Source organism: Oncorhynchus nerka, linkage group LG1 (assembly GCF_034236695.1).
Source record: "Oncorhynchus nerka isolate Pitt River linkage group LG1, Oner_Uvic_2.0, whole genome shotgun sequence".
Lineage (NCBI taxonomy): Eukaryota > Metazoa > Chordata > Actinopteri > Salmoniformes > Salmonidae > Oncorhynchus > Oncorhynchus nerka.
In genome coordinates, this window is record NC_088396.1 from 7,997,038 (window position 1) to 8,141,216 (window position 144,179).

A 144,179-nucleotide genomic window follows, 5' to 3' on the forward strand; every position below is an offset into this window, starting at 1 on the left:
ATGACTTCCTATTTCACTCATCAGCATAGCTGGTATTTGATGGTAGTGTCTATAATGTTTGCTCGTCAGCTTAGAATCATGTCTCTCTTCCTTCTTTCCTATTAGCAAGCGTGTGGAATGTCATTCACATAATAAACTGCAGCCTATGAGAATGGCACACTAATGGAATTCTACCATGGTTGCTGATTAACCAATTGGCTCACTCGTGCAATAATCACTATCCTTTCTTTCAACCAATGGGCATGAATCAGCAACAGTCTTCCAATGACCTTCCACTTCCTCACTACCACCAGCATAATAACCTTAAGGCCTGACATTGGAACACCTTTCCCCCAGCGAGGGGGTTTCGATTCCAGCTGCCCAGCATAGGGCAACCTGTCATCAGCATCTGACTCTGAGGAGCATTCCTCAGAGACGAGGCCTACCTCAAACTATTCAATAAAATTCCTTATTATATACTGTCTCTTGTCATTCTCTTGTCATTCAGTTAAGCCTGTACTCGATTGAACTGTGGGACTAACTACCTCGACTAACCGGTACCGGTACCCCTTATATATATTCTCATTATTGTTATTTTATTGTGTTACTTTTTATTTTTTACTTTAGTTTATTTTGTAAATATTATCTTAACTCTATTTCTTGAATTGCATTGTTGGTTAAGGGCTTGTAAGTAAGCATTTCACGGTATTCGGCGCATTCTGCATTTGATACATTGGCGTCAACATGGGCTAGCATCCCTCTGGAAAGCTTTCGACCCTTTGTAGTCCATACTCCGGCTGTTCTGAGGGCAAAAGGGACACCATACAGCTTATGTAGATGGGTCTACTATAAAACTCACACCATATCATACACATCATAGATTTCTTCAGCTGGATAAAAGTCTGTTTTTGATAGTTGAAGTTATTGTGCAGATAAATTAATATAGTTTAATAAAGGAAATCTGAGGAAAAATCTACCGAAGTTCTATCAACCCATCTCATGTTCTACTGACGCATCGAGCACTCTTGACCATTGCTACTCGCCCTTCCGGGATGGCTACAAGGACCTTCCCCGCCCTCATCAGATCACACCTCCATTTCTCTACTCCCCTCCTACAGCCAGAACCTTAAACAGGAAGTACCCGTGGTAAGGACTGTTCAACGTTGGTCTGACCAATCGAAATGTTCTGGTTTGTCTCTGAAAAGAGTATAGACGTATATACTGACTCTGTCACTGAGTTCATCAGGAAGTGAGTAGAGGATGTTGTTCTCACTGTGACGATTAGAACTTATCCAAACCAAAAACCGTGGATAGATGGCAGCATTCGCACAAAAGTGAAAGTCTGAACCAACGTATTTAAACACGATAAGTTGACTGGGAACATGGACATATACAAACAGAAACAATGGTGGACATCTTGAAGCCAAAACAACAGAACGCGGACAAAGTGGAGTTGCAATTCAACATCTCAGACATAAGATGTATGTGGCAGGGACTCCAGAGCCGTGTCCGCATAGCATGTGCCGACAAGCTGGCGGAGTGTTTACGGATATATTCACTCTCCCTATCCCAGTCTGTTGTCCCCACTGGCTTCAAGATGTCCACCATTGTTCCTGTACCCAAGAAAGCAAAGGTAGCTGAACTAAATGACTATTGCTGGAAAAAAGACTATCTCGAGGCCATCAGATTGTTAAATTTATTTTTTCTTTATTTAAATAGGCAAGTCAGTTAATAACAAATTCTAATTTTCAATGATGGCCTAGGAACAGTGGGTTAACTGCCTTGTTCAGGGCCAGAACAACAGACTTTTACCTTGTCAGCTCAGGGATTCGATCTTGCAACCTTTCAGTTACTAGTCCAATGCTGTAACCACTAGGCTACTTGCCACCCTAAATAGTCAACATTAGCCTAGTGTACCCTGCCCTGAACCTTAATCACTGATACTAGCCAACAGAGACTGCTGTCCTATGTATGTAGTCATTCAACACTGGTCAATTTTTACATACTGTTTTACCCACGTATATACTGTTTTCTAGTCAGTGTTCATCTTATATTAACTACTGCTGTACACACCTTTTCTATTCATATACTGTCTATTTCACACCATTATATATATACAGAGCATTCAGAAAGTATTCAGACCCATTGACTTTTTCCACATTTTGTTACATTACAGCCTTATTCTAAAATCGATGAAATACTAATACATTCTCATTAATCTACGCACAATACCCCATATTAACAAATTGAAAACAGTCCACTTGTGGTAAATTCAATTGATTGGACATGATTTGGACAGGCACACACTTGTCTATTTAAGGTCCTACAGTTGACAGTGCACGTCAGAGCAAAAACCAAGCCATGATGCCGAAGGAATTGTCCATAGAGCTCCGAGACAGGATTGTGTCGAGGCACAGATCTGGGGGAAAGAATTTCTGTAGCATTGAAGGTCCCCTTGAACACAGTGGCCTCCATCATTCTTAAATGGAAGAAGTTTGGAACCACCAAGACTCTTCCTAGAGCTGGCCGCCTGGCCAAATTGAGCAATCGGGGGAGAACGCGATGGTCACTCTGACAGAGTTCCAGAGTTTCAAGATTCCCTGGTCTGATGCAAACAAGATTGAACTCTTCGAATGCCAAGCGCCATGTCTGGTGGAAACCTGGCACCATCCCTATGTTGAAGCATGGTGGTGACAGCATCATGCAGTGGGGATGTTTTTCAACGGCAGGGACTGGGAGAATAGTCACGATTGAGGGAAATATGAACGGAGCAAAGTTCAGAGAGATCCTGGATGAAAACCTGCTCCGGAGCGCTCAGGACCTCAGACTGGGCAAAGGTTCAACTTCCAACAGGACAACGACCCTAAGCACACAACCAAGACAACACAGGATTGGCTTCGGGACAAGTCTCTGAATTTCCTTGAGTGGCCCATCCAGAGCCCAGACTTGAACCCGATTGAACAGGTTCAGGTCTCTGGAGAGAACTGAAAATAGATGTGCTGTGATGTTCCCCATACAACCTGATAGAGCTTGAGAGGATCTTCAGAGAAGAATGGGAGAAACAGACCAAATACAGTTGTGCCAAGCTTGGAGCGTCATACCCAAGAAGACTCGAGACTGTATTCACTGCCAAAGGTCCTTCAACAAGGTACTGAGTACTTATGTAAATTAGATTTCATTTTTGTAATTTTTATAAACTTTTTTTGCTTTGTCATTATGGGGTATTGTGTGTAGATTGACGAGGGGGAAAAATTATTTAATCAATTTTAGAATAAGGCTGTAATGTATCAAAATTTTGAAAAAGTCAAGGGGTCTGAATACTTTCCGAATGCACTGTATTTCACCAGTATTACAGTGCCTTCAGAAAGTATTCATACCCATTGACTAATTCCACATTTCGCTGTGTTACAGACTGAATTCCTTCTGTTTTAGGTTATCCTGCTGAAAGGTAAATTCATCTCCCTGTGTCTGGTGAAAGGCAGACTAAACCAGTTTTTACTCTGTTTATTCAGGACATAAAGTGAATTTCTTTGGCACATTTTTGGAAGTTTTACTTTAGTGCCTTATTGCAAACAGGATGCATGTTTCCAAACATGTTTTATTCTGTATAGGCTTCTTTTCACTCTGTCATTTAGGTTATTATTGTGGAGTAACTACACTTTTGTTGATCCATCCTCAGTTTTCTCCTAACACAGCCATTAAACTCTAACTGTTTTAAAACCACCATTGGCCTGGTGAAAATCCCTGAGCGGTTTCCTTCCTCTCTGGCAACTGAGTTAGGAAGGACATCTGTATCTTTGTAGTGACTGGGTGTATTGATACACCATCCAAAGTGTAATTAATAACTTCACCATGCTGAAAGGGATATTCAATGGCTGCTTTTTTATTTTTACTCATCTACCAATTGGCGCCCTTCTTTGCGAGGAATTGGAAAACCTCCATGGTCTTTGTGGTTGAATCTGTTTAAAATTCGCTGCTCAACTGAGGGATCTTACAGATTTTATGTGGGGTACAGGAGGTAGTCATTAAAAACGCATGTTAAACACTATTATTGCCCACAGAGTGAGTCTATGCAACTTATTATGTAACTTGTTAAGGAAATTCTTACTCCTACATTTACTTAAGCTTGCCATAACAAATGGACTAAATACTTATTGGCTCAAGATATTTCAGCTTTTGATTTTTTATTAATTTGTAGAACTTTCGAAAACCATAATTCCATTTTGACATTATGGGGTATTGTGTGTAGGCCACAAAATCTAAATGTAATCCGTTTTAAATTCAGGCTGTAACACAAAATGTGGAAAAAGACAAGGGGTTTGAATACTTTCTGAAGGCACTGTAAATACTGTTAATCCCAGTTGTTTGGTTACATAAATTGGTTACATAAATTTCTGTTAATGCATGTATTACTTAGTCATTTACCGTTCTCATTCTTGGAATGGAAACATTGGTTTCAGAGTTCACAACAAAACAAGTCTTGGTTTATTTCATAACCATCATTTACTAGATTTGTAAATGCTTTCATTGTCTTTTGTTTTGAGTGCATGTGAGCAATGAGCATATGTCTTGTTTCTCTGTCCTGATAATGTTGAGGGACTGCGTCCCTAGTAAGCTATTTGAAACATCTTTCCAACAATCTCCCCTTCGACAATCAACCATCCTCGGTGTGAAAGAGCAATGGCCGGCAATTTATCACGTTGTATCAATGTGTCAATATGGCTGAGGTTGATGATCTAGCAAAAGTGTACAGGTGGTTAAATTGTTGGGCCAATAACCAAACGGTTGCTAGATCAAATCCCTGAGCTGACATCTGTCGTTCTGCCCCTGAACAAGGCAGTTAACCCACTGTTCCTAGGCTGTCATTGTAAATAAGAATTTGTTGTTAACTGACTTGCCTAGTTGAAAAAAATCCAATTTTTTTGATTAAACACATGACAATGATTAACATTACGACCACAAGATGTCACAAATGTATTTTCCCAACACTTTCCCTGGCTGCCACTGTTCTTGCTCAACAAAAAGGTCCTCTGTGTCATCACAGTTTGTGGACAAAAATATAGTATTTACACTGAAATGTTAAACATGCTAATTGCTAACCCGTTAGCTAACATTTTAACGGACCAATAATCACAAAACATTGATGGCTTGATTACAACATAACACTGATGAAGGTAATGTATTTTTTAAACGCTGTTGAATAGGCCGATAATACGGGATGCTACGCTAGATTGCTAGCTACGTTTTGAAGAGAGAACGTTCAATTGGTATCGCTCCCCCTGTTTTCATTCACAGGTGGGGACTGGATTAGGTGTGAGTTGGGATGAAAATTTACTGGGGATAGCTTTATTTGTAACCTATGTACAAATTAGCATCGTACAATAGCAGAGCATAAGAGAGTTGCCACATCAATATTACACTGAGTTAATTAGTTAAGTTATTGTTATTAAATGGTATTCCAATGTAATTTAATGCTATTAGTTATATTCTATTCTAATATTTTATTCCAATTAATATTGTTTTTATGAATTAAAAACAACTATTGGAAACATTTTGTTCCTGAACGTCATATTAAAGACGGCTGGATATAAACATTTTTGTCACGCCCTGATCTGTTTCACCTGTCCTTGTGCTTGTCTTCACCCCCGTCCAGGTGTCACCCATCTTCCCCATTATCCCCTGGGTACATACACCCGTGTTCTCTGTTTGTCTGTTGCCAGTTCGTCTTGTTTGTCAAGTCAACCAGCGTTTTGTCTCAGGTCATGCTTTTCCACAGTCTCTCTTTTTCTTGCCCTCCTGGTTTTCACCCTTGCCTGTCCTGACTCTGAGCCCGCCTGCCTGACCTCTCTCGTGGGAGGCCTTTGCAGAGCAAAAGGAACAACTACTTCAAGGTCTCAGAGCGAGTGACGTCACCGATTGAACCGCTATTAGCGCGCACCCCGCTAACTCGCTAGCCATTTCACATCGGTTACATGTGCATAGCCACCACGGGTAATAAGGATGCTGAGGGTGCTGCAGCACCCCCTGAAAATATGAATCAGAAAAAATGTATATACTGTATATTAGAAAAAATCTATTTTCACAAATTTTCACTGGGCCTGTATTAGCATAACGACGTAGCCATCTGTAGTGTGGGCAAATGTGTTTTTTTTGGGGTGCCCATTGTCGTGCCATTCATCTGCCGCCATCACCTCATGTTTCAGCATGATAATCCACGGCTCCATTTCGCAGGGATCTGTATACTCACCAGACATGTCACCCATTGAGCATGTTTAGGATGCTCTGGACTACATGTATGACAGCGTGTTTCAGTTCCCGCCAATATCCAGCAACTTTGCACTGCCATGGTAGAGGAGTGGGACAACATTCCTACGGCCACAATCAACAGCCAGATCAACTCTATGCAAAGGAGATGTGTTGCACTGCATGAGGGTCACACCAGATACTGACTGATTTTCTGATCCACGCCCTTACCTTTTTTAAAGGTATATGTGACCAAGAGATGCATATCTGTATACCCAGTCATGTGAAATCCATATAGATTAGGGCCTAATTTCTTTCTTTCATTGAATTGATTTCCTTATATAAACTGTAACTCAGTAAAATCTTTGAAATTGTTTCATGTAGCGTTTATTTTTGTTCAGTATATTACTGCATGTTGACTAACCAATTACAGTAAAATTAGATTAAATATAGTCATGATCAGTTTCATGTATTTCATTCGGGTAAATTTAGTAGATTGCCTTGATAGCAGCATTGACGTTGTTGGTTGGCTCGCATGCAAAACTTCGTTCACTTTTGGGAAAACGGGTCCAGCCACTTGGTAGCTATCGTTAGTTCAAATAAAGCTGAATTGTGTACAAATATTAAAAGTGCAACAGTAAACTATAAAGCATGAACCCACCATAATGATGTCGGTGAAGAAGTTAGGAATGACCGCACAGTCAGAGGGTTCTCGGTTGAACGTGGACGCGCATCGGACAGTCCTTGCACTTTGAAACCCACGCCCATCGTGACGTGGGGCACCGCATGAAATGGAGTGAAAAGAGTGTGTTCCCTTAAAATCTGAGGTTTCCAGCGCTGGACGTGTATAGGAGGCTACGGTGGACGTTCGTCGGATCCATGTATGAACTCTAACTCTGAGCTCCTCGCAACTTTGCCATGTCTAATGTTTCCTGACCAAGTGACACCAGCGAGAGAATGCGGCTGCTTACTTACGCAAGTTTGTTCTGGTTTATGCTCAAGTCAGGTATGTTACCCCCGGGATGTGTTAATTGCAATGACAAGCGCAATAGCTAGCCTACCTAAATTATTTGTAATAACATCAATGTACTAATTGTTTGTTTAACGATCTAACAATATTTGGAGAGGAAGAGAAGCTCAGGGTGGGTTATTGATGGCCATTAGGCTACCATGCAGGGCAGGCAATGCTACTTGGTTATTTGTTTAGATAAAACAACATTTTGGGGGTCATCCGTTGAAACCATTATAATAGCAAACGTTCGGGAATATTTTGTGACATTATCCTACTGCGTCTTTACGCACGGTTTGGAACGGTTGGTGTGTGAACGCAAAATAATGTTTTTCACACCAGCTTGTGGATGTGAAGAGAACCATGCGGGCTTGATTTCATATGGAAACATTGTTCGAAAATGTTTCACAAATAAGGGTAAGCTACCCGTAGATTGAACCTGGTGTGCATTGATATGTACATTATGGTATATCTGTTTTTTGTTTTGTTTGAGAATATATTATGGGTAGTTCAACATATGAATGTATTTTGTTCACAAATACAGAAGGAGTTTAATGCTAATAGCACTGCGCTACATATGAAATAGTTCTGTCTGCCTGGCAATAATGTTTGATTTATCCCTGGAAGCTGGTTTGACTGATTTAGTGGAGGAATCCCCATGTACAGTGACATTTTGCCTACTGTCTGTCATTTACTAACAGTTTTTAAGATGTATGTTTACCCAAGAATATGTGTGACATTTGGATTGGGTTTTGGCTACTTTTGCACACTGGAAGATGGAAAGGAGGATACCTAGGCAGTTGTACAACTGAATACATTCAACTGAAATGTGTCTTGCGCATTTAACCCAACTCCTCTTAGTCAGAGAGTTGCGGGGGGCTGCCATAATCGACATCCCATGTCTTCGGCACCCAGGGAACAGAGCAGTACTGATTGTGCAGTCATTATTTTTCTTTGAGTCACTACTCAACTGTTGATGGATTTAGTTGCTTGCTGTGTCGTAGTTGGTAGGAAGTGAATAGTCTGCATTTAGATTTTATTCAGGTCCATTTTCATGTTGAATAAGTTCTGACAGGGCTTTCTTTCTCTCGTGAAGAAAATGGTATTTGCATCTACCATGTTGTAATATCTGATGATCTGTCAGGGGAGCACATTCTTCAACATGCACAGTGCATCAGGTAAATGTTTCTTTCCATGTCTGTCAGTGTCAAGGTATATGGTTTTGGTGAATTACAACAGATACTTTATGATTATGACTTAACCACAGTAATTGCAGCCACAGTTAAGTAATTCAGGAATATTGTCAACTCTAATAAGCCACTTGCACATTGTCACCATTATCTATTCATCAACAGTGGTGTAAAGTACTTAAGTACTACATAAGTTGTTTTTGGGGTATCTGTACTTTAGTATTTATATTTTTGACTACTTTTACTTTACTACATTACTTAAGAAAATATTGTACTTTTTACATGACACCCAAAAGTACTTGTTACATTTTGAATGCTTGGCTGGACAGGAAAATATTTCAATTCACGCACTTATCAACCGAACATCCCTGGTCATACGTATTGCCTAAACACATGCTTCGTTTGTAAATTATGTCTAAATGTTAGTGTGCCTGTTGCTTTCCATAAATAAATAAAAATGGTGCCATCTGAAATGATTCATACTTATACTTCTGTATCAAAAGTACATTTTAAACCAAATACTTTTAGACTTTTACTCAAGTAGAATTTTACTGGGTGACTTTTTTACTTGAGTAATTTTCTATTAAGGTATCTTTACTTTTACTCAAGTATGACAGTTGGGTACTTTTTCCACCACTGTTCATCAATAAGATTGTCCCTTAATTTCTTCATCAGCTATGAATCATATTATGAAAAGGTATGCCTACATGCATTCACCTAAAAGGGTTCTTCTGCTGTCCCCATAGGAGAATTGTTTGAAGAACCCTTTTTGGTTCCAATTAGAACCCTTTTTGGTTCCAATTTAGAACCCTGTTTAATGGGTTCTGGTATTTAATGGCGCCGAAGGAGATGGCCGCCACTTTACAATCCCGTAACCTATTGTGTATGTTTATTTTGAACATAATGTTTCTGCCACCATGTCTTATGACCAAAAAGAGCTTCTTGATATCAGGGCAGCGATTACTCACCATGTACTGGAGGAATTCTTCTTCAACGAGTCGGACAGGAAGGATTTACACCAGACACCCAAAAAGGCCCTCATCCCCGTCATTTGCAGGAGGAAAATATGAAGATATCGTGGACGACGGTCCGGGTGCCTTGTAAGGATCTATCACAGAGAGGATAATCTACCTTTACCATTGGTCTTATTAGCCAATGTACAATCAATCAATAATAAAATAGACGAACTACGAGCACGTATATCCTACCAACGGGACATTAAAAACTGTAATATCTTATGTTTCACTGAGTCGTGGCTGAACGAAGACATGATTAACATACAGATGGCAGGTTTTAAGCTTTTCCGTCAGGATAGAACAGCGGCTGGTAAGACAAGGGGTGGGGGTCTGTTTATTTGTTTGCTGTTGCATGAAATCTAAGGAAGTCTCGACTGTTTGTTCGCCTGAGGTAGAGTATCTCATGATAAGCTGTAGACCACACTATTTACCAAGAGTTTGCATCTGTAGTTTTCGTAGCGGTCTATATTACCACCGCAGACCAATGCTGGCACTAAGACTGCACTCAATGAGCTGTATACGGCCATAAGCAAACAGGAAAACGCTCATCCATAAGTGGCACTCCTAGTGGTTGGGGACTTTAACGCAGGGAAACAAATCAGTTTTACATCATTTCTATCAGTCTGTTAAATGTGCAACTAGGGAAAAAACGAGAGAAAAAAACTCTAGACCAGCTTTACTCCACACAGAAATGTGTACAGAGCTCTCCCTCGGCCCTCCATTGGGCAAATCTGACCACAATTCTATCTTCCTGATTCCTGCTTTAAAGCAAAAACTAAAGCAGGATGCACCAGTGAGTCGGTCAATAGATACTAGCACAGACTGGTTTTGCTAGCACAGACTGGAATATGTTCCGGGACTCTTCCGATGGCATTGAGGAGTACACCACATCTGTCACTGGCTTCATCAATAAGTGCATCCATGGTGACTGTACGTACATACCCCAACCAGAAGCCATGGATTACAGGCAACATCCGCACTGAGTTAAAGGGTAGAGCTGCCGCTTTCAAGGAGTGGGACTCAAACCCAGAAGCCTATAAGAAATCCCGCTATGCCCTCCGACGAACCACCAAACAGGCATACAGGACAAAGATTGAATCGTACTACACCGACTCTGATGCTCATTGGATGTGGCAGGGCAAACAATTACAGACTACAAAGGGAAGCACAGTCACAAGCTGCCCAGTGACACGAACCTGCCAGACAAGCTAAATTACTTCTATGCTCGCTTTGAGGTAAGTAGCACTGAAACATGTATGACAGCACCAGCTGTTCCAGATGACTGTCGGATCATGCTCTCCGTAGCCGATGTGAGTAAGATGTTTAAACCGGTCAACATTCACAAGGCTACAGGGCCAGACGGATTACCAGGACGTGTACTCAACACCATAGTGCCCTCAAAGCTCATCACTAAGCTAAGGACCCTGGGTCTAAACACCTCGCTCTGAAACGGGATCCTGCACTTCCTGACGGGCCGCCCCCAGGTGGTAAGGGTAGGGGACAACACATCCGCAATGCTGATCCATAACACAAGGGCCCCTCAGGGGTGAGTGCTCAGTCTCCTCCTGTACTCCCTGTTCACTCATGACTGCATGGCCAGGCACGACTCCAATACCATTGTCAAGTTTTTCCCGATGACACAACAGTTGTAGGCCTGATCACCGAGAATTATGAGACCGCCTATAGGGAGGAGGTCTGAGACCTGGGTGTGTGGTGCCAGGACAACAACCTCTCCCTCAACGTGATCCAGACAAAGGAGATGATTTGTGGATTACAGGAAAAAGAGGACCGAGCATGCCTCCATTCTCATCGACGGGCTGTAGTGGATCAGGTTGAGAGCTTCAAGTTCCTTGGTGTCCACATCACCAGCAAACTATCATCGTCCAAACACACTAAGACAGTCGAGAAGAGATGGCAAGACAAAGCCTATTCCCTCTCAGGAGACTGAAGGGATTTGGCATGGGTCCTCAGATCTTCAAAGGTTCTACAGCTGCACCATCGAGAGCATCACTGCCTGGTATGGCAACTGCTCGGCCTCCGACCGCAAGGCACTACAGAGGGTAGTTTGAATGGCCCAGTACCTCACTGGGGCCAAGCTTCCTGCCATCCAGGACCTCTATCAGGCAGTGTCAGAGGATGGCCCTAAAAATGGTCCCTAGTCATAGACTGTTCTCTCTACTACCGCACGGCAAGCGGTACCGGAGCGCCAAGTCTATGTCCAAAATTGCTTCTTAATAGCTTCTACCCCCCCCCCCCCCCCCCCCAAAGCCGTAAGACTCCTAAACCACTGATCAAAGTGCTTCCCAGAGTCTATGTCCAAAATTAGCTTCTTAATAGCTTCTCAACTAACTGGTGCCCCCCACATTGACCTGTAAGACTCCTAAACCACTGATCAAAGTGCTTCCCAGACCCCTCTTTTACGCTGCTGCTTCTCTCTGTTTATAATCTATGTATAGTCACTTGATCTCTACCTACATATACATATTACCTCAACTAACTGGTGCCCCCACACATTGACTCTGTACCGGTACACCCTGTATATAGCCTCCATATTGACTCTGTACCGGTACACCCTGTATATAGCCTCCATATTGACTCTGTACCGGTACCTCCTGTATAAAGCCTTGCTTGTTATTTTACTGCTGCTGTTTAATTATTTGTTACTTTTTTTTAAAACTTTTTTTTTTTTAACTTCTCTATTTTTTACTTAGCACTTAAAAAATGTTTCTTAACTTAAAGCATAGTTGGTTAAGGGCTTGTAAGTAAGCATTTCACTGTAATGTTGTATTCAGAGCATGTGACAAATACATTTTGATTTGATGTAGAAACCTTTCCCCAGAGGGTTCTACATGGAACCCAAAATAGTTCTACCTGGAACCAAAAAGAGTTATCTTATGGGTACAGCCTTGGAACCCTTTTTTCTAAGAGTGTAGTAGAGTTTGGACATATCAACACATTTGTGAACTGTTTGATAGTATTACCATGCCATATGTCCTCTGTACAGTATATTTCATTGTCCATGGTGTAACAGGCTTTGGTTTTTCCAATTATGTTTTGAGGTTGGACTTTAGCACGTACTGCACACCGATTAGTCACACCGATTAGTCAGTATGTGTTACACCGGTGCTGGCTTGTCCATCTCGTTAGTATGAAGGTGTTTCACCTGTGCTGGCCCAGGTGCTTTTTAAAGAGTGGCTGGCCCAGTACTCCAGGTATCTTGATAGATTCTTTGGGTTAACACCTTTTAGTTGGTGCTCCCTATTTAGATTCCTAGACAAACAATCTGTTATCTGATTTCTCTGACTTAGTTTTGCTCTACCTTTTTGGTTTGCTCCCTGTCTTTAAGTTTGGCCTGTGCTTTTCTTTTGTTTACCTCATCTTGGGCAAATTTAGTGGGTGCTCATGGTGGGTCTCTTTTTTAAATGTTATTTAATTTTTTTAGGGTCCAGTTGTTGTTGCTAGTCAACTTTCAGTGGATACCCCATGAGTGTCTTTCAGATCCCCTTCTAAACCCCCATGTCACGTCCTGACCTTAGTTGCTTTTGTATGTTTCTATTTTAGGTTGGTCAGGGCGTGAGTTGGGGTGGGCATTCTATGTGTTTGGCCTGGTATGGTTCCCAATCAGAGGCAGCTGTCAATCGCTGTCCCTGATTGAGAACCATACTTAGGTAGCCTGTTTTCCCACTCTTGTTTGTGGGTGGTTATTTTACGTTTCAGTGTTTTTCACCATTCGGGACTGTTAAGGTTTTTATTTGTTTGTTTGTTTCCTGTGTTCAGTGTAATAAATATGACGAACACTTACCATGCTGTACCTTGGGCCTCTCCTTCTTCCACCTACGAGAATCGTTACACCCCATCTGTTTCGTTTTGGTTGTTGGTCCACTGACCTTTAGATCATTCATCTGTTTGAGTGACAGTTTTTGCTTTTCTTGCTGAAGAATGTAACAATAGGTATACCAGTGTCTCACTTTATACTTTTGTATTGTACTTTGCAATTCATGCCGGTAAGTCAATTAAGAACAGATTCGGAATGACAACCTGTGTTACTCCTGTATGTTGTAGGGCTGGCTCTGCAGATCCAGTGTTATCACTGTGAAGAGGTCACTCAAAATGACTGCTCCACACCTGAGTTCATTGTCAACTGCACTGTCAACGTTCAGGACATGTGCCAGAAGGAGGTATTAGTGACAGAAGACGGTAAGCCAAATGTGATATGAATTTACTTGACTTAAACCCTTCTACTCTGTGAGGAACGAATGTGTTGATCTTTCCGCAAGGTGCCTTCTATCTGTAACCTGTACAAAAATTATACATAAATAGGTGGATATATGCTCTGTCTTGAATAAGAAATGAATGCATCCAAATGCAAGAACATGAAGGATGGTCCGGCCTCAACCTATCCACCTACTTCTATTGTCTACTGGGTTCACAGACCCAGGATCAGCAGAGTTTGAATTAGCCGACGGTAGTCAATGGTTTTGATGAAAGGCAAAATGATTGCAGTGCAGCATTAAATCAGTATTCAAAATCATAGTCAGTTAACCATAATGACTGTGATGAATGTGTGAATTAAAAAATTCATCAGAGCCATTATGGCCAAGTCAGAGTTGTAATCTCAACTAATACACATTACCCTTTCTATTCTTTAATTTGTGTTTTTATAGCTTTGAACAAAAACATTCACAAAAACTAAGTAGTGAGTAGAAGGTAAATCATGTTTAACCTTTACACGTGTAAGTTCCAAATTACTCTAACGGTCACCCCAGCGCTAGTTTTTTTAAAATATATATATATGTGTGTGTGTGTGTGATGTCAATGCACTCAATGTTCCAAAATGTGTTTGTTATACAATAGGAGAGTTAACCCTTACTGCTCTCAAACCAAGGTACGCTGCCTGCTAATTATCTATGTTTCAACTTGTCAATTTCAAATAATTTTCTAGCCGTTTGAATTGAGGTGTGTTCCGCCTCATTAATTCACATAACAAGTATTCCATTCCACTGTTGTGGACCATTTTATTTGATGCTTTACTGAGCCGGACAAACTTCTCTCTTCAACGATAGCCCAAGCACTTCCCCAGTGTTTCCAAAGATCAAATATGAAGACAATGCGCATCTCCAGTCAAAACAGGCCTTGCACATTTTCTGGATGGCGCCCACATTGCTTTCGTTGTTTTCCTTACAACCTGGACTTTGGCCGTGTGGTTCTATCAAAGTAAGAGGCTTATTTTCTGTATATCGTGTTGTCGTTTCTACACTATCATACCAAATGTATGTATGGATCATAATGTATTTGCTGTTTAATGCATGTGTTTTCAAGTACTGGTGACAAAGCATGCATTCCAATTCTTGCATAGATTGTAATGGACACGTGTGTGTGTGTGTGTGTGTGTGTGAGTGATACTTTTTTGAAAGTTGTACTGATTATGATGAGCTAAGCTTTTTGCCAGCTATGTGCGGCGCCATGTTTGTTGACATTATACAATGCATTCTGGTTGTCACGCAAGCATCGGTCAGACCAAAGATGTTATAACAAGGGCTAGTTCACTCGACTGATATGGTGCTTTCAAGACAACTGGGAACTCAGAAAAATACTAGGTCAAATCATGACGTCCGTGATCGTCAGAGCTCTAGATAGTGGCCCGAGTTGGATGACTGTTCAATACAACCTTTCCCAGTCGGAGCTAGTTTTCAGATTTCCCAGTTGTCTTGAACCCACTGAAGTCAGATTTCCAAGTTCCCAGTTCTGAACGTGCCATCAATCTAACTTTGGCACCTCAGAGTTACCAGCTTAGACCCTCCTTTATTTGATTTAGCATACACATTTGTGTTTGCCCCCCATTTATTGATAGAGGATTTATGATCGTAATATTTCCTGCATCATATCCCTCCACAATACCTTCCCCAATGGACTTGAACAACCCCCACATATGAAATAAATCCCCCCTAAAATGGTTTCATCCCTGTTTTTAGCTTTTGCGCTATGGTTAGGCAGTAGGCTTGTATTTGGTCTGATGTTCCGAGGTAAGGTTTTATTTGCTTTGTGATTTGTCAATGTTAAATGACTTGTCAAGTCATGTGCTCTGGTTCTTGAAAACACTGTAACAAGTGCATTGAAGATTTGTATTATGCTGAAAAGTGTCTAAACTAAGTTTACATTGTTCAGGCAATGGGCACAGCCATCTTTTGACTTTTTATTTGCGTCTTAAAGTGAATTCTGGGATTAGCGAGTTTTCGCCAACATAAAAAAATGTGGCTGCCATCAAAGAATGTATGTCCTGTTAGCTTAGCTGACGCATCTCTTTTCTAAACAATAAAATATTTTCTCCTTGTGCTCACCAGAGATGTGGTACATTGTAAACAAGTCTAGGTCGCAAAATTTTTTACAAACTTTTTTTGGTTTTTTTTGTCAGCACAACCTGTTATTTCGACTGGTTTATGGAATTAATTTAGCTGTGGATGTGTGATGTTTGGATTATGAAGTTCGCATTTTTCTTATACAATAAAAGGTGAACTTGAGGACAAAGTTGTGAAGACTTTTTATTTCCCATCAGTTTTCGATGCTTTTCAGAAAACAATGTTGTTTTGACGTGTTTGTTGCATCGTACGTTCTGTTGCTACTGTTCCAATTGCATAATTGTGATCGTACGCTACAGGGACCACTCAACAGTGATCACAAATATGTGATCGTATGCGTCAAAGGGCCAGTCCCAACAATGCAGAGGGAAATAAAATAGAGCAATAAGTATTAACCCTTTCTAAAACAAGTAGTAATACACAATAACTAACTCTGCTATATACACGGGATACCAGTACCGAGTCGCATAACCAAATATCTATACAGACAAACTATTTAGCAGCAGTCTTATGGCTTGTGGGTAGAAGCTGTTCAGGGTCCTGTTGGTTCCAGACTTGGTGCATCGGTACCGATTGCCGTGCGTAGCATGGAGACACATTTGTGGCTGGAGTCTTTGGCAATTTCTAGGGCCTTCCTCTGAAACTGTTACGTCATTATCTCTGGTATAGAGGTCCAGGACGGCAGGGAGCTCGGCCCCAGTAATTTTTTAAAAATGTTACCTTTATTTTACTAGGCAAGTCAGTTAAGAACAAATTCTTATTTTCAATGACTGCCTAGGGACAGTGGGTTAACTGCCTGTTCAGGGGCAGAACGACAGATTTGTACCTTGTCAGCTCGGGTATTCGAACTTGCAACCTTTCGGTTACTAGTCCAACGCTCTAACCACTAGGCTACCCTGCCGCCCATGCGCTCTATCCTCTGTAGCGCTTGAAATGGGTTCACCTAGGGGTCAGGATAGGGGCTGTACCAAATGTTTGATGTATTATAATAATTTGATTATGCTTATGTTGTATTCATAGAAGGGGAGGGGTTATACGAGATATATATATATTTATATATATTATGAGGTTTAATATTGTTCCACAGTACTATTCTACTCTCTGACTATGATGAAACGTGACTGTGAAGACAACTCTGCAGAGATTATTAGTCAGACATTCCACTATAAATCAACTTGGACACTTACTGCTAACCTTTTTAGATAGCTATATAAACAAGTGTTTTAGTGTTGAGTAGGCATGGTTTTGGTCTCACAAGTAGAAGATAATGACGTAAGCAGTGACATCACTAGGGCTGGACTTCAGGTATAATAAAATAACTTGACATTTCTTTGATGCAGAACTTACTCGAAAACATGCGCTATGTTCCTGTTGTCAACTTCTGTCTGCAATTCCATTAATGAAGGTTTTTGAATGATTTAATTAAAGATATTGTCATAATGCGAATTTCACCAATGAGCCAATGATTGACAACGAACAAGGAAACGAACCCCAACATGCTTTGTGGTCAGATGCCAAGCAGTTGACATACTGGCTGTTGATGCAGCCTGTCAAGATGCTCTCAATGGTGCAGGTGTTTAACTTTTTGAGGATCTGCGGGCCCATGCCAGATCTTTTAAGCCTCCTGAGGGGGAAGAGGTGTGGTCGTGCCCTCTTCAAGACTGTGTTTGTGTGTGTGTGTGTGTGTGGACCATGAGAGAGTGATGTGATGTGGACACAGAGGAACTTGAAGCTTCCGCTCCATTACAGCCCCGTCAATGGGAATGGGGGCGTGCTTGGCCCTCAGTTTCCGTTTTTTGCGTAGCTGTTGCAACTAGAACATCTCATTTGTGCATCAGGTGGTTCCAATGCTTTGACTGAGTATAATAAACCCTGGCAAATGTTTTAAAAAATATATATATGTAGTATAAAAATATTTGTTGAAGTTAAAACGGAACCGTGTTACAGTATTCAAAATTTAAACCACAAAGACCAAAGAACTGGTTACAGGGCACCCAACGTGTTAAGAAAACATTATCTTCATGCAATGCAAACCAAATGGTATTTTTATTCAAGGACTTCCAATGTTTTATTGCTTTGTTGTTTGCCCCCTTGAACTAATTTTGCCACCATCTTTCTGTGTACAAAGTCATTTACTGTATAGCATAAGTCTTCTACTTTGTAGAATAATAGTGAAGATTTCAAAACTATGAAATAACACACATGGAATCATGTAGTAACCAAAAAAGTGTTGGGCTGTTTCTCTTTGCTTATTTGAGCTGTTCTTGGCATAATATGGACTTGGTCTTTTACCAAATAGGACTATCTTCTGTATACCACCCCTACCTTGTCACAACACAACTGATTAGCTCAAAGGCATTAAGAATGAAAGAAATTCCACAAATTAACATTTAACAAGGCACACCTGTTTAATTGAAATTCATTCCAGGTGACTACCTCAAGAAGCTGGTTGAGAGAATGCCAAGAGTGTGCAAAGCTGTCAAGGCGAAGAGTGGCTACGTTTTGAAGAATCTCAAATAAAAAATATTTTGAAATAAACAAATAAACACTTTTTGGTTACTACATGATTCCATACAGAATGTTATTTCATCATTTTGATGTCTTCTACAATGTACAAATAAACAAAACAAAACAAAACAAAACTTGGGTAGGTGTCAACTTTTGACTGTGTGCTTTTTAAAATGTTCATATTTATTTAAGTCCGTTAAACAAATTCTTATTTACAATGATAGCCTACCAAAAGGCCTCCTGTGGGGACAGGGGCTGAGCAATTCCTTTTTTGACAAAACCCACCACGACAAGAGACACCACAACACTACATAGAGACTTAAGACGACAATAACACAGCATGTTAGCAACACATCACATCAATATGGTAGCAACACAACATGCCAGCAGCACAACATGGTAGCAGCACAAAACATGGTACAAACATTATTGGGCACAGACCACAGCACAAAGGGTAAGAAGGTAGAGACAACAATACATCACTTGAAGCAGCCGCAACTGTCAGTAAGTGTCCATGATTGAGTCTTTGAATGAAGAGATTGAGATAGAACTGTCCAGTTTGAGTGTTTGCAGCTCGTTTCAGTCGCTAGCTTGAGCGAACTGAAAAGATTAGTGGCCCAGGAATGTGTCTGCTTTGGGGACCTTTAACATAATGTTACTGGCAGAACGGGTGTTGTATGTGGAGGATGAGGGCTGCAGTAGATATCTCAAATATGGGGGAGCATCAACCAGTGGGTCTTGCGATGGGTATACAGAGATGACCAGTTTACAGAGGAGTATAGAGTGCAGTGATGTGTCCTATAAGGGGCATTGGTGGACAATCTGATGGCCGAATAGTAAAGAACATCTAGCCGTTCGAGAGCACCCTTACCTACCAATCTATAAATTACGTCTCCGTAATCTAGCATGGGTAGAATGGACATCTGAATCTGGGTTAGTTTGACAGCTGGTGTGAAAGAGGAGCGATTTATGATAGATCTAGACTTGGTTTCCTCTAAATTTATCCTGTAGCTTTGATATGTGCTGAGAGCAGGATAGTGTACCATCTAGCCATACTCCCAAGTACTTGTATCAGGTGATTACCTCAAGCTCTAAACCCTCAGAGGTAGTAATCACACCTGTGGGTAGAGGGGCCTTATTCTTACCAAACCACATGACTTTTGTTTTGGAGGTTTTCAGAACAAGGTTAAGGGCAGAGAAAGCTTGTTGGACACGAAGAAAGCTTTTTGTAGAGCATTTAACACAAAATTCAGGGAGGGGCCAGCTGAGTATAAGACCCTATCATCTGCATATAAATGGGTGAGAGCTTCCTACTGCCTGAACTATGTTGTTGATAGTGACAGGCAGTGGTGACAGGCAGTGGCTGAGACAGCAGATGTTCTGACTTTATACACTGCACTCTTTGAGAGAGCTAGTTAGCAAACCAGGCCAAAGACACCAATACTCCTCAGCCGGCCAACAAGAATGGAATGGTCTACCATATCAAAAGCTTTGGCCAAGTCAATAAAAATAGCAGGGCAACATTGCTTAGAATCAAGAGCAATGGTGACATCATTGAGGAACTGAGGACCCCGGTTGGAGACTATGTCCATGGATCTGGAAGATGTGCACCATGAGCTGGGCCATCCCTTTGGCAGAGGGTAGCTTGGAGAGAGGAATGAAGTGGACGGCTTTGGAAAACAGGTCCACTACTGTCAGGATGGGGATGTTGCCATCAGACGGGGGAATACTCGTGACAAAGTCCATGGATATGTGATACCAGGGACTGTGAGGAACAGGGGGAGGTTGAAGGAGATTAGCGTCATGGTGAAATCCCTGAGCGGTTTCCTTCCTCTTCAGCCACGTAACAAAATAAAGGAAAAGGGGGGATGAAGAAGTAAGAACCTATTAATTAGAGAAAAATAAATTAAATAGTACTGAGGACAATAAAGACCTAAACCAGATTCCAAGATGACTCCAACACCATTTTGTTTGCTGTTATCTTTCCTATGGGTATGTTGTTCTTTTGGGTTGTTTGTTTCTCCCTGGTGTTTGGTTTATCATCTGTTTCTTAGCCCTGGGTCTGCTTTGTTATCACACTCCTTGAAATTGGGTAATTTTGTTAGGGGGCATTTTCCCCTCCAGATGAACAAAAGCAATAAGCGCCTGTCTTTGAATGTACAGATGTAGGATCTTAATTTGATCACTCTTTTTGGTGCTGAAAATGTCAGACTTGATTTGCCCTAATGAAAAATGTGTCAACCCCTACTGAAAATGTCCATTAATTATAATCTACATACTAATTCACATTTGCTGTTGCTGCAGGATTATTTTCCTGCTGTAGCAAACTGGCTCAAATTAAGATCCTACATCTATATGACGTGATTCCAGATCCAAAGGACATGAACATTGTACTGAGGAGTTGACAGCTCTTTTAATAAGAAAATGTCCACATGAATGCTCATGTATATTTACGCTTTTATCATTATCGGCTCTGCTGTGCCACAAGGTTTGGGAATTCCTCTGACCAGCTTAAGCCTTATCACTATTTGAAATGTAACACATACATTTCCAATTTTGTAGGACTCTCTGGGGCAACATTAATTAAAAAACACAATCAGTCTGTTTGAGTTAGGTAAGTTAACTTAGCTCCAGCATTTCATTGGCTTCCTAGAAAGAGCTTCATAGAAAGATGGAAGTGTCTGAAGTGTGTGTTCTAGTACCTGGCTTGGGATCTAGTCCTTAATCTGTCTACTTCCATGAACAATCCCAATTCTTCTCAGCCAAGTGGCTTATGGTAGAATATTGGACATCGCCCAAAAGAGCCATCTATGAAGAAAATCCATCTGAGGAAAAAAATCAACACTTCATATTCAAAGGATGGTCATATTCAGCCATGCTCCCTCCTTGCCCACCTCTGATTATAGGTCTTGAGAAATTACAGGGTGTGCGACTGCTTCACTTGGCCTGGAGTGCTTTCTCAACTCTCCTGGCTGGGATGATGATTGCTTGTCTCTGCTTGGTAGCAGTTAATTTCAATGGCTGCTTGTTCTTTTGTGGAGCGCGTCAAACAAGCATGGACTACTTGAGGACTCCAGTGGCTGAGAAATTGTCTCTCCCCTGCGTAGATGGTTTGTCATTAAGAATGTATGATATGGCCACCAGGGTTGATTCCATTAATTACATTCCCGCTCCATTTAATTCAATTCAATTTCCAGGTCAGTCTCAGTAATTAAATTCCATTGTTAGGTAAATTCCAAGAATTCCCAATTCAATATTTTCCCCAACAATTTCACAAATTCAAATAAAATTCCCTCAGGCTTTCAGGCTGATCATGTCACTAAGACAGCCTAGCTATACAGGAAATATAGAAGTTTAAATTATTTAAAGTGACTCTTGCAGTCAATTTTTTGATACCAAGTGCATTCATTCCATTAAAGCTGCAATATGTAACTTTTTGTGCGACTCGACCAAATTAACATAGAAATGTGATTTATAGTTCTGTCATTCTCATTGAAATGTCAGTCTTAGAAGATGTTCTATGTGCTCTATTTCTAAGTTTCCTGTGTTTAAGTTTTGTTTTTGCGTCTTTTGGTTTTGTAACCCAGCTTCAAATGGCTAAAAATACAATATTTTGGGAAATGCACTCTGAAATGTGCAAAAATTCAATTCCAAAAATACAGATTTGTTTGAATATTAAAAAATATAACTTAAATTCCATAACTTGATTATTATTGAAATTTTCATTGAATTCAACATTTCCCCTTCTTGGGTTAATTTAATTGGAATTTCTATTTAGGAGAAATGGCCACCCATCATACAGTATGTTGGCAGCCATCTTTACAATAGCTTGTAAATAATTCAGTATAATCATACAAACAGGATGGGAAATCAAGGCATAAATGTAAAATTGATGGATGCTGCCTGCCTCTCTCTGAGTGGGCATATTGTTAATAGTGGTTCAACGCAGAATGCTCATGTCTTGTTTAATTAAGTGCTGCTTGTCATCTAGTAGGCTTTGATAAAATTCAATTCCCCTACCCATGTGGTTATTTCTGTGGGACATGTATGTATTATTTTTGGACAGTATACGACATTACTGAAAGATAATTTGATTGCCTTACTACAAGGTAAACATTCCTGACAACCATTCGGAGCTGTAGGCTACAGGTTTACTGATGTGGTCCATTAATGACTTTTATATGGTAGATCTTGCTATGTATGTACTCCACATGCAGTAAAGGTAGCATAACATATGAACATTAATGTGTCAACTCCTTAATTCATACAATGTGATTTAATGTACATGGTAAGCAGCAGTAACATCAATTACGACTGTTTCATATACATGTTTTATGACATACAGACCAGTGATATGCTTACAATTAGTCTGCCTTATTTGCTGTGTATACAGTATGTCACTTGTTCAGCTTGTCTATTCTAAGGGATCTGTTCATTCTATTGTCACTTGTGAATATTAACTGGGAGAGGCGGTGTGCTAAGCGCGGCTTTGATGACAAGACAAATAAGTGTAATGATTCCATTTCGATTTGGCTGAAGGACAATCTGAATACCAAGCAATAGCAGTGAATCACTTGTGCTTTGAGGCTTTCCAGGTGGTACCGGTATCCATAGAGAAGTACCGTCCCACCAGCCGAGCAGAAAAAAAACATGTAACGGGGGTGCTTATAAAGATTTGCTCCATTCAATACGTTTTCAATGAAAATGATAGCTATTATGACATAGATTGTTCTGTCAATAATCAGCTATAGGCTTACCTAAAAGGAGGCATTTTGGTTCAAAATACCATATGATGTGATAAAAGCTTCTGTATATTTTGTGTTGGTCCTGTAATCCGATCCAAGTAAAGAATAATGCACAGAAGCGAAGGTCACCTTGTTGATAGTTATGTATTTGGGGAAGCATACATCCTCTTTGTGTTAATACAATTTACTATGCACTCAGAAAATGTTGTAGTTTGTGCCATTGTGAAATCGTAGACTCCTGGACAGAGCACGGACTAGCTTCTCAGCAGAAATACCCCACCTTATTTTGCAGTTTATCTAAATTAGGAATTACTATTCATAAGGATTCATTTACCGTATAAGTCAAATTAGAATGCAGTTAGTCACAAGGTGTCAAGTCCACTGTTTACTTAGGTTGTAAAGACCTGAAATTATTATTGAAGTTCACCCTGTGGTAATGTGAGCACAGTACTTTGTAATTTAGTCTGGTTGAGATTCAGAATCCTATGTCCTTGTGAAGGTTGTTGATACGTTGTTTTGGTATATTTGATTATTCAACTAATTCGCTGGGGTACTTTGTTTGAATAGAGTCATAGATAATACAAATACCTTTTTAAAGGGCGACTTTACTTCCTGATTTGGCCTTCTTTTTCATCAATGCTCACTAAGAAATGCTAGCAGCCAGACTGACTACAAACCAGAGTTGTCTTGAATGTGTTTTGATGTGGGTTTTTCTAGGGTGTAACTTTGTCATTCAATCTCAACAAAAGTAGTAAGTACAGCTCGCTAAGATATCTTTGCTATGGAGAGAATTCAGTTTTGAAGTTGAGGACTTTCTCCTCCTGACTCGCCACCTCAAGATGGTCAGCTAATTCAATTCTATGAAGGCTAAAAGCACGATCTTGTTTCGCCAAGTTGACTTCAGCTAGCTAGCATAGCTTGGTGATAGCTGCATCTAGCTATCCTAACTAGCTGATATCTGTCAAACCGTTATAATATTCATAAGACACTTGTTCTACAACACCTTGCTACAAAAGTAATTTGCAACTTAGTTTCAATGTTTCATCACGTCATGTAAATACATGTTACTGTGGAAACGGTATAAACTGCAAATTGAATGCCCGCCCTTACCGAAAAAAAACATGCTTCTGGCAAACAGTTGTGGCAAACCTATGGCCAATTTGCGGCAAGCTCATATTTTCGCATGCAAATTAGTTTTGTGGCAAACTGTTGCGGCAACTTGTGAACTTTTGGCAAACAATTCTGGGAAATTTTGTGGCGAACATTCTGTTTGCTGCAAACGCAGTATGAATTTGCCAACAAAATCAGGTTTTTGTTTACTGCGTGTTAAAACAACATTGAAATGTTGTATCTACATAAACCAAATTGCATAACTTTAAATGAATTTACACTACATGACCAAAAGTATGTGGATACATTCTCGGCGAACATCTCATTCCAAAATCATGGGAATTAATACGGAGTTGCTGTAGTGTTAAGTTTAATTTCACTGGAACTAAGGGGCCTAGCCCGAACCATGAAAACCAGCCCCAGACCATTATTCCTCCTCCACCAAACTTTACAGTTGGCACTATGTGTCACTGGTGTGGAAAGGAGAAGGCAAAAGGCAGTCAAATGTTTAGAACTACTGAATTTATTTAAGCACCATAGATCAAGGCGGGACGAAACCCAAACTCTGTTGTGCTCAAAATATATCTTCATAAACAAAAAGGCACAGGGCGAATGCAAAGTGCATATTATAAAATATTCAGGACATAGTAGGAGAGATTCCTCTCAGGAAAACAAGTAACATTTACAAAGACAAATGGCAGAGGGAGTACATATACAGTTATAGAGTGGGGATTGGAACCAGGTGTTTGTAATATGACGATCCAGGATGTCCCGCTCGGGAACTCCGCACCACTCTTCGGGACCGTACCCCTCCCAGTCCACCAGGTACTGGCGAAGCTCCGACAGGCTGCGTACGTCATGGGGTCCAACACTAGCCAAGGGACCAGCTGCTACCGGCCTGAGAGATGCATGAAATGAGGGTGAGATACGGTAATTGACAGGGAGCTGTAATCTGTACGTCACTTCATTGGCTTTCCTCATGACTTTGAACGGCCCCATAAGCTCAGTTTCCGGCAGGGCAGGCGGAGGAGCATGTCCTTCATAGAAAGCCAGACTCTGTCACCGAGGTGAAAGACCTGGGCCGCTGGAGACGGGTGTCCGCGGTGCCAGGGCCGGCTGATAGCCTAGAACATACTGAAAGGGTGTGAGTTTAGTGGAGGAGTGACAGAGGGAGTTTTGTGCGTATTCTGCCCAAGGTAGAAATGCAGCCCACTCCCTCAGCCAGTCCTGACAGTGACTACGAAGGTACCTACCCAGTTCTTGATGTACCCTTTCCACCTGCCCATTTGATTGGGGACGGTACCTAGAGGTGAGGCTGACCGTGATCCCCAGTCGTTCCATGAAGTGAACTGAGGACCACGGTCAGACGCGATGTCCTCCGGGATCCAATAGTGCCGGAAGACGTGAGAGAAGAGAGCCTCTGCGATCTGCAGGGGGCATAAGGAGACCGGGCAGAGGAATCAAACGACAGGCTTTGGAAAAACCGATCCACAGCGGCATTGCGGTGTGCCCCTCCAAGGGGGGAAGGTCTGTGACAAACCCGGATATCCCGGGCCAAGGTGGAGAGACCGTCGATAGCATGGGCTATACCTGGGTGCCCCGACACAGGTGCTGTGTGTGCCCAGGCGAGGAGACGCACATCAGAGGGCATGTAGATACGCCCCTTGGGACAGTAGTCAGGTGAGGGCTCCTGTCGCAGGGCTCGACGGATGTCCACGTCCACATTCCACACAATAGGAGCCACAATGCGGGACAGGGGAATAATGGGTATGACTTTCTCCCTCCGATCCTCTGTGTCATGCACCCGGGACAATGCATCGTCCTTAACATTCTTTGATCCCCGGCCGGTAGGAGAGGGTACAGTAAAATTTGAATAGGGCCCACCTGGCCTGACACGGGTTCAGCCTCTTCGCTGCTCAAATGTACTCCAAGTTTCTGTGGTCCGTCCAGACAATGTATGGGTGTTTAGCACCCTCCAGCCAGTGCCACCATGCATCCTACGCCTTCTTGACGGCCAACAACTCACGATCCACCATGTCGTAATTCCGCTCCGCAGGAGACAGCTTCCTTGAGTAGAAGGAGCGTGGATGGGGTTTAGGCGGTGATCCAGTGCATTGGGAGAGAACAGCCCCTACTCCAACCTCGGAGGCGTCCACCTCCACGATGAAGGGCAGAGACGGTTCAGGGTGAGCCAGAACAGGTGCGCTAGTAAAACGTTCCTTGAGCACACGGAAGGTTTCATTGGCCTCCCTAGTCCAGCCCAGCTGTCGAAGACCTCCCTTCGGGAGGGAGGTGAGAGGGGTTCACCACTGTGCTGAAACCCCTAATGAAATGCCTGAAATATTTTGCAAAACCAAGGAAGCGCTGCACCGCCTTGATGTTGGATGGAACAGGCCAAGACCGTACTGCACTGACCCTCTGCTCTTCCATCTCCACTCCCGCAGTGGATATCCGATATACCAGGAAGGAGACTGCCTGCTGAAAGAAAAGGCACTTTTCCACCTTGCCGTACAGGTGATGCCTTTATCAGCCTCTCCAAAATGGACCTGGCATGAGACATGTTGCTCGCATTTAGTGAAGTACACCAAGATGTTGTATATGTACACCACTACACAGCTACCCAACATGTCTCTAAACACCTCGTTAATTAATGATTGAAACACAGAGGGTGTACTTGTCAGGCCGTAGGGCATTACTCTGTATTCGTAGTGCCCGGTGCTGGTGCTGAAGGCGGTCTTCCATTCATCCCCCTCTCTGATGCGCTTCCAGGTTGTAGGCACTGCGTAAGTCCATTTCAAAAAAGTACTTACCCACTGTGATCGAATAGATGCACAATGCTATGAAAAGCAGGGGATAACTGAATTTAGCAGTAGCCTTATTCAGTGTCCGGTAATCGATACAGGGCGGAGACCTCCCTCCTTCATGACAAAAAAGCTGGAGGCGGTAGGAGAGTTGGACAGACGGATGAATCCTTGGGCCTGCGCCTCCTGGACGTAGGCATTCTGGCTTTGGTCTCTGCATGTGAGAGACGCCTGAGCTGGCCGGCGGGTGGGTGCCAAAGCGAAGGCTGGTGTGAAACTATGCATTGGGTCAGGTAGCGTTCTCCTGGCATCCGCCAATCCCAGATTTGTCCATCAGACTGCCAGATGTGAAGCGCGATTCATCACTGCAGAGAACGCGTTTCCACTGCTCTAGAGTTCAATGGCAGCGAGCTTTACACCACTCCAGCAAAGACTTGGCATTGCGAATTGAAACAGCCATGGAAACCCATTGCATGAAGCTCCCCATGAACAGTTATTGTCCTGACGTTGCTTCCAGATGCAGTTTGGAACTCGGTAGTGAGTGTTGCAATCGAAGACAGACTATTTTTACTCAAAATGCGCTTCAGCACTTGGCGGTCCTGTTCTGTTAGCGTGTGTGACCGACAGTTGAAGTCGGAAGTTTACATAGAGTTAGGTTGGAGTCTTTAAAACTTGTTTTTCAACCACAAATGTCAACCACTCCACATAGTCAGTTAATAGAACTACCCATCCTGGATCCGGGAGAATTGTCATCAACTACACTAATTAGAATAGCGCAATAGTCAAAAAATATTACTAGAAAATATTCATATTCATGAAATCACAGGTGAAATATAATGAAACACAGCTTAGCCTTTTGTTAATCACCCTGTCATCTCAGATTTGGAAATTATGCTTTACAGCCAAAGCAAGACAAGCGTTTGTGTAAGTTTATCATTAGCCCAGCATAGCATTATGTCCAGCTAGCAGCAGGAAGCTTGGTCACAAAAATCAGAAAAGCAATCAAATTAAATCGTTTACCTTTGATGAGCTTCGGATGTTTTCACTCAAGAGACTCCCAGTTAGACAGCAAATGTTCCTTTTGTTCCATAAAGATTATTTTTATAGCCGAAATACCTGTTTCTTGTCCACGTTTTTTTGAGAAATCCACCGGAAATTGCGGTCACGACAACGCCGAAAAAACCCTCCAAATTAGATCCATAATATCGACAGAAACATGGCAAACGTTTTTTATAATCAATCCTCAAGGTGTTTTTCAAATATCTATTCAATAATACAGTGGGGCAAAAAAGTATTTAGTCAGCCACCAATTGTGCAAGTTCTCCCACTTAAAAAGATGAGAGAGGCCTGTAATTTTCATCATAGGTACACTTAAACTATGACAGACAAAATGAGAAAGAAAATCCAGAAAATCACATTGTAGGATTTTTAATGAATTTATTTGGAAATTATGGTGGAAAATAATTGAGGCTCATTACCATAACGCAACGTTTCCTATTCATGAAAATCGCAAATGAAATGAAATAAATATATTGAAACACAAGCCTAGCCTTTTGTTAACAACACTGTCATCTCAGATTTTCTAAATATGCTTTAACCAAAGCTACACAAGCATTTGTGTAAGAGTATTGATAGCCTAGCATAGCATTAAGCCTAGCATTCAGCAGGCAACATTTTCACAAAAACAAGAAAAGCATTCAAATAAAATCATTTACCTTTGAAGAACTTTGGACGTTTTCAATGACGAGACTCTCAGATAGCAAATGTTCATGTTTTCCAAAAATATTATTTGTGTAAGAGAAATATCTCCGTTTTGTTCATCACGTTTGGCTAAGAAAAAAAAACGAAAATGCAGTCACTTACAACGCCAAACTTTTTTCCAAATTAGCTCCATAATATCGACAGAAACATGGCAAACGTTGTTTAGAATCAATCCTCAAGGTGTTTTTCACATATCTATTCGATAATCTATCAGTGGTGGCAGCTGGCTTCTCATCAGAAGAACGTCACAATGCTGCAGACACCTTGGGGAAAACGTGAAAAAGGTAAGCTGCCATATAAGGAGTCATTGGCATGAGGCGGTTTCAAACAATACGGCACTTCCTGATTGGATTTTTATCTGGGTTTTTCTGTAACATCAGTTCTGTGGCACTCACAGACAATATCTTTGCAGTTTTGAAAACGTCAGAGTGTTGTCTTTCCAAAGCTGTCAATTATATGCATAGTCGAGCATCTTTTCGTGACAAAATATCTTGTTTAAAACGGGAACGTTTTTCATCCAAAAATTAAAATAGCGCCCCCTATATCCAAGAAGTTAAGGAGAAGTCTATATTTAATTATGTGAATAACACTTGTATCTTTTATCAATGTTTATTATGAGTATTTTTGCAAAATCACCGTATGTTTTGGAATCAAAACATTACTGCACGTAAGCTGCCAATGTAAACTGAGATTTTTGGATATAAATATGAACATTATCGAAAACAAACATACATATATTGTGTAATATGATGTCCTATGAGTGTCATCTGATGAAGATCATCAAAGGTTAGTGATTCATTTATCCATATTTCTGCTTTTTGTGACTCCATCTTTGGCTGGAATAATGGCAGTTTTTTTGACTTGGCTATGACCCTATGTTGTGCTTTCGCTGTAAAGCCTTTTTGAAATTGGACACGATGGGTAGATTAACAAGATGTTTATCTTTCATTTGCTGTATTGGACATGTTAATGTGTGAAAGTTACATATTTCAAAAAAATATTTTTAAATGCGCACTGCCTTTTCAGCGGAATGTTGTCGAGGGGTTCCGCTAGCGGGACGCCTGCCCTAGACACTGTTTTCCATGCTTGTTCAATGAACCATAAACAATTAATGAACATGCACCTGTGGAACGGTTGTTAAGACACTAACAGCTTACAGACGGTAGGCAATTAAGGTGACAGTTATGAAAACTTAGGACACTAAGAGGCCTTTGTACTGACTCTGGAAAAATATAAAAAGAAAGATGCCCAGGGTCCCTGCTCATCTGTGTGTACCTGCCTTAGGCATGCTGCAAGGAGGCATGAGGACTGCAGATGTGGCCAGGGCAATAAATTGCAATGTCCGTACTGTGAGACGCTTAAGACAGCGCTACAGGAAGACAGGACGGACAGCTGATCGTCCTCGCAGTGGCAGACCATGTGTAACAACACCTGCACAGGATCGGTACATCCGAACATCACACCTGCGGGACAGGTACAGGATGGCAACAACAACTGCCCCAGTTACACCAGGAACGCACAATCCCTCTGTCAGTGCTCAGACTGTCCGTAATCAGCTGAGAGGGCTTGTAGGCCTGTTGTAAGGCAGGTCCTCACCAGACCTAACGGCAACAACGTTGCCTATGGGCACAAACCTACCGTCGCTGGACTGGCAAAAAGTGCTCTTCACTGACGAGTCGCGGTTTTGTCTCACCAGGGGGGATGGTTGTATTTGCGTTTATTGTCGAAATAATGAGCGTTACACAGAGGCCCCCTTTGTTCAGGCACACATTATTCAATTTCTGTTCGTCACATGTCTGTGGAACTTGTTCAGTTTATGTCGTAGTTGTTGAATCTTATGTTCATACAAATATTTACAAATGTTAATTTAGCTAAAAAAAAGAGCAGTTGACAGTGAGAGGACGTTTTATTATTTTTGCTGAATTTGTTTTTACACAGTGAGTCCTTCAAGGATGTCTCAGCCAGCTCAGAGATGACATTTACTATAACTATTGAATATTGATTGTTTGTGCTGAAATACATTGCAGTGCCTTTATTAAACCACAGTAGATGTTCTAGCCACATGCTTTTGGGGGGGGGGGCTAGTTTGGCCATTGAGTAGGAGTGTCTGCTTCTCTGCTTTAATGAAACAGCAGAACTCTCTAAAAGTTCAATCTACCGATCTACACAAGGGTTGAGATGTATTGTTGTTTGCTGCTGTTCGCGCAGCCAACCATAGCATTTCTCATTAGTGTTAGGGGGCACTTGGTTCATTTTTTTACTCTTTGCCCACAACACCTCAACATTATATTTTACACTGGGTAGTGCTACAGACACTTTGGAGTTCCACTCTAAAATTGGAAAGAAATCCCTCTAGCAGAAAAATGGTCTAAAAATCTTTATGGTCGTTCATGCAATATGAATTGAGTGTTTCACCGTTGCCTTGTGTTGTGAGATTTATTGTAATGATATTGACCAAACATACCCGGCTCATCAAACACACACTTTTTGAGTTACAACTGCATTACTGGTGGTATGGAATACAATCATAATGCATAATACATAAAGGTGTAGTGACTTTAAAGCGTGTTAACCCTCGCAAGGCTGCCAGCCCAGATGGCATCTCTAGTCGCGTCATCAGAGAATGCGCAGACCAGCTGGCTGGAGTGTTTACGGATATATTCAATGTCCCCACATATTTCAAGATGTCCTCCATTATTTCTGTACCCAAGAAAGCAAGGGTAACTGAACTAAATGACTATCGTCCCATAGCACTCACCACTGTCATCATGAAGTGCTTTGAGAGACGAGTCAGGATCATATCACCTCTACCTTACCTCACACCCTAGAATCACTTAAATTAGCTTGCCGCCCCAATAGATCCACAGACCATGCAATCGCCATCTCACTGCCCTATCCCATCTGGACAAGGGGAATACCTACGTAAGAATGCTGTTCATTGACTATACATGTAGCTTAGCATTCAAAACTATAGTACTCATCATTAAGCTTGGGGCCCTGGGTATGATCCCCGCCATCTGCAACTGGGTCCTGGACGTTCTGACGAGCCGCCGCCAAGTGGTGAAGGTAGAAAACTAAAACCAAATCCTCAACACAGGGGCACCACAAAGGTGTGTGCTCAGCCCCTTCCTGTACTCCTTGTTCACCCATGACTGCGTGACCACGCACGCCTCCAACTCATGAAGTTTACAGACGACACAAAAGTAGTATGCCTGATTACCAACAATGATGAAACAGCCTACAAGGAGGAGGTGCCAGGAAATTAACGTCTCATTCAATGTCAACAAAACAAAGGAGCTGATCATGGACTTCAGGAAACAGCAGAGGTTGCACTCCCCTATCCACATCGACAGGACTGCAGTGCAGAAGGTGGAAAGCTTCAAGTTCCTTGGCGTGCACATCACTAACAAACTGAAATGGTCCACCCACACAGACAGTGTGGTGAAGAAGGCAGCAGAACTCTCATGTAAAAGTTCAACCCTACCGATCTACACAAGAGGCTGAATAAATTTGGCTTGGCACCTAAAACCCTCACAAACTTCTACAGATGCACAATTGAGAGCATCCTGTTGGGCTGTATCACCGCCAGGTACGGCAACTGCACCACCCGCAACCATAGGGCTCTCCAGAGGGTGGTGCGGTCTGCCCAACACATAACCAGGGGCAAACTACCTTCCCTCCAGGACACCAACAGCACCGGATGTCACAGAAAGGCCAAAAAGACCAAGGACAACAACCACCTGAGCCACTGCCTGTTCACCCTGCTATCATCCAGAAGGCGAGGTCAGTACAAGTGCATTAAAGTTGGGGCCGGGAGACAGAATCTGTTTTTCAATCTCAAGGTCATCAGACTGTTAAATAGCCATCACTAGCACCTTAGAAGCTGCTGCCCTATTTACTTAGACTTAAAATTCCTGGACACTTTAATAATGGAACACTAGTCACTTTAACTTGTTGAGTGTAGGAGGCAGAATTAGCGAGAAAGATAACAATGCCTCAGTGGATAGCTAGGTGTTCGCATGAGTTTTGCTTGCGCAACAGAGTGGGGCAGCCATTGTCTCTCCCTCTCCTATTGAAAAAGCGATTGTCCCGGTAGATATATTACCCATTTATATATTTTAAAAACAACCTGAGGTTTGATTATAAAAAACGTTTGACATGTTTCTGTGGACATTACGGATACTATTTGGAATCTTCGTCTGCGATGTCGTGACCGCTCGAGCCTGTGGATTTCTGAACATAATACGCCAAACAAATGGAGGTATTTTGGATATAAAAATAAACTTTATGGAACAAAAGGAACATTTATTGTGTAACTGGGAGTCTCGCGAGTGAAAACATCTGAAGATCATCAAAGGTAAGCGATTCATTTTATTGCTTTTCTGATTTTCGTGACCAAACTACTTTGATGCTAGGTGTTCATAATGTTTTGTCTAGTGATCGATAAACTCACACAAAAGCTTGGATTGCTTTTGCTGTAAAGCATATTTTCAAAATCTGACACGACAGGTGGATTAACAACAAGCTAAGCTGTGTTTTGCTATATTGCACTTGTGATTTCATGAAAATTAAATATGTTTAGTAATTTTATTTGAATATGGTGCACTGCAATTCAGCGGGATTACTCATGTTTATATTTTATTCTATTTTACTGCATTTTAGTCTATGCCGCACCGACATTACTCGTCCAAATATTTATATATTCTTAATTCCATTCCTTTACTTTAGATATGTGTGCATTGTTGTGAAATTGTTAGATATTACTGCATGTGTTGGCCTAGAAACACAACCATTTCTCTACACCCGCAATAACATCTGCTGAAAATGTGATTTTATTTTATTTGACTTCTTATCTAAATGATGGCAAACAGTGCCTCAGTAATCGTATACAAAGTTCAGGATAATACATGCAGTCATCCATATTATTGAAATAATAGCTTAAAAATATGTTATGCATATTTCTATGATCTCACGAGGTACCAATTATTGGACATATGTACATCAGACACAAACACAAGGTGACAGTTTGAATAGTTCTTGAATTTTGTTTATTTAATGTTGCACTGTTGTAGCCTGACAATAGAAAACAAACTATTGCATACTTCTCTGGATGCTATGCTGCCATGGACTACTCATCGAAGATCTTCTTCTTTTTTTCCAGAACTTTTCAAAAACTGTCATGTTTACCTGCTTAGGATGACACTGCGATGACAAATATGTGGACAAAGACCTTTAATTGTAATTATGTCACAGCCTCAGTTTCCACTTTTATGATGGAAAGGCACCGTGTAAACTCTATGGTTGAAATGGCACACTAATAGGAGTGCTAGATGGGCTTTCTGAGACAAGGTGTCAGCTGAGCACTTTTTCGGCACCAATATTTGTTTTGACACAATGTTCAAAGATTTGCAACCCCCTTTATACTTTGACATTCAGGCATGTACAGTGGGGCAAAAAAGTATTTAGTCAGCCACCAATTGTGCATGTTCTCCCACTTAAAAAGATGAGAGAGGCCTGTAATTTTCATCATAGGTACACTTCAACTATGACAGACAAAATGAGAAAAAAATCCAGAAAATCACATTGTAGGATTTTTAATTTATTTATTTGCAAATTATGGTGGAAAATAAGTATTTGGTCACCTACAAACAAGCAAGATTTCTGGCTCTCACAGACCTGTAACTTCTTCTTTAAGAGGCTCCTCTGTCCTCCACTCGTTACCTGTATTAATGGCAACTGTTTGAACTTGTTAAATGACAGTGAAATAATACAAATATACAGAATAAATGCAAAGTCTTATGTTTGGGGCAAATCCAACACATCACTGAGTAACTGCCGCCTTATTTTCAAGCATGATGGTGGCTGGTGGTGGCTGCATCATGTTATGGGTATGCTTTTCCAGGTAAAAAGAAACAGGATGGCGCTAAGCACAGGCAAAATCCTACAACAGGACACCTACAGCACCCGATGTCACAGGAAGACCAAAAAGATCATCAAGGACAACAACCACAGTAGCCACTGCCTGTTCACCTGCTATCATCCAGAAGGCGCGGTCAGTACAGGTGCATCCTAGCTGGGACCGAGAGACTGAAAAACAGCTTCTATCCCAAGGCCATCAGACTGTTAAATAGCCATCACTAGCACAGCGGGGCTGCTGCCTATATACACAGACTTGAAATCATAGGCCACTTTAATAAATGGAACACTAGTCACTTTGATGTCACTTTAATAATGTTTGCATATCTTGCATTACTCATCTAATATGTATATACAGTATTCTATACTATTGTACTGTAGCTTAGTCTATGACGCTCTGACATTGCTAGTCCATATATTTATTTATTCTTAATTCCATTCCTTTACTTAGATTTGTGTGTTGGGTATATGTTGTGAAATACTTAGATATTACTTGTTAGAAGCACAAGCATTTCGCTACATCCGTAATAACCTCTGATAAACATGTGTATGTGACCAATAAAGTTTGATATGATTTGAATTCACCTTTCAGCAGGACAGTAACCTACAACACAAAGTCAAATCTACACTGGAGTTGCTTATCAATAAGACAGTGGAGGTTCCTGAATGGTTACAGTTGTGACAAAAATCTGCTTGCTTTAAAATTGCTGTGTCGGCATGGGCACCAACATCTTGACAGAGCTTGAAGCATCTCAAACCATTTTTTGGGAGATTACCCCACGAAGATGTACATGCTAAAATCGCCACTTTCTAAAAGGAGAACGCTATTGTCTTGCATTTAAGCACAGCGTTCCACCACCTGACAGCTCTGCATGTAACCTTACACTGATGTGTTCGTCCTGTTAAGATGTGAGTCAGGTTTGATGACTCAGTGTCTTTGTGGTGTCGTTGGATCCCCTTGTTTTTAGCCCACAAAGCCATAATGTTGTAGGCTATACTTCATCTGTTCAGAATTGAATGTTTGATACCAGTTGGGGAGAGAAGTGGATTTACAATAGTATCTTTAAATATAGCTGCCGACTGTGAACCATTTCTTTATGACATTGTTTTGCGTTTTAGCAGTGGCGATTTTAGCATGTAAATCTTCGTGGGGCAATCAAAAAAAAATGGTTTTAGATGCATGCCAGCAAAGCCACAACACAACACTAAACAATATATTAATTGCACTATAACGGTGGCAAGCGGCAGTCCAAACGGAAGTCCCAACACCTTACCACTGTTACACCTGGCTATCAGCGGAGCTTTGTCTAGCAGTGAAATAGTAAAAAAAAATAGCTGTACATTTTTTATTTAACCTTTATTTAACCAGGTAAGCTAGTTCTCATTTACAACTGCGACCTGGCCAAGATAAAGCAAAGCAGTGCGACAGAAACAACAACACAGGAACATGGAATAAACAAGCGTACAGTCAATAACACAATAGAAAAAAAAGAAAGTCTATATACAGTAGGTGCAAATGGCATGAGGTGGTATGGCAACAAATAGGCCACAGTAGCAAAGTAATTACAATTTAGCAAATATTTTCTTTTTTTGCTGAGTTTATTCCAAATCAGTCAATGTTGAATTTGCGATTTCCAACTTGTTGTGTAATGTTTATGTCCAATGGCCGATGAGCACCGATACATTTTATATATAATGTATCTTGATAATTTGTCTTCATATGATGAGGATTGAAAAGGATTTGCCAGTAGATTGTCGACTTGATTCATGATGATGCTTGCTAGCTAAGATTTTGGAAGTATAATGTTGTCCAATCAAAGCTACTGTAGATATAACGTGATTTGAACACTGAGCTAATCACGGTGCAATTAGAGAACATTACTAACCCCTATGCTCCGTATTTTCTGCTGGCTGCCCCACCACTACAGAAAGCACGGCCTTATTCAAGAAAGCAAATAAGCATGTTTGTATGTGGGTTTTTTAACAAAAATGTTTTTCTTCATTGCTTGCAAACTGATATGTGACACATATTAATGCCAAAATAACATGCAAAAAATGTAAAATATGTATTTATTTTTAGCTAAACAGGTGGGGCTCAAAACAGTGGCGACCCTGAACTACGGGTTGCCCCTGCGTATTAGGCATCTCACGATTACTGCATTTCATGCTTTGCATGTACTGTTAACACTGGTTATTCCCCCATAAGTATCAGTCTGATATGGCAAATTGTCTTTCCTACATTGTATGCCACAGGCCTACATGTACATTGAGGTCTAAAAGATAAGCATTGTCCTCTCACAAAATGATTATACTACAACTGACAACTGTAGCAAATTAATCCTGACAAAATGTTTTACTAAATCATTCTCGAGAGCCCAATATCATGAACATTGCAACATCATTCTTGATAGCCGCAAGCCACTGGCAGCATCGGGGTAAATCTCTGGAATGTAGAATGCTGAAACATAAGTCATATTGCGCTTGTTTGTAATTAGCATAGCCAGACAGAGAACATAACATGGGCATGTGACAAAATTAGAGAAAAAATTTCCCCAAAAATTGCCTAGAGAAGTAATGAGATTATTGTGTTGTAAAAGTAAACAATGCCATCATCCAAGTTTGTGGGCACGTCCCATCTAGGAGTGGTATCTGCATTCGTTACAAATGCCGGACTTTGTGGTTCACTATGAGCAGCCAAATACCCAGGAAGTCGAAACGTCTTGAATCTTGCAATGAAATGATAATGTGTTCATTCTAGGTTGTGGTTACGATCATTTTTATGTTTATGATAACGTAATAATGTTAATATAGTAATGACTATATGCCGTGGCTGAGCCAGAGTGAAGTTTCCCTTTAAATAGTATTTATTAGTTTTACTAGCTCTGTGTATCCTCAAATTTAAAAAAGTGAGGGAGTGACACTCCCCCGCGCTCTGCGCAAACAGCATCTAATGGCTACGTTTCTGTTCTTGTTCCAGGGAAGCACTACCGCAAGTCCTGCGCATCGTCTGGGGCCTGCCTCATCGCCTCCTCTGGCTACCAGCAGTTCTGCACAGGGAAGCTCTACTCAGTGTGCATCAGCTGCTGCAACACTCCCCTCTGTAATGGACCCCGTCAGAAGAAACAGAGTTCCAGAAACAGAGTTCCCTCTGCCGCCTCGTCCCTAAGCCCACTACACAGCCTCTCCATCCTTTTTCTTCCCTTCCTCCTGCGCCCACCCTCCATATTCAGCTGAGAGCCTATGATTGGCTGGTTTGGTCTCATCAAGACTGTGGTTAAAATTTTAGGCTTGATACGGTGTCCATACCGTCAATGGATGTATGACGCTGTCCTAACATAGACACAGTATTTAGATGATGTCTTAATAAGGACAGCAACTAAAGGTCGAAGGGCATTGATTGAAGAAAGGTTCTGAAGGAACCTCCCAAATATGTTTATAGTGTCAGTCATATGCACCACAGGAAAGGACTTTGGCGAGTGGAAGTGAGGTGGCCATGGAGCAATATCACTTCTAATGGGTCACATTTTACCCCCTTTTTCCTCCTAACATAACAATGGTCATTATGGCCAAACTATTTTTGTTTGATCAGACCAGAGGACATTTCTCCAAAAAGTACAATCTTTGTCCCCATGTGCAGTTGCAAACTGTAGTCTGGCTTTTTTATGGCAGTTTTGAAGCAGTGGCTTCTTCCTTGCTGTCCGGCCTTTCAGGTTATATCAATACAGGACTCGTTTTACTGTGGATATAGATACTTTTGTACCTGTTTCCTCCAGCATCTTCACAAGGTCTTTTGCTGTTGTTCTGGGATTGATTTTCACTTTTCGCACCAAAGTACGTTCATCTCTAGGAGACAGAACACGTCTCCTTCCTGAGAGGCATGACGGCTGCATGGACCCATGGTGTTTATACTTGCGTACTATTGTTTGTACAGATTAACGTGGTACCTTCAGGCATTTGGAAATTGCTCCCAAGGATGAACCAGACTTGTGGAGGTCTACAAACAAAATTCTGAGGTGTTGGCTGATTTCTTTTGATTTTCCCATGATGTCAAGCAAAGAGGCACTGAGTTTGAAGGTAGGCCTTGAAATACATCCACAGGTACACCTCCTATTGACTCAAATGGTGTCAATTAGCTTCAAATGGTGTCAGAAGCTTCTAAAGCCATGACATCATTTTCTGGAATGTTCCAAGCTGTTTAAAGGCACAGTCAACTTACTGTATGTAAACTTCTGACCCACTGGAATTTTGATTAAGTGAAATAATCTGTTTAAAAAATTGTTGGAAAAATGACTTGTGTCATGCAGAAAGTAGATGTCCTAACCGACTTGCCAAAACTATAGTTTGTTAACAAGAAATTTGAGGAGTGGTTGAAAAACTAGTTTTAATGACTCCAAGCTAAGTGTATGTAAACTTCCGACTTCAACTGTATATTTGTAGATGAGCTGGAAGAGGGCCCTATTCAATCGGTATCGCTGAAAGCGCTAAATTTTGCGTGCTACTGTACACATGTTCATTTCTGATTGAGTCTCTGCGACAGCGGGAACGTTGTCTCTAATTGTGAATCATGCTTTAAAGCTGAACTGGACGACAGACACAAAATGAACAAAAACACAAATAAACCAACAAAGAGTAACTGACCATTTTTTGTATTACGACATCCATTTTAGGAAGTCGTCAACTCTGTCAGTGGTCAGTTATGGATGCCATGCAAATCAATGGAAAATAATACTTTGGACACAATGTACAATGCAGTCACCAGGTCATGATGAACAGTGTTGAGAACATTTTGTGAATGTGATAATATGAGTTACAGTATGGAGAAGTGTTTATCTCTTGTCAAGGAAACACATCACTGTAATCAACACTTCCAATACGAACCTTTTCCAATGCTCCAACTTTTAAAATGTACAGTATGAGATGAAATTGGTAAAAATGATCCTGACTGTGCTTTGACTGCATGTAATATGTTAGACTCCTCACGTCTTTAGTCTGTAGAGGCACCACACTTATCAGCTTGTGACAGATTGGTGCAGTCTTTGTTGGAGGATATGCTGTATTCCTCTCTGATTGATTGATTGAATACTGTAATAGAGAAGACAGCTTAGTGGTTCTCCTTGGGTTCAATTTTCATGGTCACCTAGAAGTCATTCTTGACTGTGTTTGACTCACCCGATCAATTGTACTTCATAACCGAAGCCAAGAAGCATATTTTGTCACGTTTATCAAATCAAATTGTATTTGTCAGATGAGCCAAATACAACATGAAATGCTTACTTACAAGCCCTTAACCAATAATGCAATTTTTTAGAAAATAAAAGTTAAGAAAATATTTACTGAATAAACTAAAGTTTAAAAAAGTTACAATAAAAGAACAATAACGAGGCTATGTACAGGGGGTACCGGTACTGAGTCAATGTGCGGGGGGGTACAGGTTAGTTGAGGTAATATGGGGGGGATCAATGCAAATTGTCCGTGTAGCCTTTTGATTAATTGTTCAGCAGTCTTATGGCTTGGGGGTATTTTGCAGCGATCAATAAAGTGCAGAAATTGTCCAAACTAATGTGTAAAAGCAAATAGCTTTTTGTGAGCATGAGTGCGGCCACTGTCTAATATACACTAATGTAGGCTTCAATATAAAGGAAACTTTAGATGACTTTTAGATTTACACTTTATTCCTTTTATAAATCCATTTGCAATGCATGCCTGCTCCTTTGCACTTTTTATCGATTTGACGCTACTTTCCATGCATTTTCATAATGTGACCACATGCCGACAGTAGGTTATCATATTAAGGTTCCGACCACGTCGTTCTCCCAACATGTCACTTTTTTTTTCTTGTTGGTACTCTTTAGGTACAGTATATACTAAAGTTTATTCTCAAAACAAGATTACAATAATATAAAGACAACGTACACTACTGTTCAAAAGTTTGGGGTCACTTAGAAATGTCCTTGTTTTTGAAAGAAAAGCAATTTTGTTTTGTCCATTACATTGTTAATGTTGTAAATGACTATTGTAGCTGGAAACGGCAGATTTTTTTAAAGGGGCCCATTATCAGCAACCGGTGAAGAGGCGACTCCGAGTTCCTCTGTCCAGCATTCTTTTGTCAATAATATATTACTGACATTCTTTTGTCAGTAATATTTTATTTTTATTGGCCAGTCTGAGCTATGGCTTTTTCTCTGCAACTCTGCCTAGAAGGCCAGCATCGCAGAGTTGCCTCTTCACTGTTGACGTTGAGACTGGTGTTTTGCTGGTACTATTTAATGAAGCTGCCAGTTGAGGACTTGTTAGTTTCTTAAACTAGACACTCTAATGTACTTGTCCTCTTGCTCAGTTGTGCACCTGAGGCCTCCCACTCCTCTTTCTATTCTGCTTAGAGCCAGTTTGCGCTGTTCTATGAAGGGAGTAGTACACAGCGCTATACGAGATGTTCAGTTTCTTGGCAATTTCTCGCATGGAATAGCCTTCATTTCTCAGAACAAGAATAGACTGAGTTTCAGAAGAAAGTTCTTTGTTTCTGGCATTTTGAGCCTGTAATCGAACTCAAAAATGCTAATGCTCCAGATAATCAACTAGTCTAAAGAAGGCCAGTTTTATTGCTTCTTTAATAAGCACAGCAGTTTTCAGCTGTGCTAACATAATTGCAAAATGGTTTTCTAATAATCAATTAGACTTTTAGAATGATAAACTTGGATTAGCTAACACAACGTGCCACAGGAGTGATGGTTGCTGATAATGTAGATATTCCATTAAAAATCTGCCGTTTCCAGCTTACAATGGTAATTTACAACATTAACCATGTTTACACTGTATTTCTGATCAATTTGATGTTATTTTAATGGACAAAACATGTACTTTTCCTTCAAAAACAAGGACATTTCTAAGTGACCCCAAACTTTTGAACAGTAGTGTATGTAAACATACATGCGTAAAGAACAAACCTGTCCAGACCTGTTTGGATAATGCATTGCGTCATTTGGAGATACACTTTGTAGCCTATTCTACTCTGTGCATTAGGTCCTAAGTGTCATTTTTATTTCTCCTGTGCAGTAATTGTACTTTGTACACACACAAGATACTCAGCTCATCTGTGTGGTGAATTTTTTTATGGATGGGAGAGATACTCTCAATATTTATCACTGCAACCAAATATCAACAGTTAAAGAATAGCACTAAATCAAATCAACCTTTTATTTAAATTGCATTTCAAGTTTGACTTGACTTAGTCCTATTCTTTAACTTAGATTTTTGGTTGAGATGGAGACATGAATTCAATATATCAATTATACATTTGTGGACAAACTGGAATTAAAGCCAGACTATGTCGGTGGCACAGATGGTACTATCCAAGCAGAAGATGCAGCTCCTTCAAATTTTGATATTTGGTTAAATTGACATCAAAACACAATTCAATATAACTTATGAAATTCAATAAATAGCCTACTAACTTGTTAACCAATTATTTGTTGGATTAACGTCTCCAATTTAGCCAAAACCAAAGGTTAAAGAATGGGATTAAGCCAGTGGCTCAGATGGTACCATCTAAGCAGTAGATACATCTTCTTTAAATGTTGGTTGTGTTAACCAAACGCAATTCAATATTACTTTTGTAATACAGAATATAGTCTCAAGTTAAGACTAATGTAACATTCAACCTTAAAATGAGTAACACATCCATGGACACATTTTGAGGTCACTCAAACTATTAATTTCTTCATAAAGCGTGCATGTTCACGATAGCATGCATAGGTCATCGCAGGTCTGTGGAGATCTTCACAATTGCTGTAATAATCTGTAGAGAATCTCAAAGGACAATGATCACTTGTACTATGTAATTTTAATTTAATCTCAACTGCAATCATGGTTCTGCTATTTGATGACCGCTTTGTTGAATACTCATTTCTGATTGGCTAGAAGGGCAATCTAGAATGTACATTAAAGCAAGATAACAGGACAGTTCGAAGAGATTTTGGGACATATTGGGACACCTTGCAATCATGACGCAATAAGCGCCTACACGCAGACCGTACTTGCTACAAAATTACAGAAAGCTAAACCAACAATCACACAAACTGAAATTGGAGACATTATAAACGCAGGTCCAACAACTAAAAAATGTAGCTAGCTAACATAGATTTTGTTTTTGCAGAGACATTGTATCCATATATTTAGAACAAACGACTGGGTCACGTCTCAAGCAACCAAAAGATGAAAATATCTACGGAATGTTTTTATTTGTGTTGGTAAATGTATGCTTATAATATTGTTTTCTTTGGCAACTGTGTTATAAGCAGGATAAAAGCTTAAACAAACGCAACAGAATAAAATATACTGCTATTCTGGCTGAAGAAGTTGTGTAGCTGTAGCTAGCTAGCAGCAAGCAAGGGATATGAACATTGCCACTGAGCATGGCAATGAAACATAAAGATCGAATGACTGGGTCGCATCTCTAGCAACCAAAGGTATGAATTTGCTTATATAAATAAATAAAAAGTATTTCTACCAGTAAATGTGTGCTTTCATATTGTTTTATTTGGCAACTGTGGTACAAGCGTGATAAATGTCACCGTTCTGTACATTACTTTAGAAAAATGAACTCCGCAAAGGGACGAGGCGGTCATCATCCATTATTTCCAAGGTAATGTAGGCATTTATCCCATAAATAAACAAAACATCTGACATTGTATTCCCATTTGAACTTTGATGTGCTTTTAAATGGTTGAAAGCACAAAAAATAAATATGAATTTGGCTGTGAACACTGCATACCATGTCACATATGTGCACCACGTCATTGCTCTCTCTCTCTCTCTCTCTGTTGTGTCCACTGAGCTGTTGGGCCCACCCTGCAACCTCATTGGATAATGCAGGGCAGGCCAACTTGTCACTCAAAATCGAGGTGCTGAAGCCCATTAGCTAGAACTGGAATTGCTAGGGGCTGGCCCACGTATGGGGAAATGTAGGGAGAATGGCGTGGCACAGCTTCAAGAAAGCATACTCTTTCAAACTAGGATTTTTGTGGCTAATTGAGATAAAACACTAATTCTGCTCATGGATTAGGCATGCATGTATGAACTACACATTGACACATCTAGCACAACGCAGGAGGTTTAAAAAAAAAAAATCTTAGACGCCGAAGTACCGGAGCAAGATTTTAGATCGGTATTTGGTATTTATTAGGATCCCCATTAGCCGCTGCAAAAACAGCAGCTACTCTTCCTGGTGTCCACATGAAACATGACATAGTACAGAATATTATTAGTCAAGGACTGAAATACATAAATTTAAAACATTTCACACAGCCTACATATTAATACATAATACAGTTCAAATTACAGTACAATATATATAAAATGGTTGAGTCTCTTCACAGTCCCCTTTTTGTGCAGTAAGGTTATTTTATCTGTTTTTTTAATCTGGTTTTATTGCTAGTTTGAGTTACCTATTACATATAGTCATGTCTGTATTTAATACTGTGCGTTTCCCAGCCTCTGTTCTGGACCTGGGGACTGTGAAGAGACCTCTGATTGTATGTCATGTGTTGTACCAATGAGTGTCCAAACTGTGTGCTAACTGCTTGAACAGAAAATGTGGTACCTTCAACACATCAAAACCTTGCACAGAGACCAATAGTGATGCAGTCAATCGCTTCACAACTTTGAGCAAGTAGAGACGGACATTTTCCCTTCGTGTACATCTAAGTGCGATATGTGCTGCTTTGATCTGAACCAACTGCAATTTACCTATGTTCCTTTTTGCTGCACAGTTGGGCAGTAGTCAAAACTATGGTCTGTAGGACCTGTCTGGTCGACTGAGATGTCAATAAGGCATCTACGCCCTAGGGTATCATGGACCAACCTCTTCCCATTTGAGCAACAATTGAGTCTATATGTTTTGACCATGATTGCTTGCTATCTAGGGTTACACCCAGCAGTTTAGTCTCCTCAACTTGCTCAATCGCCACATTATGCAATAACAGATCTAAATTAAGTGATTTATCCCCCAAAAATATGCTTCTAGTTTTGTAGATATTTAACACCAGCCGATTGTTAGTTACCCATTCTAAAACTGACTAAAGCTCTATTAAGTTATTTTTACTTTTGCAGCCGACGTGTATACTGTTGAGTCGTCAGCATACATAGACACACAGGCTTTATTCAAGGTCAGTAGAAGGTCATTACTAAAAACAGACAACAATAATGGCCCTAGCTGGCTGCCCTACGGTACACCACACTTAACTGAATTTACATGAGAGAGGCTTCCATAACGAAAAGCCTCTGTGTTCTATTAGATCGGTAACTCTCAATCCATAAGAAGGCAGAGAAGGCAAAGTGTGCTCTGGGTGTTCGTAAACTCAGAGTGTTTCGCTCTTGGAGTGTTCAGAGCACGCACTGGATGCTCTGGCCGAGGAGTAGGGTTGATCTGAGCGTTCTGACCAAACAGCAGTCAAGCACCCAAGCTAACTGGCTAACGTTGGCTAGCTTGATAGCTATTTCCAGACACAAATGAAAGAACAGCACAAGCTGACCATTTTACTCTCCCTAGCAGAGCTGGTTGGGCAGTTTATATGTTATCCAGAGCATTGGTGACTGTAACTGTGCTGCTGGCAACAATTTAATTACACTTTTTTTTACAACATTTTACAACATACTGACCACGGCCATATTCAACAGGTGTTGAGCGTTCATAAATTTGTCAGTTATTCTGTGCTCTGGCACACTCAGACGAGACTGCTCTTAGACTAGATAGCCAGAGTGAATTTACCAGCTACGTCTATCGACAGTTGTCGCAGTGACATCATGAACATTCTATTGAAATAGTTACTGTCATAGTGGAGTCTGTAAAAAAAATGCTAGCTAGCTAAACAATGAACCATAATCCCAGCATGAATCTGCAGGTAACTAACCAACCAGGTTAAATGATAGCTAGCTATCTAACATTAGGCTATAACTAGCAATGCAAATGGCTCTGAGATAAGAATAATATTACTACACAGATCATACGCGTAACGTTAGCTAGCGAGCCAGTCAGCTAACGTTAGCTAGCTAGTTAACAGTACGCTTTAACTTAAAATGAAACAACTTTCTGAAAAAAAATTGAAATATGTAATATCTGAAAATGTTTGCTAGCTAGACTATCTTACCCATTTACATGTGTGGACGCTTCTCCCCATCTGTCTCCGATGCCATGGTTGCCCTTAGTTTGAAGATGTAATCCGGAAACAGGTGTTTTATACAACAGGCTTCTATGTGTTCTATTTTCGACTCCCTCTGCATATTTGCAATCAAACGCCAAAATTTTCTCCATCTCCTTAGCTATCATACTCCAATTCCACTGATTTCAAAACTCATGGCTAGCGGGAAGGTTCTTGACTTTTTCTGAAACTTGTAATTTAACAATTGTATTCGTATTTACAGATGGCATAAAAGTTTGTTATTAAGGCACACAGAAGTTCACATGTTCCAGAAGGCATTTCTGCCCAAAAACGCATTTTGATAAAAAATAAATAAAAATGGTTTTACATTCAAATGGCTCTACTGTGAAGTAATGACATATGCCTAGTTTCCTGAAATGAATCACAATTTGAATTCAGCGAATCATCAGTCATTTGTGTCAGTTTGTTTGCACTTGTAAATTGGTCAGCTGTTTGAACCATTGAAGGGTGTTCTGCTCTTCTTGAGTAGATGAGTGACCTTTTCCTCCCTCCATGTCTGAGTCTTCTTGGCTTAAATTGAAGATGTGGCAAACAGGAGTCACAATTTATTTTGCTACCAACCTCAGCAATTTTACCATCCAGGTTGTCGATACCAGGTGGTTTGTCCTTATTTATAGATAGGAAGAAAAAAAATCCCCCTCTTCCACACCCAAATTGTGGAACTCAAAACTACAGTTTTCATCTTTCATTATTTGGTCCATTATGCATGAATATGAAGGCTCAGCATTTGTTGTTTGCATGTCATGCCTATGTTTCCAAATCTTTTTTTTTTAAAGTTCTAACTGGTAGGTTTTATACTCAAGCTACCTCAATGAAGTATGGAGCCGAGTTTGCTATTTTGCCTAGAATTTCATTTTAAGTTCTCCAGAGCTTTTTACTATCATTCTTTACATCATTTATCTTTGTTCCATAGTATAGTTTATTCGTCTTTCGGTTTAGTTATGTGATTTCTCAATTTATTGTATGTTTGCCAGTCTGCTGTGTTGTCAGACTTATTTGCTATTCCCTTTGCCTCATCCCCCTCAGACATACAGTTTTTCATTGAATCATCTAGCCATGGGGATTTATCAGTTCTAACAGTGTTTCTTGATGGGCGCCTATCATTAACTGGAAGACGTAGTTTCATAAATGCTTCAAGTGCAAATTCAGGATGTTCCTCATTACACTCATCAGACGAACAAATATTTTTCACATCTTCGATGTCATTGCAAAATGATAATTTATACACAATTTTAGGCCCAGGCTTTGGAACTCTGGTTGGTTGATTGATAACATGAACCCGATTGCAGATGGTTGAAAGCATAGTGATAACACACTGGAAATTCAACTAACTTTTGACTGTCTTTGGAGTGGATGAATAAAGGTTGCAATCTCATTGATCAACGTCTCAACCAAATATTACCCAATTATCCACGTTGAAATGACGTGGTTTGCCCTCTGTCTTGAACTGTGGATAACAAAATTAGGCTGTAATGATGAGAGTATAAAACTATTGACTGTAAAAATGCGCTGTTTTGTCGATTTGTACAGTTTGTGTCATATTGGCAGGTTGGATTAATTTGCATACAGGGAGGGAACCAGGGAATCTGGTCACAATACGGACTAAATGTTATTACCATGTGTCGAAGCAACACATCTCAATCAGATAGTGATCGGATCATCTCGTTCGGATTTGAATCATCTTCAAAGCACCGAATGCGTCCCCTTATATTTCAGTCTCATCAGGCTCATTTCCCTTTCGCACCGAAATCGAGAGTGATTCATCGGTTGTGGGAAGGGCCTCCTCAGGGCTGGGAGCTGGAGTGTCCTTAGGAATATGTAAGGTAGTGAACGTAGGCATCTTGAACTCCATGCTCTGAGTCTGAGTAGACCTGCCGCCATGACCACAACGCAGCGACTTTAGCAGGGGCCGCAACGAGCGGGTCGAGTTTTCCTCTGAGCTCCTCAGAGTCCGTTTGTTGACATGCTCAATGGTGAGGTGGCAGCGCAGCACCTGGACAAAGACCTGTTGGAATTGGCTGGAGGAGAGGTTGTACAGGAAGGGGTTGAGCACGGAGCTGAGGTAAAAGAAGGTGTCGGCCACAGGGTGCAGCGCCACATAGCTGCGGAAGTAGGGCATGGTCCAGCTGGACTTGGGCACGGCGGCGGTCATCAGGCGACGCACCTGGTTGGGAAGCCAGCAGACGGCGAGGGAGCCCACTATTAAACCTGAGAAAAGAGGGATGGAGACAGGGAGTGAGAGAGGGGGAAGAAGAGAGAGGGAGAGTAAAGTAATTAAGAATAGGGAAGTAGACTAATGAATAATGCTAATAAATGTCAGTGCATGGAGGTCTGTGCTGGTGTACAAAAAACAGACAGTTAGTTCTAAGGGGATTGCGTTGATTTCAAATTACATTTCAATAATTTAGTTGTATTTATATTCATATTGGCATACTACTAAATGGTCCACTGATTATGAATTGAGGGCTTGAAATGCTGTGAAACCCGAAAATAAATGATGAGCTACATAAATATTTTATTCAGCCCTGTGTCACAGTGAAGTGGAGTTGAGAGAAGAAGAGGTGCATTATAAGTCGACAGTGAGTAGTCCATTAGAGAGGGTAATTACACATTCTTACTGACTCCTTGATTGTTTTAGTGAATCTCAAGACTACAACAGTACCCATTCTAATGGTAAAAATTATACAACATATAAAGAAAAAACATCAACGGGGAAATGTCTTTTTATCCAATTTATGTTTTCATTCATGGGGGTGTTATTTGATGTGTAACAATTATTTTAAAAGAAAACCTCAGAATAAAGGCAACTGCTGAAAAACATTGTTTGAACATTATCCTTGCCAAAATAAATAAAATGGGGTTTTAATAAGAATGAAAAAAAAAAAAACATTAATTGAGTGTATAAGTTCTCTGTGATGATGAGGTTCAGGTTCTAGAAACATTCCTCCCTGGCTAATGTTGCATGTACTCTTTGGGGAAAACACTGATGAATAGGTTATGCTCTGCATGAAAAAGTGATAGAATAACTCCCGCACACACAGTTACCTATCTTCGTAATTGATTTTTTTAGTGTTTAAATTAAATAAGTATTAAACATACTGTAGTCTAACTATTTTTAGGTGTTACAATACATGTTTAACACTGTTTAATTAACTAACACTTTTTAAGTGTTGAAATAATTTAAACTGTTTAGTTTGCTTACCAACATGTACATGAAGTTGTTGATTCTAGACATACATATCTGCACTGTTCTTATTTCCAGTACATACTATGCTGCTTATCTAAAAATTCACATGCAAATTGGCTTATACATCTTTTTTTTTGTGCAGACTTGAATGCAGGTTGATCTTGCAGAATTCTTCCGAAGTGTGAATGCACCATGAGGCAAAGTCATACAGTAGCAAGTGTCAGGAATGGGTCTCAGAAAACACAAGACAGAGAAACTTTAAATGTGAAATGTACAGTATGCTATGTATGACTGGAAAGTAGGCTTAGATTATATGTCATGTGTATGCTATAGCAGGTGCATAAACCATGAAGCATGATCTCAGCACATATTTATCATATGCTTTAAGCCTCATGCTAAAGTAGACTAAGCTGACAGTAAAGTATGTGGAGATTTAAACTCCACCCCTTGGTGGTAGTGAGATTGGACTCTTATAGCTAAGCTATTCTATCTAGAATGTTTTGGTAAAGATGAAATGTGAAGTTAGTTGTCTAAAATTGGATTTGAGTCAAATCTAGACCTTGCCTCTTAACTTGGTACGCCCAGAGAATTGCCCTAAAGGCGGTTACGCCCACTTCTGACCCGAGGGTATAAGACTGCAGCCGAGGTCTAAAAACTCAACGAACCCAAAACTCAACCCAAGATTGAAGACAAAGAAATATTTTTCTACCCATGCTACTGATGAGTAGCTGTGTCTAAGCGAGTGAATTCAAGCCAGACCACCTAACCTCCACTATTCATCGAATCGTGGTATCTACACTGTTTCATTCCTATGCTGTGAGCCCTGAGCTACAGAGCTGTCTGTCTTCAGAAGAGCCTTCCCGGAGCAAGGGTGAGGAATCAGACCAAAAGGACACTGACATTGTGAGGACGACCAGAGAGTTGCGCCGGAGAAGTGCGTCATTGAGAAGCCTAAACGGCCCACGCGGAGCTTCCCATCTAAGACCTCCCACACGTAATTGCATCATTATATTCTGACCCATAAGAGCGGCAGTTTGGGGCAAGGCTAGGGTTAAAATAAGCGTAGCTGACAAATGCACCCAAATGTATATTTCTCTCGTGTACTTTCTCTTTTTCTCTCTCTTTTAAATCCCCATTTTGGGTAACACGCGCCATAGTGTGTCGGCCCGTTATACTAAGTTCTAATCAATAGCCTAGAATGTGTTTTGTGTATATGTATCTTTATATTAGCTTTCTAGTAAATAAATACTCAACTAAGATTGGTGTGGTACGAACTCATTGGTGAGACCCGGGTCCGTGCAGATTCTCGGATTATGCGACGTTCAGAATGAGACTGTAGAGGAAACTGATTAATTAGCGACTGTTGTAAAATCGATATTCTGATATTCTTTTAGTTAATTTGGGAAATAGAAACTCAATAAAACTAATTTTCCCATGGTGCCCCAGGTTAATAATTGCTTGATTCAGTTAATCACGCAATTAGAAACCTTTAATGAGCAACAGTCGTCACATTAGCTAATACAACGCCACGACAGCGGGAACATACGAATATCAAAACTTTCAAAGCAGGATTTGCTTATTTCATCAAAAAGACTCCAATGGTGTTAGAAACTTTCTTACATTTTGAATATACACATTATTAATGAATGGATATGAATGCTGTTATGAGTCCTAATGTAAGACAGTTTTGTCAAAATGTGTCAAGTTTTTCAGTGTGTACGGCTGTGCATTAATATTTAAGAGATATCTCGACATTATTATAACAAACATTATGTTACATTATATCCAAGGGTTTTGTGGTAATTTGACGATCAATAATAGATCTGGCTATTTGTTTTCCGCAGACCAAGTTGTTCTTGTGGAAGTTGGCCTTTACTTCATAATTTAAAATTAGCTTTATAATCCTGAGAAGTGTTTTTTCATTCCTCTCATTCAACTGTCATGTGGTTTGAGCCATATAATTTTTACAGACAACTAATGAAATTAGAGAACAATGCCTGAACTGGAACGAGTCTAATCTGCTCATAAAAGCCACTACTTGATTTATACTTTCCCTCCTAGTCAACACACAACATGCAGACAGCTACCAAATGCCATTAGTGGCCACCCTTCCAACAATGCAGCAAAAGGACAAATGGGGCTGGAATTAAAACACTGTATACACTGCTCCTGTGCTTTATTCCTACACATACACACATTACTCATCATACATATGGGACTGGAGCTTGGCATAAGACCCAGTGAAACTGCTGGAGGTGGGTTTTGGGACATGGAAATGCACCACTCTGTGGTGCATGTTTGATGGAACATAATTATTCATTTATTTGATTGTGGCGACATCTATGAAGTCTGAAAATGACTTAACCCCCTTTGTGTGGAATATTTGTTTTTGTTAGTTCTGCACAGGCTATGAAATACCAAGGCCACCTATTCAGAACAACATGGCTCTGCCAGTGCCTAGTCCAGGTGTTGGCACACTATTGTCAAACAGAGCCCCTTGGATGTCAACACTGGTTCTCCCTGACAGGTTTACCATTCTTGTAGAATCGATTAAGTCTATCCTTAACTAATACCATGTCCAAATGTTGAGCAGAGAACCATGAAGACAATTCCCGACAGCTATCTGCTCCAAATTCCCGGGGAGGAGATCGATTCGAGTTTGGTTCTTCCTATCCCAAGGCTTCCTCATTCTAGTGGCCAGTCACCTGGAAAATTGGCATTGGGCCAGCATGGATTGGTGCAGTAAAACCATAATAGAATTAAACTGTAAAACATTAAAATGTTATAGCTTCCGTAATGGTAGTTGTCAATGACTGTTGATTGATGTTTTATTTTTATGTATTTTTGTGTTGTGGGTCTTTGGTTGAATACAGTGTCTAGTATCTGTCTTATGCCATAACAATATAACACATAATGCCAAAAACACACACACATACACCTCAAAACATTTGTAGTAAGATTTGGTTGTCAAGGCACACAAAAGGTACACACATGGTGCACATCTACACACACATGCACACGCAGGAACACACACACACACACACACACACACACACACACACACACACACACACACACACACACACACACACACACACACACACACACACACACACACACACACACACACACACACATCCTCCCCCCACACACTGTACACCACCACCATTCACCATTATCATCCTTTAAAAGCGAGTACTTGGCGAAACACACACTCATATTCTGGCTCAGGGTCTGTTTTTTCTTCGGCTATCCTGCTGGGCACTCCTGCTGCCTCACACTGCATATGAAAGAACAGTCTAGACAGCCTGGTCCCCTGACACACACACAGGCATGCACAGGGTTGGGGAGAAACGGATTACATGTAAGTAACTGATTTGCTAAAATATTGTAATCCAATTACAGACACTTTTTAAAAACTAAATGATTACTTCTAGGATTACTTTTAAATTCAGATTTTTTTTCTTCTCTCTCAATGACATTTAAATCAGCATAAAAAAGGTGCAAGTTTAAGTTTGTTCAACCAGTGTGTTTTATATATACACTAGATGACTGATAGGGAGGTGCTGTGTTGAAGCCACAATGCCTCCATCTTAGCAAACCCCCATCAGTGTAAAAAATATTTTGGAAGCTATAGAAATGCATTTATTGATGTCTACATTTGTTTTAGCCAAGCGCAACATTCAGCGTGTAACTTAGCTAGAAAGTTGTGTTAGCATCGAGTAATTGTTCTGGCCCCCTCCCAGTAAGAGGGAGTGGTGAGCTCTACAGCAGCTCAATCGCTGATTGAAAACTGTTTTTCTGTCCCTCCCAAAAGAGAGAATTTGTAGATAACTGGCCTGCTGAGGAGTGACAGACTCCATCGAAGCTGGAGGGGTGTTCTCATCTTATCTATCAACATATATATGGGTCTAACTCCTATATGGGTCTAGCTCAACAATAATATAGGGTGCAGGCCAGGCAGCAGGCAGTTAGCCAGTCTGCCAGCTTAGTGGAGCCTGCCACTAGCACAGTCAATGTAGTCAGCTCAGCTTTCCCCATTGAGACCGTGTCTAAGCCTCGATCTAGGTCGGCAAAACTAAACATGGCGGTGTTCGACCTTAACAATCACACTGGAATAAAGACCTCCTCCTTTCCTGTCATTATTGAAAGAGATTGTGACAATATATCACGTCTCAAAATAGGACTACTGAATGTTAGATCCCTCACTTCCAAGGCAGTGAGTCAAATCAAATCAAATCAAATCAAATTTTATTTGTCACATACACATGGTTAGCAGATGTTAATGCGAGTGTAGCGAAATGCTTCTAGTTCCGACAATGCAGTGATAACCAACAAGTAATCTAACTAACAATTCTAAAACTACTGTCTTATACACAGTGTAAGGGGATAAAGAATATGTACATAAGGATATATGAATGAGTGATGGTACAGAGCAGCATACAGTAGATGGTATCGAGTACAGTATATACATATGAGATGAGTATGTAGACAAAGTAAACAAAGTGGCATAGTTAAAGTGGCTAGTGATACATGTATTACATAAGGATGCAGTCGATGATGTAGAGTACAGTATATACGTATGCATATGAGATGAATAATGTAGGGTAAGTAACATTATATAAGGTAGCATTGTTTAAAGTGGCTAGTGATATATTTACATCATTTCCCATCAATTCCCATTATTAAAGTGGCTGGAGTTGGGTCAGTGTCAATGACAGTGTGTTGGCAGCAGCCACTCAATGTTAGTGGTGGCTGTTTAACAGTCTGATGGCCTTGAGATAGAAGCTGTTTTTCAGTCTCTCGGTCCCAGCTTTGATGCACCTGTACTGACCTCGCCTTCTGGATGATAGCAGGGTGAACAGGCAGTGGTTCGGGTGGTTGATGTCCTTGATGATCTTTATGGCCTTCCTGTAACATCGGGTGGTGTAGGTGTCCTGGAGGGCAGGTAGTTTGCCCCGGTGATGCGTTGTGCAGACCTCACTACCCTCTGGAGAGCCTTACGGTTGAGGGCGGAGCAGTTGCCGTACCAGGCGGTGATACAGCCCGCCAGGATGCTCTCGATTGTGCATCTGTAGAAGTTTGTGAGTGCTTTTGGTGACAAGCCGAATTTCTTCAGCCTCCTGAGGTTGAAGAGGCGCTGCTGCGCCTTCTTCACAACGCTGTCAGTGTGAGTGGACCAATTCAGTTTGTCTGTGATGTGTATGCCGAGTCAATGAATTAATCACTGATCATAACCTGATGAGATTGGCCTGTCTTGGTTCAAGCCTGATTTATTTACTGTGTTAATTGAGGCCTCCCCTCCTGGTTACACTAGTGACCATATCCCACAAAGGCGGAAGTATAACATTTACGACAGTAATTTTTTTATGGACAGTTTTCGTCTTTTGAGCTTCTAGTCATAAAATCTATGCAGCCTACTCAATTACTTTTTATATCTACTGTTCAGAGGCCTCCTGGGCCCTATACAGCATTCCTCCCTTCTTCATAGACCTTGTAGTCATTTTGGTGACTTCAATATTCACATGGATAGTCCACAGACCAACTCCAAAAGTTTTGGAACCATCATCAATTCAGTGGGTTTTGTCCAACATCTACTGTAGTTTTGTCCTGTGGAATAAATATTGTGTATTTCAACGTTTTTCTCATAATCCTGGACTGTCGGATCACAAATAACAAATAATCCAACCAAGAATTATCAAAAGCTGGGACAACCCAATTCTTGACAACCTAAAGATTCCAAGATGCCCTCTTAGACTCCCTCCACCTACCCAAGGACGTCCACGTACAAAAATCAGTTAACCACCTAACCAAGGATCCAAATGAAACCTTGCGTAATACCCTAGATGCAGTCACACCTCTAAAAACAAAAACATATGTCACAAGAGATTAGCTCCCTGGTATATAGAAAATAACCGAGCGCTGAGGCATGCTTCCAGAAAATACAAAAAAATATTGAAAAATTACCTGTAGCCAGCTAAAAAATAGAAAAAATAGATGTAATGTCTGCTTCCAACTCACACTCTCAAACACGTAGATCCCCTGAACGCAGCTCACTTTCCAACCCACTTTCCAACTCACACTCATACACACTCATACATAGATCTCCTGAATGCAGCTCACTCTCCAGATCCCAATCAACTGAATTCTGATCACCTGTTCACACACCTGTATGTCATTATCACACACTATTTAGTTCAGTTCTTTGCACCCCATCATTGTGAGTTATTGTTTGTTTTGTGACACACTTCTATTTAAGAGCGCTGGTTTCCCCATAATATAATCTTCCCTGTGTATGATAGTTTTTGCCTATTCCCTGCCTGTACCTTAGCCTATCAGATTTCCTGTTATCAACCTATTGCCTAATCTCCCGGATGACGTTACTAGCCTTTCCCTGCCTGTACTGTGGCTTTGTTCTGTATGACCTTCTGCCTGCCCCTGGACCCAGCTACCTGCCCCCTGTGGTCCTTTACAATATACACCTGCTGCGCCCTGCGCTTGAAACCAGCTCTCGGTCTCCCATCGTGTTCATTACACTAGCTTGATAAGACAGTAAGACAGTACCGTGCAATATCAACTGCTACTCGATCAGTCTACTTATTCAACTTAATAAAACTTAATAAAATCAATAAAACATTTATTTTTGATACTGTCGCAAAGCTAACTAAAAAGCTGCATCCCCCAAGATAGGATGGCCTTCACTTCAGCAGTGATGAATTCATTAATTTCTTTGACGAAAAGTTCATGATTATTAGAAAGTTATGGACTCCTCTTTGAATCTGCATATGAATCCAAAACTGAGTTTTGTCCTGAGTCTGCACAGAACTGCCAGGATCTAGAATCAATGGAGACACTCAAGTTTTTAAATCCTGTATCTCTCGACACATTCATGAAAATAGTCATGGCCTCTAAACCTTCCAGCTGCCTACAGCGTGATTGACCCTATTCCAACTAAGCTACTGAAAGAGCTACTTCCTGTACCCTCCTATGTTGACGATAATAAACGGCTCCCCATCCTCCATATGTGTACTAAATTTGGCAGTAATAAAGCCTCTACTGAAAAAGCCAAACATTGTCCCGGAATGTATTAAAAAACCCTAGCGCAGCAACTCACTGCCTTCCTGAAGACAAATCATGTATATGAAATGCTCCAGTCTGGTTTTAGACCCCATCATAATACTGAAACTGCTCTCACGAAGGTGATAAATTACCTTTTAATGGCTTCAGACCAAGGCTCTGCACCTGTGCTCGTAATCCTAGACCTTAGTGCCGCTATTGACACCATTGATCACTTTATTCTTTTGGAGAGATTGAGAACCCTAATTGGTCTACGAGGACAAGTTCTTGCCTGGTTTTGATCTTATCTGTCAGAAAGATATCAGTTTGTCTCTGTGGATGGTTTGTCCTCTGACAAATCAATTGTAAGTTTTGTTGTTCCTCAAGATTCCGTTTTAATTAACACCACTATTGTTTTCTCTATATATTATGCCTCTTGGTGATGTCATTCGGAAACACAAGGTCAATTTCCACTGCTATGCGGACAACACACAGCTGTATATTTTGATGAGATATGGTGAAGCCCCAAAATTGCCTGCCCTGGAAGCCTGTGTTCAAACATAAGGAAGTGGATGGCGACAAATGTTTTGCTTGCAAACTCGGACAAAACAGATATGCTAGAACTGTTCCTACTGGGTGGCTTCTTCTAAAGTGTCTTAAAGGGAGAGTAATCTAAAAGTAAAGTAATCAGATTACGTTACTGAGTTTGGATAATCCAAAAATTATGTTACTGATTACAATGTTGGACAAGTAACTAGTAACTGTGAGGGATTACATTTAGAAAGTAACCTGCCCAACCCTGCACACCAGAGGAGGGTGGTGGGAGGAGCTATAGGAGGACAGGCTCATTGTAATGATTGGAATGGAATAAATGGAATGGAGTCAAACGTGGTTTCATGCCATTCCAGGCATTACAATGAGTCCATCCTCCTACAGCTCCTCCCAACAGCCCCCTCTGCTGCACACACAGGCACACACACACACGACACCACAGAGCCCCGTAAATATGGACAATATGCCAAGCTACTAATTAGAAAGCAATTAAAGCTGATTATTCAACCAATTCATTCCATGTCTCTTCTGTAATTGGAATCTCTGATTGAGCCTTTTGTTTCTATTGTGTGGCCAGACATCGCTCTGTGGTTGTTACGTACCGCAAACAAGTTATAAAACCTGTAAGCAAATGTGAGGTGTAGAGATGCATGCAAATAACGGTTTGTGTTTAGGCCCTAAAGTTTGTAAGTGCTTGAGTATCACAGTGTAATAAAAAGCATAATATGATCTAAAACAGCAAACTCACTGTGTGTGTGTGTGTGTGTGTGTGTGTGTGTGTGTGTGTGTGTGTGTGTGTGTGTGTGTGTGTGTGTGTGTGTGTGTGTGTGTGTGTGTGTGTGTGTGTGTGTGTGTGTGTGTGTGTGTGTGTGTGTGTGTGTGTGTGAGTGTGTATGTGTGCGAGTGTGTATGTGCGTGCGTGCGTGTGTGTGTGAGTGTGTATGTGTGCATGCCTGCCTGTGTGGGGAAGATAATATGTCTTCATTATATCTAAGTCCATGGATCCAGTAGGGACACTTATAAGCCTGGGAAAATCTCCAGTCTTTTTCAAATCTGTCAGTCACAAATATACTGGCTGCCCTAGCTACCGAGTGTGAGCAAATTAATTTGCTAGCTAGTAGAATATCCTCTGTCGTTAAACCACTCGAGCAACTTCATTCATTCCGAAGAGGATATTAGTGATATTGCGCTGATCTTTGAAGAGATTTTCTCACACAACTGTTTGTTTTGATTGACCATCACTTTTTGTTCTCTCTATGTTGCATCTTTTCTCCAGATTTACTCAAGCAATGATACTGGACTGCAACGCCCAGAGGCAAACAGAGTTTCTACATTTGCTTTGGCCATGTCCAAAATCTGTCTTGCCTACTACTTACTAAAACGGCATACTGTGCTGTGTAGTAATCGTGATACATATTTTTTAGAATGTAATGCTTAGCAGAAAAACGAATACAGCTAGCAACAAATATCAACATGCTACGGTCATCCATACTGATCATTTGTATCTAGTGTGCGATTGAATTGATTCCCGCCATTCGTTTGTTTTGAGAACCCTTCCCCCTCTCTGATTATCAGCTGTTTTCAAACATATGTGGGTCTGGAAAGATGATTCTCTTATTTTATAGTGTGCAGCGAATTTTACTTGATGAATAGCCGAAATGAGTATGACATCCTGGCATTTAAAGCATACTACATTTTTCAAATTTCACGCTACAAAACGTTCTATATTTTTGCATACCCAAAATGCCTACTATTCAGAACGAAAGTACTGGTATTTGGACACGGCCTGTGTGATTTCTTCGGAAGAATCACTAGGCATTGGAACATTTCAGAATCGGATCTGAAAAGACTGGTAGTGTCATGTCATAAAAGGTGTCATACCACATTAAAGTGTTTTTGATTCAGTTTACAACTGGCATAGTAGGCAGGATGTGATTACATAAAAGGTATAATGACAATACTGTCTCATTACAATGCCACAAAGCTGTTTTGTCAAGTTGCCTCAAGTGGTGCAGCTATATAAAGAAGGGGTACCGGTAAGTATCTGTGTCATAGGACCACCAATCACGGCTACTGGCACTGGCACTGACACCTAACTACCTCACACCTCCAAATGAACAGAGAGGAGTAATGGCTCTGTATTAATCATGCTAATGCTGTAGAGGGAACCTGGGCCCTGGCTTCCATTGGTTTTACCCTGATTAAAACAGGAGGCCCATAACAATGCTTTATGGAAAACAATGACTGCGGGTTGCTGCAGTCCAGAGCAAAAAGAAGAATGCCTCCCTTGCTCCATCCATTCATCTCTCAATATGACTCATGCTGGTCCTCAAGGCATTTTACAGCTGAGTGGCAATAAGGAACAGATTCTTATTTCCAGGTCATTTCACAGTCACAGCCTGAAGGAGAATGGGATGTCAGGAGCGAGAGAAGGAAAGAAATAAAGAGTGGATAAAAGTTGTTTGTAAGTTTACGGACATCTTGCTAGACGCTTCTGATATGCCAACTGGGAAGCTAAAGGCATACAACACACCTTTTGTCTGTTTAAAGCTTTGACTTCCAGAAGTGCTCTGGTAGGTATGATAAATCTCAACTATAAAGCTTTAGGACTAATTGAACATGCCAACAGAAAAATGAGCAAACACTGCTCAATGCTAAAAGCTACTAACACCATGATGCAGAAAATGCAGACTATGTTACCTGTTGCCTGGAGCTGTGGCCATCTGCCTCTCTTGACCATATTGATGTGTTTAGTCTCTAGTATTTACTCCTTCATATCTGACTAGACGAGATTGATATTCTCAAAGATCTACCCACAAAGGAAAAGACTTGAATCATCTCTAGGAAAAACACAGCAGGTATACAGGACCCTCCGTTAAAAGAGAATATTAACATATAAGTGTATGTGTCGCCTTTAATAACAAGTAATACTTTTTTTTCTCAAAAAGGTCGGGGTCAAGATTATTGACACCCCATATGTCAATACTTTTCGATTCCTTACAATGGCCCTGATAACGGCCCTGAGCGTTTTTCTCAAATGAGTTGGAGAACACATTGGGAGGGATTTTAGACCATTCCTCCATACAGAATCCTTCCAGATCCGTGATATCCTTTGTCTGCGCTTATGGACTGCCCTCTTCAATTCAAACCACAGGTTTTGAGTGGGTTTCAAGTCCGGATACTGAGAGGGCCAATTATCAACTTCTTTGTGAATTTTGATTTGTGCTTGGAGTTATTGTTTTGCTGGAATAACCAGTTATTCTGCAACCAAGTTTCAGCTTCCTGGCAGAGGTAGGGTTGCAAAGGAAGGTTACAGTATATTACTGGAAATTGTATACATTTATAAGTAAACTACGAGAATGTTGGTAACTTTCAAGGAATATATGGAATTTTATTAGAGGATATCTAGTGACCTTTTTAGGTACTTCAGAATTTCACTGGTGTCTGTAATTATCTCTGGCCCTCTGTGTGACCTTATCACACGTACAATATATATAGTACCAGTCAAAAGTTTGGACACACCTACTCATTCAAGGGTTTTTCTTTATTTTTTACTATTTTCTACATTGTAGAATAATAGTGAAGACATCAAAAGTATCAAATAACACATATGGAATCATGTAGTAACCCAAAAATGGTTAAACAAATGTTATATTTGAGATTCTTCAAAGTAGCCACCCTTTTCCTTGACAGTCCATCATTACTCCATCAACGACAGTCCATCATTACTCCATCAACGACAGTCCATCATTACTCCATCAACGACAGTCCATCATTACTCCATCAACGACAGTCCATCATTACTCCATCAACGACAGTCCATCATTACTCCATCAACGACAGTCCATCATTACTCCATCAACGACAGTCCATCATTACTTTAAGAAATGAAGGTCAGTCAATCCGGATGAATTTTTTAAATTAATTTATTTAGCCTTTATTTAACCAGGAAGGGCTCATTGAGATTTTAAATATATTTTTCAAGAGTTTCCTGGCCAAGATAGGCAGCACCAAGTCATTACACAATTACAATTATTCTTATTTATCTTCTCGCTCTTTTGCACCCCAGTATCTCTACTTGCACATCATCATCTGCACATCTATCACTCCAGTGTTAATGCTAAATCGTAATTATTTTGCCTCTATGGCCTATTTATTGCTTTTACCTCCCTACTCTCCTACATTTGCACACACTGTACATAGATTTGTTCTATTGTGTTATTGACTGTACGTTTGTTTATGTGCAACTTTGTGTTGTTGTTTTTGTCGCACTGCTTTGCTTTATCTTGGCCAGGTCGCAGTTGTAAATGAGAACTTATTCTCAACTGGCCTACCTGGTTAAATAAAGTTTAAATAAAATAAATAAAAATAAACAGACAGACAACGTGAAAAACTACAAGTAATCTAGTAAAAACCATAGAAATCACAGGGAGCATAACGAAATACAACAAATTAAAAACATTGTCCGGTCAAGGAATCAGCCTCAAAATCCTTCATCAATGATTTTAAAACATCAATCGGGACAAGTTCATCCAGTTTAAAACTATTTTGTAAGGCTTCCAAGCTGATGGCACAGAGTACATAAAAGCCCTTTTACCAAATTCAGTTTGGACATTTGAAACAGTTAGCAGGATAAAGTCCTGCGAACAAAGACAATACCCATCACATTTGTGAAGAATAAAAATGCCCAAATAAAATGGTAATAAACCAAATATGGCTTTGTAAATTAAATTATATCAGTGACAGCCTACGAGTGAGCCAACCCTGGTATATAAAGTGCAGTGGTGCGTAAGGGTTTTGCAGTTTAAAATAAATCTCAATGATCCATGGTAAAAGGTGTCAATTGATCTCAAACACTGAGCGGAAACGTTCATATATAAAATATCACAATAGTCTACAATAGGTATAAATGTACCTAATTCTAGCCTCATTTTGGCTTCAAAAGAAAAACAGGCCTTATTTTTCAAAAACAGACCTCAAGTGCAGTTGCAAGAACCATTAAGTTCAATGATGAAACTAGCTCTCATGAGGACCACCACAGGAAAGGAAGACCCAGAGTTACTTCTGCTGCAGAGGATAAGTTCATTAGAGTCACCAGCTTCAGAAATCGCTGCCCAAATAAATGCTTCACAGAGTTCAGGTAACAGACACATCTCAACATCAACTGTTCAGAGGAGACGGCGTGAATCAGGCCTTCATGGTCAAATTGCTGCAAAGAAACCACTACTAAAGGGTGTGCAAAGCTGTCATCAAGGCAAAGGGTGCTTTAGAGATTCTCAAATATGAAATAAGTTTTGATTTGTTTAACACTTTTTTTGTGTTATTTCATAGTTTTGATGTCTTCTCTATTATTCTACAATGTAGAAAATAGTAAAAAATAAAGAAAATCCCTTGAATGAGTAGATGTCCAAACTTTTTACTGGTACCGTAAATCGAAACACAATAATGTTGTAGTAAAGACCCCTGCAAACTAATATCTACACATTTAGTTTTGGGAAAATGATTTGCCTAAGAAACGTTGCCATGATATTCCGTTACCAAAAACCCACATATCTTTAAAAATATCTGAAAGTGACTAGGCAACAAGATAGATAATACTTGTACTGTACTGTACATATCTACTTCCCTGTACTATACTCTACTCTAAGATTTGGTCTTGTGGTCTTGTTTGGGGGCTGAACTCATTCAAATAATTGCCAATGTGTTGAACAATACTCAAATATGCCAAAGAAGGATATTGCATATTTCTACCTTAGTGTACCTATTCAGGATACATCACCATGAAGAGAATGACATTCATATGCATAATTATGCATTTCTGTATAATACAGATCAGGGACCCATGATGCTATTCCATTATCTTAATTCTGTTAGCGGATGTTAATCCACTTTGCCTACTGTAGTTCAATAACCAAAATAAATGTTTTCTAACTTAAGGTGTCATGTCATCGCTGACACCTCATTCTTTTTATCGTAATTCTGTTACCAAATTTGCATCTGCACAGTTCTTCCAGTACATGTGTTTTTGTGACATTTTCTGTGTAAATTGTTCAAGGTAGACCTTGTACATAGTTGGTATGGTTTGTTAAACTTTGAAATCATTGGGTTGTTGTTTAGCATACATTTAAATGGAAAAATCTGAGTCAACGTGTAATTTTGTTACTATAAAAAGAATAATATTGAAGCCACCAACTGAGATAAAGGAATCAAACCAACCACTCTGTATGCCTATGCCTCAAAGCACTTACAGCTTTCACCACTCCACATCTCTATTCGACCAGTGTGAGATAATACACAGAAAGAGAATGTTCACATCAGGGCAAGTCTAAAGGCGGCAAAACAAAATGTATATTCGTTTCAGATAAGCAAGCTGCCTGTGACTGACAAAAAATATCTAAAGCAATTAACCTTGTGTCCTAGCTGTGATTTGTGGGCAACTTAACAAGGTGGCACACTGCTTTTAATTACTCTCCAAAGTCACAGTCGGCTCGAGATTAAAAGTTATTTTGGAGGTAAAGTGGCACAGTGACAGGGGCGTGACTCGCCCTTTCAGAGATAATTGACAACGGTAATCACCACAGCCGGGGTTTTTTCAGTGAGCTCGTCGAATAACCACTTACAGATACATTTTGACTACTCTCACCATCTGAGCTCTTATATAGGCCTTGCCTATACAGTACACTGAGTGTACAAAACATTAAGAACAGCTGCTCTTTCAATGACATAGACTGACCAGGTGAAAGCTATGATCCCTTATTGATGTCACTTGTTAAATCCACTTCAATCAGTGTAGATTAAGGGAAGGCAAGACAAAATATTTCAGCAACTCAATATTAGGAAGGTGTTCTTAAAGTTTTGTACACTCAGTGTATACTGTAGGTTCACTACTATCATCCCAAAGGCATTTAACCATATTGGACCAGTAGTAAGCAAGTTTGCCTACGAGATGGGAGAACTGCATTCGAAACCTGCATGCACTTTTACCATTCACTACAATATTGTCATGTCAGCTTGATTAACTTTAGTTTAAATCCTAGCAGAGAAATATACTATGATACACAATGCTAAAACATATTTAAATGTGTAAGTCTCCTGTAGAAGGACGTCGCTTTGAGTTATATAAAAAAAAATCTACGCAAGCACAAAGTTGGCCCTAAACTCAATAACACTCGATAACACGGAGGAAAATGGTGCAATGCATCTCTGAATATATTGCTGCTGAACTTCCTGTCTCTCAATATTAAGCAGTTATGAATTTTATAGTAGCTGAGAGTGATATGATAATTATATGATGCTGAGGTGAGCGAGGAAAAGCCAGGTGAAGTAGATTGATTAAAATAAGCCGGAGGCAATTGGCACCCATTTTTTTTTTTACCCATGGCCATCATTTGCACTGAGGGTCTGTGTAGTGGCTCTTGTAATATTCCAATTGCTTAATATTGCTTAGTTGCACTTAAGCTTAAATCCAATTGAATTTCAGCAAAACTTGTTGGATTCATTATCTTTCTAATTAGCTATGCATCATTTGATTGTTTTGTGCTTTGATTCATGGGGAAGAAAGGTACAGATTAAGGCTATTGTAGGCCTATGTGCCACCCATTTAAAGTTAAACAAATGACTATATACTGTTATCAACTAATATACAGTACATAGGGCTGTATATATGCCTACATCTTAGTGAAGTGGGCCTAGGAAAAGGCACCAATAAAGACCTACTGATAACATTCACACAAATACATAAGCCTACACATGCATAGACAATTTATATTTTTTCAATTGAAGTTTATTATAGGGAGTTTATTATATCTATTATATCTTCTGGTTAAATGCAGTCGAGATTGACTAATGTACTATGTTAGTTTATAGGAGCAGAGTAAAGCAAGTCCCTCAACCGCTCAACACAAAACACAGTGATACAGCACAAAAACAGCATTCTGAATGATTGATCAGTTTACAACGTAAGAGACAAGGATCAACATCTTTGCACAAGGCAAATTTACACGCAAAAAAAGTTCAACAAATTCTAGTAAAGAATACAAACTTGGAAGATTTTTTTTCCCATGCATGAGCTTGACAGAGTATATACAGTAAATAATTTAGCGTATCAGTGGAGAATACTAATGGAGAACTGTTTTGCTCCGGTGCTGTAAATCAAATATACTGAAAACACAACACACTCTAGGGGGAATACATGGTCATGACTTTGCAAATATGGCCTATGACTTTGTGTGTGTGTGTGTGTGTGTGTGTGTGTGTGTGTGTGTGTGTGTGTGTGTGTGTGTGTGTGTGTGTGTGTGTGTGTGTGTGTGTGTGTGTGTGTGTGTGTGTGTGTGTGTGTGTGTGTGTGTGTGTGTGTGTGTGTGTGTGTGTGTGTGTGTGTGCGTGTGTGTGTGTGTATTTTTACAGTTTTCTTGCTATTTAAGAGTTAGGCAAACATTAACTCCATTAACCATTTACAACATATAGCCAGGTAAAGAAACAATGGGACAGAAACAGTGATCTTCCATGCATTAATTTCAAGATATGGAACTATATGACTGAACTACAGTATCACTGTAAAAACTTGCTGAAAAGTGGCATAAAATCCTTTTCTAATTTGGCTAAGTGGGGTTTTGCATATTCTCAAACAAACGTCACACATAGCTGTGATTTGCCTGCTGTTCTCTCTCAAGTGGGGGACATTAGTCTGATTGAGTATCTGTTGTAATCTGAATGAGAACAACTGTTCATCTCTGATCTCCACTTGAAAGAATAGTTGTGCTTTTCGAACAATCTCAGAATTCATCAGCCCTAACAAACACTAAGGTTTTGTTCAAAGATTAGATTTCCTGTGAAGTTGATCAGACAGCAATTAATGCAACATACTATTAGGCAACAATAATATTGTATACTACTGTAATTTAATTTATACTCATAAAATACCATTCTCTTAAAAGTGAAGCAGTACAATTAGACCTGCTAGATTAATCCAAAGTAAACATGTCCAATCTAAGACGACTCCAAAAAACATATTTTACCAGGACTACACCGAACTCATTGACAAAGTTAGTTGTGTCAAAAAAGCATGACGAATGTACAGATCATCACTTAAAATAGGTTCCAGGTCATTTCTCCCCCCATGTCCATCCAACATACTCGTCAGGAGTATGAGTCCAAGAATTTGCCAGAGAGTCAGAGGGGCGATTTGCTTAAGGGACAAGGCTGGGGGCAAAGGCAGTGACCCACGGTAAGAGAGGAAGAAGACAAAGGGGCATCATAAAACTGAGGTACCATGCAGGGGAATTCACTGGCCTCCTCATCACAGCTACAGTATCTGTGGACTGGCCTCCGGTCTGGTGAGAGAGCTCTTCAACGTCAACACCCTGATGAACTGCACAGCTAGTCATAAATTCTACAGCGAGAGCACTGCACTGGCTTCCATCGAAGATGTAGCAGGTTTGGATGGATATTTGGATTTGTAATTCATAGTTAGCTGCTATGACTTTTAAGGCAATAGCAGATTGCGAGAATATTCTTACTCATCCTTTTCATTATTTGCTAATTATATATTAAAATGTATAACAATCAGTTTGACTGTAAAAACAAGAAATGTATCATTATGTAAATACATTTGTATGAAATAGTTGATAGATATAGTTTAGTATAAATAATGCTTTCAGGGATATCATTATTAATACCTAGGGATGCAAAAGGGATGACAAGTTTGGTAAGAAAAAAGCCTAAATAATGAAAACAATGTCTTAATTCTTTCTGCCACCAGTTCGGCCCCAAAACATTTACAACAAAGATTATATTGACATAGTAAAATAAAGTTGTGGAAAGTTGATGAGTTATATTTAGGATCATGTTTTACAGCCTTGTGATTATTATTTATTATTACTAATAATATATTATTTTATATATTTGACATCTTATGGAAACTTCATGTAGTGCATCCAAATTCCGATATATTTGCCTATTAACTTATGATTGGTTTATTATACTTAGAATAAATTAAAGCTGGTGTCAATTTTATATTGTCACCCTTGTCTGTGTAGTAACTTACTGATAAGCAATATTATCTCTACTAACACCGATAATATACTGAAGAAAAATATAAACACAACATGTAAAGTGTTGGTCCCATTTTTTCAAGAGCTGAAATAAAAGATCCCAGAAATTACCCATATGCAAAAAAAAGCTTATTTCTCTCAAATGTTGTGCATACATCTATCCACCTGACAGGTGTGGCATATAAAGAAGCTGATTAAACAGCATGATCATTACAGAGGTGCACCTTTTGCTGGGGACAGTAAAAAGCCACTCTAAAATGTGCAGTTTTGTCCCACAACACATTGCCACAGATGTCTCAAGTTTTGAGGGAGCATGCAATTGGCATGCTGACTGCAGGAATGTCCACCAAAGCTGTTGCCAGAGAATTTAATGGTAATTTCTTTACCATAAGATGCATCCAACGTTGTTTTATAGAATTTGGCAGTACGTCCAACTGGCCTCAAAACCGCAGACCATCAATGCCCAGGATCTCCTGCGGGATCATCTGAGACCAGCCATCCGGACAGCTGATGAAACTGGGTTTGCACAATCAAAGAATTTCTTCACAAACTGTCAGAAACTGTCTCATGGAAGCCCATCTGGGTGCTCGTAGTCCTCACCAGGGTCTGCAGTTCGGCGTTGTAACCGACTTCAGTGAGCAAATGCTCACCTTCGATGGCCACTGGCATACTGGAGATGTGTGCTCTTCACGAATGAATCCCGGTTTCAACTATACTGGGCAGATGGCAGACAGCGTGTATGGTGTTGTGTGGGCGAGCGGTTTGCTGATGTCAAAGTTGTGAACAGAGTGCCCTATGGTGGTGGTGGGGGGGTTATGGTAAGGGCAGGCATAAGCAATGGACAACGAACACAATTACATTTTATTGATGGCAATGTGAATGCACAGAGATGTTTCAGCATGAAAATGCATGGCCCCATGTCGCAAGGATCCGTACACAATTCCTGGAATCTGAAAATGTCCCAGTTCTTCCATGGCCTGCATACTCACCAAACATGTTTGGTGAGTATGTTTGGGATGCTCTGGATTGACATGTACGACAGCGTATTCCAGTTCCTGCCAATATCCAGCAACTTCGCACAGCCATTGATGAGGAGTGGGACAACATTCCACAGGCCACAATCAACAGCTTGATCAACGCATTGGAGATGTTATTCGCTGCATGAGGCAAATGCTGGTCACACCAGATACGGACTGGTTTTCTGATCTCTACGTCTCTCCTTTTTTAAGGTATCTGTGACCAACAGATGCATATCTGTATTCACAGTCGTGTGAAATCCATACATTAGGGCCTGATGAATTTATATCAATTGACTGATTTCCTTATATGAACTGTAACTAATTTTTGATCAGTGTCGTAAGATACTCGTAAGAAAGCCCCATCCTGTTTCAAAAGGTCATTATCAATAAAAAAGTCACAATAGCATTCAATTTGGCTGCTGGGGGGCAAGGAGACCACCAACTCCATTAAAACCATTGACAACTATGTGCCATTTTCAAGGGATGGTTAAATAAATCGCATAACTATTTGGTTTTAATATCATCACCTCTTGAAGAGAATAGTCAGAAGTACACATTCCCAATTGAAAAATAAAAATAGTATAATAATAATAAAATATACTATTATATATTGCATAATGCATGTGATATGTGCACATATGAATGATCTTGGGGGAAGCTGCTAATAAATGTATATTTTTTGCTGAATTTTTCCCAAAATGGCACAAGTTTAGGATAAGGTTTCAAAAGAGGATGCAACTCTTAAAACCAATGTGCTACTGTACATCAATGTGTCTGTCTTGTGTTAATACAGTAAAAGCACAAGTGTTTGATACGACAGCATCTTGTTACAGGGCTAGAAATGGTAGCATTGCACCCTCTACTTAAATCAGCAGGCTGGTTGCATTAGTTATTCTCTCACATTAGCCTAGTTCGTGAGAAACACTGTTGTAGACTGGCTGAGGAATTCTTCCTTCCCCAACTTACTGGGAGGCTGATAAATTACTGAAGCTACTGGCTAAATTGCAATCAAGCTAATGGAACATTATGTAGTCGAGCCCTTTCTAATGAAAAGAGGGAGCAGATGGTACAAATCCTGACAGGTAAATCATCCCACACAATTAAGACTAGATGAGACAATGAGGGTTTTATGAACACCCCATAGCAAATTTGGGCGGAAGCCCAGACTAGAATTTTACCCAAGACCAGCAACCATCGACCAGGGACTGTTTTTACAGTTTTTCCCAAAATGGCACTTACTCCATGACACTGTTTATTTATTTTGACCATAGACTGGTACATAAGCTAACTACATTCTGAGTGGAATACAAACTCAAGGATACTGTTGCAATACTAGCTGCTGAATACAACCGTACCACTCTGAAAACAAATGCACGGTGAGACCTGTCACTTGTCAAGAGGCAGCAGACCAGCTAGGCACTGAAATCTATACCTTGCAATCAGTTGAAACACAGCTCTTCAGGCACCACTCAATGAGCTGTTAAACCTTCAAGTAGTGATCACTGGGCTAGTAGTGGAATGGAAGCCGAGATGGCACCACCAATTGTGGAGATTGCTGTCGCCTGAAAGGGCTGTGATGGGATTTAGGAATGGAGAAGCCTTAAGATAAACAGGTACAAGGTAACAAAAGAGAATACTAATTTCTAATGTGAATTACAATGATGATTTAGCATGGCTGGTTTACAAGCTTACACAATATGGTTAGCTTGGATGCTACTGCAAGCATAGGCTACATTTGATTTCTTAGAATATTGGACATCCTGCAAACAGATTTAGTTGATTAATTTATAATAGATAAGTGGACAAATATGTCGACACACCGTAACGCAAAATATGCAGGGATATGTTTTCTGCATTTTAAATATTAATATTTCCACTCTGAATGGGTCGAATAGGTGGTTGAGAAGAGTAGAGAGCAGTTATGAGGAGATATGAGGTTAACAATTCTCTGTCTACATTATCAAGTGCCAAATTGAAGTAAATCTGCCCATTTTCATTTAGATTACACAGCAAGTACCCCCATAGAGAACTACTGAACCTGTAATTTCATTCATTATGTTCACATTGGCTTCCGATTCCGTTCGCCATGCGATAATATTTGCTGTTGGGATAAACTATTGCCTGGAAACCCTGTAACCAATTTAGAGCAAACAGTTTACATTTAAGTACATGCTGATTTGACTGCACGTAGCCGCACATGTTAATCCTATAGACATTGTTAACCTCTACGGGATCGGTGTCCTTTAAAATGGTATAAAGAATATGCATATCCTTGCTTCAGGTTCTGAGCTACAGGCAGTTAGATTTGGATATGTCATTTTAGGTGAAAATTGAAAAAAAAGGTTGAATCCGTAATAAGAGGTTGGATTTACAGGCCTCCCATTCTAGACAAATGTCTCGGGTCTTTGTGAACAAATGTATACAAGGCTACCTGCTACCAATACCCGAGTACTTTACAACAATTCAACACAAGGAAATACAATAATACAGTCCAGAAAAAATTAAGAAATAACTTTGAATACTAAATGTTGTGTAGTATTTACAGTGCATTCGGAAATAATTCAGATCCCTTGACTTTTTCCACATTTGTTATGTTATGTCTTATTTGTTATGTCTTTTTCCACATTTTGTTACAAAGCAAAAACACGTTTTTAGAATTTTTTGCAAATGGATTAAACCCTAAAAAACTGAAATACCTTATTTACAGAAGTATTCAGACCCTTTGCTATGAGACTCGAAATTGAGCTCAGGTGCATCCTGCTTCCATTGATCATCATTGTTATGTTTCTACAACTTGATTGGAGTCCACCTGTGGTAAATTCAATTGATTGGACATGATTTTGGAAAGGCTCACACCTGCCTATATAAGGTCTCACAGTTGACAGTGCATGTCAGGACAAAAATCAAGCCATGAGGTCGAAGGAGCAAAGTACATAGAAGTCCTTTATGAAAACTTGCTCCAGAGCGCTCAGGACCTCAGACTGGGGCAAAGGTTCAACAGGACAACAACCCTAAGCACACAGCCAAGACAATGCAGGACTGGCTTCGGGACAAATCTCAATGTCCTGAAGTGGCCCAGCCAGATCCGGACTTGAACCCGATCCAACATCTCTGGAGAGACCTGAAAATAGTTGTGCAGCGACACTCCCCATCCAACCTGACAGAGCTTGAGAGGATCTGCAGAGAAAATGAGAGAAACTCCCCAAATACAGGTGTGCCAAGCTTGTAGCTTCATACCCGGGAACACTTGAGGTTGTAATTGCTGCTAAAGGTGCTTCAACGAAGTACTGAGTAAAGGGTCTGAATAGTTATGTAAATTTTATATTTCAGTTAGTTATTTTTATACATTTGCAAAAATGTCTAAAAACGTGTTTTTGCTTAGTCATTATGGGGTATTGTGTGTAGATTGATGAGGGGGAAAAAATATTTAATTAATATTTAAAGTTTAGGGGTCTGAATGCACTATATTTATTTCCACATGTGAAATCAATATAACATGACCAAAACAAAGAATGTTCTTTGTGTGAGTTCCCTTGAGATTATCTGTGGACGGTAATGGCACAGACCACCCCAAACAGAAGACGTGTGGGAAATCAATCATTTGAATGGTCATAACATTTCAAAATGGTTTGTTTCAACATGTGTCTTGTGGAGTCAATCAGAGGTTATGGCCCAGAGTGGTGTTTCCACTGTGAGGTAAACAAAGGTGAAGTCAGACAGACATATCTCAACAACTCCAGTTGGAATGCAATGGTGTTCACCCCCTTTGTAACACAAACATGCACACGCACACACACACATTGTGGTCACCAGCTGGCTTAACAAAATATATCAACATCCATTCCAAATTGCAATCGGCAGCTGGCTTAACAAAATGTATCAACATCCATTCCAAATTGCAATCGGTAACATTTTAGATATTTTGGGTAGAGTATATACTGTAAGTGTTAACATACCTAGAAAAAGTATGGTTTGCTTCTTGGCGGCTTTGACCCGGGCACTCTCGTGTTTTGGTGTGCCCTCTGCTCCGTTGACCCCTCCTCCCATGGGCCTCATGGTTTTCTGAAGGACCAGGATCATGCCCCGACACATGACCCCAACGCTGACCAGCACCACCATGTACACGATGAACGCCACAAAGATACTGGCCCTGTACACCCCCCACCTCTCCCTCAGGTTGGTGCAGAATGTCAGGTTCTGGACTGGCCCAACGTTTGGCTCTATGACGTGGCCCTCCATTCCCGTGGTGAACAGCAGCGGGATAGCCACGAACACAGACGTGACCCAGGCGAGAGCAATGAGGCCCCCTGTTCGCTCTCCTGCCAGGGCCTTAAAGCGGAATGGGTGGCAAATGGCCATGTAGCGTTCAAAGCTGAGTGTCGCCACATTCAAGATGGTGGCATAACTGCAGGCTTCGAACAGGAAATTGTAGATCTTGCAGGAAGCGTCACCCGAGGTGGAGGTGAAGGGGAACCATGTGGCGCTGTAGAGCTCCACGGGCATGCCTATGAGGAGGACCAGAAGGTCGGAGCACGCCAGGCTCACCAGGTGGTCCGTCACGTACTTCTGCATGTAGCCATTATGCTGCAGCACCTGCATCACCTGGATGGTGACTCCATTACCCACAATGCCTGTGAGCAGGATGAGGCTGTACAGGACGGTGAGGAAGATTTTAATGGCATAGTTGGGCTCCAGATCTTTCCAGTCTTTCTCCTTAGAAATCTCGGCCTCCCCCTCATTCATAGTAACGGATTTATCTGTTAGAGCTTCGATTTCCAAATATATACTTTTTTAAAAAAGCTTTTCAGATCAGCAGGGCAGAGTCTTTGTAATGAATTCCAAGAGGAAATCCAATCCAAACAGCCAGGGAGAAATGTATTTTTCAGAGATAAAATAAAAGATTTCAGACAACTTCGTCTAAAACTGTGATTGATTTAAGAGTAAATTATCCCACGTTTGTTGCGACACAACACATTTCTCACCATGGACCAATTGGTTGCCCAGATAAACTATATCACAGAAGAATATTAGGATCACATTAGCCATACCAGAAAGTTTCTTCCTCGTTTCAGGTTTTCCGAGAAACACCCCTGTGAATAAGCTCTCAAAGTGGCAGGACTTGAGTTTTGTAGGCAGCCATAGGTCATCCGTGCAGTTCTTCTTCCAGAAAGTGGATTTACATGGCTTGGACCATGCTTCAAGCTGCACTCTGACAGCAGGCACTGATCTCCTCCCTCCTACTAGTTAAACATTAAACTTCAGAGCAGGGGAGATAGATCACAGCCCTGTTCTGTTATCACTACTCAAGTCTAGTATGGCTCTACTTCAAGGTAAAGGGTGATTGTGTGTAGGCGGGACCAAGGGTTTCTACACATCTCTTTAGTCATACAGAGTTGTTCCTTACCCAAACATTATCACCTCCCATTTGGGTGAATACGCCTTAGCCTATATGTAGAGGAGACTACGGTCCAGAACAACTAAACTAAGGTCATGTCATTATTCTTAGGCTTATTTACATACATTTAAACTATACTGAAAAAATATATAAATGCAACATGCAACAACTTCAAAGATATTAATGAGTTACAGTTCATATATATTTAAATCAGTCAAATGAAATAAATTCATTAGGCTCTAATCTATGGATTTCACATGACTGGGGGAAATGGGATGGGCCTCGTACACTACATGACCAAAAGTATGTGGCCACCTGCTTGTTGAACATCTCATTCCAAAATCATTGGAATTAATATTGAAATGCCCCCCCTTTACTGATTTAACAGCCTCCACTCTTCTGGGAAGGCTTTCTCAACAGTTTTTACCCCCAAGCCATAAGAGTCCTGAACAGATAATCAAATGGCTACCCGGACTATTTGCATTGTGTGCCCCCCCAACCCCTCTTTTTACACTGCTGCTACTCTCTGTTTATCATATATGCATGGTCACATTAACTATACATTCATGTACATACTACCTCAATCAGCCTGACTAACCGGTGTCTGTTTGTAGCCTCGCTACTGTATATAGCCTGTCTTTTTACTGTTGTTTTATTTCTTTACCTACCTATTGTTCACCTAATACCTTTTTTGCATTATTGGTTAGAGCCTGTAAGTAAGCATTTCACTGTATGAGCTACACCTGTTGTATTCAGCGCACGTGGATGGATTAGATTGGATTTGATAGTTTTTTTTGTTAACAGTAATATTAAAATGCCTAAGTTCTTGATTAATACCATATAATTTTATTTGATTTATTTAGTCAGGAGAAATCAGAGACTAGGGTCTCATTATTAAAGGTGCCCAAGCTGAGCAATACAACTGTAAAATTATGAAATAAAATAAACAAAAGTTACAACTTTCAACATTATTTTTTATTTAACTAGGCAAGTCAGTTAAGAACAAAGTCTTATTTACAATGAGGGCCGAGGAACAGTAGGTTAACTGCCTTGTTCAGGGATTCGTTCTAGCAACCTTTCGGTTACTGGCCCAACACTCTAACCACTAGGCTACCTGCCACCCCAAATTACTACCACAATTTCTTAATTCAGTCAAAACATATGCACCTCTCATTCAACACATCTAATACTAGTCTCAAATTGCCCTGGCAGCAACAAGGAATCAAGATGCAAGGAGTTCTGCAGGCTATTCCAAGATGAGTCGTCTTCCTCATGAAGGGAATGATGAAGCAATCATTGCGAGACAGAGGGAATGTTGGTCCTCAACTCGTGGCTCAGATACTTCTTTCAGGGTAAATGGGGTTAGCCCTGAGTTAGCCTGCCGCGGAGCAGGTTAGCTCTGAAGGATTCGTTGCCATATAAAAATGTCTAAAAGGTAAACCACTTTCGTGTCACCAGCTATCCCGAGTTAAAGTCAGTTGTCCAAAGTTAGCTCGCTATGACTCTTCTATCTTGTGTACAACACTCGTCCTGAGTTGAGCCTTGGGTCTTTTGTAGGCCGCCCTGTGTCCAATAACAGATACAGAACACCTCACACACAAAATTGAAAAGTGTGAACCAACACACACAACACAAAACTGTGGCTAACAAATCCTAAGCAACCTGCCATGTAGTGAGTACATGTTGTTTGAAGCACAGTAGACCAATATAACTACAGTAATTTAGCAGGTGTCAAAGCTGCTGGAAAACCTTCCTAGTGCATATGTGAATTTCAGGATGTGATGCTCATTTGAATTTCTTAGCTTTTCCAGCTTTTGACCAGTCAACATTTTTTGTGATTTTATTTAAATAGGTTTATATTTTAAGATCACAATAGTAAATGATATGGCAAAAATAAGTGTGTTCATTTAGGGAGAATGTGGGGATACCAGGACAAGAATCACGATTAAGACATCAGTCTTACAAAAGAAATTGCACTGGCGTCATGCCTACATTGAAAAGACAATTATGGCAGAGACAAGAATGAAAATACATCTTCACATAGTTTTAATAGTGCAGCATAACATTGAAAAGGGACTTACGGAACAACAAAGACAAAAGAAAGATTCACATTCACCCATTTATTATTATTTTTTTTTACATTGTTTTTGTGCATTATCCCAAGAATAAATAGAACATCGCTCAGAGATGCACAAAAACGATATAACATTCAAAATGGGTGAATCTTCACATCAAAAGAGCTTGTGATGATACAGTAAACTATGATAATCACACTTTTATAAATCAGCATACATCTTTTAAAAAGAGATCCATTAATAAAGGAAGGGACATTATCAAAACAAAATCTGATTGGACAAAGGAAAATAAAGTAAAAGTACCTGAGAAAAAAAAACTACTTTATACGATATATGCACATTCCGTAAGCACCATTGATTGTTTTTTATTTATTTTTGAAAACACACACATTTTAAAAACATGAGTTTTGAAAAAATTACAAACAATGCACTTATGTATCTGGCACCCTGCCCATCGATAAGAAACTCCATAAATGGATGATATGATCATTTGTTTCATATCTACATTTTAGCTTACCAATTATCATAGGATGTACAGTTCCAGAGTTCCTGTTTTTGCAAATATAAATAGACTACAGGAACCCCATGAATTAAACAACCAAATACATCTCACAGCTGATTTCCATTGTGCATTAATCACAGCTGATAGTGACAAAAGCTATTGGCTAAGGTATACGTTTTTTTTTTTTGACAATGTGAAAGTAAAAACTGAGTTAGACAAAGTTAAAGATGGCTCAAGGGGCTGAACTTTTTTTTTTTTTCCAGTTTTACAAAGCAAGTAATTACTTCCTGCAATTATCGCCAGTCATAAAATGTGTCCTATCCATACCGAGCACTGGGAAAACACTCCATAAAGTTCTGTACACAGGTTGACAGTCGATGGAAAAATATTGATAACATGCTCCTTGTCATGGTGTACATCAAGGGTTACAGAGACAAAAAAAACTAAAAATATATGCTTTTACTCATCAAATTAAATCAGCAGCAGAATAAGAGTGAGTGGGTGATTGATTTGCATTGTAGGTGCTGATCAAACAAAATGTGTCTAAAATACAATTGTTGGACATACAAACATTATCATGGCATAAATTTTACCATTAAACATAATTGTTGAAAGATAATCAAATCAGATAAAGTCTCCATTCATGGCTCCTAATGCCCACCGAGGAGTGGTAGAAATGATAAAACAGATCATTATTAGGTAATGGTCTCTATTAAGACTAAGGGAACTTAATTAGATGGTAAATAGTGCTTTTGTTAAACATACTGCAAAATCTATTTACTTGGTCTGTCTTAAATCCATGCCACCTTTTTTAGTGTCATAACATGTTAAGATTTACAAAAACAAATGGAGTAAAACATCTGAGAACATCTAAACTATTATTTGTATAGAAGGGTCACTATGTGAAATACAAACTAAAGTAACAATGTATTTGCATTTCATGGCGTAGTACAGTACTTACACCTGTTTGGAGATGGCATCTGTTTTCAGTTGAAAAGGCAGCAGCATTATAACTTTTGTATTGCAGCTTAGTTTAGTTGAGGGGTTAGTCTTAGTTCACATTAGAACGCATACAAACGTCTTTTCATCACAGATTTCCTTCATGATCCAGCATTGCCTGGCTGCCAGGGGCCAGAGATAGAGGGATGTAGAGTATGGGGGAGAAATCAAAGGCGGTAGTCAACAGCTGTGCTCAGCTCTCTTCTAATCTCAAACTTCAGATACTGCTTGTTCACAGTGATTCTGAGCAGGCACTGCACAAATGGACCTGTATTTAAAAAAAAGTGTCCTAGAGTAGCATTGCTGATATAGTGCAGGTCCTCTGTGTCCATATAATCATAGTCATTATGATCTAAAAGGCTAAACAAATCCTATATCAATACTCCTACTCTGAGACCATTTATGAATATGGACAGATCTGTAAATCGGATTCGTAAATCACCTACACAGCCTGATAATGAAGTACATGACCAACTTTTTCCACCCATACTATTTCTAGATTAACAGGTCTGAATTGTGCTTGCTCCAAACCCACACCTGTGAACAAGCAGTGAGGCTATAGAAAACCAACAAGAGGATACATCTACATTAGCCAACCAACAAGAGGATACATCTACATTAGCCAATCAGAGCACTTTTCCCCTCACAACAAAAACAATACCTTTGCTTTTCTCCTTATGGTCTGACTGAAGCCTCTGTCTCATTATTTAAACTTGTACTATTTCAAGTGGCCACATGACAGTATGAGCCATTGATAAAAGGCTGGCACTTTCAGTACTATAAAGTCCTTCTTTTTACACAACGAAATCCGACATAACAAAACACACTGCTATGTTTCTGTCCCCAGGTGGGTTTCCCCCGAGTCGCGTCAACGTTGTACAAAGGAAAAAGAGTTCATCTTGTAGAGATGGATCGGTCATCTCCACACTGCAGAGAATATATAGGTTGAATGAGAGGCACTGGGGGTAAGGTCTCTGTTTGGTCGTTTTGAGATTGTCACTTCACCTTCTGCGCGCTGCTCTGCGCTGTATTCACCATCTGGTGAGAGAAAGACACACATTTGAGGAGTATACCTAGTTTTCTCTATTGGAGACCAATATAAACAGACTCACCCAATGTACCGCACATTTTTCTGTAATGGACTTTACTCTGTTATAAAATGGGCGAGATGAGAGACAGCCATTTCGTGTGTCCGTTATTGACTCAAATGGATCACATTTTTCATCTTGCCGGTGGTTGGGCTGTTTGATGTCCCAAGAAGGGTACAAATGGATGTACTCCTACATTTTGATCATAATCATAAGTCATAATGTTTGCTATGGAAACCACAGACAGCCTTCAGCTGTCAAAACTGTAAATGTAAATGTAAAACCTAGTTACATCATTATCAGCATAAATCCAGCAGAACACTAGGACTTATCAGACAAATCCTGGATAAGCCTGGAACCTCAGAAGAGGATAAGAATAATATCCTTGGGTAGCTCTAATACAGCATTCACCAATGGCACATCTATGAGACACCATGTCTTCATTTACAATGTATCGAAAACTAATAACAGGGAAAACAAATAATATTATTTTTTTTCATGGTAAAATCCAGATTCTTTGGAGTGGGTGGGCGATGGTCTAATCTAAAATATTTACATTATGAACATCCTCTACGTCATGTCCTACCTCTCTCACTCGACACTATGTATAAACATTTAATAAAGTAGGCCTAGATAAATGCATAACAGATGCTCAAAGACAAACAAGTTGTGATTATAAGAAGCGAGTTAATCCAGTGTTTTCCTGATGATGTGGCAAATAGCATTGGACAAAAATAGATCATGTTTGTGTCTCTTATGCAGCTATTCATCAATACTGTAAATTGACCATTCTCTGTATACTACTTGATTGGAAACACTAGTTTGTAACTAACAGTTCTAAATAAAAATAAAAAACATTCATTATTATTTCACAGGTAACCTCAGATTGTAACAGGACGTAAAAAAACAGGAAGTTGGATATCTCCTTACCTTGTGATTGGCTAGTGCATCACAAGCAGAAGCTTTCATTGTCATGGGAGACGGTGTGTAAGGGAATAAGGCTTTCACACTGTTCGCAGTCTTCTGGCAATCTGACGGAAGAGGATTATCATGATCATAATCACTACCTGAATGGGAACAACTAGCATTCAGTTTAAAATTGAGGGCCATCACAATAATGCAAATAAATGAACGTCATAAAGGCAAACAAATTGAAATACAACGATCTCCACAAGCCTAAAAGTAACCAACGCTATCCATTGTCCTTGATTCAATGTCAGGGAAGATACTTTATAACAAAGATTTGGATAATATAAGAGTGATTCTGTGTGTGTGCGTACATGCATGTGTGTGTTTACAATTATTGTGAAAGTAAAACCTTGCAAAGCATCGGCCAAGTTAACAGCACAATACAAAGAGTAGCAAGTGGTTTCCCTAGTACCTTTGAATCCGGTGTTTCGAGCGGCATATAAAGGCAAACACTCTTCGTAGCGCCACCATAACAGGGTCCCAGTTGTTGTAGTGACATAACAGAGTGGCGATGAAGAAGGAGAGGAATACGGGAACCGCTCCAGCGAAAAACAGCCAGGAGAAACGCACCTGGGGACAGAAACATAGCAGTGATAGCTGCTTAAATAGCACATTTATAGATGGAAGGGCCAGTTGCCTAACAATGGGTCAGAAACATTATCCAATACTTGCAATGAACTTACACTTTTAAGAAAAGCTACAGGTATAGCAATCCCAACCATCTCAGGACTGATTTATAGAAGAGTAGTGCATTGTCTTGACATCTCAACTTTTTAAACTTTTGCCACACAAACATATATGCTAATTTGAAACTTAGCATATACAGACAAAGCTCTCTCATCACATTGCTAGGTGATGCCCTGTCACAAAACAGAATTACGCTAAGTGGCATGTGACATAGCATCCATCACAACCCAGTCCCACTATTAGACCAATGAACCATTTTTACACAACACCTTTGGTAGACCAGTTATGCGTGTGACGGCAACATGTGTGTCCGGCAATAATAGTGCCCCCTCTTACCTTCTGCATACATATGTCTGCTATGATGGAGAGTGGGATAGTGAGGCTGAGGGCCAGTGTGCCTATTAGGGAGGAGGTGAGAAAGCAGCCCCTATGGAAAGAAGTAACAGACAACATTATAAAGAACACGAGCAATTCAATCATATGCTAGCTTTAAGCAATAAATCAAATGTTTATCACTCGGGCACAACTCTGCATAACATCCTATAGCAGTCTTCAACCTTTTCTTGGCCAGGGACCCCTTCCCAGGCACACCGGCGAACCACATACCCTAGCAAAAATAAAACATTCCCGCATCTTGTCTTATCAGGTGAAATGAGCAGAGGGGTGGCAGGGTAGCCTAGTGGTTAGAGCGTTGGACTAGTAACCGGAAGGTTGCAAGTTCAAACCCCCGAGCTGACAAGGTACAAATCTGTCGCTCTGCCCCTGAACAGACAGTTAACCCGCAGTTCCTAGGCCGTCATTGAAAATAAGAATTTGTTCTTAACTGACTTTCCTAGTTAAATAAAGATAAAATAAAATACAAATTTGGTAGATCATTTTGACCTCCAGTCCCCACATTATAATCAAAACTCTAACAGCCTATTTGTAAGAAAGGTAACTCCAAACACATTTTCGCTAAGAGCAGCTGTTTAGCTGGTTAAACAAAGCCCATGTGAAATATTCTAGTGAGTGTAATAGGCTCCAATTGGGGGCCCCAAGGGCTCTCTTGTGGGCCGCAGACCCCCGGTTGAATACCCCATGGGGCCGAATCTTAACTCGAGATCTGTCCGGGTAACTCTAATTTTCGTGAATATCTCCCATTGAAATCGATGCATGATTTACATGCAAGGCCAATTTATGCACACAAATATCAAGTTTGGATTAAAGAAACAGGTTTTTGAACCGTGTGTGTTTCCACACAGTGTGAATAGCAGAGCAGACAAGGTGTAGTACACATAATATGTGGCCGTTCCATCCATCCATCAACCGACACGCACCAGAGCCAGAGGAACTCGGAGAGCACGGTACCGATGAGGCCGTTGATGAGGATGTAGATCCACACTAGCTTGCTGGGCAGCTCAAAGGCCTCGAAGCCTGTGTAGTGAAGCACAAGGAACCCTGGCCACAGGAGGAGCAGGTTGAACAAACCCACAAACCCTAAGAGATACAGATAACAGAAAATAACAACTATATTACTACTTATATGTTATTAACATTTATCACTATTCACAGGTAAAAATGTTACAAGTTACATATTACTAACATTCAATAATATAATTAGGGATGCCATAGGATTTTTTTTTAAGTATCTAGTTAATCACATGCTTTTCTGTGCGATTAACTCCATCAATCTCTTTTTTTTAATTGTTCAAATTTGAACCTAATTAAAGAATATATATATATATATATATATTTAACATCCCATTGAGTTGCATTCGGAAAGTATTCAGACCCCTTGACTTTTTCCATACTTTGCTTGACTATTTAATAAATGTTAGAATTGTTTTATTTATTTTTTATTTCACCTTTATTTAACCAGGTAGGCAAGTTGAGAACAAGTTCTCATTTACAACTGCGACCTGGCCAAGATAAAGCAAAGCAGTTCGACACATATAACAACACAGAGTTACACATGGAGTAAAGCAAACATACAGTCAATAATATAGTAGAAAAATAAGTCTATATACAATGTGAGCAAATGAGGTGAGATAAGGGAGGTAAAAGGCAATAAATAGGCCATGGTGGCGAAGTAAATACAATATAGCAATTAAAACACTGGAATGGCAGATTTGACAGTAGATGAGTGTGCAAAGTAGAAATAGAAATACTGAGGTGCAAAGGAGCAAAATAAATAAATACAATAGGGGAAGAGGTAGTTGTTTGGGCTATTTATAGATGGGCTATGTACAGGTGCAGTGATCTGTGAGCTGCTCTGACAGCTGGTGCTTAAAGCTAGTGAGGGAGATAAGTGTTTCCAGTTTCAGAGATTTTTGTAGTTCGTTCCAGTCATTGGCAGCAGAAAACTGGAAGGAGAGGCGGCCAAAGGAGGAATTGGCTTTGGGGGTGACAAGTGAGATTTACCTGCTGGAATGTGTGCTACGGGTGGGTGCAGCTATGGTGATCAGCGAGCAGAGATAAGACGGGACTTTACCTAGCAGGGTCTTGTAGATGACCTGGAGCCAGTGGGTTTGGCGACGAGTATGAAGCGAGGGCCAGCCAACGAGAGTGTACAGGTCGCAGTGGTGGGTAGTATATGGAGCTTTGGTGACAAAACAGATGGCACTGTGATAGACCGCATCCAATTTGTTGAGTAGGGTGTTGGAAGCTATTTTGTAAATGACATCGCCAAAGTCGAGGATCGGTAAGATGGTCAGTTTGGCAGCATGAGTGAAGGATGCTTTGTTGGGAAATAGGAAGCCAATTCTAGATTTAACTTTGAATTGGAGATGTTTTATGTGAGTCTGGAAGGAGAGTTTACAGTCTAACCAGACACCTAGGTATTTGTAGTTGTCCACATATTCTAAGTCAGAACCGTCCAGAATAGTGATGCTGGACAGGCGGGCAGGTGCAGGCAGGTTGAAGAGCATGCATTTAGTTTTACTTGTATTTAACAGCAGTTGGAGGCCACGGAAGGAGAGTTGTAATGGCACTGAAGCTCGTCTGGAGTGTCCAAAAAAGGGCCAGAAGTATACCGAATGGTGTCGTCTGCGTAGAGGTGGATTAGAGACACACTGAACTCTGTTGGAGAAGTAGTTGGTGAACCAGGCGAGGCAATCATTTGAGAAACCAAGGGTGTTGAGTCTGCCGATGAGGATGTGGTGATTGACAGAGTCGAAAGCCTAGGCCAGGTCAATGAATACGGCTGCACAGTATTGTTTCTTATCGATGGCGATTAATGTATCGTTTAGAACGTTGAGCGTGGCTGAAGTGCACCCATGACCAGCTCTGAAACCAGATTGCATAGCGGAGAAGGTATGGTGGGATTCGAAATGGTCGATGATCTGTTTGTTAACTTGGCTTTCGAAGACCTTAGAAAGGCAGGGTAGGATAGATATAGGTCTGTAGCAGTTTGGGCTAAGAGTGTCCCCCCCTTTGAAGAGGGGGATGACCGCAGCTGCTTTCCAATCTTTGGGAATCTCAGACGTCAGAGGTTCAACAGGCTAAGCTTGATGCCCTCAATCTCACACAAATTATCAGGGGTTGAAACAATTTCGGGGGTCGTTGGGGGTTGCAACAATTTTGGCAGATCATTTTTAGAAAGAAAGGGTCCAGATTGTCTAGCCCGGTGATTTGTGGGGGTCCAGATTTTTCCGCTCTTTCAGAACATCAACTGACTGGATTTGGGAGAAGGAGAAGTGGGGAAGTCTTGGGCAAGTTGCTGTGGGGGGGGCAGTACTGTTGACCGGGGTAGGGGTGGCCAGGTGGAAAGCATGGCCAGCCGTAGAAAAATGCTTATCGAAACTCTCAATTATAGTGGATTTATCAGTGGTGACAGAGTTTCCTATCCTCAGTGCAGTGGGCAGCTGGGAAGAGGTGCTCTTATTCTCCATGGACTTTACAATGTTCCACAACGTTTTTGAGTTTGTGTTGCAGGAAGCAAATTTCTGCTTGAAAAAGCTAGCCTTGGCTTTTCTTACTGACCTGTGTATATTGGTTTCTAACGTCCCTAAAAAGTTGCATTTCACGGGGGCTGTTCGATGCTAATGCAGAACGCCACAGGATGTTTTTGTGTTGGTTAACTAGTTGCTCCTACCCTCTACTTTTTTGAACATTTTGTTAAAAATCGCGCAACATTTCAGCGCCCTGCTACTCATGCCAGGAATATAGTACGTTCATATGGTTAGAATGTGTGGATAGGAAACCCTCGGACGTTTTTAAAACTGGTTAAATCACGACTGTGGCTATAACATAACGTGCGTTACATCGGAAAGCGCAGGAAAACCTGATCACAGAAAATGGAAATAAATATCCTTGCGCCACTTCCAGCAATTGTTAACAGTGAGCCGAATTAGATAAGACCGAGCATTCAACTCCCACAGCATCCCCATGTTGTCTAGAGTCTTGTGAATTGAATCATCTTTGATTCTTGGTTGAACCGAAACAGGGGCACCACTTACCTCCGGTCTCCGCCCAGATCATTCCGGAAGAGCTCTCTCGTGAAATTTTTTCCAAGACGACAGCTAATGATTTTTACATCGCCTACGGATGATTTTTATCGCTTATTAACGTTTACTAATACCTAAAGTAGCATTACAAACGTATTTCGAAGTGTTTTGTGAAAGTTTATCGTCTACTTTTTGAATTAAAAAAATGACGTTACGTTGTGAAATCGCTGTTTTTTTTGTTTATCACACAGTCTACATATAACGATATCTTGGCTTTATAAATCAAATCAAATCAATCAAATTAAATTTTATTTGTCACATACACATGGTTAGCAGATGTTAATGCGAGTGTAGCGAAATCGAAATGCGAAATGCTTGTGCTTCTAGTTCCGACAATGCAGTGATAACCAACAAGTAATCTAACTAACAATTCCAAAACTACTGTCTTATACACAGTGTAAGGGGATAAGGAATATGTACATAAGGATATATGAATGAGTGATGGTACAGAGCAGCATACAGTAGATGGTATCGAGTACAGTATATACATATGAGATGAGTATGTAGACAAAGTAAACAAAGTGGCATAGTTAAAGTGGCTAGTGACATAAGAATGCAGTCGATGATCTAGAGTACAGTATATACATATGCATATGAGATGAATAATGTAGGGTAAGTAACATTATATAAGGTAGCATTGTTTAAAGTGGCTAGTGATATATTTACATCATTTCCCATTATTAAAGTGGCTGGAGTTGGGTCAGTGTCAATGACAGTGTGTTGGCAGCAGCCACTCAATGTTAGTGGTGGCTGTTTAACAGTCTGATGGCCTTGAGATAGAAGCTGTTTTTCAGTCTCTCGGTCCCAGCTTTGATGCACCTGTACTGACCTCGCCTTCTGGATGATAGCGGGGTGAACAGGCAGTGGTTCGGGTGGTTGATGTCCTTGATGATCTTTATGGCCTTCCTGTAACATCGGGTGGTGTAGGTGTCCTGGAGGGCAGGTAGTTTGCCCCGGTGATGCGTTGTGCAGACCTCACTACCCTCTGGAGAGCCTTACGGTTGAGGGCGGAGCAGTTGCCGTACCAGACGGTGATACAGCCCGCCAGGATGCTCTCGATTGTGCATCTGTAGAAGTTTGTGAGTGCTTTTGGTGACAAGCCGAATTTCTTCAGCCTCCTGAGGTTGAAGAGGCGCTGCTGCGCCTTCTTCACGACGCTGTCAGTGTGAGTGGACCAATTCAGTTTGTCTGTGATGTGTATGCCGAGGAACTTAAAACTTGCTACCCTCTCCACTACTGATCCATCGATGTGGATAGGGGGTGTTCCCTCTGCTGTTTCCTGAAGTCCACAATCATCTCCTTAGTTTTGTTGACGTTGAGTGTGAGGTTATTTTCCTGACACCACACTCCGAGGGCCCTCACCTCCTCCCTGTAGGCCGTCTCGTCGTTGTTGGTAATCAAGCCTACCACTGTTGTGTCGTCCGCAAACTTGATGATTGAGTTGGAGGCGTGCATGGCCACGCAGTCGTGGGTGAACAGGGAGTACAGGAGAGGGCTCAGAACGCACCCTTGTGGGGCCCCGTGTTGAGGATCAGCGGGAGGAGATGTTGTTGCCTACCCTCACCACCTGGGGGCGGCCCGTCAGGAAGTCCAGAACCCAGTTGCACAGGGCGGGGTCGAGACCCAGGGTCTCGAGCTTGATGACGAGCTTGGAGGGTACTATGGTATTGAATGCCGAGCTGTAGTCGATGAACAGCATTCTCACATAGGTATTCCTCTTGTCCAGGTGGGTTAGGGCAGTGTGCAGTGTGGTTGAGATTGCATCGTCTGTGGACCTATTTGGGCGGTAAGCAAATTGGAGTGGGTCTAGGGTGTCAGGTAGGGTGGAGGTGATATGGTCCTTGACTAGTCTCTCAAAGCACTTCATGATGACGGAAGTGAGTGCTACGGGGCGGTAGTCGTTTAGCTCAGTTACCTTAGCTTTCTTGGGAACAGGAACAATGGTGGCCCTCTTGAAGCATGTGGGAACAGCAGACTGGTATAGGGATTGATTGAATATGTCCGTAAACACACCGGCCAGCTGGTCTGCGCATGCTCTGAGGGCGCGGCTGGGGATGCCGTCTGGGCCTGCAGCCTTGCGAGGGTTAACACCTTTAAATGTCTTATTCACCTCGGCTGCAGTGAAGGAGAGACCGCATGTTTTCGTTGCAGGCCGTGTCAGTGGCAATGTATTGTCCTCAAAGCGGGCAAAAAGTGATTTAGTCTGCCTGGGAGCAAGACATCCTGGTCCGTGACTGGGCTGGGTTTCTTCTTGTAGTCCGTGATTGACTGTAGACCCTGCCACATGCCTCTTGTGTCTGAGCCATTGAATTGAGATTCCACTTTGTCTCTGTACTGACGCTTAGCTTGTTTAATAGCCTTGCGGAGGAATAGCTGCATTGTTTATATTCGGACATATTACCAGACACCTTGCCCTGATTAAAAGCAGTGGTTCGCTTTCAGTTTCACGCGAATGCTGCCATCAATCCACGGTTTCTGGTTTGGGAATGTTTTTATCGTTGCTATGGGAACGACATCTTCGACGCACGTTCTAATGAACTCGCACACCGAATCAGCGTATTCGTCAATATTTCCATCTGACCAATGTCGAAACATGTCCCAGTCCACGTGATGGAAGCAGTCTTGGAGTGTGGAGTCAGCTTGGTCTGACCAGCGTTGGACAGACCTCAGCGTGGGAGCCTCTTGTTTTAGTTTCTGCCTGTAGGCAGGGATCAGCAAAATGGAGTCGTGGTCAGCTTTTCCGAAAGGGGGCGGGGCAGGGCCTTATATGCGTCGCGGAAGTTAGAGTAACAATGATCCAAGGTTTTACCACCCCTGGTTGCGCAATCGATATGCTGGTAAAATTTAGGGAGTCTTGTTTTCAGATTAGCTTTGTTAAAATCCCCAGCTACAATGAATGCAGCCTCCGGATAAATGGTTTCCAGTTTGCAAAGAGTTAAATAAAGTTCGTTCAGAGCCATCGATGTGTCTGCTTGGGGGATATATACGGCTGTGATTATAATCGAGGAGAATTCTCTTGGAAGATAATGCGGTCTACATTTGATTGTGAGGAATTCTAAATCAGGTGAACAGAAGGATTTGAGTTCCTGTATGTTTCCTTCATCACACCATGTCTCGTTAGTCATGAGGCATACGCCCCGCCACTCTTCTTACCAGAAAGATGTTTGTTTCTGTCGGCGCGATGCATGGAGAAACCCGTTGGCTGCACCGCGTCGGATAGCGTCTTCCCAGTAAGCCATGTTTCTGTGAAGCAGAGAACGTTGCAGTCTCTGATGTCCCTCTGGAATGCTACCCTTGCTCGGATTTCGTCAACCTTGTTGTCAAGAGACTGGACATTGGCAAGAAGAATGCTGGGGAGTGGTGCGCGATGTGCCCTTTTTCGGAGTCTGACCAGAACACCGCCTCGTTTCCCTCTTTTTCGGAGTCGTTTCCTTGGGTCGCTGCATGCGATCCATTCCGTTGTCCTGTTTGTAAGGCAGAACACCGGATCCGCGTCGCGGAAAACATATTCTTGGTCGTACTGATGGTGAGTTGGCGCTGATCTTATATTCAGTAGTTCTTCTCGACTGTATGTAATGAAACCTAAGATGACCTGGGGTACTAATGTAAGAAATAACACGTAAAAAAAACAAAAAACTGCATAGTTTCCTAGGAACGCGAAGCGAGGCGGCCATCTCAGTCGGCGCCCGATTTAATCGAAATAAAGACCCAATAGTGTTTATGGGACATCTAGGAGTGCCAACAAAGAAGATGGTGAAAGGTAATGACTGTTTTCTATTTTATTGTGCGGTTTGTGTGACGCCGAAATGCTAATTATTTTGTTTACGTCCCCTGCTGTGCTTTTGTGTTGTAGTGTATTGGTGCATGCTATCAGATAATAGCTTCTCATGCTGTCGCCGAAAAGCATTTTAAAAATCTGACTTGTTGCCTGGATTCACAACGAGTGTAGCTTTAATTTGATACCCTGCATGTGTATTTTAATGAACTTTTGAGTTTTAACTAATACTATTAGCATTTAGCGTAGCGCATTTGCATTTCCAGAGCTCTAGTTGGGACGCAAGCGTCCCAAGTAGAAGCAAGAGGTTAAGGGCAGTCAGGTCTGGAGAGAACCAAGGGCTATATCTGTTCCTGGTTCTAAATTTCTTGATGAGGTCGATATCCTTCCAGGATACCCGGGCATGGTCGATTAGAAAAACCTTCTTGCTGAAGTGTTTCAGGGAGCGTTTGATAGTGATGAGTGGAGGTCATTTGACAACTGACCCATTACGGATGCAGGCAATGAGGCAGTGATCGCTGAGATCTTGGTTGAAAACAGCAGAGGTGTATTTAGAGGGCAAGTTGGTTAGGATTATATCTATGAGGGTGCCCGTGTTTACGGCTTTGGGGTTGTACCTGGTAGGTTCATTGATAATTTGTGTGAGATTGAGGGCATCACAGTTTAGGTCACCTAGCAGCATGACACAATACCCCTTAATGACAAAGCGAAAACAGTTTATTGAAATTTTGGCAAATTTATAAAAAATGAAAACATACCTTATTTAAATAAGTAAAATAGACCATTTGCCATTAGACTAAAAATTGAGCTCAGGTGCATCCTGTTTCCATTGATTATCCTTGATGTTTATACAACTTGATTAGAGTCCACCTGTGGTACATTTAATTGATTGGATACGATTTGGAAAGGCACACAACTGTCTATAAAAAGGTCCCACAGTTGACAGTGCCTGTCACAGCAAAAATCAAGCCATTAGGTTGAAGGAATTGTCCATAGAACAAGAGAGGATAGTGTCAAAGCACAGAACTGGGGAAGGGTACCAAAAATTCTGCAGAATTGAAGGACAGAGCTCCAGAGTTCCTCTGCTGAGATGGGAGAACCTTCCAGAAGGACAGACAACCATCTTTGCAGCACTCCACCAATCAGGCCTTTATGGCCAGACGGTAGCCACTCCTCAGTAAAAGGCACGACAGGCCACTTGATGTTTGCCAAAACACACCTAAAGGACTCTCAGACCATGAGAAACATGATTTTCTGGTCTGACGAAACCAAGATTAAACTCTTTGGCCTGAATGCCATGTCTGGAAGAAACCTGGCACCATCCCCAAGGTGAAGCATGAGTGGCAGCACCATGCTGTGGGATTGTTTTTCAGCGGCAGGGACAGTCAGGATAGCAGGTAAGATGAACGGATTAAAGTACCGAGAGATACTTGATGAAAATCTGTTCCAGAGCGCTCAGAACCTCAAAACTGGGGCGAATGTTCACCTTCCAACAGGACAACAACTCTAAGCACACAGCCAAGACAACACAGGAGTGGCTTCGGGACAAGTCTCTGAAGGTCCTTGAGTGGCCCAGCCAGAGCTCAGACTTGATACCGATCCAACATCTCTGGAGAGACCTGAAAATAGCTGTGCAGCGACTCTCCCCATCCAACCTGACAGAGAATGAGAGAATCTGCAGAGAAGAATGGGAGAAACTCCCCAAACACAAGCTTGTAACGTCATACCCAAGAAGACTTGAGGCTGTAATCGCTGCCAAAGGTGCTTCAACAAAGTACTGAGTAAAGATTCTTAATACTTTTGTGAATGTGAAATCAGTTCTTTATTTTTAATTACATTTGCAAAAAAAAAACTTTTTTTTCTTTGTCACTATTTTGCACACTGTGTCTTTTGATTATAGGGGAAGAAAACACCAAATAAACTCTATTCTAAGACAATAACAACAGATCAGGTCTAAGTTCTTGTAAAATATCATACAACTATTAATAGATCTAGCCTACTTATCCATGTTCTTCAACATGCACTAGTTGCAAGATGATACTACTAGAACTGGGATAATTGGCTTAAATCATTTGACATGAGAACTACAACAAAAAATGTAGCTAAATGGAATGGATATTCTGATTAAAATCATTGTGGGAAATTTAGAGTTGAAACAAGAGGAATTCAAAAGTTTTGCTGTTATCTAAAGAAATGCCTGGGAATGTGCTGATGGATGAACTTTCTGTACGTTTTCGTTCAAGATTGTTGCTCAAAGCTGCACGCATAGTGGATGTTTAAGCATCACAAGAGAAACTGACAGCTATACAGCAGCTGTTAGTTGCCGAGACCGAGCGCACACAGCAGAGAGACGGAAGAGGAAGAGAGATATTCCGCTCATCACATGTCTGGTTACATTACAGCACGTGATCTAAGCAGACCAGACCCAGCTGCTAATCCATTGGTGTCTTTCCTTACGTTGCCATGTGCATAATAGCAAAGTTAACCAGTATATTGGGATTGAGAACAGTGAGGAGGAGGAAGAGCAGCACAGGCGAGGAAACAGCTCGACTTAGCCTGTCAAAGAAAATGTAGGAAAACCAAACTTAATTAGGTCTATAATCAATAGCCTAACTGGTAAATATGCCTGGCTTAATGATCATCCATATATCTCTACAAAAATAAGACAGATCTTGCACCTGTTGCCTGTTTGAGTGGTTGTTTAATAGCCTACTGATTCCAAGAGCACCGGTAAAATGTATGATAAAGCAATTTCACAGATTTGGCTGTTTTTGCTCTTTGCTATGCTGTAATAAAGGCTTTCATTAGAACACACTGGTAATACTTATTTAGTGTTATTTACACTGTTCCAAATAGGCAATCTAACATCGCCTGTTTGTCACACAATAAAAGCACGCATCTCTCGCTCTTGTACCCTCCTTTTTCTTGATCTCCTTCTTATTGTTATTATTACAATTATTATTATGATCATCATTATAATAATAAGTAATGTTGTTGTCATTAGTAGGCTTTGTATAGTAGCCTTGTATAACCACCATCGAGCTGTAGGCGTGTCCTGTTCAGTCTTAGTACCGTAACTTACTTATTTATATACTTCAATACATAGGCTACTGTATCAACCAAATCATCAAATCAAATCGTATTGGTCACATACACATGGTTAGCAGTGAAATGTTGTGCATCTAGTTCCAACAGTGTTGTAATATCTAACAATTTCCCAACTACTACCTAATACACACAAATCTAAAAGGGGTGTATGTACATATAAATATATGGATGAGCAATGGCCGAGCGGCATAGGCAAGGTGCAGTAGATTGTATAAAATAGAGTATATACATATGATATGAGTAATGTAAGATATGTAAACATTATTAAAGTGGCATTATTTAAAGTGACTAGTGATTCATTTATTAAAGTGGCCAGTGATTGGGTCTCAATGAAGGCAGCAGCCTCTCTGAGTTAGTGATTACTGTTTAGCAGACTGATGGCCTTGAGATAGCTGTTTTTCAGACTTTCGGTCCCAGCTTTGATGCACCTGTACTGACCTCGCCTCCTGGATGGTAGTGGTGTGAACAAGCAGTGGCTCGGGTGGTTGTTGTCCTTGATGATCTTTTTGGCCTTCCTGTGACATCGGGTGGTGTAGGTGTCTTGGAGGGCAGGTAGTTTGCCCCCGGTGATGCGTTGTGCAGACCGCACCACCCTCTGGAGAGCTGTTGCGCCTTCTACACCACACTGTCTGTGTGGGTGGACCATTTCAGTGGACCATTACGGACAAACTGAAATGGTCCACCCACACAGACAGTGTGGTGAAGAAGGAGCAACAGCTCTCCAGAGGGTGGTGCGGTCTGCACAACGCATCACTGGGGGCAAACTACCTGCTCTCCATGCCGAGAAACTTAAAATCTTTCCAACTCCACTGCTGTCCCTTCGATGTGGATAGGTGGGTGCTCCCTCTGCTATTTCCTGAAGTCCATGATCATCTCCTTTGTTTTGTTGACGTTGAGTGAGAGACTGACACACTTCCTGACACCACACTGAGTGCCCTCACCTCCTCTCTGTCTCGTCATTGTTGGTAATCAAGCCCACTACTGTTGTGTCATCTGCAAACTTGATGACTGAGTTGGAGGCGGGCATGGCCACGCAGTCGTGGGTGAACAGGGAGTACAGGAGAGAGCTGAGCACGCACCCTTGTGGGGCCCCAGTGTTGAGGATCAGCGAAGTGGAAATGTTGTTTCCTACCTTCAACACCTGGGGCGGCTCGACAGAAAGTCTAGGACCCAATTGCACAGGGAGGGGTTGAGACCAAGGGCCTCCAGATCGATGAGCTTGGAGGGTACTATGATGTTGAATGCTGAGCTGTTGTCAATGAACAGCATTCTTACGTAGGTATTCCTCTTGTCCAGATGGGATAGGGCAGTGTGCAGTGTGATGGCGATTGCATCGTCTGTGGACCTGTTGGGGTGGTACGCAAACTGAAGTGGGTCTAGGGAGGCCGGTAAGGTGGAGGTGATATGATCCTTGACTAGTCTCTCAAAGCACTTCATGATGACAGAAGTGAGTGCTACAGGTGTAGTTAGTTCAGTTATCTTTGCCTTCCTGGGTACAGGAACAAGGGTGGCCATCTTGAAACATGTGGGGGCAGCAGACTGGGATAAGGAGTGATTGAATATGTCCGTAAACACACCAGCCAGCTGGTCTGCACATGCTCTGAGGATGCGGGCAATGGTTGCTGTCTGGGCCAGAAGCCTTGCCAGGTTTAAAATGTTTTACTCACATCGGCCACGGAGGGTGGGCGCAGTCCTTGTTTGTGAGCCACAACGGTGGCACTGTATTATCCTCAGAGTAGGGCAAAGAAGGTGTTTAGTTTGTCTGGAAGCATGACGTTGGTGTCCGTGACGTGGCTGGTTCTTTGTTGTAGTCCGTTATTTCCTGTAGACCCTGCCATTTCCTGCAGACCCTGAATTACGACTCCACTTTGTTCCTGCACCGGTATTTCGCTTGTCTGATTGCCTTGCGTAGGTAATAACTACACTGTTTATATTCAGCCATATTTCCAGACCTCTTTCCATGGTTAAATGCGGTGGTTTACGCTTTCAGTTTTGCGCGAATGCCGCCATCCATCCACGGTTTCTGGTTAGGGTAGGTTAAATAGTCACAGTGGGTACAACATCCCCAATGCACTCGAAGTCAGCGTATAGATCGATGTTGTTATCTGAGGCTGACCGGAACATATCCCAGTCCGCATGATCAAAACAAACTTGAAGCGTGGATTCCGCTTGGTCAGATCAGCATTGAATGGTTCTAGTCACTGGTACAGCCTGTTTGAGTTTCTGCCTATAAGACGGTAGGAGCAAAAGATGGCGTCGTGGTCAGATTTGCCAAAGGGAGGGTGGGGGAGGGCTGTGTATGCATCGTGGAAGTTAGAGTAGCAGTGATCGAGTGTATTAGACACGCGCGTAGTGCAATCAATAAACTGATCAAATTTAGGTTGCTTTGTTCTCAATTTTGCTTTGTTAAAATCCCCAGCTACAATAAATGCAACCTCAGGATATATGGTTTCCAGTTTACATAGAGTCCAGTGAAGTTCCTTGGTGTCTGCTTGAGGGGAAATGTAGACCACTGTAACGTAACTGACGATAATTCCCTTGGAAAATAATATGACCGGCATTTGATTGTAAGGAATTCTAGGTCAGGTGAGCAGAAGGACTTGAGTTCCTGTGTTGTTATGATTACACCATGAGTTGTTAATCATGAGGCATTTACCCGCCCTTCCTATTCCCAGAGAAGAGTTTCTCTCTGTCGGCACGATGCATGGAGAAGCCCGGTGGCTGAACCGATTCCGACAACATATTCCGAGAGAGCCATGTTTCCGTGAAACAGAGGATGTTACAATCTCTGATGTCTCCCTGGAAGGAAACCCTTGCTCAAATATCATCTACCTTGTTGTCAAGAGACTGGATATTGGCGAGTAGTATTCTCAGGAGCTGTGAGCAATGTGGACATCTATGGAGCCTGACCAGGAGGCCTCTGTCTGCGGCACTGTTGTTTTGGGGTCGGCTTCTGGGATTAGGTCCATTGTCCTGGGTGGTGGAGTCACTTTAAGTCTTTACTGAAGACTCATCTCTTCAGTGGGTCATATGATTGAGTGTAGTCTGGCCCAGGAGTGGGAAGGTGAACGGAAAGGCTCTGGAGCAACGAACCGCCCTTGCTGTCTCTGCCTGGCCGATTCCCCTCTTTCCACTGGGATTCTCTGCCTCTACCCTGTTACGGGGGCTGAGTCACTGGCTTACTGGGGCTCTCTCATGCCGTCCCTGGGGGGGGGTGCGTCACCTGGGTGGGTTGATTCACTGTTGTGGTCGGCCTGTCTGGGTTGGCGCCCCCCCCTTGGGTTGAGCTGTGGCGGAGATCTTTGTGGGCTATACTCGGCCTTGTCTCAGGATGGTAAGTTGGTGGTTGAAGATATCCCTCTAGTGGTGTGGGGGCTGTGCTTTGGCAAAGTGGGTGGGGTTATATCCTTCCTGTTTGGCCCTGTCCGGGGGTGTCCTCGGATGGGGCCACAGTGTCTCCTGACCCCTCCTGTCTCAGCCTCCAGTATTTATGCTGCATTAGTTTATGTGTCGGGGGGCTAGGGTCAGTTTGTTATATCTGGAGTACTTCTCCTGTCCTATTCGGTGTCCTGTGTGAATCTAAGTGTGCGTTCTCTAATTCTCTCCTTCTCTCTTTCTTTCTCTCTCTCGGAGGACCTGAGCCCTAGGACCGTGCCCCAGGACTACCTGACATGATGACTCCTTGCTGTCCCCAGTCCACCTGACTGTGCTGCTGCTCCAGTTTCAACTGTTCTGCCTTATTATTATTCGACCATGCTGGTCATTTATGAACATTTGAACATCTTGGTCATGTTCTGTTATAATCTCTACCCGGCACAGCCAGAAGAGGACTGGCCACCCCACATAGCCTGGTTCCTCTCTAGGTTTCTTCCTAGGTTTTGGCCTTTCTAGGGAGTTTTTCCTAGCCACCGTGCTTTTACACCTGCATTGTTTGCTGTTTGGGGTTTTAGGCTGGGTTTCTGTACAGCACTTTGAGATATCAGCTGATGTACGAAGGGCTATATAAATAAATTTGATTTGATTTGATTTGGTGGTCCAAACAGAGGATCCGCTTCGGGAAAGTCGTATTCATGGTCGTAATGTTGGTAAATTGACGTCGGTCTTATATCCAATAGTTCTTACCGGCTATATGTAAAAACACTTACATTGTTACCCCAGGAAATCTTAAGAAATAATACATTAAAAAAACTAAATACTGCATAGTTTCCTAAGGACTCGAAGCGAGGTGACCATCTCTGTCGGCGCCATCTTGCACACTCATTCATTCGTTCATGCCATCACACAGCATACGAGATTCATGATTTGAAATGTAATCAAGCATTTTAGTTGTAAAATTAAATAACAAAAAGGGAGCTTTGAATAATTAGCCTAAACAATAAATAAACCACAATTCATGAATGCATGCAACTGCTTTAAGTCTGCTGTAATAAGGCTTTTTTTTTTTACATCATTAGAACAGACTCCGGTACACTAATTTATTTAGTGTTGTTTACACTGTTCCAAAATGTCAGAATAATATTGTAATCTAACAGCAACTGTTTAGCACACATAATACTCAAACAACGCTTGCTCCTGTACCCTCTTTTTTATTGACTACCAGTAGTTTCAACAACTAAGTCAGAGGTCTTCCACAGATGACTTCCCCTTACCCTCCTGAGCAACCAGTAAACATTCTCCCATTGAGTTTATTTTTCACGTCCTCCGCATCCATTTTGCTTTCACGTTACTGTGTTCGGAGTTTGTTATAACCAATTTATTGATGTGATATGATAGGCTATAGGTCAGGTCCTATTAGGTCAGGTCCTATTAAATCACATAAATGTGATGCTTGCATGCTTCATGGAGAGAGAGCAAGGGTTGAGGGTTTAGGGAAAATGGCGCCGATAGATAGGGAAGCCGTGTTTCTAGCCCCTAGGCAACTTTGCAGCATTTTGATTTTTAATGTGTTATTTCTTACATTATTAGACCAGAATTGTTTTTGTGTTATTACATACAGCCGGATATCAAAGAGGCGATAACTCACCAGCATTACGACCAGATATACGACTTTCCCGAATCAGATCCTTTGTTTGCACCCCCCAGGGCAATTGAACTGATTCCAGAGGCTGATCCAAAACTCTGCCGGCAGAGAAGAGGTATTCGGAGTGGACTTCTAGTCCAACTCAGGAGGCGTGCACACCACCAACCGCTTCAGAGTATATTGATCGCGAATGTTGAGTCTCTGGATAATAAAGTTGATGAGCTCAGGGCGAGGGTTTCCTTCCAGAAAGACATCAAGGATTGTAAAATACTCAGTTTCACAAACACATGACTCCCTTGGGGTATACTGTCTGAGTCCATACAGCCAGTTGGGTTCTCAGTTCAGTGCGACAGACAGGTATAAATATCTCTCCGGGAAAAAGGGTGGGGGTGTATGTTTCATAGTTAACTTCTCATGGTGTGATTGTGATAACATACAGGAACCCTAGAATACATCACAATCAAATGCTGTATTACTTCCCAAGAGAATTATCTTTGGTTATATTCACAGCCAAGTATATTCCCCCTGAAGCAGATAACACAACGTCCCTCAAAATAACTTTACCTGACTTTATGCAAACTGGAAACCACATATCCTGAGGCCGCATTTATTGTAGCTGGAGATTTTAACAAAGCAAATGGGGAAATGCTACCGCAGTTCTATCAACACATTGACTGTAGTACTCGCGCTGCTAAAACACTTGATCACTGCTACTCCAACTTCCGAGATGCCTAAGGCCCTCCCCCGCCCTTCCTGCGGCAAATCTGATCACAACTCCATTTTGCTACTCCCTTCTATAGGCAATAACTCAAACAGGAAGTACCAGTGCTAAGGACTAGTCAACACTGGTCAGATCAATCAGAATCCAAGCTTCAAGATTGTTTTGATCACGCGGACTGATATATGTTCCGGGTAGCCTCCGAGAATAACATTGACGAATACACTAACACGTTGACTGAGTTTATCAGGAAGTGTATAGGAGAGGTCGTACCCACTGTGAATATTAAAACCTAACCTAACCAGAAACCATGGATAGATGGCAGCATTCGCGCAAAACTGAAAGCGCGAACCACCGCATTTAACCATGGCAAAGTGACTGGGAATATGGCCGAATACAAACAGTGTAGTTATTCCCTCTAAGGCAATCAAAGCGTACCCTCTGAAAGGTAAAAAACATCAGTATAGTGACAAAGTGGAGTTCAACGGCTCAGACACGAACTACAAAGACAACCAGCCACGTCACGGACACCTTCTCCCACTTTTAGGAGAACAGTGCCCCCGACGCTGCCTGCTATCAAGGACTGTGGGCTCTCCTCCGATGTGAGTAAGACATCTAAGTGTGTTAACCCTCGCAAGGCTACCGGCCCAGATGGCAGCCCTAGCCGCGTCCTCAGAGCATGCGCAGACCAGCTGGCTGGAGTGTTTACGGACATACTTGATCTCACCCTATCCCAGTCTAATGTCCCCACATGCATCCAGGTGGCCACCATTGATCCTGCACCCACAAAAGACCAAAGGTAACTTGAAATAATTTACTATAGCACTCACTTCTGTCATCATGAAGTACTCTGAAAGACTAGCCAAGGATCATATCACCTCTACCTTACCTGACACTCTAGAACCACTTCAATTTGCTTACCATCCCAATAGATCCACAGACGATACATAAATCCAATCACACTGCATACTGCCCTATCCCATCTGGACAAGAGGAATACCTATGTAAGAATGCTGTTCATTGATCATAGGTCAGCATTCAAATCCATACTACTGTCGTGACTTTACTTTGATTAATCTGATGACTGTTATTTATTTAATCCACTAACTATGTTTAATTGTTACCCAATTTAAATGAATCACGTAACAACTAACTCATTAGGATTTGGGGCACCACGAGAGGAGGTTGTTTAAAGAGTTATCATCTCCTGAATTAAACTTTTCCTATTACAATCGATAAACAGTCATCTTATTAATCATTACCTCAACATAATTCTGAACAGTCGTAACCTCATTCATCTGCAAAAACCCCAGCCTTACTCATGAATCAGTAATACACAAATTGGTTGAATTATTTATTTACTAGCTAACTAAATAATAACACAGAATAAACATACACCTTTTACATGAGACAAAAGGTCCATATGACGGCTTGATACAAAAAGATGAAGGGGAGCGGGGGAGAAAAAGGCACACTTATCGTGGATAAATTCTAGAACCATTCTCACATTAATAATATACTTTGCAAACGGACTGCCGCCCGTTTGGAATAAGAAATCATGAATGTTTTTGAATTTACGTGCAAGAGCCCGTTAGATCGGAACCAGCACTCTTTATGAAGATTATTGGCATTTCAGCGGCAAGCTGTATGGCACTGATTGCCAGAAAGGGGTCTCCCCTTTCCCATCTTCTACGGTTGTTCACTCTGGAAGATAGCCAGCCATGTCGGCAGTTCCCATTGGTGATGAGCATAGTAGGATAGTTTCACTTAGATTCGCTTTTCTTGATATGATTTAGGACAGCTAATCAGCTGTACCAGCGATTGTCTGAGGTGAGCTTCTTGCCTCTTCCGCCTCATCTTGATAGTCAGGATTTAAACCACTTTAGACGTGGGCTGCAGCTCCCAGTCTTTCCTGGTCTAAAGGAAGGTGAGTTTACTTCTTCACCTCGTGTTGAGATTCAAAGTTCCAACCATTTCAAACACGTAGCTCTCCCCTCACGTTTCCTGGTTTAACGTTAATTTCGTTCCCAAGGCTTTTTACGCACTCTGGCTGATGGGGACAGCTCAGTCCGTCTGACATGCTCTCCGACATCACTCAGGGTGTGGCTACTTACTTACAGTTGAAGTCAGAGGTTTACATACACTTATGTTGGAGTCATTATAACTCGTTTTTCAACGACTCCACAAAATTCTTGTCAACAAACTATAGTTTTGGCAAGTCAGTTAGGACATTTACAAGTCTGGTTCGTCCTTGGGAGCAATTTTCAAATGCCTGAAGGTACCACATTCATCAATAGTACACAAGTATAAACACCATGAGACCACGCAGCCGTCATACCACTCAGGAAGGAGACGCATTCTGTCTCCTAGAGATGAACGTACTTTGGTGTGAAAAGTGCAAATCAATCCCAGAACAACAGAAAAAGGACCTTGCGAAGATGCTGGAGGAAACAGGTACAAAAGTATCTATATCCACAGTAAAACAAGTCCTATATTGACATAACCTGAAAGGCCGCTCAAAAACCGCCACAAAAAAGCCAGACTACGGTTTGCAACTGCACATGGGGACAAAGCTCGTACTTTTCGGAGAAATGTCCTCTGGTCTGATAAAACAAAAATATAACTGTTTGGTCATACTGACCATCAATACGTTTGTAGGAAAAAGGGGGAGGCTTGCAAGCCGAAGAGCACCATCCCAACCGTGAAGCACGGGGGTGACAGCATCATGTTGTGGGGGTGCTTTGCTGCAGGAGGGACTGGTGCACTTCACAAAATAGATGGCATCATGAGGACGGAAAATTATGTGGATATATTGAAGCAACATCAAGACATCAGTCAGGAAGTTAAAGCTGGACGCAAATGGGTCTTCCAAATGGACAATGAACCCAAGCATTCTTCCAAAGTTGTGGCAAAATGACTTAAGGACAACAAAGTCAAGGTATTGGAGAGGCCATCACAAAGCCCTGACCGTAATCCTATAGAACATTTGTGGGCAAAACTGAAAGAGTGTGTGTGAGCAAGGAATGGAATGGGCCAAAACATTTGAACCAAGTTAAACAATTTAAAGGCAACGCTACCAAATACTAATTGAGTGTATGTAAGCTTCTGACCCACTGGGAATGTGATAATAAAATCTGAAATGAGTCAGTCATTCTCTACTATTATTCTGATATTTCACATTCTTTTCATTAAAAAAATAATTTTAACCCGTTTTCTCCTCAATTTCATGGTATCCAATTGTTAGTAGTTAGTATCTTGTCTCACTGCTACATTTCACATTCTTAAAATAAAATGGTGATCCTAACTGACCTAAGACAGGGAATTTTTACTAGGAATAAATGTCAGGAACTGTGAAAAACTGAGTTTAAATGTATTTGGCTAAGGTGTATGCAAACTTCTGACTTCAACTTTATGTACAGTTTATAGGAGATATATTCTCTCATACCTCCTGAAATCACATTCCTATCTTAACAAAATACTTTAATTTTTCATATTATATGCACAACGTATTGGTTGGAAACTTCACAGATAAAGAGGATATACTTTCCGAGTTAAAGTATTTCATTCATAGAGTTTTTAATCACAAAATCAAAAGCAATATTACGTTCATTTTCCATAGCTCCCCACTGACCATTCCCCACAATGTTATAAATATTGTTCCAGTATTCACATTTGACCGTGTTAGAGTTTAAGAGGGAAAACTGTCTGTGAAACAAATATATTCCTTTGGTTGATACTGAAGGGGGAGAAAGAGCCCACCACCTCCTGTGATTTACAACAGAGTGTGAACTGTCAAACACGCCCAGTTCCCTCTTCCTATTTTCTGTGAGTGAGAGAAGGTCTGGTTATTGTCAATTGTGATCCTCACAGGACAGTCATGCCAGTACCCTCCAAGCTCATCATTAAGCTTGAGGCCTGGGTCTGAACCCCGCCCTGTGCAACTGGGTTCTGGACTTCCTGACGGGCCACCCCCAGGTGGTGAAGGTAGGAAACAACACCTCCACTTCGCTGATCCTCAACACTGGGGTCCCACAAGGTGCGTCCTCAGCCCCCTCCTGTACTCCCTGTGCACCCATGGCTGAGTGGCCACGCATACCTCCAACTCAATCAAGTTCGCAGACAACAACAGTGGTAGGCCTGATTACCAACAATGATGAGACAGCTTACAGGGAGGCGGTGAGGGTCCTGGGTGTGTGGTGCCAGGCCCTAGACCTCACCGTCCGATCCAACAGGTCCCAGATGTGCTCAATGGGATTGAGATCCCGCTGGCCATGGCAGAACACTGACATTCATGTCTTGCAGGAAATCATGCACAGAACGAGCAGTATGGCTAGTGGCATTGTCTGTCAGGATGTGCCTGCAGGAAGGGTACCAGATGAGGGAGAAGGATGTCTTCCCTGTAACGCACAGCATTAAGATTGCCTGCAATGACAACAAGCTCAGTCCGATGATGCTGTGAGAGACCGCCCCAGACCATGACGAACCCTCCACCTCCAAATCGATCCCGCACCAGAGTACAGGCCTCGGTGTAACGCTCATTCCTTCGACGATAAACGCGAAAGCTGTCAAGGCAAAAGGTGGCTACTTTGAAGAATCTCAAATATAAATATATTTAGATTTGTTTAACACTTTTTTGTTTACTACATATTCCATGTGTGTTCTTTCATAGTTGTGACGTCTTCACTATTATTCTACAATGTAGAAAATAGTAAAAATAAAGAAAAACCCTTGAATGAGTAGGTGTGTCCAAACTTCGGATTGGTACTGTACATATAGAAGCAGAGATATTTACTCCAATTGGGAGGTTAGCTGACTCTATAAATTATATTGACAATATTCCATTGCGTGTTGCTTTGGATGACATTGTTAATCATCATGGGCAAACCCTAATAGAATTCCTTCAGGACACTAAAATGTGTATCATTAATGGATAGGATATGCCCCTGAAGCGATAACTTTACATCCATATCTGGCAAAGGAAAAGCTGTGGTGGAGTATATACACTGCTCAAAAAAATAAAGGGAACACTTAAACAACACAATGTAACTCCAAGTCAATCACACTTCTGTGAAATCAAACTGTCCACTTAGGAAGCAACACTGATTGACAATAAATTTCACATGCTGTTGTGCAAATGGAATAGACAACAGGTGGAAATTATAGGCAATTAGCAAGACACCCCCAATAAAGGAGTGGTTCTGCAGGTGGTGACCACAGACCACTTCTCAGTTCCTATGCTTCCTGGCTGATGTTTTGGCCACTTTTGAATGCTGGCGGTGCTTTCACTCTAGTGGTAGCATGAGATGGAGTCTACAACCCACACAAGTGGCTCAGGTAGTGCAGCTCACCAGGATGGCACATCAATGCGAGCTGTGGCAAGAAGGTTTGCTGTGTCTGTCAGCGTAGTGTCCAGAGCATGGAGGCGCTACCAGGAGACAGGCCAGTACATCAAGAGACGTGGAGGAGGCCGTAGGAGGGCAACAACCCAGCAGCAGGACCGCTACCTCCGCCTTTGTGCAAGGAGGAGCACTGCCAGAGCCCTGCAAAATGACCTCCAGCAGGCCACAATGTGCATGTGTCTGTCAAACGGTCAGAAACAGACTCCATGAGGGTGGTATGAGGGCCCGACGTCCACAGGTGGGGGTTGTGCTTACAGCCCAACACCATGCAGGACGTTTAGCATTTGCCAGAGAACACCAAGATTGGCAAATTCGCCACTGGCGCCCTGTGCTCTTCACAGATGAAAGCTGGTTCACACTGAGCACATGTGTGACAGAGTCTGGAGACGCCATGGAGAACGTTCTGCTGCTTGCAACATCCTCCAGCATGACCGGTTTGGCGGTGGGTCAGTCATGGTGTGGGGTGGCATTTCTTTGGGGGGCCGCACAGCCCTCCATGTGCTCGCCAGAGGTAGCCTGACTGCCATTAGGTACCGAGATGAGATCCTCAGACCCCTTGTGAGACCATATGCTGGTGCGGTTGGCCCTGGGTTCCTCCTAATGCAAGACAATGCTAGACCTCGTGTGGCTGGAGTGTGTCAGCAGTTCCTGCAAGAGGAAGGCATTGATGCTATGGACTGGCCCGCCCATTCCCCAGACCTGAATCCAATTGAGCACATCTGGGACATCATGTCTCACTCCATCCACCAACGCCACGTTGCACCACAGACTGTCCAGGAGTTGGCGGATGCTTTAGTCCAGGTCTGGGAGGAGATCCCTCAGGAGACCATCCGCCACCTCATCAAGAGCATGCCCAGGTGTTGTAAGGGAGGTCATACAGGCACGTGGAGGCCACACACTACTGAGCCTCATTTTGACTTGTTTTAAGGACATTGCATCAAAGTTGGATCAGCCTGTAGTGTGGTTTTCCACTTTAACTTTGAGTGACTCCAAATCCAGACCTCCATGGGTTGATAAATTTGATTTCCATTGATAATTTTTGTGTGATTTTGTTGTCAGCACATTCAACTATGTAAAGAAAAAAGTATTTAATAAGAATATTTCATTCATTCAGATCTAGGATGTGTTTTAGTGTTCCCTTTATTTTTTTAGCAGGGGTTACCCCCCACAACTATCTAAACTTGTTTAAATGTAAGGTGTTACCCCCTACACAAATGGTTGAAGAATGCGGATGTTTTGACTTAATTGGAGAGAAAAAAAAAGTTTGACTTCCTGATCATTCTCATTTATTATTATTATTTTGTGTTGGCCACAAACTTTATCAACCAGGTATTACTGTGCATTATTTGGGGCAACAGATACATTTAATAAATGTGCCAAATTACTATGTTCTGAAATGTAGAGCTCTGGTGGAACTCATCAAAACTCTGCAAAGATGCCAAGAAACAACATTTGATTTAGATGTGTGGTATGAAACATTTTGTGATATTATATATTCTGAAATGGGGAAAAATGATGCGAATAAAAGAATACACTACACCCCCAAGTCCAGGAAAGTTTACAAGCCGAACAAGCCTTATTGGAATGATGAGTTACAGTACCTACGGTCTGTAATGCGCAAGGCTGAGTACTTATTTTTTACAGTGTGAAGATAGGAATACAACAGAACAGCGTAAGAAGGAATTCAAGAAAAAACAGCATGTGTTTGATAAAAGTCTGGGCCTATTGAAACGGAGATATCAGAGAGGGCAGTTATTGCAGCTTGAGGAGATACAGACAAGAAATCCTCAACAGTTTGAGCCAAATAAACAAGTTAGGTCCAAAACGACATAAGAAAATAGCAGGGGCGGCTGAACTCTCATATTACGCAGGTACTTAAGGAGTGGGAGAAGGGGATTGTTAGTTCTCAGGTAACGAAAATGTGGCATATTTTGGAGGAAGAGTTTTATAAAGACATTTAGTTACCTGAGAACTAAACTGGAAAATACAATGTTAGAAGCCTCTTATATATGTAACCCGTACTTAAATGAGGCGCTGTCTGTGGCAGAAGTTAAGGTGATTAACCCTGCAAAAAATGGGAACGCATTTGGCATTGATGAACAGCCTAATGAAGTTTTAAAATCCCCTGAATTAAATGACGTCCTATATGATTTGCTCCAAATGTGTTTTGAGTATAGTATACTGCCATCCACTTGGTATAAGTCTATAGTGAATCCCATTCCCAAATCTTTAAAAAAATGACCCTAAAGTGCCACTGAACAATTGAGGCATAAGATTATTATGTACAGTCTATAAATTATATTCATCGATCCCCATTCTAGTGGAAGAACAAAATGGTTTTCGTCAATCCAGAGTATGTATAGATCATATCTTCTCGGTCTGTACAATAATCAGAAATAGATTACATGAAGACAAGCCTACTTTTGCATTCTTAATTGATTTCCCAATAGCTTTTGATTTTGTAAATAGGTATATTTTAGCCTAGAGTTTGTTAAAGGTTAGGGGGTTGATGGGAAATTTTATCACGCAATCCAGTCTCTTTACAAAGTACCAATTGCTTGTGTGCATGTAAATTAATATCATACACAGATTGGTTTCCCACACCCTCGGGTGTAAAACAAGGAGACACCTTATCACAGACTTTTTTGGCTATGTTTAAACAGTACATTCGATAACATTCGAACAGTACAAACAGTACATTCGATATGTACATTACAGCCTTATTATAAAATGGATACAAAATATATTTATAAAAAATCCTCAATCTACGCGATACCACATACTGACAAAGCAAAAATAGTTTAGACATTTTTGCCAATTTATAAGAATAAAAAAATGAAATATTACATTTACATAAGTATTCAGACCCTTTACTCAGTACTTTGTTGAAGCACCTACAGCCTTGAGTCTTCTTGGGTATGACGCTACAAGCTTGGCACACATTTATTTGGAGAGTTTCTCCCATTCTTCTCTGCAGATCCTCTCAATCTCTGTCAGGTTGGATGGGGAGCGTCGCTACACAGCTATTTTCAGGTATCTCCAAAGATGTTCGATCGGGTTCAAGTCCAGACATTTTCTTTTTGGTACCCTTCCCCAGATTTGTGCCTCGAAACAAATCGGGGGTTGGAGCTCTACGGACAATTCCTTCGACCTCATGGCTTGGTTTTTGCTGTGACATGCACTATCAACTGTGGGACCTTTTATAGGCAGTTGTTTGCCTTTCCAAATCATGTCCAATTAATTGAATTTACCACAGGTGGAAAATCCAATCAAGTTGTAGAAACATCTCAAGGATGATCAATGGAAACAGGACGCATCTGAGCTCAATTTCGAGTCTCAAAGCAAAGGGTCTGAATAATTAGGTATTTCTGTTTTCTATTTTTAATACATTTGGTAAAATTTCCAAAAACTTGTTTTTGCATTGTCATTATGGGGTATTGTGTGTAGATTGCTGAGGATTTTTTTATTTATTTAATCCGTTTTAGAATAAGGCTGTAACATCATGGGGTCTGAATACTTTCCGAAGGCACTGTATATACCTATAATCAATTCAGGATCATTACATAGAGTTATATCAGGAAATAAAAGAGCATCTGAAAATCAGCAGCAGACCAAGCTGCCACAGTTGACTCTAGTAAGAAAGGTCATAGATATAACTATGATCTACATACCAAAGAACATGGGGATGTCCAGCTTGTCTTCCCGGTCCACCTTCCTCTTGATCATGACGATGTAGACTGCGTACAGAGCAGCCCCAGCCAATGACCACAGAGAGCCTGAACACAACATGACTTCATCATCACATTATCTAATACATCCCTGTATCATGAGTTACAACTCTTATGGTTACACTCCAAAGGGTTTTTCTGCTAGCAATGCAAGCAAACGTGACATTGTGGCTTGCACTTTCAGAGTAGATGTAATGGTTTAATAATACATTGTTTTATATAGCATATTAATATGACACAAGGACATGTTAAAGTAGTACATCAAGTACAGTACAAAACATGACAAATACAACCAATATGAAGTGAGATAGGAGGGTAACAGGAGGCAGGAATAAGGAATATAGTGGGGAAAAAAGCCTAACAAAAACAAAACATTTTGAGGAAAGAAGTTTATCATCTGCAGGACTTTTATCTCCCTGGTTACCTATAGTGCCTTTTCCGTCAGGGCTGTCCATGCTGGAGAAACTGACAAGAACCACTCCTCCCATGCTACAGGGAAAGAGAGCAGAGAAACAGTGTAACTACAGAGTAGCAACCCAGAGTAACTACAATAATTCAGCTGATGTCAAGGCTTACCTCAGAGCCACAGCTAAGAGCTTGGACAGAGTAAAGCGGTCGCTGCTATTACTGGGAAATATGGCCGCCAGGATGAGGGTGAAGAGACCTGGTGAGGAGGACAATAACAGCGAGACTGTTCACAACACGTCCTGTACAGAGTTCAACCTGTTCAAGGTGACATTTTTAAATACACATGCTGTGATTTTCCAACATTGGAACATTTATTTGCAACAATGTTATTAAAAAGGCCCATAATGACTGTATTATAAAAAAGTAATAATCATCAGTGTTTTTTCTATTCATTGTAAGATCCTGAGTAAAATCACATTTAGTATTTGGACTCACCTGAAGTGGAGGACAGAATGTTCACTATGGCAACCTGCGTGTCCGACAGGGCCTCTTGGTAGGAGAGGTTTGCTAGGAACCACTGTGAAGGAGAGAAGTAGGAGAGGGAGAAGTGTCAGCATGACACCTCTGATTTGTACCAAAGATGGTAGTTTACTTACTATTACTCTTTGTGTGTGTAGTCTACCCTCAGTTCTGGGTCATTGCTCATGTGGGAAATGAGTTATTATACAAAGATGTGTTTACAAGCCCAAAGTTAGTAAGACAAACGAGTTGAAGATTCTTACATGCATAATGTGTTAATTTATACTCATTTACACTATTCATGAAGGGAGAAGTCCAAAGCCATGACTTGTTGAGCGTACAGCAAACACACTCTGCAGCAAAATGAGTAGTATCACCAGCAATAACTCAATGATAATAACAGAAAGGTTTTGGTTAACTTACCTAGCAAATTGACAGTAATGTCAGTAATGAGAGACATCATCAAAAAGCTCCCAAATGCAGGTACTCCACAGACACATTTTAGATATAAATTTGTCCCCCCTCCAACTTAATACGGAAGTTCCAAGCTAGTATACAGAATGTCTGAGAGTCTAACAAGTCATATGTCTACACACACTGACAAAAAAAGTTCCCCTCAAACAGATAAAAAATTAAGTTATTTGAATGAACTTACCACAAAGCAGAAGAAGAAGCTGATCTTGGCCACGTCGGTGACAGTGAGCTTTCCCACTGTGCGGAGCATGGACTCGTGGTCCTTGGCGGCGGGGTAGGACATGCGCGATAACTTGGCCTCCAGGGCCTGTGTGGACGGGAGCTGGCGCACCTCCATGATGTTGCTGAAGCGCACCCGTTGCTTTTTAGAGGCTGAGAGGTTGGAGGGAAAGGACAGGGGGTAAAGTGGTAGATGGGTCACAGCATGACCAATAGAATGAACCAGACAATGAAAACTTTTAAGTAGAAATAAAGCATGCGTTATAGCTTATGTCATTGTTTTAGGAACCAAAACCATGAGAAAATGTTGCACAGTCATTCTCTGAAAAGCATCTCATACCCTATACTGTGCTTTAGGCACAATAGCCTGGGATTGAATAAGGCAGCTTTCGAATTAAAACCACAATTACCACTTTCCTCAAAATGTGACCCATCACGTAAACTCAGCCAAAACAGAGATGATAGTTCTAGGTCCAAACAATGAGATCTTGCTGCTGGATCTGACAATCAATCTCGATGGTTGTATAGTCATCTTAAATAAAACTGAAGGACCTCTGCGTTACTCTTGACCCTGATCTCTACTTTTTTCATATTCGTAGCACTGCGGAAAAAGCTAATCCATGCTTTTTTCACTTCAAGATTAGACTACGTCAATGCTCTACTCATGGCTACCTGGATAAGGCACTAAATAAACCTGTTAGTGCTAAAAATGGCTGCTAGAATCTTAACCAGAAACAACCAAAAAGTTGATCGTATTACTCCAGTGCTAGCCTCTCTACACTGGGTTCCTGTTAAGGTTAGGGCTGATTTCAAGGTTTTACTGCTAACCTACATGGATTTACTCCTACCTTTCTCGCTAATTTGGTTCTGCCGTACATACCTACAAGTACGCTACGGTCACAAGACGCAAGCCTCCTTATTGTTCCTAGAATTTCTACGCAAACAGCTGGGGGCAGGACTTTCTCCTATTGAGCTACATTTTTATGGAATGGTCTGCCGATCCATGTTAGAAATGCAGACGCGGTTTCAACCTTTAAGTATTTAGTGAAGACTCATCTCTTTAGTCAAATAAAATATAATTGTATTTGTCACATGCCGAATACAACAGGTGTATACCTTACAGTGAAATGCTTACTTACAAGCCCTTAACCAACAATGCAGCTTTAATAAAATACCCCCAAAAAAGTAAGAGATAAGAATAACAAATTATTAAAGAGCAGCAGTAAATAACAATAGTGGGGCGATATACAGGGGGTACCGGTACAGAGTCAATGTGCGGGGGGCACCTGTGTCAAGGTAATTGAGGTGATATGTACATGTAGGTAGAGTTATTTAAGTGACTATGCATAGATAATAACAGAGAATAGCAGCAGTGTAGAAGGGGGGGGGGGGCGATGCAAATAGTCTGGGTAGCCCTTTGATTAGCTGTTCAGGGGTCTATTGGCTTGGGGGTAGAAGCTGTTTCTGTAGTGGTATGTAGACAGCTACGAAAAATACAGATGAAAACTCTCTAGGTAGATAGTGTGGTTCGTCCTATTTATTGTCCAGCGATTGAACGTTGGCTAGCAGGACGAAAGGCAAAGGCAGATTAGCCACTCGCCGGCTGATCCTCACAAGACACCCTGATCTTTATACGCAAAATCTCAATTTCTTCCTCCAGCGAATGACGGGGTTCTGGGCCTGGTCGGGTGTCTGTAGTATATCCTTCCCATCTGACTCATTGAAGAAAAACTGTCTAATCTGAAGTAAGTAATCACAGTTCTGATGACCAGAAGCTCTTTTAGGTCATAAGAGATGGTAGCAGCAACATTATGTACAAAACAAGTTACGAACAACACAAAAAAACTAACAAAATAGCATGGTTGGTTGGTTAAGAGCCGATAAGACTGCAGCCATCCCCTCCAGCGCCATCATAAACATTTGTAGTAGGTCCTATGATTGAGTGCAGTATGGCCCAAGGGTGCAAAGGTGAACGGCAAGGCACTAAAGTGACGAACCACCCTTGCTGTCTCTGCCTGGCCGGCTCCCCTCTGATTCTCTGACCCTATTACAAGAGTCACTGGCTTGCTCGTGCTCTCCCATACTTACTGTCCTCAGGCTTGTGCGGTGGGGGAGATCTTTGTGGGCTATAAATCGGCCTTGTCTCAGGGTAGTAAGTTAGTGTGTTGATCCCTTTGGTGGTGTGGGGGGCTGTGCTTCGGCAAGTGGTGGGGTTATATCCTGCCGGGTTACCCTGTCCAGGGTTAACTTTGGATGGGTCCAGTGTCCTCCGACCACCCCTGTCTCAGTCCCCAGTACCTATGTTTTAATACTGTCATATCTGGTGTAATTCTCTCGTAGATCCTGAGCCCTAGGACCATTTCTCAGGACAACCTGGCCAGACGACTCCTGGCTGTCCCCAGTCCACCTGGTTGTGCTGCTGATCCAGTTTCTGCTGTTCTACCTGTGGCTATGGAACCCTGACCAGGTCGTGCTACCTTGTCCTGGACCTGCTGTTACGACCCTCTCTGCTGGTCATCTATGTACGTTTGAACATCTTGAAGAACGATCTGGCCTTAATGGCTATGTACTCTTATAATCTCCACCTCAGCACACCCAGAAGAGGACTGACCACCCCTCAGAGCCTGGTTCCTCTCTCGGTTTCATCCTTGGTTCCTGCCTTTCTAGGGAGTTTTTCCTAGCCACTGTGCTTCTACATCTTCATTGCTTGCTCTTTGGGGGTTTTAGGCTCAGTTTATGTATAAGCACTTGGCGACAACTGCTGATGTAAAAAGGTCTTTATAAATAAATGTGATTTGATTGATTGACTTGAATGTGTGAGACCCCTAGAGGTCTTTGTGGGACTGATTTCTTCTTTTTTTCATACATCACCCGCCTGCTCCCGATGGCTTTTTGTCTGACTCCCACCCACACCCACAAAAACAGGTTTCACAGTCCTGCAAATGTTATTTTAGGTGTATCTGACTCAGCTCGCTTGGCAGCTTTGGTCCCAGCAATTTTGGGCCTTATATGCGCAAACATAAATTAAGAAACACAAGAATTACCAGAGATTATCGCTCCGCCCATTTTATTAGGCTATCGGTATTAGGCCTAATGGGCTAGATCAACCAATAGGCTAAACATAGTTCGAAAGAGAGCCAAAAGTTGGAGAGCGGACATTTGCACTCTCTCTTGAGCTAAGTTTTGCATATAGCCTACCTTTTAGGAGTGGGATGATTTAGCCTAATCAAGTTTATGAAGTACATGGAAAGATAACTGTCCCGTGCTTCACCACCCATACATAGCCTAGTGCCGATAGGTCTACTCTATTGAATTGAGACCACATGAGCACCTGATCTCGCATGTCCAACTAGGAGAGTGAAGGTAAGCTATTGAACTTGAAGCAGTAAGAATGATGAGAGCGGACACTGACTTTCTCTTCTTGAGCTACGTTTTGCAAATAGCCTACCTTTAGGAGCGGGACAATTTGCAGGCAGAGACAAATAAATGGTAATAGGCTATTCATTGAAAAGGAAAAGGTGCAAAGAATGATGATCCAAATAGGCCTACCACTGTTGCGATAGGCTACTTAACTTGAAGCAGCGAATGATGAGAGTTTGTGAATAGTGTGACAGAGATGTGCTTTTAATAAAATAGATAGGTTAACGCATACAAAGCGGAAAGACGACAGTTTCCAAATAATCTGCGGGTCTAAAAATATGTTAATCCTAAAATTGTCAGTCTGACCACCCGGTCCCGCCTGCAGCATGAAAAATGATGACCGCGCCACAATGATCTCTGTCAGGGCAGCCCTCTAGCGACATACTGTAATCAGCCAATATCGATCAGCAAAGACAGAGAAATATGAAATCCTGTCATTGTGTCATAGAAAACTAAGCTCCAGTGTCACTCAATGGTCAGACAGAGTTCTTATGAGACAACCTTTCCTTTCACTTTGTTTATCGCTCACTCTCCTGAGTCAAACCTGGGAGGGCCATCACATCGAACAGCTCAACAGCCCCCTCTGTTGGTCAACACCGCAAAGTGTATTTTCCATTCTACAACTTCATTATTTGCTAAGGTCTTTACATGTTTCTTCCTAGGAAAACCTATAATTTTTTATGCTTTCTTGAAATGTTATGAAATAAATCAAATACCAAGACAGTTCACAGGATTCCTATTCTCCAAAGTGATAAAAAATTGATTATTGAAGGGTTTCTTTCAACAACACTCATTATTTCTATCTGGTAAATATAAGTGCCTTCAGAAAGTGTTTAACCCCAGTACCTTTTCCACATTGGCTTGACGACTTCTAAAGCTTGAATTTAAAATGGATTAAATTGAGATTGTATATCACTAATCTACACACAATATCCAATTATGTCAAAGTGGGTTTTTGTTTTGAGAAATTTTTACAAAATAATTCAAATGAAAAGATGAAATGTCTTGAGTCAATAAGTATTCAAGCCTAAATAAGTTCAGGAGTAAAAATTTGCTTTAAGGTCCCTCAGTACCATAGTGACCAGGGAGGTTTTCCAATGCCTCGCAAAGAAGAGCACCGATTGGTAGACGGGTAAAAAAATATATTAAAAAGTAACAGTAAAAAAATATATTAAAAAAGTAACAGACAGTGAATATCCCTTTCAGCATGGTGAAGTTATTAATTGGGCTTTGGATGGTGTATCAATAGACCCAGTCACTAAAGATACAGGTGTCATTCCTAACTCAGTTGCCTGAGAGGAAGGAAACTGCTCAGGGATTTTACGATGCGCCAAAAGTAATTGTAAAACAGTTACATCGCTTAATGGCTATGATAGGACAAAACTGAGGGTGGATCATGAACATTGTAGTTACTCCACAATACTAACCTAAAAGACAGACTGAAAATAAGGAAGCCTACACAGAATAAAAATATTCCAAAAACATACATCCTGTTTACAACAAGGCAGTAAAGTAATACTGCAAAGAATGTGGCAAAAAAAGTTACTTTTTATCCCGAATACAAACCATTGAAAGACGGATCCAGAATTCTAAATAATGTCACGGGTCTGTGTCGGATCTGATTGTCACGGGTATCGGGTATGTGGAATTTTAACTGACTTGTCCAGAAGGGCCCGTACAGATCCGAACAAGACTGCTGCAGTAGACAGATGCTCTTGTTTTTCAAGAGAGTGAAGTGTGGCGCGTGTAGCTTGTTGTTGTTGTTGGCTATTCATAAAGCAGCAATAGGCTACAGTCACAGACAGGTACTACATAATTATATTTGATTATAAATAACCAATGGCAGCTATTAGTCTAGTATAGTGCTAATCGGCTTGGTTGGTTGCTGTCTCTTCCTCCCTCCTCCCTGTGTCACTCACTCTCCCACCTGCTTGAGTGGCACCTCTCTCCCTCCTCTCGCGCTTTATCAGCTCCTATTCATAAAGTAGCTTAAAAAAATACCTTTTCTGCTCCTTCCCTCACATGGATCAGGTCTGGATCTGACAAGGTCTATACGGAACGGGTCTAGTTGTCACCTCTAGTCCAAAGCTCTTAGAGAGACTTACCCCCCAAAAAAAACGTACACCTATAATTGCTGCCAAATGTGTTTCTAACATGTATTGACTCTGGGGGCTGAATACTAATCAAGTTATATGAGTGTTACTTTTATTTTTCCCCACTTTGACATTGTGTATATCATTGACAAAAAAATGACAATTAAATTCATTTTAATCCAGCTTTGTAACAAAAGCAAAAGGGGTTGAATGCTTTCCGAATGCACTGTATCAGTTTGAAAGCTTCATTGACCAGCAGAAAAAGGCAATACATTGCATTATTTATAGATCAGACTGTTGGTTAGTCTTCTAAAGATGTTATTTCTCTATTTTTAAAAAGTTGTATTACTCACTGGAATCACAATCTCCAATGGCACAGTTTGTCTGTTCAGTCGGAAGATCCTGAAACTTCACTGGAACATACAAGGGTTCACTCTGAAGAAAGAAATATAGAGTTCAACTAATGCACTCAACTAAAAGCATTACTTATCATCCCATTTATTTTCATTACAGTATATTCAGCCAGCCAACAGTAAAATCAAATTGAGAGTAAGAGAGAATACAAAAAGCAAATCAATTATACTCACTAGGGTATGGTCATTCAAACTAGTGTCATTGATACAGGGGGTAAAGTAGGCCTCGGCATCAGCAAACTGTGGAGAGAGGCGCTATAGGTTAGACTGGGCTGTTTTATCATAGCAAATCAACATAGTATCAACGACCACTACTAAGATACTGCATTAAGCAACAATTCATCTTTAGATGGAAACAACAATGTATTGTTGCCCCCCCCCTGAGACAACAGTGCAAGACGTACAAAGGCTGCGTGTCGTCCCCGGAGACTGCCCGTGCACTGCTGCCTCCATGGCCGCCACAGCAGGAACCCCAACAGGTACAGCACAAACATGGAGGTCTTGGTGAACGTGCTGAAGAAGGGCTTGTTATACTCCTGCCGCTTGAATATGTACTGGGGGGGGGGGGGGGGAATAGAGAAAATACTCATGACTTACTGTATGAATGGCTGGAACTTAAAACCAATCCAGTGCAGTTTTTTTTAAAATAAATAGGGAGAGGTCACTTTGAAACTAATGAGATGTGACTAATCCAAGTACTCAAAACTGCCACCTAGTCCCTACTTGTGTAGTTCTGCAAAGGCTGGACAGATATTATTAGCAACATAGTGAAACCATGACCCCACTGGAAGGCAAGGTGAAGCTACTACCATATTCTTATTCAATCCTTTTAAATCTATCGGGTAGGGGTTAGGGGTCAAGCATTGTCTTATAATTGAGCACTAGTCTTAAGCTTTAGCATATTAGCCAAAATAAGGGTTGCCTAACCCAGGCCATCCAGTTCTGCAGTGTTGCTGGTTTTCATGTCTCCCTGTGCACCTTCTGTCTGGAGAGTGCCCCTGACAATCAGTTCCAAGCTAAAATGCAAATACAAGAATAAGTAGGCCTGTGGCCTGCGGAACCAGGGGACTACAGGAAGTGCTAGTGTCTTACTGAGGTGAGCTCAGAGGAGACCACCCAGATGATGTCCACCAGCAGGAGGATGACCACCCCCAGGGCCATGCGTCTCCGCTGGGCCACTGTGCTGCCCTGAGACCCCATGCGGTTCATGAGGAACACCCACACCATCTGGACACTGCTTAACAAACACACAAACTCGTTATCGCACAAACACATTAAAAAAAACTTTTCACAAACTGTAATACCAAAAAACAAAATGTCAGATGTTTTTCAGATGTGACACAGTGACAGTACCTGGAAATCCTAATACAGGATTCTTCAGCGTTTTGGACGTTCTGACTCTCCTCAGTCAGGCAGGAATCTGAAACTGTGTCAAAGTAGATAATGAGAAAAATTGTGCAACAGTCCTCCTATCTGCTGTGCACAGAGCTCATCACCTGCAATCTCTTATCAATTACTATTGTTATGTAACGCTGAACGTTGCTGTTGGGGTGAAAATCCATATGGACATCTGGAAACAAGAAAGATGACATAGGCTAGGCCTAATTGTTTGGTGAAAACAGTTTCCTAGGACACACACGTGGCTTTTGTTCAGAGCAACATCAACCAAAGCTACTGTCTTTTTTGTGACATTACAAACTCAATTTAACACATTATTTTCACATATATTCAATTGCTCTTTTGAACTGGTTTCCCCACAAATACATACATGGTCCTAAGTGAGGAACGCCCAGACCCCACTCTATACCTGTCAGGCGGCGTATCACATTTAGAACCTTCGTACACTTTCTCACCAGTCTCTCGATGCGTTCTGCCCAGGTTGGCCTAGTGTCAAAGTACACCTCTAGGAACCCGATCGTCTCCACCCTCAGGCGTACCTTCAGTCTGATAAAGAACACTGTCTGGGTTATCTATAGAAAACCTAATTCTCCACTTCAACGATTGCTTCCTGTACCTTCCTGACAGCGTATGGTACATGTATTCCCTTCTAACCATAAGGCCCCATCATCTTCAAATGAAGACCTTTCGATACCTAACGGTGAGCTAGCAAGAGCAACAATTTCTTCCTCTGCTCACCACGACTCACAAGCGTGTTAGCTACATGCAAATTAGACAGATGCTAGCTAGCTAGTTTACAATATAGGTAGCAATGTCTTTGTTGCAATATAATACCTGTAGTACTGTAGAAACATACGGAGGCCATTGTTAGCTAGCTAATGTTAGCTATCTCGAAGTTTAACGTTACAGCTAACTTAGCAGGCTAAATTGGCTAGCTAGCCGGCAACATCAACAACAAACCATTCGTATTTACCTAGCTACCGTTAGATGGCAAGTAGGCTTCGTTCTTTTTGACGTGGTCGTTACTTCTTCGCCTTTGCAGAAAAATACAACTGCTGGATCATCAGTAATAAACGTACAGTATGTGATAACACAAATATCTAAACTGGTTTGGATGTAAACATAAACATGAACGCTCCTTCTCTTCTTCTATGGTATATTATTGGCGATCACAGAATGTCATGTGCATCCCGCCATCTACTATGCGGGATGGAAACAGGATTCCCATTCTGTTAATAAAAAATAAAATAAAAACAGATCGGATACCTACATAGGCTCAAGGGGAACCTGGGAGTGCAGTTTTTCCGGTCTTCAAATGTAAAATCCTTAAATCCCAAAAACGTTTCTGCTGCAGCCACAATAATGTCCAGTTTTTAGACTCCTTTGAGACTTGTGATATACAGTTTATAACTGTGGCGAAATTCTTCTTGTGGCTTTCCGGCAGACTAGACGCTGTGTTGCATATGGCTGTCTTTCGCAGGTCAGAGTGCGAATTGCACATTTCGGTCACATTTCAGTCCTCTACTCTCTTCACTGCCTCAGCATAGGAAACGTACCCTCTCAAACTCTGGTAATCTCACTTTGGATCCCCAGCTTCATGGGCACGCCAACAGTTGACACACGTACTTTCTCATTCCAACTGTAATGTTCCTCCAACTATGCCCTCCTGCACATTTCTCACATCGTGGGAACCTAATGCACCGTAGCCAGTTCGGAACATAGGACCTGACAGAATAGCAAATATAGCCTGACCTGACTTTATCGGGTAAAAACACTCTGTCAAAGCTCAACAAGAGAGACGGTATTCTCAGTTGCGCCATTGCCACCGGGTCTACATCTCACCAAACGGCAGGTGTCACAAACACTAGGAATATTCCTTTTAATTTGATCCACCTCTACACTCAGCGCTATGGTCTGGGACACAGCAGAATCGCACTACTACACCCTGTCTCTCGATTCTTCATAACATTAATGCCTCCCATTAACACTCCTAATTCTTCTTCTTGTTCTATGATATTATGGCAGTCCCCAAGCATACGTTAGAGGTGCATGTTGCCAACCTGTGTGGGCTGTGTGTCCGCCTACCGTCCTGGAGTGTGGAATTAGTTCATTACACTTTGTGACAGAAAAAGGGTAGGGGAATATATATATTTTTTTAAATCCCTACCAACTAACCCTACATCCATTAAAACCTCACCACTATTCCACTACTTTGGCACTTCTGATCCTAGGACACTATCATTCAATACAACTTGTCATTAAAGGTAGATTTAGCATAATTACGTTGCCACGAGCAGCACCGCAGATATTGAGATGAGCAAGATGCAAGACTTCACTCTCATTAGCTAGGTTTCCATCCAATTTGAAACAGAATATGTGAATATTCAAAAATCGGCATAAAACAACATGCCCATTTTCCACCAGAGATGTTTTTCCATCCAACTGAGTTTTTGCGGTTAACGGATAAAACGCTGTGCGTGATGACGTAGTGCATTAAATTCCCATGTACCGAATGAAAAATACAAGTTAAATGGCCATCACATTTTCAAATCTATTGATGGTTTTGTCACAAAAACGGTTGCGTTATATAGCAAATGTGCCCACTCTGGTCTTGGCACATGCGCTTTAAACAACAGCTCGCATGTACAGTGCAGGTAGGCTACCTACATTATGAGATTATTAAGGATAAGAGCGATATTATTTGAATTTGTCAAACTGCAGCCAAGCATCGATCATCATGTCACCAGAATAAGACCCTCAATATTTATTGGAAAGGAGCATCAAACTCATCACCTTGCACATTTATCTCCCTATGAAGGTCATCATAATTGGTTTAATCTGTAGTTTAAAGGAAAACTTCACACAAAAACTATATTTTGGTATTTATTTAATTAGACCATTGTTGACATAGTCTTGCAGTATTATATGATGCAAAATGCATCATACAGGGATGATGTCTGTATGTTCAAAGTTACGTATCTTGAAAACGTGATTGCTGGCAAGCAAAACATTTTGGGACTATGTCAACAATGGACTAATGAAACAAATACCAAATTATAGTTTTGGGTTGAGTTTTCCTTTAATAAAGGCATGCTTTCCAAAGTCATAGTGACCCTACAACATATCACCATTTCTTGCATTATACATTTTACCGACACAAAAAGATCCCACCATATCAAATGAACAAATGTTCTGTCGGCATTTAATGTTTACATCAGCCCGATCCTTACTTTTTCCATGTGTTAGGTAATTCATCCACATGAAATGGTTGAATGGAAACATGGTTACAGTAACACACAGGTTCGCTTCATGCTGTTGACAGAGTGGTAGCCAGGGCACCAAAACAGCAGTGAAGCTGAGCCTTGCGCTTCAACGATCTTAGTGGTTGCAGAAATTTACCTGTTTACTTCCTGCAGCTACATCATTCTTCTTCTTCTTTGAAGTTTAACGGCAGTTGGCATAAAAATATGTTGCATTACCGCAACGAACTAGAGAATAATATAAATATATTATACTTTGTGATACCAAATGTCGAAAGGGAAAAATACAACCAAAACCAAAGAACTGGGAGGATGGGACACCATCACTCAACACACCCTGTAACTCTTCTGAAGTCTTCTGAACTCATCCCATCCTGGCCCATCCTCCTCTACTTTCTTCACTGCCTCAGCACGTGACACCTTCTGCACTACTCTGACTAGCCACCTGTGATAGAAAAATTACACATTTACCTCATTTGTTTGAAATGAATACTTCTGATATTTCTGCCCTGTTAGTGTCTGTGTTTTTATGGTCTCCACTCTAGTTCCCTGCAGCTTATCTGGGCGTATGGTCACTAGAGATGGCTTGAGCTGACAAATGAGTTAAAGACTGCATTACATAGACAAGATGTGGTGGGTGTGATAGAGATAGCCAGGAGGAGTTTAGAGAAATTCCTCATTGTCTCTAAATCATCCTTGCATCTGGGAAACTAAGCCAGGGTGGGGTTTAGACGACAACCCATGTGCAGATAATGACAGGATGAACCCAGAGTGGCTAATGATGCTCCTTGGTCTGCATAAGGGGGGTTGAACCAACCATGACTGAGCATTGTTAGTGTCAGCTATATATACAGTAGTATTCTGCATTTGTGTAAAGGTTAGGTTACTCGGTCCAACACTCAAGGGTGGGGGGTCAACCAGCCTCATTATTGCAATAAATAATAAATATTAAATATAGATGATTGTTTGAAGAAATTACACAATTTTTCTCAGTACTGAATTCCCACAACACACCTCAACCTGCGTCTCCCTCACCGGACACTTCCAATCCCCAGCAACATAGGCACCCCTACAGTTGACACACACAACTTTATCCACCAAAACTACACAATCCTCTATCCCATGGCCTCCTGAACACCTCCCACATCTTGGAATCTCCCTCCTACAAACTGCTGAGACATGACCATAAATGTTGCACCAGAAGCAGCGCAGGGGATTTGGCACAAAAGCTCTAACATGACACTTGATATATCCTAACATGATTTTGTCGGGTAAAGACTCAAAACTCAAAACTCAAAGGGACTGACAGTGACTATGTTTCACCACGCTCACCACCGGGTCTGCGTTTGCACCAAATTGCGAGCATCAAATACACCAGGGATATTCAACTTCAATTGCCCCACCTCCACACTTAACGCTACCCTAGAAAGCACTTATTTCAATGGTGCCCTGTTCCTAAGAGCAAAGCAAGAAACAGCTAAGCATGAAACAGATCTTGACCCAAGTTGCAAGACACAGAGCTCCCGCTCCCTCTGGTCAGAAGAAACACAAACAAATATCACAAGTCCACTACAGGTTACCTTCACTCCTCTCTTCTATCTTATGCTGTCTTCCTTCCATCCCTAACCTTTCTCTGTATTTAAAAGAGATGCCTGCCAATAGTGTCTTGATCTATTCCACTGCTCCTGCCATCTCTGTAACACCACTGTCCATATCAGGAAATTTGCCTCTGCCTTGCTCAGGGTTGCATGTTTAGTAACCTCCTGTACTCCCTGTTCACCCACGACTGCATGGCCGCACACGATTAGGTTTGCAGATGACACGATGGTGGTAGGCCTGATCACTGACGACGATGAGACAGCCTATATCGAGGAGGTCAGAAACCTGGCAGTGTGGTGCCAGGACAACAACCTCTCCCTCAACATCAGCAAAACAAAGGAGCTGATTATGGACTACAGGAAACGGATGGCCGATCACACCCCCATTCACACCGATGAGGCTGTAGTGGAGCGGTTCGAGAGCTTCAAGTTCTTTCGGTGTCGACATCACTAAGGAACTATCATGGTCCAAACACACCAACACAGTCGTGAAAAGGGCACAACAACGCCTCTTCCCCCTCAGGAGGCTGAAAAGATTTGGCATGGGATCTCAGAACCTCAAAAAGACTCACACATACACACACTACATATGCTCACACACACACAAATTCATATTGATGCCACACACACAATAAATCAATCAAATGTATTTTTAATGCCATTTTTACATCAGCCAATGTCACAAAGTGATAAACAGAAACCCAGCCTAAAAACCCAAACAGCAAGCAATGCAGATGTAGAAGCACAGTGGCTATTAAAATCTCCCTAGAAAGGTAGGAACCAAGGAAGAAACCTAGAGAGGAACCAGACTCTGAGGGGTGGCCAGTCCTCTTCTGGCTGTGCCGGGTTGAGATTATAAGAGTACATGGCCAAGATGTTCAAACGTTCATAGATGACCAGCAGGATCAAATAATAATCACATTGGTTGTATAGAGGGTGCAACAGGTCAGCACCTCAGGAGTAAATGTCAGTTGGCTTTTCATAGCCGAGCATTCAGAGTTAGAGACAGCAGGTGTGGTAGAGAGAGACAGTCGAAAACAACAGGTCCGGGGGAAGGCAGCACGTCCGGTGAACAGATCAGGGTTCCATAGAAGGAACAGTTGAAACTGGAGCAGCAGCACGACCAGGTGGACTGGGGACAGCAAGGAGTCATCAGGCCAGGTAGTCCTGAGGCATTTGGTCCTCCGGGAGAGGAGGGAGAGGAAGAGATAATTAAAGGGAGCATACTTAAATTCACACAGGACACCGGATAAGACAAGAGAAATACTCTGCATAAAACATATTGACCCTAGCCCCCCAACACGTAAACTATTGCAGCATAAATACTTGAGGCTGAGACAGGACGGGTCGGAAGACACTGTGGCCCCATCCGACAATACCCCCGGACAGGGCCAAATAGGCAGGATATAACCCCACCCACTTGCCAAAGCACAGCCCCCACACCACTAGAGGGATATCTTCAAACCACCAACTTACTACCCTGAGACAAGCTGAGTACGGAATGAAACCGAGAGAGGCGCCAAACCCGGACAGGAAGATCACATCAGTGACTCAACCCACTCAAGTGAGGCACCCCTCCTAGGGATGGAATGGAAGAGCACCAGTAAGCCAGTGACTCAGCCCCTGTAATACGATTAGAGGCAGAGAATCCCAGTGGAGAGAGGGGAACCGGCCAGGCAAAGTTTGTTGCTCCAGTGCCTTTCCGTTCACCTTCACACCCCTGGGCCAGACTACACTCAATCTTAGGACCTACTGAAGAGATGAGTCTTCAGTAAAGACTTAAAGGTTGAGACCGAGTCTGCATATATCACATGGATAGACAGATCATTCCACAGAGATCAGGGTCCAGAGTAACGCCGAGGTCCTTCACAGGTTTATTTGAGACGACTGTCAGATCCAACAGAAGTTCTCCTTGTTTCTTGGGACCTAGAACTAGCATCTCGGTTTTGTCCGAATTTAAAAGTAAAACATTTGCCACCATCCACTTCCTTATGTCTAAAACACAGGCTTCCTGGGAGGGAACTTTTGGGGCTTCACCATGTTTTATCAAAATGTACAGCTGTGTATCGTCCACATAGCAGTGAAAGTTAACATTATGTTTCCGAAACATCACCAAGAGGTAAAATATATATTGAAAACAATAGTGGTCCTAAAACAGAACCTTGAGGAACACCGAAACTTCCAGTTGATTTGTTAGAGGACAAACCATCCACAGAGACAAACTAATATATTTTCGACAAATAAGCTCTAAACCAGGCCAGAACTTGTCCATGTAGACCAATTTGGGTTTCCAATCTCTCCAAAAGAATGTGGTGATGGGTTGTGTCAAAAGGTCTAGGAGCACGAGGACAGATGCGGAGCCTTGGTCTGACACCATTAAAAGGTCATTTACCACCTTCACGAGGGCAGTCTCAGTGCTCTGATGGGGTCTAAAACCAGACTGAAGCATTTCGTATACATTGTTTGTCTTCAGGAAGGCAGTGAGCTTTTTCAGAAATGTTTGTGAGGAATGGGAGATTCAATATAGTTTTTTATATTTTTGGGGTCAAGGTTTGGCTTTTTCAAGAGAGGCTATTTTATTTATTACTGTCACACTTAGTGAGTTCGGTACACAACCGGTGGATAGGGAGCCGTTTATTATGTTCAACATAGAAGGGCCAAGCACAGGAAGCAGCTCTTTCAGTAGTTTAGTTGGAATAGGGTCCAGTATGCAGCTTGAAGGTTTAGGCCATGACTATTTTCATGAATGTGTCAAGAGAAATAAGATTTTAAAATTTGAGTGTCTCCCTTGATCCTAGGTCCTGGCAGTGTTGTGCAGACTCAGGACAACTGAGCTTTGCAGAAATACGCAGGTTAAAGAGAAGTCCGTAATTTGCATTCTAATGATCATGATCTTTTTGTCAAAATTGAAAGCCATCCTCTCTTGGGGAATGCTTTTTAGTTAGCTTTGCGACAGTATAAAAAATACATTTTGGATTGTTCTCTTTCTCTTCAATTAAGTTGGAAAAATAGGATGATTGAGCAGCAGTGAGGCCTCTTCGATACTGTGCTGTCTTTTCATGCTAGTCTTCCAGTTTGGTAGAGCGCCATTTCCATTCCAATTTTCTGGAAGCTTGCTTCAGGGCTTGGCTATTTTCTGTATACCAGGGAGATAGTTTCTTATGACAAATGTTTTTTTGTTTTTAGGGGTGCGACTACATCTAAGGTATTACGCAAGGTTACATTTAGTTCCTCAGTTAGGTGGCTTGGAACTACCCCTCCCGGAGAATTGTTAGCATAGGGCAACGGTCAAAAAATATTACTAGAAAATATTAATATTCACAAGTGAAATATAGTGAAACACAGCTTAGCCTTTTTCTTAATCACCCTGTCATCTCAGATTTTGAAATTATGCTTTTACAGCCAAAGAAAGACAAGCATTTGTGTAAGCTTATCGATAGCCTAGCATAGCATTATGTCCAGCTAGCAGCAAGAAGCTTGGTCACGAAAATCAGAAAAGCAATCAAATTAACCGTTTACCTTTGATGATCTTCGGATGTTTTCACTGACGAGACTCCCAGTTAGACAGCAAATGTTCCTTTTGTTCCATAAAGATTATTTTTATACCCAAAATACCTCCGTTTGTTGGTCACGTTATGTTCAGAAATCCACCGGAAATAGCGGTCACGACGACGCCAAAAAAAAATCCAAATTATATCCATAATATCGACAGAAACATGGCATTTTTATAATCAATCCTCAAGGTGTTTTTCAAATATCTATTCGATAATATATCAACCGGGACAATTGGCTTTTCAGTAGGAGCGAGAGGAAAAATTACTACCTCTGTCTTTTACGCAAGAATCACTCTGAGAGCCCTCAGCTGGCCACTAATGCAATGTAGTCGTTTACGCTCATTCTTCAACATAAAGGCGTGAAACTACGTTAAAATGCTGTAGACACCTTAGGGAATACGTAGAAAAAGGAATCTGGTTGATATCCCTTTCAATGGCCAATAGGGGTGCACAGGAACACAACGGTTTCAAAACATGAGTCACTTCCTGATTTGATTTTTCTTAGGCTTTCGCCTGCAATATCAGTTCTGTTATACTCACAGACAATATTTTTACAGTTTTGGAAACTTTAGAGTGTTTTCTATCCTAAGCTGTCAATTATATGCATATTCTAGCATTTGGTCCTGAGAAATAGGCCGTTTACTTTGGGCACGTTATTTTTCCAAAAATGAAAATAGTGCCCCCTAGCTTAACCGATTTTTGTACTGCAACCTCCTTGGGTAGGTGGAGGGAATCTGGAAGGGCATCTGGGAATCTTTCGCTTGTCCGAGAATTTATAGCATGGCTTTTAATGATCCTTGGTTGGGTTTAAGCAGATTATTTGTTGTGATTGCAAACATAATAAATTGGTGGTCCGATAGGCCAGGATTATGAGGAAAAACATTAAGATCTGCAGTATTTATTCCACGGGACAAAACTAGGTGCAGAGTATGACTATGGCAGTGAGTAGGTTTGGAGACAAGTTGGACAAAACCCACTGAGTCAATGATGGCTCCGAAAGCCTTTTGGAGTGGGTCTGCTAACCATGTGTATGTGACCAATCGAATTTGATTTGATTTGAAGAGGTCTCTTCACTGCCCCCAGAACAGACTATGGGAGGCACACAGTACTACATAGAGCCATGTCTACATGGAACTCTATTCCACATCAAGTAACTCTATTCCACATCAAGTAACTCTATTCCACATCAAGTAACTGACGCAAACAGAACATTTTGATTTAAAAAACAGATAAAAAACCACCTAATGGAAGAGCGGGGACTGTGAAGCAACACAAACATGGGCACACACACACACGATAACATACGCACTATACATACACATGGATTTAGTACTGTAGATATGTGGTTGTGGTGGAGTAGGGGCCTGAGGGCACACAGTGTGTTGTGAAATCTGTGAATGTATTGTAATGTTTTTAAAATGGTATAAACTGCCTTAATTTTGCTGTACCCCAGGAAGAGTGGAGATTCATAATAAATGCAAATACAAATACAAATTTCATGACTAGAAGCTCAAAAGACAAAAACGGAGTCATTTTTGGTGGGGAATTGAAATGTTCTATCGTAAATGTTAGCAACACCTCCGCCTTTGCGGAATGTGCAAGGGATATGGTCACTCGTATAACCAGGAGGAGAGGCCTCATTTAACTAGGTTCATCAGGCTTAAGCCATGTTTCAGTCAGGCCAATCACATCAAGATGATGACTTGCCTAGTTAAATGAAGGTGAAAAAATTACATGTAAAAAATTAAATGATCAGTAATTAGTTCACTGATTATAACTGCCTTGGAAGTGAGGGATCTAAGATTAAGTAGCCCTATTTTGAGAAGTGAGATATTTCAATCTTTTTCAATAATGAAAGGAAGGTCTTTATTCCAGTGAGATTGCTTAGGTGAACACCGCCATGTTTAGTTTTGCCCAACCTAGATCGAGGCACAGACACGGTCTCAATTGGGATAGCTGAGCTGACTATACTGACTGTGCTAGTGGCAGACTCCACTAAGCTGCCAGGCTGGCTAACAGCCTGCTGCCTAGCCTGCACCCTATCTCATTATGGAGCTAAAGGAGTTAGAGCCCTGTCTTTCACACTCTTTCACACACGCAGCAACTAATCAGTTTATTTTCTATCCTGATTGTCTAGTCACTTTTACCCCCTTTTACCCCGTACCCCCGCACATTGACTCAGTACCGGTACTCCTTGTATATAGCCTCGTTACTGTTGAGGGCCTATTTAGTTAGTACATCAGCTGCCTCATTCCCCTCTACGACCACATAGGCTGGGACCCAAGTAAATCTTGTCTGTATACTCATCTGTCTCATCCAGCCTTGGGTTTGTAGTACCTCATAAAGCAGGTATTGTCTGCTTCGAGTACTAAAGGACTGCATACTCATCAATACTGCACGAGTCAGAGCAAATAACTACTATGTCCAGCTTGACTTCCTCCACCCACTGCAAGGCCAACAGTGCGGCCATTAGAGCTGTCCAGAATGTCTCTTATGCTGAGGTGGCAAAAGAGTGAAAGAAAGTGGGAGTGTGTCGGTTGCCATGGTGAAGGCAGGTGCAGGATTCAGAAACCCTTGGAATTTATTGCTATGGCGATAAACTGCACTGCTGGAGTGGATAAGAATTCAAGAAAGATTTATACCATCATATCTGCAGCTGCTCTTCTTGGGTTTGAAGAATGTCACAGGCGAGGAGCTACTTGGAATACTGGCTGGAGCAGTTCAGTCCTCTCAGGTACCTAGATCTGTGTAGGGCTATAAGTGAATTTCAATGACAGAATTACTTTTGGGGTTTTGTTTTGCATGATGTTTTTCCGATGTTTGATGGGTTAAACGTCATAGTTTTTCACTCTCTTAGATTTCCCCCCTTTTGTTTTCTGCATCCAATAGATGCAGTCTGCCCTAAAATTCCACCAAAGAAGAAGAAAACCATTCGAAGACGAAGACTGAGTGAGCTTGCTGGTGAACTACTATAATATAGATATTGGACCTGGAAGTGCTGGGGATTTGAATTCCAACAATTCCGCACTCTGTGGGGGATGGAAATGGCCAAGTGATGGAAAATCTGATAGAAATGAAAGATCTGGTGTGCCTGTATGATGGCCGAGGGACCAGGATTGATGTAGCCACAGGGAAAGACTGCCTTGGACCTCATTCTGGTATCTAGTGTGATGGCAGTCTGTCAGTTGGAGATCATTCTGTCAGTTGGGGATATGGGAGAAGTCGACAGTAGGGAGTGATCATTACCCCATAGTATGCACAGTAGGCCTGAGGGAGGAGGAAGTGTCAGTGGATAGAGTAGGCAGGTGAGTGTTTGGAAGGGCAAATTGGGATCATTTTCAGGAGTTGGGTGAGCAGGTGATGGCTCGTGTGAATATGAGAGGAGATGTGGATAGTATGAATAACTGGGTGAGAACACCAGACCCTGGTGGGGAGAACTATTCGTCAGGCAAAGAGGTCATGTCGGCGTTGGTTTTGTGACACCATTGGAATTGCGACACCTGTGGGAGAAGTGTGGGGAATGATTAACATTTACATTTACATTTAAGTCATTTAGCAGACGCTCTTATCCAGAGCGACTTACAAATTGAGAGGATGAGTGGGGTGGATGTGGCAGTAACAGATGAGGAAAATGCAGAGATGATGGCCAAAGCGTTTGTCCAAGGGCATAGCTCGGCAAATTTGTCAGAGGAGTGGCAGAGGGTGAGAGATAGAATGAAAAGAGGAGCATCCTGGAGTGCTGGAGAGGAGGGAGGATGTAAATGATATGTTGAATGCACCATTTACCATGGCAGAGGTGAAAAGGGCAATAGGTAAGGCAGGGTTAACTTCACCTTGGAAAGATGAGGTGTGCTATGTTATGTTGGCCCATCTTAGTGATGAGGCACTGAATAAGGTATTGGTGTGGTACAACAGAGTGTGGGAGGAGGGGAAATGACCAGGCAGCTGGAAGAAGGCAGTAGTTGTACCAATCCGGGAGCCAGGGAAGGATCCAACAAGGTCAACAAGCTATCGACGAATAGCTTTAACATCACATGTATGTAGGATTATGGAATGTATGATTACGGCGAGGCTAACTTACTTCCTGGAGAGAGGGGTGCTAGTATATCCACATCAGAGTGGGTTCAGGAAGGGGAGGGGAACTATGGACCCAGTACTCTGCTTAGAAGCAGAGGTCAGGAAGACTCAGGTGAACAAGGAGACTGTTGTAGCTTTTTTGATGTGGAGAAGGCATATGATATGATGTGGAATGGGAGGTTGTTATTCAAGCTTGATATTATGGGGGTAGGAGGAAGGATTTCCTGTTTGGAAGGTCTATCCAGGTGAGGGTGGGGATGTCTCTATCAGGCAGCTACCTGGTGGATAACCGTACAGGGGAGCGTGATTAGTCCTCTGTTTTTCTCAATCATGATCAATAATGTTTACTCTCAGGTACGGTCGGATATTGGGAGGTTGTTATTTGCAGATGATGGGGCCTTATGGAAGTGGGGAAGAAATATGCCATACATAGTCAGGAAGGTACAGAAAGCAATTGATGAGGTAGAGCGGTGGGAATTAATGTGGGGATCCAGGTTCTCTGTAGAGAAAACTCAGACTTCTTTACCAGAAGGAAGGTGGGAGATGAGGTATGCTTGAGGTTATATGGGAGAAACTTCAGGTTCCTTGGGGTAAACTTTGTTACTAGACTGACCTGGGCAGAACACATAGAGAGAATGGTGGGCAAGTGTAAGAAGGTGCTAAATGTGATGTGCTGTCTGATGGGGAAGAAGTGGAGGGCTGGGCGTTCCTCGTTGAGGACCATGTATGTTGCATTGATCCGATCTGTAATAGACTATGGCAGTATAGCGTATGGTTGGGCACCCCGGACCTCATTGAAAAGACTAGAAGTCATACAGGGGCAAGGACTCAGAATATGTAGTGGGGCGTTTCAGACTTCCCCAGTTGATGTGCTACAGGTGGACATAGGGGATATGCCATTGCAGATTAGGAGACAGCAGCTGGCAATTAATTATTGGGTTAACCTTAAGGGACATGGGGTGTCTCATCCTCATCCGCAAGCTTTGGGTGGGTGGGTAATACCCAGGCGAAGGAGATGGGACCGTATGGAAGGGAGTTTAGTCCAATTGTAGCTATTCCTGTAAATCTACCATGGCTACTCATGCCTCCAGTAGTTGATCTAGAAGTGTTGGAGAGACTAAAAAAAAGATAGGGAGGGTGTTGATCCACCTGATTTGTTTAAGAGACGTCTGGATACTGTGTATCAGGATGTTGTGGCCATTTACACAGATGGTTCAAAAGATCCAAGGACAGGATGTACTGGGTCAGCATTTGTAGTGCAAGAATGTAGGGTGGCAGTCAGGAAACGTATTACAGATAATCTGGCTGTATATACGGCGGAGCTGATGGCCATACTGTTGGCCTTGCAGTGGGTAGAGGAAGTCAAGACAGACAGAGAGTTATTTGCTCTAATTCATGTGCAGTGTTGATGAGTCTCCAGTCCTTTAGCTCACATAGCAGACAAGACCTGCTTTATGATGCGCTACAAGAGTAGGTGGCGGTAATGCACCATAACATTGGTTGCCAACCACCGATATACCCCACCGGAGAAAAAGAGCTTGCTGATGGCACACGTTTCGAATAAGCAAACAATCATACTAGCAAACATTACTCGGTGCTGCGTCAGTTTGGCACGGCAGTGCTGTGACTGAGTCAGAGGTAGATTATAGTGATAGAGTAAACAAAGCCAGTATGTAGCATAGTGGTACAAGTAAACGGGGGAATGGGAAACAGAAAAAGAAAGAGGGAGCGAGAGCGAGAGGTCTATGGAAGCGGAGATATTGAAGACAGCAACGTAGTTTCCACTGCCAGCAGATGCAGTTTGGAGGTAGAGAGTGGCAAGGAGGAAGTGGAAGGTACGCCAAGAGGAGATCAATCAAGTGAGCACAAAGTGACTGAAGTTCATAGAGGAAGGGGCAGGGATTTGGGGATCTGAATCTGATTAGGTTGATGAATGTGATAAAAGGGGGAAAAGCCCTCAAAGTAGGGAAGAAAAAGGTGTTTAACAGAGGGGTGATAACACTTAGACTTCAGCTTATACATACTATATACATTTTACGGACACAGTACATTTTACAATAGTTCTCTTTTGTTTTGTTTTTAGTCCCATCCTTCAGCTCCACTCAAACCCTCCCATCTATTTTTGAGTTCTATATGCCATATATTTTTCAGCTGTGATATTTCACAAAAAGTTCTGAACCTTTCTATTCTCATAGATTCTACATATTGTAAATCAAAAATAAACTTTTTTGCTAAGAGTTATTATATCATTGATTGACTATGACTTTTTAAATCACCAACCAGTGCTATTTGCAGATGGGGACATAACATGGCAGGGGATCTGGGGGCCCTAACATTTCTTTGGGCATCTAAAACACATTTCTTGCATTTCTACACAATCTAATATGACCAAATGGCCCTTCTAGCCGTCTCTATTTAGAACAACAAAAAGTAAGCAAAAATTCCCACAATCGTCAAGCTAGGTAAGAGATTATTCAATATTTTTAGGTGATTGATAAGACTGAACTAGATCCATGATAATTAAATAATCAATATTGTGTTGCACCTTTAACAAATAGCCTAACAAACGAACAACTCCTAAAAATAAAGTACAAAGACCATTTTTGATTTACTTTAAGGCATCCTCTATATCAAATTTCAGCCAGACCGCTCACCCAACCTGAGCCGCCTACACGCCTGACCCCCACCAGTCTATTCAATAACTCAACTCTCTCCCCAAGACAATTTCCTTCCCATCTTTGAAAAACAAAAGTTGAATGAAAACACACATACAGCAGTTCTTCCTTTAAAAGTTGCTTCGTACTGCAGCACAGCTTGCGGGCTGCCACAGAATTCTATGGCACGTCATTTAAGTGTCAGCCATTGTTGCCATTAATGCTAGTTAGTGCTAGTTTGACCACCAGGGGGCATCTTTGAGAAGCATTTGACTGTTTTTAATATTGGCTGTACTAGAGAATTTAAAACCTTTTTTGTAAGAACATAGTGTATGGGATAGATTTTTTAGAAATGTAGTTTAATTAATTTAATTAATATTATGGTGTTTCTATTCCAAGAAAAACATAAATGCATTTTACAGTAGCCTATATACAGTAGCCCTCAGGGATTCCGTTAGGAAAATCTGATGCTGTACAACGTGACTGGTCAGGATAGGCCTAGGCTACTAAGTGACTGCGAATGAAGAGCAAAATAATCCTCACATTTCAAACCCTAATTGTAGACTAACCAATATCCAAACGAGGATTCAGTGAAAATAAAAATATTGTTGATTTATCAAGACCAGTCCCCATGTTTGTCTCAGAGCAGTGCAAAACGGTGCTGAAATAGTTGACCACATGCGGGTATGCTATTGCTTCAAATCCTATTATAATAATTGGATGACTTTGGGTGTTCCAGTAAGCAACAATTTGTTGCCTTCATTAGCCTACTTTATTCCAATATTTCTATCATTCAGTGATATTTATTCCCATAGTAATTCGTTATGGATCCATCCAGAGGTGGTTAGAAAACAATGCATTTGGTGGGCTATGCAAAAGCGATGGAGTAGTAAACATGCCTCGCAAACATCCATCAATATGTTTAAAGTCCCTAAACTCGGTAAGAGTCTATTGTCCTGCTGATAGCCCATCAAGGGTGGATGGCTTCTTTTGTATTCTTAAAATAACTCCAGCACAGAGAAGAGAAAGCACCCTTGAATAATTAAACATGTCGGTAAAATACTGTTAGATTTAGGGATTATGGTCACGAACAGGGAGGGTTTGGCTGGTTGGGATATCCTTGTCTCATCGCGTACTAGCAACTCCCGTGGTGGGCGTGTTTCCTCCGTCATATTGGTGCAGCTGGCTTCCGGGTTGGGTTGTGTTTTGGAGGACACATGGCTTTCGACCTTCATCTCTCCCGAGCCTGTATGGGAGTTGTAGCGATGAGACAAGATAGTAACTACTAAGAATTGGGGAGAAAAGGGGGTAACAAAAAAAAAGAAGACTGAGTGGACTAACCACTGTGTGTTCTCTTGTTTTGCACTGTTCTGTAGTTTCGACACAATGATTTGTCTGACAACCAAAGAACTACCAAAGAACTTTGCGTAGTGTGACATCATCAAGAGATATGCTGGACCATATGTCAGAGAAGTGGTTTTGGGACCACATCGTTTCTTTCAAGGTAGATTTATGTTATGTTATGTTTAGGCCTATTTACATGTATATTTCTATTATTTTACCTAATGTTGACTATTAGGCTAATGTCGTTTTTTTCTCTCCAAATGACAATGACCCAAAACACACTGCCGCCCGGGTTTGCATTGCAAATGAGTGCATAAACTGGGTCAAGACACCAGCAGAGTAGGTAGACGCACAACACTTTTAACAGCACATTACTCAACACTAGTGAGACTCACAGCACCTACAGTAGGCCTACACTATATTTAAAATTAGTTTTTTTCATATCTACATGTAGTTCTCCTGATTTAAACCCAATCTAATTTGTTTGGCATCAGCTGAAAACATTCATATGTAACTCTGCCAAACCTACAAGCAAAGATGAACTAGTGAAGGCCATCAAGACTTTTTGGCTTGAGAAACTGATGATACAACAATGCAACAAATACATTGATCATTTCAGAAAGGTTTTACATTTACATTTACATTTAAGTCATTTAGCAGACGCTCTTATCCAGAGCGACTTACAAATTGGTGCGTTCACCTTAAGACATCCAGTGGAACAGCCACTTTACAATAGTGCATCTAAATCTTTTAAGGGGGGAGGGGGTGAGAAGGATTACTTTATCCTATCCTAGGTATTCCTGAAAGAGGTGGGGTTTCAGGTGTCTCCGGAAGGTGGTGATTGACTCCGCTGTCCTGGCGTCGTGAGGGAGTTTGTTCCACCATTGGGGGGCCAGAGCAGCGAACAGTTTTGACTGGGCTGCGCGGGAACTGTACTTCCTCAGTGGTAGGGAGGCGAGCAGGCCAGAGGTGGATGAACGCAGTGCCCTTGTTTGGGTGTAGGGCCTGATCAGAGCCTGGAGGTACTGAGGTGCCGTTCCCCTCACAGCTCCGTAGGCAAGTACCATGGTCTTGTAGCGGATGCGAGCTTCAACTGGAAGCCAGTGGAGAGAGCGGAGGAGCAGGGTGACGTGAGAGAACTTGGGAAGGTTGAACACCAGACGGGCTGCGGCGTTCTGGATGAGTTGTAGGGGTTTAATGGCACAGGCAGGGAGCCCAGCCAACAGCGAGTTGCAGTAATCCAGACGGGAGATGACAAGTGCCTGGATTAGGACCTGCGCTGCTTCCTGTGTGAGGCAGGGTCGTACTCTGCGGATGTTGTAGAGCATGAACCTACAAGAACGGGCCACCGCCTTGATGTTAGTTGAGAACGACAGGGTGTTGTCCAGGATCACGCCAAGGTTCTTAGCGCTCTGGGAGGAGGACACAATGGAGTTGTCAACCGTGATGGCGAGATCATGGAATGGGCAGTCCTTCCCCGGGAGGAAGAGCAGCTCCGTCTTGCCGAGGTTCAGCTTGAGGTGGTGATCCGTCATCCACACTGATATGTTTGCCAGACATGCAGAGATGCGATTCGCCACCTGGTCATCAGAAGGGGGAAAGGAGAAGATTAATTGTGTGTCGTCTGCATAGCAATGATAGGAGAGACCATGTGAGGTTATGACAGAGCCAAGTGACTTGGTGTATAGCGAGAATAGGAGAGGGCCTAGAACAGAGCCCTGGGGGACGCCAGTGGTGAGAGCGAGTGGTGAGGAGACAGATTCTCGCCACGCCACCTGGTAGGAGCGACCTGTCAGGTAGGACGCAATCCAAGCGTGGGCCGCGCCGGAGATGCCCAACTCGGAGAGGGTGGAGAGGAGGATCTGATGGTTCACAGTATCGAAGGCAGCCGATAGGTCTAGAAGGATGAGAGCAGAGGAGAGAGAGTTAGCTTTAGCAGTGCGGAGGGCCTCCGTGATACAGAGAAGAGCAGTCTCAGTTGAATGACTAGTCTTGAAACCTGACTGATTTGGATCAAGAAGGTCATTCTGAGAGAGATAGCGGGAGAGCTGGCCAAGGACGGCACGTTCAAGAGTTTTGTATCAGTTTTACATGTGGAGCAACTGAAATGTAGCTGAAATGTAAAGTAGTTGAAATAAACATCTGCATTTTGAAATAGTATTTTTATAATTATTTTATTCACAAAATAATAAATTATATGCCTTGTCTGACATTTTGCAGTTGCGTGAGTTTTGGAGAAAATTTTTGAGTACTTGTAAATTGGGGGGATTTTTTTTCACACCTAGCAAGGTGAGAATCCTTTGGTAAATAAATGGAGGTATAGTCTATTGCTTGCTAGTAGCCCATCATCAGAACATTATTTGCAGAGTTCACAACCTGCTACACTTGTGAAAAACAAGTGTTTGAAAACATGTTTTCAAAATGCCTCCAGCTGTCACTACTGTAAATAAAAACAGCATCTACAGTGATACAAATATGTTATTGAATTCGATTAAAAAAAAATCTGTTATACTAACAAGTGGTTGCCATGGTGAATAAATCCAATTATATTTGGTATGACACGGCTCTAAATGAAAATCAATAAAATGTTCCTGTAGATCTGATTACATTTAGAGAATTGGAGGATTCTAAATTAATATCAAAGGGGATTTTATACAATAATAATGCAGGGTTAATAATAATAATAATTGTTGGTTAACAAATCGGCACTCGGAACTCAATAAGACGTGGCTTCTAGCTTCAAAAGAATCTGCAGAGCTGGGAAGGTTGTATCCTCCCATATATATAAACATTCTATTGGTTGCAAGAATGTTGTATAATAAAATTCTGAGTTTTAGATCCGGTGTCATTTTGCGTGTCGATTCATGTAACCTTTATTTATTAACTAGGCAAGTCAGTTAAGAACAAATTCTCATTTACAATGATGGCATACACCGACCAAACCCAGACGACGCTGGGCCAATTGTGTGTCGCCCTATGGGACTCCCAATCATGGCCGGGTTGGGGTACAGCCTGTGCCATGAAATCGGTACATCGAAAATCTCTTCCCAACTATTTTGCAATCTACATGGCACAACTGTTCATTTTTTGGTCCTTGAATGAACTGGTATATATTTTTATTCAACACAATTTTCTTAACCAATTTTGGTCTTTAATGCAAGGACGACAGACAAGTTCCTTACTTTTCCCCCCTTCCACTTTCCTCTTCCATTTTTGCGGTAATGCTGCAATTAGTTGGTTATAACTTTGGGTAGAGCAGACATTTCCATATATTTGTGTTAGCTGTATGTGTGACATAACTCCACCAGTCCTACATATGATATAATTTACAAAGATTATACCTTCTTTCTTTTTTTAATAAAAAAATGATGTTTTTTTTTAATCAATTTGTGTATTTGAGTTTAACCACAAGTATTTTATGTATTATTTGTTCTGTCTTTTCTGGTGGATTAAACTGAAATGGCAATCAAGTTTATATGGCTTGTTTAAAAAATAACGATATTTTGGAGATTATTTTCAAATAACCGAAAGTGAGTGATTGTTATCTGAATAAAGGGGAAAAGGCCTTTCTTGAACATAGGGTGAGACATTCTTACCAATTTGCTAGATTTAAGTATAACTTTTGTATGACTGACACCTTTAGTGAGAGGTCAAATGCTTTAATATTTAATCATTTTTGCCCCCAGAATTCATATTCATTATATAAATAGTCCCTTTTAATTTGGTCTGGCTTGCCATTCCAAATAAAATTGAATATTTTTTGCTCACATAATTTAGACAGGTCACAAGGTGTAGGCAAAACCGTAAGTAAATAGGGAAACTGTGATGTGACTAAAGAGTTTTCCACAAATAGACAGGTATTTTCCTTTCCATGGTAGCAAGATCTTAACTATCTTTGCTAACTTTCTATAAAAATGTATTGGAGTGAGATCATTTCAGTCCATTTTAAAGGTAAACTACACGGTAATGTAAAATGTATATTTTTTCGTGATATAGTAAGTCAAAAATATATATAATAAAGCTGGCAACACGTGTCTGATTATTCCTTATGAATAGGATTTATTTGACTTATTTTGTTTACATTCTTCATTGTAACCACAATGTCACATATTTGAACACACACAGCATGAGCAGATTAATTTGGTCAAAACAGTGAAAGCATTTCTTTATTAAAGACTATCAGAAAGGCTGTTTGGACTTATTTATTTTGATCCAAAGCCATAAATGTGTGAGTCACTCAGCTTTATGCTGACAAATCCTCGCTGGACTCTCTTTCATTCCATTTCTTCTTCACATCAGCAAAGAAGGACTCCATGTTTCAGAAACTCACGTTATATAGAGGGGCTATCACTCTTTCACACTGGTAAATAAATCCAGTTTGTTATTTACAATGATTGTTTTTAGAGGGAGAGAAACCAAAAGCCCAAGGTGCCTATTTTTCGAATTATCGTCAGTCCACATGTCAAGTGTAATTCCCCCATTTGTGTTTACCTAAGTCTCTCTCAACTCCAGGACCACCACCAACGTTTTGTTGTTGTTGTTGCCTGATTCGGGACCAGTGCCAGAGAAGAGAGACTCTCGGACTGAAAACACCTCCATTAATTTTCGAAAAGATAGTCAATTTGTGCCACAGTTTAGACTACCGATAGATCAGCATTCTAACTCCCCCTTGTGATAGTGTGGTGCAATGACAGAACGATGCAATCTGCCACCATCAACCACAAACGGTCGCGGCCGGCATAAACTTAACATTTTTAAAGGAAGAACCACTGTACACCTACAGAGTAACACACCGAAGCAATACACCCTCCATATAATTCATATTGTAGGCCTAATAGTACTGTAGAGCTTTTTTACTTGCAAACAATATAGCTGGGTAATCCCTTCCTGCCCTTAGGGGTCCACAGCCCTATAGCGTCCCAACACAACACACCCCACTCAGCTTTAGGATCTTAGTGAAACATTCATTATTGGTTTCAGATGTGTTAGGCCAAGGCCAGAGTGACAACAGTACAGCAGACCCCCAGGGCCAGGACTGAGCAGCATTAGCAGCTAGGGATTGCTTAAATCTCCCCTAACGTGGGCATGTTTTCAATACAGACTTCTTTTGTCTTACAGTATTCAATATAAGGCATCCAGACCTTATGAAATTTGCACAGTATACCCTTAATCTTAAAACAGATCTAGTGAAACTGTACATAACTTGACATTTCTTCAATACATTGTGGGAGGATAACCAACCTTCCAATTAATGGCAATGCATTTATTAGCCATTATAAATGCTAGGTTACACAGTTTCTTCTGATAACAGTTTCCAGTATTAATATTTCCAAGCAAGCAATAACAGGGAGAAGGAAGAATCTGTAGACATGCTGAGATAAAAGATACTGTTTGCCAGAATTCAGCCAGCCTTCAAGACCACAGCATATGCAAATATGTCCCCTTTTGTGCTTTATCCCTCATGCAGAGTAATACAATTTCCGAGTGCATGATATTCAGTTTCACTGGCATATAGTACTTTCTATGGATGATCTTAAACTGCAGTAAATTATGTCTGAGATTATATGAACATGACTGGACATTCTAACATCTGTACCCATTCATCACTATCAATTGCGTCTCCCAGGTCTTCCTCACATTTTTGTTTTATATGTTTTGTGTCATCGGGAAAATCCTCTATCAACCCTTATTACAGTTTGGAAATCGCTTTGGAGGTTTGTCAGCCTGACTTAAAGTAGCATCTGGCTTGTTCAGTGTTCTCTAGACAGAGAGAATAAAGTGTTGTATCTGTACAATTTCACATCACGTCTGTCACAGACTGGTCTTTCATGGCTGCCTGACTCTGCGGAGACCCCTGTCACCATCTGATCCTCCTAAAATGAGTCATGACAAAGAATTACCTTGGTGTACATTTATACATTATATTATCCCAGAAAATAATCAAAGCTTCAATAATTTAAGTTACCATTATTCCCAGATCACAGACTGTAGCTTTAAGCTGAAGCTGCTGTCCTGTAGCTACTGTAGGTCTACCCATCAATTCGAGATGGAACACTGAATATACTGCAAAATTCACCTGAGCTCTGTAGCCTGGTCTTCCTCGGCTGTCTGATTGTGCTGGGACCCCTGTCACCATCTGATCCTGCTAAGACATGATAAGCATAGTGTTGTGCACTAGACTGCTGCATTCCCACGGGACGCCTGAGGGTCCTGACAGATATCATTGCTGCGCAGTCTGCATTTTACATGCTGCAGACGGGAACGGGCGGGCAGTCAGAAAGATGACTTTAGGATGAAAGTATGTTTTGTTGTCCCACAGATTATTTTGAAACAGTCCTCTTTCTGCTTTGTATGCGTTAGCCTACCTATTGTATTAAAAGCATATCTTTTTTGCATTATTCGCACACTGCTGCTTCAACTTCAGTAGCCTACCTCTCCTAGTTGGGTGTGAAAGTTCACGTGCGCCTAGTATCTGTGGTATTATTGAAATAGAGTAGACTGCCTACATGGGTGGAGAATCATGTGGAAGTTGACTTTTGAATATGAAATTAACTTAAATATGATTATGCTGTAGTTTACTACAGTGTCTGTAAATAAATATTGATAATGAAAAGTGGAGGGCGCTCAACCTACATGAGTGGAAGTGCAATCAAAGAATGTAATCATGATTGAAAAGGCACAACCTGAGCGAGTGTATGGATTACCCATTTATTTGTCTCTGCCTGCAAACATCCTCTTAAAAAAGGTAGGCTACATCCTATAGGATTACGAAAAATGAGTTCGGTAGCCAGATCTGCAAGATCAGGTACACAGTGATCTAAATTAAGTAGAGTAGGCTATAGCTTATGTATACATGGGCGGAGAAGCACCAGACAGTTATCCTTCCAAGGAAATGTTCTTCCAAAATAGGCCTATGATTATGCTTTAGTTTACTACATTGCCTAGAAATAGGCCTAAATATTGATAACCCATAGTTCTCCATCTGAATATCTTCCCAGTCCTAAAAGATAGGATATAAAAAAAAGCTTAATGGGATCGGTGTCCCTTCCCCGGGACGGTTGAGCTAATGTTGGCTAATGCAATTAGCATGAGGTTGTAAGTAACAAGAACATTTCCCAGGACATAGACATATCTGATATTGGCAGAAAGCTTAAATTCTTATTAATCTAACTGCACTGTCCAATTTACAGTAGCTATTACAGTGAAATATAACCATGCTATTGTTTGAGGAGAGTTATTCATTTATTAATAAACAGATTAGGCAGATTTGGGCAGTCTTGCTACAAAATTTGAACAGAAATGCAATAGTTCATTGGATCAGTCTAAAATGTTGCAAATACACTCCATCTAGTGGCCAAAATCTAAACTGCAGCTAGGTTGGAATAATACATTATGGCCTTCCTCTTGCATTTCAAAGATGATGGTACAAAAAAATACAAAAGAACCGTTTGATTTTTCTTTGTATAATTTTTTTTTTTTGACCAGATCTATTGTGTTATATTCTCCAACATTCCCTTCACATTTCCACAAAGTTAAATGTTTTCCTTTCAAATGGTACCAAGAATATGCATATCCTTGCTTCAGGGCCTGAGTTATAGGCAGTTAGATTTTGGTATGTCATTTTAGGCAAAAATTGAAAAAAGGGCAAGATCTTTAAGCATTTGTTCAAGTCTCTCCAACTCTGCTCTCTTCAAACTACATCTAGCATATTGACTGATATAGCCCAGTAATACAATGTAAGGGCCATGTGAGAATCTCTAGTAATAAAACCTATTTCTTAAGTTATTTTTGCCCATTTGATATTGCCTATAGGGTGCAAAATTGCTGGGACCATGGCTAGCAAGTGAGCTGCTTCATATATGGCTAAAATAACATTGCGGAACTGCAGTTGGGTTTGGGACCAGTTATTACGGTAGCGGATGGAAGTCAAACAGAAAGCCAGCAGGTGAGGTGGGGAGCGGGATGAAGAAACCAGTCCTGTGCTGACCTCTACTCTGCACCATGACAGTGAAGCCTGTAATGTTAAAGCTGATAATACTGTGTCATTACAGTGACCTTTTTTCCGCTGCCCCTGTTTCGAGACAGGTGCATGACAATGGTCCATTCTGAATCAAAACAAATTTCACACCTACAGTACAGTATATTTTAGAGTATAGCTGTCATCATGGCAGAGGGCGGCTACTTTGAAGAATGTCAAATATAAAATGTATTTTGATTTGTTTAACACTTTTTTGGTTACTACATGATTCCATATGTGTTATTTCATAGTTTTAATGTCTTCACTATCATTCTACAATGTAGAAAATAGTAATTACATTACTGGGTAGCCCAAACTGTTTGGAAGCTACAGACAGAAATTCACAGATCGGCGGTACCGACTTTAGACGAGTCCGGTGATGTTTATGCTGGGAATACCATTGTGTTTCTGAGAATATTATCTTCCATAGATTGGTCATATTAGTTTGTATGCCAAACCGTTCGGACGCTGCAGACGTTTTCGTGACAAGAACGTCTCCTGGTCTGACAAACACAGCTGTAGCTCTGCCGCTTTCCACAGCAGGTACGGAAGGTCAACATCGGTGGATACCGTGGATTTGGACGCTGCCCATGCAAAAAAAAACATATACAGTATCTAGCTTAAACAGAAGGATTTTGATGGGGATTTGTTTATTATGCTAATTAGATTACCATGGGGGCATATACTTTTGCGGATTTTCATAAAACATCCCAGGAAAACTTTCAGGGAACCATTGTAAAATGTTCTCAGAACCTCGCTGCAACCAAAAAAATTATGTTCTGGAAATGTTCACTTCTGTTCTCAGAATGTTTCAAAAGAAAATGTTTTACCGGTCAGGAAACTTATGGCTTATGGAACCAATAGGAAACTAAAAACATACGTTCCCACAACCAAATGTGCTAGCTGGTTAATTATGGTAGTTATACTACAATGGACAGGCTATGTTGGCCTATGGGCAAGAGTTCCAGCAGTTCATTGTGGATATGCCCGCTAAACCTGATGTGATTTGTCTTCAGGAAACATGGATCAAAGTGACCTTGAGTTCATCATACAGGGATATGTAGTGATTTGTAGGGACAGCCACGTGGGGGGATGTGTCACCTCCATATAGCAAGGACTTTCTTACAGGATGCTGGGGAAAGGTACTGAAAAGGAATATGTGGTAGTGGAGGTGTGGCTGAGAGAGGGGTGCTAGTGGTAGTCAGGACCATTCGCAGATATTCAGGGGCAAATGCCCCCCCCCACAAAAAAAAACATTTATAATTCACATCTCGAAATTCATAACAATTTAAAAAATGTTTTAGCACAGGCCTATTTATTTCTGCAACAACACACGCATCACAAAATGTAAGTGAGCTAGTTACAGTGCATCCTAACATGAGACGTTATACTTGCCTTTTCCTCAATTGTATAATGCAATATTCAAAAAGAATCTAACCGCTCATGCAATGAGAACCAGAAGCACCAACTGTTAGGGGAGAGTGGGCGATTGTAAATGGAAACTTTAGTGGAAGACTATTGGAGAGAAATGGAGTGATGGAGGGGCATCTGATGGACTGTGCCAAACTGCACTGTCCCACTGCAAGAGAATTGACAGCGCAGACTGCTATGGAAGGTTGAATGGAAGGTTTTTGGTGGAATGACTAGCTGAGTTTATTTGACTGAATTGAAGGCAAGAGGTCGGGAGTTGTGATCGCGTGCTGCTAAAGACACACTCGTTGGTTTATCTAGATAGATGTATAGCTAACGAGGTAACTGTAGCTATGCTAACATTAGCTAGCTAAACTAGCTAGCTAGCTAGATTACATTCAACTCGGCTCCATTGTGGCTAGATTGCTCTCTGCCACGAACGTTAGTAAGCTATTTGTCCCTGGCTTTATTTGTAACCTAAAAGGGTTCTGTTTAGGCTGGCTGAGTCCATAGGACTGTGGTCAATTTATAACTTAGATATACCTAATAAGTGTCCCCATGAATCAATTACAATATCGTGGTAATCAGATTCCATACTAGCTAGTAACTTTTTTGTCAGGCCAGCATCTAAAATAGCTAGCTAGTGAGTGAGTGAGAGCTAGCTAGTTACAATAGAACTGAATTGTATGTAATCTAGCTAGCTAGTTTAGCTAGCTAAAGTTTGCATAGCTACAATTAGCTCATTAGTTAAATACACTATATTTATGTAAATATATCTAGATATAGATATATATACACTACTGTTCAAAAGTTTGGGGTCACTTAGAAATGTCCTTGTTTTTTAAAGAAAAGCCAGCATCCCAGAGTTGCCTCTTCACTGTTGATGTTGAGGCATCTGTTTCTCAAACTAGACACTCTAATGTACCTGTCCTCTTGCTCAGTTGTGCACCGGGGCCTCCCACTCCACTTTATATTCTGGTTAAAGACAGTTTGCGCTGTTCTATGATGGGAGTAGTACACAGCGTTGTACGAGATCTTCAGTTTCTTGGCAATTTCTCGCATGGAATAGCCTTCATTTCTTAGAACAAGATTACACTGACAAGTTTCAGAAAATAGGTCTTTGTTTCTAGCCATTTTGAGCCTATAATCGAACCCACAAATGCTGATGCTCCAGATACTCAACTAGTCTAAAGAAGGCCAATTTTCAGCTATGCTAACATAATTGCAAAAGGACTTTCTAATGATCAATTAGCCCTTTAAAATTATAAACTTGGATTAGCTAACACAACGTGCCATTGGAATACAGGAGTGATGGTTGCTGATAATGGGCCTACGTAGATATTCCATAAAAAATCAGCCGTTTCCAGTTACATTTACATTTACATTTAAGTCATTTAGCAGACGCTCTTATCCAGAGCGACTTACAAATTACAATAGTCATTCACAACATTAACAATGTCTACAATGTATTTCTGATCAATTTGATGTTATTTTAATGGAAAAAAAAATATATTTTCTTTCAAAAACAAGGACATTTCTAAGTGACCCCAAACTTTTGAACAGGAGGCTATATACATTAACCGTCAAAAGTTTGGACACACCTACTCATTCAGGGGTTTTCTACATTTTAGAATAACAGTGAAGACATCAAAACGATGAAATAACACATGGAATCGTGTAGCAACCAAAAAAGTGTTAAATTAAAATATATTTTCTTTTTGAGTTTCTTCAAAGTAACCACGCATTGATGACTGCTAGGCGCACTCTTAGGATTCTCTCAACCATCTTCACCTTGAACGTTTTCCACATATAATGAGCACTTGTTGGCTGTTTCACTCTGCGGTCCAACTCATTCCAAATGATCTCAATTAGGTTGAGGTCAGGTGAGTGTGGAGGCCAGGTCATCTGATGCAGCACTCCATCCCGCTCTTTCTTCATCAAATAGCCGTTGCACAGCTCCAATACAGAAAAGATATTGTGAAAAGATATCGGGGTGCCTTGTGATGATCTGCAGACGAGTGGCTAATCTTTCCTTGCCATCTGTACTACTGGCCAACGTACAATCGCTGGAAAATACATTGGACAAGCTAAAAACACAAAAACATATCAATGGGACATTAAAAACTGTATCCTAGGTTTCAACGAGTAGTGGCTGAACCACGACGTGAATAACATACAGTACAGTTGGCGGGTTACACATTGCATCGACAGGATAGAACAGCAGCCTCTGGTAAGACACGGGTGGCAGTTGTAACGGCTTTCTTCTATCTCCTCCTCTGACAAAGAGGTAGAATAAGGATCGGACCAAAATGCAGCGTGATGATGATTCATGATATTTTAATGAAGGAAAAACTATACAAACAGAAACTACAAAAATAACTAAATGAAATAACGAAAACCGAAATAGCCCTATTTGGTGCAAACACAAAGACAGGAACAATCACCCACGAAACACTCACAGAATATGGCTGCCTAAATATGGTTCCCAATCAGAGACAACGATAATCACCTGATAATAACCCATGTCACACCCTGGCCTGACCAAATAAATAAAGAAAACACAAAATACTAAGACCAAGGCGTTACAGCAGTCTATGTATATTTGTAAACAATAGCTGGTGCACTATATCTAAGGAAGTCTCAAGGTTTTACTCGCCTGAGGTAGAGTATCTCATGATAAGCTGTAGACCACACTATCTACCTAGAGAGTTTTCATCTGTATTTTTTGTAGCTGTCTACATAACACCACAGACCGATGCTGGCACTAAGACCACACTCAATGAGCTGTATATAAGTAAACATCCAGAGGCGTCGCTCCTAGTGGCCAGGGACTTTAATGCAGGGACACTTAACATCTTTATTACCTAATTTCTATCAGAATTTTAAATGTCTAACCAGAGGGGAAAAAAGCTCTAGACCCCCCTTTACTCCACACACAGAGACGCTCTCCCTCGCCCTCCATTTGGTAAATCTGACCATAATTATATCCTCCAGATTCCTGCTCACAAGCAACGATTAAAGCCGGAAGCACCAGTGACTCGGTCAATAAAAAAGTGGTCAAATAATGCAGATGCTAAGCTACAGGACTGTTTTGTTAGCACAGACGGGAATATGTTCTGAGGAGTACACCACTTCAGTCACTGGCTTCATCAATAAGTGCATCGATGACGTCGTTCCCACAGTGACTGTACGTACATACCCCAACCAGAAGCTATGGATTACAGGCAACATCCGCACTGAGCTAAAGGGTAGAGCTGCCGCTTTCAAGGAGCTGGACTCAAACCTGGAAGCTTATAAGAAATCCTGATATTTCCTCCGATGAACCATCAAACAGGCAAAGCGTCAATACAGGACTAAGATCGAATCGTACTACACTGGCTCCGATGCTCATCGGATGTGGCAGGGTTCGCAAACCTATTACAGACTACAAATGGAAGTATACCCGAGAGCTGTCCAGTGACACGAGCCTACCAAACAAACTAAATCACTTCTGAAACAATCAGTTGTTTCGGACAACTGTGTGATCACGCTCTCCGCAGCCGATGCAAGTAATACCTTTAAACAGGTCAACATTCACAAGGCTGCAGGGCCAGACGGATTACCAGGACGTGTACTCCGAGCATGTGCTGACCAACTGGCAAGTGTCTTCACTGACATT

The 144,179-nt window shown here is 41.3% G+C and overlaps 3 protein-coding genes across 10 annotated transcripts; 1 reads left to right on the top strand and 2 right to left on the bottom strand.

Annotated features, from left to right (window-relative positions):
- The first annotated feature begins 7,045 nt into the window (after positions 1–7,045).
- On the top strand, positions 7,046–43,151 carry LOC135559654 (ly6/PLAUR domain-containing protein 1-like). Its single transcript, XM_065000180.1, has 3 exons — positions 7,046–7,228; positions 13,500–13,634; positions 37,612–43,151. Exons 1-3 carry the CDS (start codon positions 7,180–7,182, stop codon positions 37,866–37,868), a joined length of 441 nt encoding a protein of 146 aa, XP_064856252.1. The 5' UTR covers positions 7,046–7,179; the 3' UTR covers positions 37,869–43,151.
- A 3,529-nt stretch (positions 43,152–46,680) lies between these two features.
- Positions 46,681–72,941, bottom strand: LOC115134615 (G-protein coupled receptor 39-like). The gene is made up of 2 exons (XM_029668829.2): positions 71,673–72,941; positions 46,681–48,058 (listed from the first exon to the last, which is right to left on the bottom strand). Exons 1-2 carry the CDS (start codon positions 72,457–72,459, stop codon positions 47,556–47,558), a joined length of 1,290 nt encoding a protein of 429 aa, XP_029524689.1. The 5' UTR covers positions 72,460–72,941; the 3' UTR covers positions 46,681–47,555.
- A 2,193-nt stretch (positions 72,942–75,134) lies between these two features.
- Positions 75,135–116,601, bottom strand: LOC115134701 (solute carrier family 35 member F5-like). Of its 8 annotated transcripts, none has more exons than XM_029669141.2 (17): positions 115,581–115,838; positions 115,063–115,153; positions 114,563–114,635; positions 114,302–114,446; positions 113,614–113,763; positions 113,384–113,449; positions 113,150–113,231; positions 107,246–107,436; positions 106,567–106,648; positions 106,240–106,327; positions 106,088–106,152; positions 105,607–105,711; positions 80,748–80,907; positions 79,768–79,858; positions 79,157–79,314; positions 78,706–78,806; positions 75,135–77,725 (listed from the first exon to the last, which is right to left on the bottom strand). In XM_029669141.2, the coding sequence occupies exons 4-16, from the start codon at positions 114,434–114,436 to the stop codon at positions 78,725–78,727; spliced, it is 1,455 nt and encodes a 484-aa protein (XP_029525001.1). In that variant the 5' UTR covers positions 114,437–114,446; positions 114,563–114,635; positions 115,063–115,153; positions 115,581–115,838; the 3' UTR covers positions 75,135–77,725; positions 78,706–78,724. The 8 variants fall into 8 exon arrangements, with proteins under 8 accessions (XP_029525001.1, XP_029524783.1, XP_029524898.1 ...); XM_029668923.2 differs by having other exon boundaries at positions 114,302–114,443; positions 115,581–115,837; XM_029669038.2 differs by lacking the exons at positions 115,063–115,153; positions 115,581–115,838 and adding an exon at positions 115,874–116,601 and having other exon boundaries at positions 114,302–114,443.
- Between the last annotated feature and the right edge of the window lie 27,578 nt (positions 116,602–144,179).

Excerpts from the sequence above, each read along its gene's own strand:
- LOC135559654 (XM_065000180.1), top strand. The coding sequence starts at position 7,180 with ATGCGGCTGCTTACTTACGCAAGTTTGTTCTGGTTTATGCTCAAGTCA. Across the intron at positions 7,229-13,499 it reads CTGGTTTATGCTCAAGTCAG|GGCTGGCTCTGCAGATCCAG; the intron begins GTATGTTACCCC and ends TGTATGTTGTAG. Across the intron at positions 13,635-37,611 it reads GGTATTAGTGACAGAAGACG|GGAAGCACTACCGCAAGTCC; the intron begins GTAAGCCAAATG and ends TTCTTGTTCCAG.
- LOC115134615 (XM_029668829.2), bottom strand. The coding sequence starts at position 72,459 with ATGAATGAGGGGGAGGCCGAGATTTCTAAGGAGAAAGACTGGAAAGAT. Across the intron at positions 48,059-71,672 it reads GCAAACCATACTTTTTCTAG|GTTTAATAGTGGGCTCCCTC; the intron begins GTATGTTAACAC and ends CTCTTTTCTCAG.
- LOC115134701 (XM_029669038.2), bottom strand. The coding sequence starts at position 114,436 with ATGGTGTGGGTGTTCCTCATGAACCGCATGGGGTCTCAGGGCAGCACA. Across the intron at positions 80,908-105,606 it reads GGACATCCCCATGTTCTTTG|GGTTTGTGGGTTTGTTCAAC; the intron begins GTATGTAGATCA and ends TGTATCTCTTAG. Across the intron at positions 79,315-79,767 it reads CAGACATATGTATGCAGAAG|GTGCGTTTCTCCTGGCTGTT; the intron begins GTAAGAGGGGGC and ends TTCTGTCCCCAG.